Here is a 140711-nt window from a genome sequence, read left to right as displayed (position 1 = left end):
GAGTTGTGCACAAAAGTAAGGTTTAACGAGAAGTAAATGCTGGAAGTGCTGGAATGAATAGATACTTAGATGCCACCTAACTTGTAACACATAATTAGGGCATACGAACTATCTATCCTATTCCTTAGCGCATCTAGCGTCAACTTTTCGAAAAACCCAAAAATTTTGTAGTTAAGCACTCAAGTAATCACCCCCAGTGCAATTAGCTCTGATACCAGCTGTCACAGAACAGTCCAAATAATACCGATCAAGTGCACTAATTAACCATTTAACTTAATCCTCCGCTAGTGCACTTCACCAGTACACTCAGACTGCCTGCTTTAACCAGGATCGATTGCACAGGAACTCTCGCCAAAAGACGAGCACAGGTGATTACAAGCGACAAAAGTTTTCAAACTTAACTTACAACCAGAGTTAAACAAAAGTCTCCAAATTAATTTACAAGATTTTTAGACAAACAGAGCAACCGATACAAAATAATCTAGCTTAAACGTAAACCCTAAATTTAGCAGGGGTAAAAGTGACATTTCACATGCACATGTATTTTTCTTCTGAAGATCTTGATTTTAGAAACCTAACAAAATTTGGTTTGCCATTTTAGGATTTTCCTGCGTTTTTCTAGCAATTAACAAAGTTGCAGCCGAAATTAACAAAAGAAAAAAAACATCACCCTAAAGCTCCTGACCCCCGGGGCCCACTTGACAGGGACAGAGAGAGGGGGGCGGCTCCCCTGCTCTGCCCCGGCTGCTCACGGCAGCGCGCCCGCGCGAGCATGGCGGCCACAGGCCGGCCGGCCGGCGGGGCAGCGGGATGGCAGCGGCGGGCGCGTGCTCAGGGGCCCTAGCACCCGCGGCTCGTGCAGGAGCGGCACGGGCGGAGCTAGGCGGCGGCGGCGGTAGTTCGGCGGCAGCCCGCGGCGGCACGCGGCGGCGGCGCCGTTCCGGCGACGGGGACACAGGGCGCCCGCGGGGCAGGGCGGCGCGTCGTTCAGGGAGGTCCGACGGCCTTGGGGTGCACGGCAATGGCTAGCAGGCACGCGCAGGGGTGGCGCGCGGCGTGCGCCGGCGGCGCAGCAGGCCATCCGCGGCGGCGCAGCGGCGCTCCGGCTCCGGCGGTGCGGGATTCAAGCGGGGATAGGGTTGGGAAGGAAGAGGGGCGCGCGGAGAAGCTCACCGGCGACTCGATTGGAGCAGAGGGAGGCCGGGGAGGGGAGCTCGACGGCGAGGCAGAGCTTCGGCGCGGAGCAGCAATGGCGATTGGTGACACAGGGGCCGATTCGGCTCAGGGTTGGTGCGAACGGGTTCGGGGAGGGACGAAGGAGCTTCGGGGCGAGGTCGCGCGGCTTGGGGTGCGGGGAATCGAAGGACAGCGGCGAGAGGTGGCCGGAATCGGCACCGGCGCGGCGAGCGGCGTGCAGCTAGGGTTGCTCGGTGCCCTGCTCGCTCGAAGAAGAAGGGGGCGGAACGAAATGGATAGGACTCAGGATAAGAACGCATCCATGCGGAAGCCGAGGATCACCGACGTCCGACGCGTGGCGACGCAAACGTCGATGGGGAGTCCCAGTTGACCGAGATTGAGTGACTTTTAGCCGACTTTGACCATCCAAAACTCGAAATTTGATATAAGAACTTGAAATTTGGCCAAAATAAAAGTTGTAGAGGACGAGAAAATCTACAACTTTGCTTTTGGGCGAAAGTTGAAATGAAGCTCGGATCAGAGACAAAAACGCGATCGAACACTGCTAAACCGATGTTTATCGCGCAAACTCGATTAACGCTAACGATGAGCTTAAGTCCATAATTAGCGGTTTAAGCACATGATTAGCATCGCAATTAACACTGGGGCGTTACAACGCCACACCCTCCGTCATCTCCACATCGTCTACACGAACCATGGAGACGAGGAAGAGATGAACTGCGACCAAACCCTCCCCTTACCTGGCGCGCCAGATGTCGTGGTGCTGCAAACCACAGCTGGGTGGCGGAAGGCACCCGCCTAAGCCCAGAGGGTGTGTACTCCGGGGTTAGCTAGTCCTAGTTCGATCTCGCTCAAGAACATGATGAACACAGCGGGATTAGAGTGGTTCGGGCCGCCGGAGCGTAATACCCTACGTCCACTGTGTGTTGTATTGCCTTGCCACGAGAGAGTCCGCGAGAGCTTGTGTGTTGTGTTGTGGAGGGCTTGTTGTGTACAGTGAGCGTCTCCCTTTTATATCTCAAGGGGACGCATACATGGCTGTTGGGACCCCGACAGATGGGCCCAACGATATAGTACAAGATAACGTACTGTTCATAATTATGGCGTCGCAGGCGAAGGAGACCTCTCTCCTGGATTCCATTGTCTACTCCTGGAGTTCCCCGTTCAGCGTGTCCAGGCGTTGTCTTGTCGGAACGGCGCCAGGCATAGCTAGCGGCGTTGCCTGCCACGTAGCTGATCAGGCCGCGTAGCTTGCAGCGTAGGCGGCATGATGGAAAAGTGCCGTGCCGTCGTATCCAATTAATGCGGTAGACGGGCTCCGCGCGGGTGCGGCACAGGCGGCTGCACTGTGTACCTTGGTAATACGCGATGCACAGTGAGGCCTGACAAAGGCTGTCCCGTGTGCCGCGGCGACAGAGCACGCCTCAACCATCCGCATTAAATGCGGTGGGTGGGCAAGTCTTCCAGCGGAAGACTCGCGCACGAGTCCGCGTCCGTGCCTCCGGGACACATGGCGGCTCCGGACCCCCACGCTGTAAGGGAGGTCCGAATGGACGCAGGAGGTCCCGGACCCCTATGGAGGGTCCGAGGCTTCGGCTGTCAGCTCGGAGCTTTCCTTCCTTGGCGGGGAACGGGTCCGGGGCCATTGGCCTGGTGAGAAAAGAGCCTGACCCGTGGGGCCTGACTACTCCGTCCTTTGTGCGCAGTTACGGATAACTACGCGGGTCCTGCCTTGCCGCAGTAAGAGTGGGTGTCCCTGTTACAGGGTACCAACAGGTTTAATGGATTGGATTTTGATATGAATTGTGTTTGGGTGGATTCAAATGGGTTGTATTAACTAATGGGTGGGGTGAAGTAGGTTCTATGTAAATATGAATTGGAGTGGTTTGGGGTGGACTGAAATAGATTCTTTATACAAAACAATATGATTATATATAAATGTCGGTCCGTAAGAGCCGTACCTTAAAAATAAAACCTCACGTTCACATTATAAAATTTTATCAAAATTGACTGAAATTTGTTGGAGATGGCTCAGTATGATTAGAAGCTACTTTGTGCAAAGCAGTGTGGCTAGAATTACACGTGGGTCCCACGTCAAGCCGGACCCTAGAAATAAAATATTGTGTTCACACTATAAGATTTTATCAAAATTGACTGAAATTTATTGGAGATAACTCAGTATGATTAGGAGCAACTCTATGCAAAGCAGCATGACTAGAATTACACGTGGGTCCCGCATCAAGAGCCGGACCATAGAAATAAAACATCGCGTTCACACTATAAAATTTTATCAAAATTGACTGAAATTTATTGGAGATGACTCAGTATGACTAGGAGCTACTCTGTGCAAAGCAGCGTGACTAGAATTACACGTGGATCCCACGTCAAGAACCGGACACTAGAAATAAAACCTCATGTTCACACTATAAAATTTTATCAAAATTGACTAAAATTTATTGGAGATGACTCGGTATAACTAGTAGTTACTCTGTACAAAACGGTGTTGCAAAATCTACACTATAATTTTTTTTGGAGAAACGGGTTCTTATTGGGTTGTAACCATAGTTTGGCTAATAGTTTATTACATCATGAGTTGAAATGTTTGGGTTGGATTGGTTTGTGGTGGTGGTGGTGGTTTGAAGTGGTGTTGGTAATATTAGTTTCCCTATTGAGAATGGATTGGTGTGGATATAGTTTGATTTTGAGCCCATTTGCAGGGCTAGGTGCAACCCATGCACTATACTATGGCATACTCATGCTCCCCATTCAAAAATAATCATGAAAACGAGGTGACCGTTCAGATATTAGCAAAACATATGTATAGTTTCTGATAACCTTTTTATGAATTCCTTTGTACTATTAGAGACTGAAGTAGGGAAGATGTCGGGAATGAAAGTAGTTTACTGGTGAAAAGAAAAGGTGCAAGTGTTATCATGTATTTTTGAAGCGAATAATGCACACAAATATCTATATTAATTATGTTCCTCCCACAGTTTTTAATGTTTAATTGTTTGACGTACGTGATAACACAACCTCTGCGTTAACTCGATGTCTAATTCTACCTTCGTCCTTGTCACCTTATGTGGTTTGAACTTAGAGTTAGAGTAGACTTCCTGTAGAATTGTATACTAGTTATCTGACAGAAGAACGAACCCCCTCGAGCAAATGAGAAATAGTTTCTCAAAAAAAAAGAAAAAGGAAATATGACCTCATGCTACGCCTAAAAGAATGATCGCTCAATAGACAAAAGTCAATCGCAAGATACAGTCTAAGTTGCAACCGGTTTCTGTCCAATTGCAACTGATTCGCGTCCATTTGCAATCGGGCCATTCTGAGCTGCAAATGGTTCGTGTGCGTCTAGTTCCAACCATGTCGGTTTGAGTTGCAATCAGTTCCGTCCAGTTGCAATTGATCTATTCTCGTAGTTGCAGTGGATGTAGTCTCTCGGTTACAACTGCAGGGTTGGTTGCATTTCGTAGAGAGACACTTGTATGCTGTTTAGGGTTTAGGGTTATGACGAAATGCCTCCTCACTATCCAATCAAAAACCGGACTTCCAAGATCCATCTCGGCCCTTCCGCTTTGATCTAGTTGTAGTTTGTATTGTACTAAATTGAACACATATCAAAGAAAGGCGATCAATCAATAAGTAGTTGCCCTTACTCCTACTACTTTATCTCCTGTCGTAAGAAAGCGCTCTTAGTTCAGTTCGGTAGAACGTGGGTCTCCAAAACATCTTTTGAGTATAGTAGGAGTAGATTTGATTGAATCAAAATCTGTGAACCTTAAGTCTCTTCTATAGGTTGGAAGGCGGATCATTTCCAAGAGGTTGCTAGTTGACCCCGATCGATCTCAGTTTTACGTATCTTTCTGGAGTCGGGGTGAACTCGTTCACCTTACGTCTTTGGTGGAATGGAATCCCCAACAAAGTGGGATATTCTTTGGAAGAAAGCCTGTATTGTTTGACAAGATCTTTAGGTCGGTCTCAACACGTTGGCATCCGGAGCATCGGAAGCGAATCGAAGTAATCTGGTTGGGATTTCACACTACGGCTTGGAGTTGGGTTGGGGTTGCTCGAGTCAGCAGAGGTACATGGATGCTTTGCGCTTTCATTGGGCAGCAGCTTATGGTCCTCATCCAGGCCATCCCAAGAACTACATCATATGTTCCCAAATCTATCACCCTCAGGAGTTTGGGGCATGCATATCCTTTTTTATGTGTTTGTTATCTCGCTGCGCCCCTTTTCGATGATAAGATCATTTTTTATCTGACTTGGTTGAGTAATGCATGAGATCAACCTGCGGCCTTGTGAAAGCACCTACTAAAGGGGATAGAAAGATCTTGGGCACAAATACTCCACTTTTCACGAAAGACATACAAGAGATTCACCAATGATTGGTTGGACTAAATACTTCATTTGTTCTTTAGGGCTTAAATGAATAGCCATCGCTGTTAAGAACAACCGATGCCTTATGTGTATTGGATCCGCTCTTCTGTTAGCATGAACACAGGAATGAAACCAATTCACTTGAGTGAGACAGAGAGTGGAATTTCGTGTGTAGGGGTGAAATCCGTAGATCTATGAAGGAACGCCAAAAGCAGACAGGACGGATACTTTTGAAAAGAGAAGTTGTGCTAATTGTAATCCTAACAGATCAAAGCAGCAGTCACAAAAAGCCTTTGCTGATTCTTTCTATGCGTATTTCGCTTCTACGATTCCAAATCGATAAAGGCCGTAACTAAGTGACTTCCCTATAAAGGCTCACATTCTACTATTGCATCAGAGGGGCCCTGGCGCCCATTCCTAACCAGTTCAGAAAAGGTTCGCTCATGCTGGAGGTACTAACCACTTAGTGATCGGTCCGCTAGTTCACGCAAATCCGATCAAGCAATTCAACGCGGGTGTGAGTGAAGGAAGGATCCTAGCTTGTAGTTTCACGAGATTCTTGCATACTGAAAGAAGAAGGTTCCTTACTTTATCTCGCTGCTGGTACCATCATCTATCCATTCTTTTGATCTTTGGAATTCCTATTAGTTTCAGCTGCTCCCACGCACGCAGACCGGAAGATATCAGTTGTCCTGGACTAGACAAGTACGTAGAGATCTTCGTGGAACCGGGGATGAGAGTGGCATTCTGGAGGGATGATTGCTATTAAAAGGAATTCCTCCCAAAGGTCGGATACTTAAATCATCTATTTATAATGTGAGCGAGTGATGTGGGACAGCAGCAAACTTTCCATTTTTTGTATTTTTTTATTCCCACAACTTTCTAATTTTAGAATATGGTACCTTACATACATATATACATACATACATACATATATACATACATATATATATACATACATATATATATATATATGTATATATATATGTATATATATATGTATGTATGTATATATGTATGTATGTATGTATATATGTATGTATGTATATATATATGTATGTATGTATATATATATGTATGTATGTATATATAACTTCGACATATATATATATATATATATATATATGTAACTTCGACATATAACTCGTTAGTAATATTTTATTACAAATTATAATTAGCACAACTGTCCAGATATATATACAATTTATACGCCTAACTTATTCATACAACTTCTAAACAGCACTTGATTTATACATATAACTTCTTCCTCCTAACTTGTTACATAATAATTTTGCATAATTTTTATGATGAATATAAATTATATATATAGTTTTTGTTATAACTTGGATTAGAATTTTTTGAACAACTTATGTATATCGATTATGCACGTAAAGGATCCACATGAGTACAACTACTAAATGTTCCTATGCCAAAAGAAAAAACTAACTGAATGGAAAATGAAAAATGAAAAGAAAAGAAAAGAAAAAAAATCAAGTACGAACCTGTGCTGCAGTGGTGCGGCGGAGTGGGTGCGATGTGGGGCACATGGACCCGTCGTCCGTCGCTGGCTAGGATGGCTCAGGACGAGCGACCACGAAATTGGATTTGCGGTCACGGATATATTTAAGGGCAAATTCGATTTATGCCACCACAACTCCGTAAAATTGGGTTTCACGTTGAAAATCATGCCACTCAATAGCATAGATTTCAACATAAAATCAAAAATCGTGAAATGGCATGGATCCAACTGACCCTATATTTAAGGCGTCGCGCGCGCCCGGGAAGAAGCTTGGGGCAGGTCTCTTCCTCCCTGGCAGCTAGCTAGAGCGCCACCATGCAGCTCGCGGAGCTCTGCACCGACCCCGTCGTGCTCTCCTGCACCTTCCTCTGCCTCCTCCTCCACCTCGCGCTCCGCTCCTCCTCCGGCCGCGCCGGCGGCCGCCGCCTCCCGCCGGGGCCTCCTGGCCTCCCGATCCTCGGCGCGCTCCCGCTCGTCGGCCCGGCCCCGCACGCCGGGCTCGCCGCGCTGGCGCGCCGGTACGGCCCCATCATGTACCTGAAGATGGGCACGGCCGGCGTGGTGGTGGCGTCGTCCCCCGCCGCGGCGCGCACGTTCCTCAAGGCGCTGGACGCGCGGTACGCCAACCGCCCCGCCGTGGCGAGCGCCGCGGACATCACGTACGGGTGCCAGAACATGGTGTTCGCCAACTACGGGCCCCGGTGGAAGCTGATGCGGAAGCTGGCCAGCGTGCACCTGCTCGGGGCGCGCGCGCTCGCGGACTGGGCGGGGGTGCGCCGCGACGAGGCCGGGCACCTGCTGCGCGGGGTGGCGGAGGCGGCGGCCGCCGGGCGGCCCGTCGTCGTGCCGGAGGTGCTCGTGTGCGCGCTCGCCAACATCGTCGGGCAGATCACCGTCAGCAGGCGGGTGTTCGACGCGCAGGGGGACGAGTCCAACAGGTGAGGACTGAGGTCTGAGGACATGCAATGCAAGTCGATCGATCTCAAGGGCCATATTTTTCCCCCATTTCAAAGAAAATTCATGCATGAAAAGAATCTTTTCACCATCGAAAACATGTGTAAAATAAATGTCGTGTGCAGCTACAAGGATATGATCATGTCGCTGCTGACGGGCGCGGGCCTGTTCAACATCAGCGACTTCGTGCCGGCGCTGGCGCGGCTGGACCTGCAGGGGGTGCAGGCGAAGCTGCGGCGGATCCACCACCAGTTCGACGGCCTCATCACCAAGCTGCTAGCGGAGCACGCGGCGACGGCCGCCGACCGCGCGCGCCGGGGCCGCCAGGACTTCGTCGACAGGCTCCGCGCCAGCATGGACGCCGGCGCCGACGACGAGAGCGGCGAGACCATCACCGAGGTCAACATCAAGGGCCTCATCTTCGTAAGCTCCATCCCTACTCAATTCGCTCCATTGCTGCTTGCTTACCCAATCTCCATCGCTGCAATATCGATCATGAGAAACTGAATCTATGTTGAAAAGTGAATGGATCGGAGCACTAGCCACTAGCTGCTAGCCCCGTAAGCTCAGCCGATGTAGCCGTGTGTCATGTCGCGTTGGTGCGGGTGCAATTCGTGGGGCGGCTCTGAGTGAAGCGAGGTAGGTGGACAGGTGGTGGAGCTAATAACTACTAGTAGTGGATCAGAGTTGTTGGAAAGAGACGACCGAAAGAACGCTCGAGCCGTTTGGTTTCTGGTCTAACCGATGGTACGGTTTGGGGTCTTGCAATGGACAGTTTGATGATAGCTGATGATCCCTCAAAAAAAAAAAGGTTATAGCTGATGGCTTGTTCACTACTAGAATCCTCCGGTTTCCCTAGAACTTGAACAAAAAATTTGTCCAAACCTTAGAACAAAATGGTAGTACGCACACGTTGCTGGTTGTGCCTTGCTTTTATGCAAGGATACTTTACTGGTCCCAAAAAATAGGATTCGAGATGGAAAAATGGAGCAATTTTATTAAGAGTACTTTCTTTTCTCCCAAAGAGAACAACTTGAAGCAGGAAAACCGTACAAATTCAAAAGAATAGTTTTTTTTAAGAAAGTAAACAAAAACATGCACCTCTAAAATGCTTATCAAGTAGATCTTCGTAGGATTTTGGATTATTCCTATGGTGCGTTCCAAGATCATATATAAATTAGTAATAACTAAAAAGTGACAACCTCGTAATTCATTTGTAAATTGTAATGATAAGCGGAACAGTCTAAAATTAAATTCTATCGGCAAATAAAAAGAAAAGGATATCTTTATAACTAGGGAACAGATCATTTGGACTCAACTTCCTGTCCTGATCAAACCTCACGTGATTATGACATTTTAGCTCAATCTTCGCCAGTGACATACCACTCACCACTGTGTAGACATGTCTCGCATATATATGTAAAAAAATACGAGTGGATGATTGACGCTTTGACGAAAGCTGCAGATGTACCTATTTTACCAGAAAGCCAACGGCAGCCTTTTAAGCCTCTACTCCAACGAAAGGAGTAGAATGGTATGGGTAGTTATAACATGATGTAATCTGGATAATGCATGGTATGTGCCAATCCGTTTTAAAGCATGACCTGGTTGTGACTGCTGGTGAGGGTCGACCCGTACTGATGTTATTCAATGTGGCCTGCATTGTGACTGCTCAACAAGCAACCAAACCACTAGCGGCTGATAAGGTTGGGAAAACAGGCCAATCAACATAACATCATATTGACTTTTGCGCGACCTTGTGGGTCAGTTTGATTGGAGAGGTCCATTATTAACTCAAAATTTTAGGCTAGTCTCGATGGAAATGTTATAAGAGTGTTATCAATATTAAATGTTATGTTATATCAGCAAATTTACCGATATAGCAGAGTTATTTAAGAGTGGAGAAAAATTTCATAGGATGTGAGACGTCAATTACTACTGTGGGCGATGACACTTCCGGACTGGCCTTGTGACGACACCACCTGCCTCATCGTTATCTAGGATAATTACTGATGAATTACACGGTTACCTATCCAAACAAGGTCTCACGCACCCCTTCCAACGCCCTGCACTGTGATTGACAGTACCAAAATCGTTTTGTTCCCGGCCCGTAAACGAAAGATGCTGACAAAGGAACTGGTGGTAGATCTGTATCAATGAAGTTAACCTTTTTTTACACTGACAGTACCATTTTCCTTATTTTCAAAATAAAAAACAGTACCATTATTTTTCCTCCAAGGAGCCACAGTACTGCGCTTGACCGTAATAAAATATATTTATTCTCAAGTAATGGTGCCGTACCTCACATCCGCGCGCCGTTGTTCTCAAGCTCACGCTTGCATACCTTGCAATGTACTGCTGCTTTTTGTTGCTACTGAAAGGTGTAATAAAAGCATCAAACTCTCTTCAGGGCCCAACTTGAAAAGCAACTGATGACCAGCACATCTTGTAATAATTTGTAAACAATGAATCAATCTATGTACAGTACCCGGTTGGTGCAGCTAGCTTCTAGCATGCTCATCATCACCTCTTTCTTTTTTGTTGTTGTTCAACTTGCTTTTGCTCTGACAATATTATTTATATCATGGGGTCCAGAAACTGTTCATTCTGATGCTTGGAGCACGTACCAAACACGCGAAAACAACAATGCACCACTGATCTCAAGTAATAATAATATAATCTCACCAACTTATTAGAGACAGTGCACTAAACTGATAATTGAGATGAATGAACAACCAAATAGGACTCCAGAGGATAACATACGAGTAGCTGTTGAACAAGCAGACCATTTGACCAAGTTTGTTTATTAATGCCATACATGCGTTCGAGTGGCCATTTGATGAACCTTGTGGACCATCGTGTCTCCAATCTTAAATGATTTGTCTTCAATAATTCTGATGTGTTTAGGATTAAATGTCATGCCATATATTAGCATTAAATGACTTGCTTGTTGCTCAATTAATATTTCTCATTGGATGAATGGATGTGTCTGCACGCGATCGACGACGCAGGACATGTTCACGGCGGGCACGGACACGTCGTCGATCATCGTGGAGTGGGCGATGGCGGAGATGCTCAAGAACCCGTCGGTGATGGCGCGCGCGCAGGAGGAGCTGGACCGCGTGGTCGGGCGCGGCCGCCGGCTGGAGGAGTCGGACCTGCCGGCGCTCCCGTACCTGCAGGCCGTCTGCAAGGAGGCGATGCGGCTGCACCCGTCGACGCCGCTCAGCCTCCCGCACTTCTCCTTCGACGCCTGCGACGGCGTCGACGGCTACCGCGTCCCGGCCAACACCCGCCTGCTCATCAACATCTGGGCCATCGGCCGGGACCCGGCCGCGTGGGAGGCGCCGCTCGAGTTCCGCCCCGAGCGCTTCCTCCCCGGCGGCGCGGCGGAGAAGGTGGACCCGCTCGGGAACTACTTCGAGCTCATCCCCTTCGGCGCCGGCCGGCGGATCTGCGCCGGGAAGCTGGCCGGGATGGTGTTCGTGCAGTACTTCCTGGGCACGCTGCTGCACGCGTTCGAGTGGCGCCTGCCGGAGGGGGAGGAGAAGCTGGACATGGGCGAGACCTTCGGGCTCGCGCTGCCCAAGGCCGTGCCGCTCCGTGCCGTCGTCACGCCGCGCCTCGTGCCGGAAGCCTACGCCGCCTGAGCTAGCTGCTGCTGATTGTAAGCTGTGGACGACATGGTTGCGTGCATCAAGACATGATTTGAGGGAAACAGAAAAGAGATCTCGATCGCCTCTCCTCTTGGTACATACATGATCATGATCATTTAATATATTTGGTCTTACAGTGATCGAGCGAGCATCAAAGACAAACTTATTGAGTAACTACGTGATTTGGTCGTACATGATGAGCTAGTAGGGCACTCATTTTTCTTCGAAATCAGTCTCGCTCGCTCAACTAGAGCTAGAGGACATCATTCATGGGAGCTTGATGGGCTCAGCCTGCAACGCTTTCTTGACTAGCTCTGACTGTTCCTGCGCATGAACCGACGGGAAGCCAGTGGCTGCAGCAGCAGATGCCGCCCGGCCCACATACTTGATGTCCTCGAAGGAGCCCCGCCCAAGAGCCCTCGAACAAGTGCTCAAGCGAGGAGCGATGTAGCTGTATGCACCCCTGTTGATGGGCTCCTCTTGACACCACACAATCTCTGCATCTACACACGCATCAGAAAGACGACAATCTTGATCAAAACACTGTTACGGCGAATCAAGTCTGTGGCATGGATGCATACATAGATATATACTAACTATATTATTGAATTGAATGATGGATCAAACTAACAGTACTTGGATATCCACTGCTAGAAAATTCAACACTAGTACGGGGCGGGAACCCCGTGTTAGTACCGGTCTCCCGCCCGGTACCGGCGCGTCGGAGCATTTAGTACCGGTCGGAGCGACCGGTACTAAATAAAATATTTAGTACCGGTCGGTATTACCGACTGGTACTAAATTGCTCGTCGGTCGTCATGTGTAGCTTTTTCTTTCTTTTTCTTTTCTCAGTTTCTTTTCTTTTTTTTCCACACGGCACCGACCACCACTCCATTCACAATCATAAGAATCACAAAAAATTCACAATCACATGAACTACTTACAAATTTCTCATGAATTAGTTACGAATTTTACAAGAATACATGAACCATAATAAAAAAATTTACATGAAAAACAATCCCCGCACCCCCGCGCGCCGGCGGCCGCCTGGGAAAGCCCCCTCGCGCCACCCGCGCGCCGTCGGTAGCCGGCGGTGTCGAGCCCTTGCTGGCCGGCGGCCTCCGCGCCACCCGCGCGCCGTCGGTGGCCGGGGAAGGCCTCCGCGCCCCCCTGCGTCACGAGGAGGCCACGCCGGCGCGGAGGAGGCGGAAGAAGGAAGAGAGAGGAGGCCGGCCAGCGTCCCACGTGGGGCTTCCGTCTCCGCCGCGCGTCTCCACCGCCGCATCCTGGCCGCACGGGCCGCCGAGGCTTCTGCCTCCGCTGCCAGGCCATGCCCGTGCAGATCTCCACCGCCGTGGCTGAGCCCGCGAGCGTCTCGGCTAGGGCTGGAAAAATAGCTCGAGGCTCGCGAGCTGGCTCGAGCTCGCTTCGGCTCGGCTCGGCTTGGAGCGGCTCGCAAGCCTCCAACGAGCCGAGCCGAGCCTACTTCTCAGGCTCGTGAAAATGACGAGCCGAGCCGAGCCGGCTCGCTGTGGCTCGCGAGCCGGCTCGCGAGCTCAGTCCACTGAGGCTCATAATGGTTCATATGCTATTATGAAACACTCTAACCCTAATATGTGGTGTGACAATATCAATATTAATCTATATCTATGCTTAATATGATTATTGTTTATTGATTACTTTCATTTCAACACATGTATGCGCTTTATATATTTATATGCACTAGTCAATGTCTTATAATGTGTATACTAAATGCATAGAATATATTTTGTGCCAGGCTCGTGAGCTGACTCGAGCCGGCTCGCGAGCCGGCTTCGAGCCGAGCCGAGCCTCCTCAGCGAGCTCGCCAAACTACCGAGCCGAGCCAAGCTCGGCTCGCTCATGCACCAAGCCTCGCCGAGCCGAGCCGAGCCTGGCTCGGCTCGGCTCGTTTCCAGCCCTAGTCTCGGCCGGCCAGGGGTGCCGCGCGCCGAGGGCACCGCCCGACGGGCCGCCGGCGCCCGCTTGCTCGAGGGAGCCAGAGAGGAGAGAAGGGAGAAGGACTCGAGAGAGAAGAGAAGGGAGAAGATAAGGGGAAAAGGAGAAGGGGTGAAGAGATAAAGACCCGCTCGTCTGCGAGATTTTTTTGGCGTGGTCTATTAGTACCGGTTGGAGGCTCCGCCCGGTACTAATAGGATATTTTTTGTACCAGGTGAAGCCTCTGCCCGGTATTAAATGTTCTGGGTGTTATTTAGTACCAGTGGAGCAACCAGCCGGTAGTAAATGGTTACTTCGTGGCATCAGTGGTGTATTTTAGTGCTGGCTGGTGGGCACTGTAGCATAGGACCGGTACTAAAAGGCTCCAGAGACCACTGTAGCCTAGGCCCGGTACTAAATGGGACGTTAGTATCGGACCAAAGTGCGCCCGGTACTAACTGCCGCGGACGAATGAGTCGTTTTCTAGCAGTGATCGTTTGAGCTCTCTCTGGACAAGGTCGTATGGAATGGACAAAGCTGCTCGATTCTGCAAATTGCAACATCACTCCGCCCAGACTGTTTCCGACCCTCATCAAGTTGAAAGTACACCTGCAAGTACAGTCAGCAATTTGGTTGGTGTCGTGTGTATTGTTTGAACCTACGTCTTACTAATTAAATAATTGAAGGTTTCTTTTGAAACCTCCACGTAGAGCCACTTAGGATTCTAAGTTACGTAGAGCAACTTAGGATTCTAAGTTGACACCTTAAAAAATAAAAGAAATTATAGAAATTCTCTAAAAGTAAAACATCTATGTTTATAAGTAAATTGCCCACCCATACATATCATTACAGAAAAATTAGACTAACATTATCCTACCGATCGATCACATCCAGCATAACAAATCTCTATGGAAAATTAAGTCTACAATATCCAACCGGTCATATTTAACCTAAGTAATCTATCGCTGCTTCTTAATCTCTCTTCCTTATTTAAGTCAGAGAGAACTTCTATCCAAAGGATCAGTAGTTAATCCAACTAACAAACTAGATATTTGTCTGTCCATATACAAAGAGGTTGGTATCCGTCCAAAAAGATGATATGCTTTTGTACTAGTAGTTAATCCAACTAACAAACTAGATATCTGTTTGTCCATATACAAAGAGAGTTGGTATCCGTCCAAAAAGATCATATGCTTTTGTACTACTCCTGTCAACTAGAAAGCCACCATAACTCAAATAAACTATTTGTTGTTTTGGCTGCTACTTTCATCAATGGAAAGGTATGGGTAACTCGCGTATTGCCATTCTTGTTAAGCTATTGCAAAGTATCACGTTTGTATTCCTAGCAAAGGGGTTTTACATGATCTATATTTTATATCATAAGTTTGGTACAGGAAATAGCTCAATTTTGTAATTTTTCTGAATCTATCTAAAAAGATCGTTGTTCTTCCTAATGGTTGTAGTCTCATATTTATATTTACAGTAATTTTTGTATAGAAAAATAGCCGAATTAGATCCATCACCACTTTGCTGATGCAGTTGAATAAGTTGCAACAATGAGCAAAACCTTAAGTAAATTAGACCAGGAAAGGAACTGTGGAAAATCAAGGCAAGTGTAACAATATTATGGTATACGATATTGCTCGATAGTGATGAACAATGAAGTGTTGGTATGATCCTTATTGATCAGCAGGTATAATAGTTATTCACAATGATTGCATTTTTGGGACTATTTTTGGTTTACAAGTTATCAATAAGACATATATGGAAGGAAAAACCAAACCACTAATTTAGGAAGATAATGTGCATCATTGAAATGTCACACTAGCCGCACAAAAATATCGACCAAAAAATGACAAGATACTCAACTTCCTACCCACATCTATTTAAAAAAAGATCAAAGATATAGAAGACATTCCAAAGTTCAGCACAATTATACTTTCTGAAAGAATAAATGTGAACATGTACCTCTCAGGTAAAACATCACTGACTTTATAATTTTTATACTATGTAAGGAAAATGGCCCCATTAGGCCATTGTTTTGTGATTTTGGTGATTGAGTAACAACACAATCAATGGACTAATGAGTTTGTTAAGTGAACATTAATAGATCCCAGGGATGAAGTAAAAAGGCCAAGCAAGGCAAAACTCGAAGAAAGAACTCAAAGAAACATTGAATTGGACGAGTTCTGCAGAAGACAGTAGCACCGGATGAACCGGTGAGGCAGCACCGGTCTAACCGGCAGGCCTCAGATGCACCGGTGCCCTAGCACCGGAGCAATTTGCAGAGCTAGTGCCAACAAGTCATGTGGCACCGGATGCACCGGTGATACCAAGTTGAAGCACCGGTGCAAGCACCATGCTACGTACCAGAGAGGATGTCAAGCAGCCGAGAAGAAGTTTCTTCAGCACCGGTTACACCGGTGGTCACCGGAGCAAGGCACCGGTGCAATGCCGCGACAGTTGCAAGGGAGAGAAGCTCCATCGGATGAACCGGTGACAGGCACCAGTCTAACCGGTGATAGCCACGTCAGCTGTCAGAAGGCCAACGGATAGTGAAGAGCTGTGAGTGACCGGATACACCAGTGCCCTACCACCGGTCTTGGAGGCCTATATATATGCAATCCCCCGGGCATTTCAAGGTTGCTGGAGTTGCTACAAGCCTCAAACACACCCAAGAACATCTCCAAGCCATCCAAGTGCTTATTGATCATATCTTTAGTCCTTAGCACACACAAGAGAGTGTTAGTGCTAGGTTAGCTCTTTAGTGAGTGAACAAGCAAGGCTTTGTGCCTTTGTGTTGTGGTTCTTTGTTGAACCAAAAGAAGATTTCAGTGCGCCGGCCCCTTGGAGCATTGGTGGCTCGCCGGCACGTCATCGACCCTCCGACTTGGTGTGGAGCGGCGACGGCAACCTTGTGCGGAGGACGTGGAGACCCCCATCCTTTGTGGAGAAGCTCTTTAGTGGAAATCGGGATCAAGGTGACCGTGGTTGAGTCCGCAGAAGAGACTTGATTACCGAGAAGCAATACTCTTAGTGAGTGCTTCAACAACGTGGATGTAGGTGTGCCTTTGTGGCTAACCGAATCACGGGATAAACACCCGCGTCAAGAGTTTGCTTCCTCCTATCCCGCTCTTTAAGCTTCCGCATTTAATACTAGCAATTCTTGTATGCCTTTACTTTCATAGAGTAGTATCTTGATAGGAAAGACTATAGATTGCTAAACTTTTTTGGGATAGGGGTTTCACACTAAAATAACCTTAGTTGCACATATAGATAGCTTGTTTAGTTTAATATTGTGCAATTTAGTTGAAGCCATAGGTCTAGTTTTTAAGTTGTCTAATTCACCCCCTCCCCCTCTTAGGCTAGAGCACCCGATCCGGTCTTTCATACTATTTGTCTCATTCAATGGCCATGTAACAATAATTCATATTTATAGTCTGAGATATTTGAAAGAAAAGCAAATTTAATCATTTTCTATCAAAGTTTGTGCTACAATCTTCAAAATGTATTGATCTCACTCCCCAGAATAAAATGGTCATTAATATAATATGTACTATTAAAGTGTTATAAATCTATATTGCAGATTGTGTGATACTTCTTTTGATGCTATAAATGTAAGGAAATTGACACATACAACAATTTGATCTGTTGTTCACCGTGATTATAATGTTGATGTTACGAATGCTAGCCCATGCAGGAGCACAGGTTGATGGACTAGTATAACTGACTTGGTTGGGCTAAGCTTTACATTATAGTCAACAGGCCTACTTACTTGTCCACTGCATAATATGAAACGGTTGATACCCTTGTCGACTTGTTTGTGATGATACGGTATCAGCCGCTTGAAACGGGTTCCTTGCTCATCATCAAGTTCCGGATGGTCTTGAATTTCATCAAACTCAGAAATACTGGACCTAAAATCCTTGTGGCGAAGCAGGTTCTTAGGAGCCATTACGATCAGTGGCTTTCGGAACTCCATATGTATCTGCGTTCTCCCCCAATACTGGGTGTCAATAGAAAGACTGATACATGCTCTCTATATATGCTGTCATCATGAAGGCAAAAGGGGGGAAAATAGCAAGGTGTATAAACAGACCTGACGACGCAGTGCATGGAAATAATTTGCAGGAGTCGTCGAATTCACAACCTGCCAATTGCACTCCTGAATCTGCTTGCAGAGTGTTGGACTGTTGGTTCCATCTCAGGTATGACAAAAGGGTTGTCATCACTCATCTGCACAGCAAGTTGACAGTCTGAAACTCTGAAGCGACAATATATGTCTTGTTATAAAATTTCAAGAACAGAATGTGTGAAATAAAAGCACCAGAAATATATAACGACCATTAGACTTTTTTTTTGCTGTGTTAGCCTGTTACACTACTAGTTACTTACCTGAAGGAAGCGCTCCAAATAGGCACTGGAGTGCTCAGGGCCGAGGCCATCATAACCATGAGGCAGTAGAAGAACCAGGCCAGATTGGCGCAGCCATTTTGCCTCCGCGCAGCTCAGAAACTGATCGATCATCACTTGCGCAAGATTGGCGAAGTCGCCGAATTGTGCTTCCCAGAGGACAAGTGAGTTGGGGTTCTCCATGGAGTAACCCATTTCAGATCCGAGAGCAGCATATTCTGAAAGTGAGCTGGAAACATATATACTAAACACCGTTAGATATAGAACAATATTTAGTACGTATGTACACTATCTCTGAATTATATTGTGACACTAAATGGGTGATAGATGATACAGTCATACAGCAACATACATGATGTTTTGAGGCTAATTACCTGTTCAAGTAGAAAGTTAACTAACCATGCAGGAAGTTATTAACCTATTAATTAATTACTTGTTGCAGACAGTAAACTGCTCCAGATTCTGATCCGGCACGACATGGTGGAGCGGGCAGTAGGACTTGCCACGGGTTTCCTGGTCATGGACAAGAGCGTGCCGGTGACAGAACGTTGCCCGCTGCACATCCTGCCCGCTCAGCCGGACATGGTAGCCTTCCCGTAGGAGCGTTGCGAAGGCGAGGGCTTCCGCGAAACCCCAGTCGATTCCTTCCCCTCCCTCCGCCGTCGCCGCCCGCCGCCGCTGCTCGAACATCTCCTTCACTGCTCCGTGGGGCTTGAGGCTCTCCGGCAGTGTGGTGATCGCCCGCCCAACGCGTCTCAGCCAGGGTTTTGAATTTCGTTTGTCAAAAAAATTCGGACATGGCCAAAATCACCGAATTTCACGAAATTTCGGCCGAAATTCATTTTAAGACTATTTTTTAAAAATACTTTTAAATATATTTAAATTATTATTTCCGGAATTTTCAAATTTTGGAGGGGGGCGAAACCAGCGAATTTCGCGAAATTTCGCCGAAATTTTGAACACTGGTCTCGGTACATCCGGCTTAACCCTGCAGGAAATCATCAAAATTTTCAGCACCTCAAATTTTTAAGTGATCAAATTTTGATAGATTATACTCCATCCGTTTTAAATTATTAGTCGTTTTGATTTTCCTAGATACATTAATTTTACCATGCACCAAGATATTATATATATCTATATGCATATAAAAATTATGTATCTAACAAAACCAAATAACTAATAATTTGAGACGAAGGGAGTACTGTCTACCCGGTATCCCGGACACGTGATACTTGGTCGGGTGACTTGATGCCGGCCCACTGAGCGGAGAGCCAGTAGTCCCTCTTGTTGGCCATCAGATGTTCATCTGATTTGCTCTTTGCAAGCTCTTCGTTCAAGATCCTGTCAACTTTCCCGTGGATCATCTGCACCTCTTCTCTGGTGACGTGGCCCGTTCCTAGCAGTTTCTTCTCGTAAATCTCTAATGAGCTGGGATGGTTCTTAATCACCTGCAGGAATAATATGAACCAGCAGGCATTATAAATTAAATTACTAGGATTAAGATCACGCATGGCATGGCAGGTACGGTACCTCGCACAGAACTGGCTGGGTGAAGGTAGGGTCGTCGAGTTCGTTGTGGCCACCTCCGCGGTAGCAGATGAGATCGACCACCACGTCGGAGTGGAACGCCTGGCGCCACTCAGCTGCGAGCTCGCAGACGCGGACGACCGCCTCCGGATCGTCGCCGTTCACATGGAACACCGGGGCGCCCAGGGCCTTGGCGACGTCCGTGCAGTACCGGGAAGACCGACCGGCGCTGGGCTCGGTCGTGTAGGCGATCTGGTTGTTGACGACGATGTGGACGGTCCCGCCAGCCGTGTAGTCGGGGAGGGCGCTCAGGTTGAGCGTCTCGTACACCACGCCCTGCCCGGAGAAGCCGCCGTCCCCGTGGACCACCACGGCCATGGTCCTCGTCCTGCCGACGTCGCCGGAGAAGAACTGCTTCGCGCGCGTCTTGCCTGCGACCACGGGCAAGACGGACTCCAGGTGTCTGGGGTTGGCGAGCACGGACAGGTGGAGGCTCCTGCCGCCTCGGGTCGGCCGGTCGCAGGAGGTGCCGGCCAGGACGTAGAACTCGCCGGTCCCAGCGTACATCTCCTCCTCACCTTCGACGGGCACGGGCATGAACCCGCCGGTCCTCAACTCCCTGAACACTTGAGACAGCGGCACGCCGGCGACGTTGACCATGAAGTTGAGCCTCCCCCGGTGCGCCACGCCGACGACGATGCTCTCGACGCCGAGGCTGGCGGCGCGGTTGAACATATCCTCCATGGCCGGGATGAGAGACTCCAAGCCCTCGAGGCCGTACCTCTTGGCTGTGGGGTACTCGGCGGTGGCGAAGCTCTCGAACCGCGTGGCCCACACGAGCTTCTCGAGAATGGCGAGGCGGCGGTCCCTGCCGTACGCCTCGCCGGGCTCGCCGGCCGCCTCGATCCTGTCCCTGAGCCAGCCACGCTTACCCCCGTCGTGGATGTGCATGTACTCGTAGCCGACGGAGCCGCAGTACGCGCGCTGGAGCTTGCCGAGCACGTCGCGGAGGGTGAGGACGGCGCGCGCGCGCTCCTCACCGGGCATCCTCCAGACGTCGCCGAGGAAGAACGCCCTGTCGAGGTCGGTCTCCGTGAAGCCGTACAGGCCGAGGTCGAGGCCCTCGGTGGCGGTGCCGCCGTCGAGGCCAAGCGGGTCGAGCTTGGCTGTCAGGTGGCCGTTGACCTGGTAGTCCCGGATGAGGAGGAGGAGCTGCAAGCTCCGCTGGATGGTACGGTCTCGCTGGAGAAGCAAGAAGCCCGCGCGGCCAGGCTGCGGAAGAAATTGTCCAATGCTTCGGAGAGGTGGGGCAGCGGGATGATGTCGTCGCGGCGCGCGGCTCCGGGCGCGCGGGAGCCCCGCGCCGCCGTGGACTGCGGCGCGCCGCCGGCGAGGGACCCCGTGCGACGCCTCACCTCACCAGCAACTGCATGGACGATCGAGGGCTCTCACATGCGAGAAGTAAAATCCACAGCAAAATTGAACGCAACGAAAAATTAGAGCATCTCCAAGAGTTTGCCAAAATTTGGTTGGCAAAACATGGAGTTTAGCAACTTGGCAAAAGATATGACAAATGAAAAAATAGTTCATCTCCAAGAGTTCCTCATATTTCACTTCCCAAATCACAAATTTGTAAACCTTGTAGTTTTTTTTTTGACGTGGCTGTTAACCTCCTCTCCTCTCACCGTCTTTTCCTCTCCTCCGTCTTCGTCCAGGAACACACAGACGTGCGTACCAACAAGGGCGAGCAACGATGGGGCAGCAAGAAGAATTAACGGCCATGCTGAAGGCGCCGCGCCAGCCGCCGTGGTCTTCTCGTGGGAGCCAGTCGCAGTCACCACCAAGCCGGCTGCCCGCGGAAGGCCGCGGGGACACCATCGTCATCATGCCGCTAGGTAGCCGGGCGAAGGAGGCAGCAGGGGCAACGCCGGCGGCGCGACGGCTCTAGGTGTCGCCGCCACCGGGGGAGGCCAATAAGAAGGGTCGATGCCGGCCGGGGGAGGCCAATAAGAAGGGTCGGAGCCGGTTCACGTGGGCATGCCTCGGCCTCTCCTGCAAGGGCTCCGCCGGCATCGTCGAGCAAGAGCATGGTCAAGGTGGCCAAACGGCCAGAGCTGGGTATGCCTGATCCACCGCAGAGAAGAATACCGTGAATCGCGGCGACGCCAGGACCGCGATGCCAAGCTGCTTGCGCGCGCGCATATATGCACGTCAGCGCGTGGGAGAGGCTCAATTTGCTAAGTTGCCAAAAATACCAAGTTAATTGCCAAATTGTTGGAGGCTGTTTTTTCTTCATTTGCCAAAAAAAGAAGTATGCTAAGTTGAGATATCAAACTCTTGGAGATGCTCTTACACTATTTACCGTATGTAATATCTCTGCATCGATCTGTATGTGTATGTCTTTTACAAGGGGAATGATCTCGTGGTGTTTACGATCCCTCGTCGAAACAGATGCAGCGATAGTGGATAAGAGGCTTTTGTTTTTTAACCTTGGTCCGGGACGTGCATCCGTGGATCATCGGGGTACGGCAGGGTGGTGGCGCGCGAGTCCCTAAGACACGGGGAATACATTGCAACACCCTCCTCGGAGACGAGTTGAGTTGGAGAAGAACAATAAGAATGGTGTGAGATTGTTGGAGCGAAGCCAAACGCCGCGGAGCAAGGAGCTACCGCACAGCTTTTTTTTTGAACCGGAAGCTACACACAGCTTAGTTAGCGAGCGTTGTTCTGCACCGTATACTAATCAAGGCCATTGTTTATTCAGAACCTTTCGAATTAAACCGATTTAAGTATGCTATAACCATCATTTGAATAGTTAATCCGGTCAACTCGCACTTAAAATTAAATGCTGTAATTCAACATTCTGTCAGGTACACGATTTAACCACTGATTTCACCGACCGAAACAAACATTGGAACTCTCACTCGAAGGTGAGCACAAATAGTACAAATATGTCAGAGTTCTTACAGTTACAATATAATACATAGTCTAGTAAATTTAGTTTTATAAACCAAGTTCGAATATATAAATAATTTGCAAATTCAACTAAAATTTAAATAAAAGTTGGCGTAAATAAAACCCTGCAACTACGATACATGAAGCGCGAGTGATGGATCGCACAAGCAGTCCACACATGTGCAACCTGAGATTCACCATCAACGACTAAGCATCGGGTTCAACGATTCCCCGACCTTTCGCATCAAGGCGGATGAACTCAACGCACCAATGATAGAAATCTACGTTATCGGGGCTTGGAATAATTCGAGAAACAAATCCTGAGCATCTAATACCCATCAAGACTTACCCGACTAGTGGTATATAGTTAACTGACTCCTAGGATGCAAGACTTTTGCATGGTGGATTTGTTTTGTCAAAAAGCTACTATCAGTGAAACCTTATTTTCAAGATTTTAGCACAAGTTGACATGAGATATACTAGTTTCTATATTTGCAACATAGTTGAAACATTAACAGTGGAAAAGAATTAATTAAATAACAACAATAGTGAACAACAACAATTTCACACCATTCATTTTTACTTCTTTTCTACTTTGTGACCCGGTGATCAAGGTTCTCTTATCCGAGAGCGGCGGTGAATTGATTCGATTAATCCTTGCAAGAAAAAACTAACCACACGACACATACAATCCCATCGAGTCACACATATCAACAGTTCCCATCAGCCACTACAGAATGATTAGTACTGTTCAAACTTGATCAGCAGGGCCACCTTGGAAGGATCTTGCTGATGCCTAAAGGGAGAGGGGGGGTAAATAGGCGAACCTGAAAAATTCTCCGCAAATATTAAATTCGTCGGAACTTCCGACCTAGTTTAGGAAGTTCCGATCGATCAGAACTTCCGACACCTGGTCGACTTCCGACATGACAAAGAACTCAAGCGAGATTCAAAATTTGTGTTGAAACTCCAAAACCTGTTTGAATCAGAAGTTCAGCCCTATGTCCTGGAGTAACATGCAGGAGGTCTCGCACAAGGAAACAACAAGAGAACGTAGATCGGGAAAAAACAAGTTCTAGGTCAACAAGAACTAAATAAGAACAAAGTGACACGAGATTTGTTCCCCAAGTTCACTTGCACTAAGGAAGCTACGTCTCCGTTAAGGAGCTCACAAAGAACAAGGTTGTCCACTAACCCTTTACCTCCCTCAATCGACCACTAAGGAGGATTGAGTCACTTACTATGAATGTCCACCAAGAATGGGTTAATACAAACTTCCTGAGGGAGCACATACATGAGGGGACGCTCCATGGGCGACACCTAACCGTCTAGAAGCAAGCTTCAAGAGTAACACGAATTGACCAAAAGGAGATGCTTCTAGTGCTCTTGAGATGAACTTGGCTGCCTTGTCACTTAGAGGGTCAAGTCTTACACCTCAATCTTGCTCTCTCCCAAGCCCTAGCTCAAACAACTCAAGGATTAGCCCTTGAAGGGAGTCCTAGCAACAAAAACAGATGCTGCAATAGACTATATTGTCACACATCAAAAGCATGGTCCTAGGGAAATCCTCTATTGCCACGATCAATGCTTGGCTGCTATAGGTGGACCCTCTATTGCCACGATAAACGTTTGATTGTTATAGTTGAAACCCTCTGTTGGCACAGTAAATGCTTGGTTCGTATAGGTGGAGCATGGTATTCCCACACTAAATATTTGGTTAGTATATAGTTGGACTCCCTATTGCCACGTTTACTATTTTGTTGGTATATATGTTGGAGATCCTATTGCCACGCATAATATTTTGTTGTTATAAGGTGTTTTGCCACATTGTTTTGGTTGTTGTTGTCCACGACAAATAATTATTGTGAAGTTGCATCAGATAATATTGTCATACCAATAATTTTTTTAGAACAAGAATATACGGTCAAAATAAAGTATGTAGACAGGTATGAAACCAAAATTTGCTCAATAAAACTGTCCAATATGAAACTAGGCTTAGATACACGCAGTACTCAAACTAGTAAAGGTTGGCTGCTTGATGCACTCTTTGCGCTCAAAGTCATCATTTGGCATTTCTTGTAAAGTCATCATTAAGCATTTCTTGTGTCATTGCACAACACAATTTAATTAAAATATCAATTGGATGGGACGTGATCGGTACGGCTTCAAGTTTGGCTTAAACACGTGGTGGGTACGGCTTGAAGTTTAGGTTGAGCACGTGGTTGTCCAACCAACGGGGAAGGTATCAATTCGATCGCTTTGCAAGCCGCAGTCGTCCTTGCACATGAAGCAGCGGAGCTGTGGAGGGGGGAGCCGGGAGCCTCGCCCACGCGTGCGAGGCGACAAGACGATCGCTGCCTGCGGCCGCGGAAAAAGAAGGACGGAACCAGCAGCTCTCGTGATGCAACAGGCAACAGGAGGAAACAAGATGGGCCAAATACTATTGTTTGGTGCCTCTTATTAGGTCTTTGAATATTTGGCCCATTAGCTCTCGTAATGAAAGGCAGCGACGGCGCAAGGAAGGCCGCGCGCGCGGCTCGCTCACCAGTCCAGGACCTAGGATCCAAAGACAGAGGATTGTTGGACCCAATGATAGGTGACGTACGGGAACGCGTGAAGGAAGAAGATAAGCCTGAAGGAGTGGAGGTGAGATCAGGGTTCACCAAACCGGGGAACCGGTCCGGTTTGACCGGTTACCGGTCCGGCCCGGTTTCGGTTTGGATCGGTACCAAACCGGTCCAAATTCAAATTTAAATTTAAAAAAATAAAAAAATCTTAAAAATACTTCAATGTGCGACGAATCTAATGATGTCAAATTTTCTTAAAAATTCGTTCATTTAGTATAGTTTGCGGGGATTTGAAGTTAAATAAAAAAAACGTGCATACAAAAGTATACAAATATAATGTAAAAGTAGTAAAAAAGGATTGGAGGGTTCATTTAGACTAAAACATATTATACAAACATTCATTTAGTATACTTTGCGGGCATTTGAATTTAAACCAAAAAGAAAAAAATTTGAATTTGGCCGGTTACGAATCAAACCGGCCGGTATACCGATCAAACCGACCGGTATACCGGTACGAACCGTTTGCACTGCAAAATTTGAATTCAAATTTGACTTCGACCGGTACCGACCGGTTTCCGGCCAAACCGGTCCGGTATACCGGTACCGGACCCGGCCGGTTTGGCCGGACCGTTCGGTAAGAGAAACCCTAGGTGAGATAAGGAGTCGATGGGAAAGGATAAGACCTGCTCACTTGGGAAGATAGAAGAGCTGTTGTTGGGCTTGGCTTGTAGGGAGTTCCTGGGTTGTGAGAACAAAGTGGCCTCGACTCCTCGAGAGATACATGCAGTATTTACTCCTCAAAAAAAAGATGCAGTATTTACTCCTCAAAAAAAGATGCAGTATTTATTATTACTTATTATATTTGTAAATAGAGTCACGATCGTTCCCAAACCAGCTGGAATTCTCGAACGAACGCCAACGATTATATCCTTCTCGTCTCAGATTTTTTAAAAATAATGTATCGCGTTTCTCGTTCCCGTTTCTCGATCCATTGTTTCGGACACTTGGCGCCGGCGCCGCCGGCCTGTCACATGCCCATCGGTCTCGGCACCGCCAGCCCCAGCCACACGCGCAGCTCGCTCGCACGCCGACGGCCACTCACTTAGCTCGGTCGCGGCACGTGTGACATTCCGAAAAATCTACTAAATTAAAACACGCGCTAAAAATAATTTTTCATCGTTGAGCCCAATTAACCCTAAACCCTAATCAGAGTTTTCCGCCGTCCCTTTCCTTGCCGCTCGGCTGCGTGTCGCCCACGCGCGACCGCCGACCGTGAATCCCGCCGGCGTGCGCTCGCTCTCTCTCCCTTTCTCCCTTTCTCTCTTTCTCTCTCTCCTTCTTTTTTTTCTTTCTCTTTTTCTTTTTCCATTTTCCTTCTTTTCTTTTCTCCTCCTCCCTTCCTTCCCTCTCTCCTCCCCCGTGCGCTGCAGGGCAGCCCGCCCACGCGCGCACCTGCCTCGGCGCCGCTCCTGGCCGTCTCCACGCGCGGCACGCGCGCGTCCGCTGCCCATGCGTGCCCCACGCTGCCGCGCCTCCCGCCGCTCGCCGCGCCACTCTGCCGCGCATCGCATGCTGCCAAGCCGCTCACCGCCACCCTCCCGTCCACGCACACGCGCACGCGCTCCACGCGGCCGTGCCGCTCGCCGCTGCCGGACTTGTCACGTCGCCTGGCCGTCTCGCCGCTCGCGCCGCCGTACGTGCACTGCTTGCGCACTGCGCCGCTGCCTCGTCGCTCGAGCCGCGCGGCGACAAGCCCAGCAGCAACAGGACCCCTCCTCCACGTGCACGCCAACGCCCTTGGTGCTCACGCCGCTCCGCAACCCCGGCAAGCACAGCAGTTGCCCCCACGCCATTAATGGCGCTCCGCCGAGCCCGCCGGCGTGCCACCGCCGCGTTCCTCCCCTCCACCGCCTTACTCGCCCTATAAAGGGACCCCCCGCGCCACAACCGCCTCCACCACAGCATGCTCCCTCCCCTAGCCCGTAGCACCGCCGCCACGTACTCTGCTGCCCGCCGCCGCCCGCTCCCGTGACCGAAGCGCCTCGCCTCCTCCCCACCCGGGCCAAGGGCCAAGGTAGGACTCCCTCCACTCCCTCAAGCTCGCCTGCCGCCGCTGGTTCCTTCTCCGCGCCCGCAACGCCGCCACTAGCCGCCGCCGCCCGCCGCCGTGGCGCCACCTCCACGGGCCGCCTCCGCCCAAATTAGGGGGGGTTCGATCTCCCGTGGGCCCCTCTCCCTTTTCACCCTGACCCCGGCCGCCTCCGTGCCTTGGGCCGCCGACGAGGGCGGCCGCCGGCGCCCAGTGCCTCCTCCCCTACTCTGTGTCGAGAGGAGGGAGATGAAGGGCTATTTTGCCTTTAAATCCTCTCCTTCCATTTTAATTAAGAACCCCCACCATTTATATTTTTTTTACAAAAGGGCCCTTGTCTACTTTTTTTATTCACAAATAAACCCTTCCACTATAAACTTAGTCTACAATATACCCCTACACTTTTCCAGAGTGGCCCGATGTTTGCTAAAATTCCAACCAAGTCCCTGTTATCTCAAAACTAATTATAAACAAGTCCCTGGACCCTTGTTTAGACACCACATTGACTTATCATTTAATGCGCCAAACAATCTCTGATCGACCTGAAACTTTACCGCGCCAATCTTAACATAGTTTTGACCATGCCATTAGGAAATCGCCCAAAAATATTACTCATATATCTATATTTTAATTGTTTCCGAATCGAGCTCAGCGATAAAACTTTCATTTCTTTTTCTTGATTGTGTGTTTGTTTGTATGCGTCGTAGATCACGGTGTGAACGAGGGAGAACCCGTCGATGAGAAGTACTCCGAGCAAGCAAACGAGGACCAGTTCCGCGACCCCGAACCCGAAGGATAGTACCTCGATCAGGACTTTCCGGAAGTCTTTGAAGACGGCAAGTTCAATCTCATCCTTTGATGCATGTTTTGTCCCAGTTTTATAAACACAACCCATTAGCCTGTTTTACAAAACTGCATATGTTTTGCCTGCTGAAAATATGATTGGATAGCCACCCCTTGATTTGTTATAATCATTCCTTGACCACCTAGATTAATATCTGAATGTGATGTGCTTGGACGTTAATCGCTGCTAGAACGCTTAGGACCTTAAACACGATAAACTTATTTTATAAAAAAAATGTGTGAGTGTGTGTGGGAATGGAAAATGTGAAATTTTCGAAAGATGAGTATAGACGGGATGGATGACACTTCTGTGTGATTTGCCAATTGGTGTGCTCTAACCTGTGTGGTTAAGCAAGGAAGGGAGATATCCATCTTGTCATAATTAAGGATCGAGTTGGTGTGTCGTCTCATCTAACTTTACTATCATGCAAACCACTCGACCGTTGAATGAGCAATGGCTTAGCATAAACCCCACTAGTTAGTCTGATAGTCATCAGGAGAGCTGAGAGCAACGGGTGACCAAGGAGAAGGGATATGCTCTGTGTGACTTATGCCCCGGTTATACCTCGGTGATAGGTCGATGACTCCTTGGTAGATCCCGTGGTGGCTAGTCAGGTCTAGCTAAGGTGGGTAATGACTTGGTTGGGATCTGCATCGACATTAAGGTGATCGTACTGTGGTACCCCGCTTGTGGGTAAAGTTGCACACCTCTGCAGAGTTAAGAATCTATTCGAATAGCCGTGCCCACGGTACTGGGCGAGTTATGGTGTGGTCACATGCACCTTTTACAGAGGAAAACCCAGACTTCATTCCCGAAGACGTCGAGTAGAGGTTCCGTCATGCACCCAACCTTGCATGTGGATAGGGTCACCCGCAGGAAGTTCCGTATGGCGCAAGACTCTGATGACCCCCTTTCCGTTAATATCGTTGTGTGGGTGTTAGTTGTTATCCTCGCGATAGTGGCGCTTCACTGCTCACTTCTGCGTAGAGTTGTATGGTGATGTGCCATCTGATATAATAAAAATGTTATTAACCTCCTCAAACTGATATTGTATCATTTTTAAATATTCTCTCGCGAGCACACTTCAATACGCGATCGGACGCTCACCACCACGGCCGGGGCGTCAGTTTTGGCGATGCGGGGTTGCATGGCGCCACCGGCCGCACCCGCGGCTCGCTCGCAGCAGGCCGCCGGTCTCAGCGCCGCCGCCCACTCGCGCGGCTCGCTCGCAGCAGGCCGCCGGTCTCACCGCCGCCGGCCACTCGCGCGGCTCCGGCACGTCGTTTGCATGCTGATAAGCAAACGTGAAATGGGTTTCCTCATGCGCGCCGCAGTCCATTGCAGTCCACGGTTCACTGATTTGATGATTTCTGAGTTTTTTTAGCCCACTAACATGTGGATATGGCAAACGAACTTCTATTTGTTGAACGAAGTTCAGGAGTAAAATAGTCTTTCCAGTAGCCACTTAACACCGTTTCTGCTTCAAATGGATGGTAGTGTCAATTTAGCTATAAAATTCAAACTAGTGTTAAATAGGAAACCTTTTTACTTTGAAAGACTAAGGAAGTAATTAGTAATTTTAGTATTATCAAATATAGAATTTTCTCCCTAATAAATAAGAAAAGGCAGACGGCCGAAACGGATAGCGCAGACGCTCGCTCTGCCGCTGCCGCTCGCTTTGCGTTCCCGACCAATTACAATTAATTATTGAGCTGGAATCGTCCAATCAGCCTCCTTGCTCGTGTATTTATTTGTTGCATACAAAGAAACATGCAAAGAAATCAATGGATATGAATGTAATGCATGGAATTTTTCTTTCTAGACCACTCTATATCCCAATAATAGAACTTTTGATCCACGATTTAGTCTACACTATAAAATTTAAAATACAGTATACACCATGAAATTAAAAATTATTATTAGTAAATTATTAATATACTACTAAGCTGTAAATTAGCAAGATAGAAAAATGGGCTCCTACTAAGCCTGTGCAGTCTCACGGGCCGCACGGCCATGAGCTCCTACCCAAAGGCCCACTACATATAAGGTCCTTTTTAGTTTCCAAATTTTTTCGAACAGTACCCATCACATCCAATCTTTGGACACATGCATGGAGCATTAAATGCACTTGAAAAAATAACTAATTACACAGTTTAGCTGGTTAGCACGAGGCGAATCTTTTAAGCCTAATTAATCCATGATTGGACATTAATTGGCAAATAACAACGAAAGTGCTATAGTACCAAAATCCAAAAAGTTTCACGCCTAAGTGTCTATAATAGCACAAATAAATAGTTGTGAAATAGAAACATATTCACCCTGTTCGGCAGGCTGGAGCTGGAGGCTGGAGCTGGAGTGATGTGAGAGAAAAATACTGTTACTTGGCTGGTGGCTGGAGGCTGGAGCTGGAATGATGTGAGAGAGAAATACTGTAGGGATTGGAGGCTGGAGACCAGCCGAACGCAGTGATTATGACAACGGTTTAACATTTTTCCTTGCAATAAATGCCTAGCAATTGCAACACCATTGAATACTATGACAGGCACAAAAAACTGTAGCAATATAATTATGTTATTGCATCCATTGATAATATTTGTTACAATAACCACTTATTGCAACACCACCAAATATTGTTGCAACCTAAAAGAATCGTGGCAATAGTTCCACGCAAAAGCAACCAAATCTAATATAGTTGCAATAGCACCAAATAATTGCAACTCCAAAGTGTGGTGGCATTACTCCCAACTAATTGCAACACAATCATAAAATGGTTGCGGTAGCATCTTCCTCTTGCAATGAAAGACACACATATTGCAACACGATTAATTCGTAGCAATATAGTCACATATTGCCACTATTTTAAAGAGAGGTTGCAATGCGACCTACCTATCGCATCCGAATTAGTGGTGTTGCAATGGTAGCTGGCATTAGGGATAAAACATTGTAGTGTACCTTTGATAGAACATTGGGAATGGTTTGCTTCCTAAACTACAATTCCCTGAGCAGCATTTATTTGCAAGGAATAGATGTCTTTCTGTGCAAAAGGCAATATCCATGTCCTATTTTTACATTATCTTCCACATTCCTCTCCCATATGTAGCTTTTAATCAGTATACATAATTTCTGAATCTGCTAGTTAGCTTGCCTGCATCTACTGAAAATGATGTTTGCACACATATTTGGGTCCCTGATTACTCATGTTAAGCTTACAAACATCTAAAAGGTCATATTGAAACTCCTCCAGTGTGGAAATATTGCTATCAGTTAAAGCATAAAATTTTCTTTTAGCTCTTGCTAAAGGACCGGCTCAGCATAAGGAATTTACTAAGAAGAAGAAACATGTTTCTTAAGGATTATAATTGTGCAGTTTCTAATGCAGGAGTGGAATAAACACTTGAGCACCTATTCCTGCACTGCAACTTTGCCTCTAATGTATTGTTGGGCTACACTGAACCTAAACAGTGAATTGAATTTGAATCCACTGCAAATTCTTGAGATCTTCATATCAGACCTACAAGTGCCTTTCTTCGTCGAAATTATCATATTGAAGTGCTGGAAGTTTGACCAAATTTATAAAAAAATAATATTTGAGATCTATTATGAAATATATTTTCAATAATTTACTTATTGATGTGTTAGATGTTAATATTTTTTCTATAACTTTATTCAAACGTAATCTACTTTGACTTAAGACAAATAAAATACCTTGCATTTCAGGCCGAAGGGAGTAGGAAATATCGCATAGTTAGGAGGGGCAAAAGAGCATTTTCAGCCTACCAAATTGTCTGGGTCAATCCACGGGTGAGCATATTCATGATTAGGAAGTGGTACCAGTTTGGCGGATTGGTATAGATTCGCAGTAGTACTCACCCAAGGTTATAGGAGGATACATGGATATAGGGGTGCAAATGAGTGATCTTTAGGTGCACCTCTAACTCTCTTTAATTCAAAATTTTGTACTAATTCTTTAAATTGATATCTCATTTTGAAAATCCATTAGTATAAAATTTTAAACTAAAGAGGGTTGGAGGGACACCTAAGGGTCACCAATTAATACCCCTACATGGATAGGTGAGTATGCTTTGAAGATTGAGTTCTTCGGATTGTATCAAATTTGTCCAACAATATAGATCTCAGTATAGAGTGAGGTTGCTGGCAACTAGGTTTTAGAAGCTTCTTCAGCCTTTTTGAACTAGCAGATTGGTATGAGTTACAAATAAAGTTGAGAGGGATTGCAGTGCAAAATAAAGTATTGCTGCACGCTTGTTGTAGATTAATTACTTCTGAGCATGTGGGGCAGGACATGTCAGAGTTTTCTGCTGAAATGAGACTGCCCAGACGTGGCGCAAGAAGAGTCGTGGAGTAGAAAACATAGGGCTCGTCAGGCTGCCCGCAGCGGGGCTCTGTATGCGGTACTCCACCACTGTGCAGTACCAATTTACAGAGAAATGAGCTGCAGCGGGGCGCGCTAAAGCACTCTGTGTCGTTGCGGGCGAGACTCCGCTCGCCAAATCCAGCGCAGGTAGCGCTCGTTCGCAACGCACCGACGTGGCGCGGGCCCCGGCACCTCGCGCCATTCCTTCCAACCACCCCAGCTGCTCCTCCACGGCGCCGTGCCCCTGGTCCCCGCCAGGGCCTTTCCTCGCGCGCGCCGCCGCAGCTCGAGGGCGCCGCCGCGGCCCGAGCTCAAGGCCCGCCCTGGCATCCGAGCTCGAGCAGGCCTGCCTTGCCGCGCGCGCAGCTGTCTCGCTCGGCCCGCCGGCCGCCACAGCTCATGCACGCCGCGGCCGTTCCGCCCGCCGTGGCCCCTCCACCGGCGGCGCCTGGATCTGGTCGCCAGAGTAGGAGGGGGAGGAGGAGCGCCGGCAATGGTCCCGCCTCACCGCGGCCGCTCGGCGAGGGAGGCCGGGCCGCTCGCCGGGGGTAGGGCCCTGCGCCTCTGCGGTGCTCGCGGCCACGGCCTCCGCCGCCGCCGCTGGGATCTGGGAGGAGGGGGAATGAGGAGGTCGGGGAGGAGTGGCCGAGAGGAGGTGCCGGCGTGAGCGGAGGGAGCCGGGGCGGCGGCCGCCGCGCGCACCCGCCCCTGCTCGCCAGCGGGCCGGAGCATGAGGCCGCCCCGCCGCCGTGCGCGCCCCGCCCCGACGCCGGGAGCCCGCCTCGACGCCGCAGCGCGCGCCCCGCCTCGACGCCGGGGGCCCGGCCGTGCGTGCTCCCCCACCGCCGGGGGCGGAGCTCGAGCAGGGGCCACCCCACCGTGGCCGTGGCCGAGCAGGGGCAAGGACGGGGGAGCCCGCCGTCGGGGCCCGGGCCCACGCTCCGCCGGGAGGCCCTCCGCCAAGAGCCGCGAGGCGAGGGGGTGATGCGGCGCTCGCCCATGGCCGCCACCGCGCTCGCCCATGGCCGGCCGCCAACCCTCGCCCATGGCCACCGCCGCTCGAGCAGGGGTCAGGGGACCCGCGCGCGGAGAGGGAGGAGGGAAGTGCGACCGGTGGGGAGGAAGGTGCGCCCGCTGCTGCCTCGCCGCGTTTCGGGGTCCGGCCGCCCTGCCATGGCTGCCGCTCCGCCCTGCTGCTCCCCCGCCGCGACGTGTCCGGGGAGCTCGAGGGCGGGCAGGGGCGAGCGGCCGTCCCACGGGCGCGCCGGGAAGGTGAGCTCCGCAGCCGCACCGGGATCCGCTCCGCCCGGAGTCGGCCCGCCGCCGCTCGAGCAGGGTCGGGGAGCGCCGCCACCATGGCCACGGGGGTAGGGGCGGAGCGCGGGCCCGCTCGGGCACCGGCCGCGCGGGCCTCGGCCTCCGCGCCCGGATCTCGTCGCCGCGTCGCGAGGCCTGCCGCCGGAGGAGGAGGTGGACAGCGGCGGAGGCCGGAGGAGGTGGCCGGTGGTGGTGGTCGGGGGAGGAGGTGCGCGGTGGCGGAGGGAGAGAGAGGGGCCGCGGTGGGAGAGAGAGAGTGGGGAGGGGGGTAAAAAAGGAAAAATAATTATGACACGTGGGCCCCACTCGTGGTAGTTGGTATAGAGTAGAAATTTAGAGAGTGAATGAATGCGGAGAAACTGAATATAGAGAGGATAATCTTAATGACCAGGCAGAAATATTCTTTTTAGAAAGTGAATTTAGAGAGTGACGAGAGCGGAGAGCCTCACACACCCAAGCTATTTGTCAAACTTTTCCACGTCTAACTAACAAACAAGGAGATAGGAAGCCGCGGCCGGGCGCCATGCGGTTTCGGAAATCCGCAGCGCCTGCGTGCGTCGTGGCGTCCAGGGCGTCGGTAGGAAGGAGACCTGGCCCCGCAAAACCAGAGGCGGCCGCGGGCGGCGCCGCGGACAGAGGCCGCCGTCCCGCCGCCGGCACGCTGGCAGTCTCTCAGCTCAGCAGCCGCTTCCGTTCTTCTCTTCCCCCCTTGCCCCCTCCTGCTTATCCTCCGTCGAATCGCCGCCGACACGCGGGGCCCCGCCGTAGCCCCCCCTGTCGCTGTTCTGCGGGCCCGGCCGTCCGCTCGCGCGCTTTAATAAGGAGGCAGCTGGGCGGACCCGGCGGCCGCGGCCGGCGCTAGCCAAAGCTCTTTTCTTTCTTCCGTGTCTGCTGCTTCCTCCCCCCACCCCGTCCGTCTCCGATTGCGAGAGCGAGTTGTTGCGGCGCACTGAACCCCTGCAGCCTGCAGCAGGAGGAGGAGGAGCTCCTTCGCCGCCCCGCTGGGCTTCCCTGTCCCGAGGTGAGTGGATGGCTGTTCGGTCCTGCTGCTCTCATGTGGGGAATTATTCAATTTCGCTTGGTAGAACGGGGAGAAATCCCAGTGTTATTATGTATGGGTTCTGAGGTCTAGTCATCGATGATGGTGGCGGCGGCTTGGGCTGGCACGCTGCTACAAACCTGCGCTGCTACAGACCTGCACTGCTACAGGTCTAAGAATCACGCGACGAGAACAGAAATTAGCTTGCGTTATTTCTCTGTGTTTCCATGCTTAGCTGTTCGGGCAATCGAACTCGCTGAGGGTGAGCTCCGGTTAAAGATAGAAAAAATGGGTGGCCACCCATTCAAGTCGTGGCTTTTATCATTATAAGTTTCAGACTCTGGGCGACGTCTGAGTCAGAGTCCCTTGCAGGATGGCTTTGCCGCTCCGTGGCGTCCTGCCCTCTCTTACGCGGATACTCCTAGTAGGTGGCGTATCCGTATCCGTATCCGTATCCCAAAGCAGTAATCAGCCCACCCAAATGCTGTTTTGGTAGTAAGAGATACAAAATGATGAACTTGCTGCAATAGAACTAGATGAGCAGCAACTGAAGAACCCCTTGTGGAATCAGTTGTGCTTTTAGAGAAGGCTAGTTATAGAGGTAATGTTATATGGACATGCAAGTATTGCACATATGAGTATAGGGGAAGTAAAATCTCACTTGCTGAATATCTATGTGATATTTATATATAATTATTAATTATCCTAGCCGTATCCCCGTATCATTGTTTTTTAGGAAAGTGCGTATCCGCGTATCCGATACGTATCGTATCCAATACCCGTACCAGTATCCTTGTAACATAGGTCCTGCCTATCACACAACTAACCAAATACCTGATTATATCTTTCTTTTTTTCTGTCACTTGTTGATATAAGCTGGTGGTTAGGACCACATTTGGCAACTTTCATCCGTCCCATAATTAAATTCCTTCTGGGCAACGGCATTGCTGAATGACATGTATTATTAGCTTGCTTAGCACAGCCCACATGTTGGATGTGTGAGTGTGAATGCATTCATGCTGTGCAGTTGCAGCAACTATCTGCAGTACGTACCTCAACAAACATGTTTTCCCCCTTCAGACTGCAGTACCTTGACATATATTAGCCGGGCTCTGTCCAGGTCGTCCGCCAGAGCCAGTTTTGCTGATCAACGTTGCATAACAGGATAGATGGGTTCCGAGGGGCCTTCTCCCGTCACCGTTCATGTGACCGGATTCAAGAGGTTCCATGGAGTTGCAGAAAACCCGACCGAGAAAATCGTGCGCAATCTCCGGTCCTTTGTGGAGAAGAGAGGGCTGCCCAAGGGACTTGTGCTTGGAAGCTGCACTGTCCTTGAGGCGGCCGGGCAGGGCGCACTAGGTCCACTGTATGAATTGTTGGAGTCAACTGTACAGGACCGGGAATATGGAACACTGAATCAAGAGCAAGTAATTCTGGTAAGACCTCACCTTCACCCGATCATATACCCGTATAGAAAGTTATGAAATAATCGAGCTAGTTTGGAGTAGCGATTTTATAAATTTCCTGTGATAAATTCCTAAGTTTGTAAATAAATAACTGCACTTTAGGGTGAAAACAGATTGTGAATTTGTGGTGGTGTGCGAAGTACAACACCCCGCCTAGCATCTTTCGTCATGAGCTGAACTTTTCAATTTGAAATCAATGTCATCTTTGAGTATTCTCCTGCAGTCAAAGTCGGAACTATATATATACCATCTTTCTCATGCTTTGAAAAATTGGCCATTTACATAGAAGTTGGTGTTGATTCTAATTTGGAAGAATATCATGGAACTTCTTTGTGATGATCAAACATTATGCTAATTTGGATTATGTGGTAGGCGCTTATGCTATTGTGTCCTTCAGTCTTGCTTTTGTATGGAACAGATGCCAGTGATTTTTCTAAATTCTCGTAGTAAAACCCACTTCACTTGCTCATATATAAGAACTATATTATTCACAGTTGGAGAATGATATAATATTGGTTGATTTAAATCTATACTAATGGAATCCTGGGTTTAAACATTCTTGCTCTGAATTAGAATTTATTAAGAAATAAGAATCATGGTTCAATACAATCATGTTTAAATAAAAGATATAATGCTGCAATATTTTCATATTGCTAAATATGTTTTCCTTTATTCATGAATGCGAATTGAACCAAATGATTTATGGTTATGGAACATTTTTCAGCTCCATTTTGGAGCCAACAGTGGTTCACTTAGGTTTGCTCTTGAGAATCAAGCTGTTAATGAAGCTACTTTCCGTTGCCCTGATGAGCTAGGATGGAAACCACAGGTTCCTATCCTTTTACCTTTGTTATTTTCATATACAAGCATATTCACTCGTTATTATCTTCGTGACTTCTTTACATTCAATCATTCATTTTCTTTTTACATTCCAGAGGGTTCCTATCATGTCATCTGATGGAAGCATCTTGCATGCAAGACAGGTATATTTTAACCGTTACTTTTTAAAATCAATATGGTATCTCTAGTAATCTCATTTGGAAAATTTGTGTTTTTGCATCATGTTGTTAACTTACCATCGTGCAAATCCTCTGTTTTTCTAAGTCTTCCGTCAGGCAATTACATCCTTTTTCATTTCTAAGTATTGATTTTCCTTTGTTAAACTTAGACCTATCACTTCAATCTTCAATGCACCACCCTCATGAATCACTAATTCACTATACAAGTTCCCACTAAGGAGGTTTTGCCAAGGAAAAATTCTGTGAACTATCTCAAACATTCTCCAGCTTTTACGTCAATGCTTATCTGCATCCTCTGTTCCCTGCTACCTGTTAGTTATCTTATCATGCGCATAAGCTGAACTACATTTTACTTTCGTGATCAAGCAGACTACACTGCCAGTGAAGGAAATAAGCAAATATCTCCAACAAATGGGATACGATGTGACACCTTCAGATGACGCTGGTCGATTTGTGTGCAACTATGTCTATTACCACTCTCTTAGGTTTGCAGAGAAACATGGCATCAGGTCACTCTTCGTTCATTTCCCCCTCTTCTCGGCAATTGATGAGGAAGTTCAGATGCAATTTGTTGCTTCCCTTCTTGAAGTCCTCGCTTCCTTAAAATCACAGTAATCTAATGGTATAGATCTGTCCACTTCCAATGGTGTATTGTTCCCAATTTACAAGTGGTGTGAATAAGAATGAGTAATCATTCATTGCATTATGTGTGCTCCAAAATGTGTATAAAAAACTATCTTAGAAAGCATGTCCATGTGGTCCTGATGTCCAAATATCCAAATGGATCATGTGTGCATGTTCTCAGAGCTAATGTTTCACTGCCTGATGCTATTCAGCACTTGTGTATTTCCTCATTATGAACAACATTTTTTTTTCTGACTAGGAGTCCTTTGTTTTGCGATCAGCTTAGGAGTGAGTTCCTTTGTTGATCTGTTCCTATCAGAAGCCATCAACGGATAACCATTTTATCAGCGAATAAAAGATTTTTTTTTAAAAAGTCATTGGTCTTTGAAGAAGAAAAAAGATCAATTTCAGGAAACCTTTAGCATGCTTAAATACAAGCAGCGTAACTCCTAAAAGTTCAACAATGTTTCAATCAAGGCGTTAGTGACAATCAAGTCTAATTATTGAAAGGATGCTATAGATACGGTTGTCTTGTCATTGCTATTTAGCCTGATCAACAAGATCATCTATCAACGTTCTGTGTGGAGCCCATGTGCATTATTTCTCACAATCTTTGCTCCGATTTCAGGTTCTGCTGTGCAGAATAAAGGGCAACCAAACCTAACAATATGAATCCCTAAATCACCCGATCGATAGCTTTATTACACCTACTCCATTGACATCAACAGATTACCACCATAAATTCTTGAGACTAATGGACAATAATATATTCAAGCCATACAAGAACAGCCAGATAACGAATTATGAAACCAAAACAATAATGCAAAGCTGAGGAAAATTTGAAGGATGTGGGCATGCAGTTGGAGATGTTTCCTCTCAATTTTATTTGTCTATGTTTGCTTTGGCACTGGCCATGCAGAATGTGTTCATCAAAAGCTGAGGGAACTAAATGTTCTAGAAATGGCCCAACTGCTTGCATGTTTTAATTGCATGGGTCACGCAAGTGCGGGTGCTAAACATGGAAAATGTAGTTGCAACGTTTGTCATCTATAATAAAAACACATCGTACTCTTCTTTTGTCATGGTTGTTTTGTCGTCGCAATTTTGCGTTTGTACAAGATCGTCATCTACGCTGTCTCCAGCACAGGCCTTGTGTAACTATTCGTCACACTGTTAGATATTCAGAGTCTAGGTGCTGGTGGGCAGGATAAAGAAAGCGTAGCATAAGCGAAGAACAAAATGAATCACTAGAACACCGGATTCGTTAACATTAACAATCGAGACAGAAGGACGACATTACATTATTCAAGCCATACAATGACATGACAATAACGCATAAATAAAGAAATTAAAACAATGGAAGCCAAATTAAGAAAACTCGAAGGACGTGGGCAGTTAATCATCATCAAGTAACCCCACGATATGGAAATCGCAAGAAGGAAGCCTGCTGATCGACAAAGGAACGAATGCAATGTGGACGCAGATGCAGCTTGGGTAGTCGATCATGTTTGTTTTAAAAACAACACAGTGCACGATCAAGATGGATCTCTTTCTCTTTTCTTTGTTCAAGCACAAGATGTTCCTAGATCTAGAACGTAAAGAACACAAAAGTACACTGAGAGGGAGGGAGACCTTCTGTACCGCCATTGGAGCTCGAGCCGGCGGCCATCTCGGGTTGTTGATGGAGATCCGCTCAAAGGCGGCGACGAGCAGTGCAGAGAGGTCGACGCCGGCCGACGGTGTCGAGGACGGTGGCAGCGACGGCGGGAGGGAGTCGGCTGAAGTACGGTGGCGGTTTTCCCACTGCTCCAGCGCCCCCTAGTAGATCGGCTTAGGGTTTCTGTGGGTGAGGGTGTAGGCGGCGCGGCGAACCTCGTACCGTGTGCCGCCGGCCCCTCACCCCTTTTATTTTGGCGCTGTGCAGCGGGGGCCCACCAACCATTAAGGGTTGGACGCCCCCGATCAGGGCGCGGTTTAAGGGCCTAATAGGCCGTTGGGCCTATTAGGAAGGAGATCAACCTAACATTCTCCCCCTTGATCTCACTTTGTACTTTAACCTTATACTTTAACCTGAAACTTTTCCTTTAGTTGTTCCATCACAGATTAATGAATAGAGCATGCCTTATCATCACAGTCCTAGACCGATAGACTCGACAGCTACCACACACATCACTGTTTTGAAACAAATTCTTTATCTTTTGGGCCCTTTTGTTTTTCCAGAAATCACAGGCTTTCCCTCAAACCCATGCCGGCTATGTGTTCCATGAACACATTAGGTGGTAAGCCTTTAGTTAGCGGATCCGCAAGCATTTTCTTTGTACTTATATGCTCGAGTGTAATAGAGTGATTCTGGATTTTCTCCTTCACAACATAAAACTTTATGTCAATGTGTTTGGCAGCACCACTTGACTTATTGTTGTGAGCATAAAACACTGCTGGTTCATTGTCGCAGTACATTCTGAGTGGTCTTTGAATGCTGTCTACCACTCTTAAACCGGGTATAAATTTCTTTAACCATTCAACCTGCCCCGAAGCCTCATAACATGCTACAAATTCAGCGTACATCGTCGATGATGCAGTGACGCTTTGTTTGGAGCTTTTCCACGATATAGCTCCCCCTGCGAGTGTGAACACATAACCGGATGTGGACTTTCGGTCATCGATGTCCCCCGCAAAATCCGCATCTGAGTACCCTTCCATCTCTAGGGAGTCGGATTTTCTGTATGTTAGCATGAGGCCTTTTGTGCCTTGCACATAACGTAATGCTTTCTTTACCATAATCCAGTGTGCCTGTCCTGGATTACTTTGATATCTGCCAAGTATCCCGGTAACAAAAGCTAAGTCAGGGCGTGTACAAACTTGAGCATACTGTAGGCTTCCGACAGCTGAAGCATATGGAACCGCTTTCATTTGATCGATCTCATACTGGTTCCTGGGACATTGAAATTTCCCAAATCTATCGCCCTTGACTATTGGAGCAGGTGAAGGCTTGCACATATGCATACTGTATTTCTTTAGAACTTTTTCTAAGTATGCTTTTTGTGACAATCCTAATACCCCCTTTGTTCTATCTCGGTGAATTTCAATTCCCAAAACAAATGAAGCTTCACCGAGATCTTTCATATCAAAGTTTGAGGACAAGAATTTCTTTGTCTCCAGTAGCAGACCAACATCACTACTAGCAAGTAGAATGTCATCCACATATAGGATCAGGAAAATAAATTTTCCACTTCTGAACTTTGCATAAATGCAATTGTCCTCCTCATTTTCTTTAAACCCAAATTTCCTTATGGTTTCATCAAACTTTAAATACCACTGCCTAGAGGCTTGCTTTAATCCATAAATGGATTTCTTTAAGCGACACCCCATATGTTCTTTTCCTTTCATGACAAAACCTTTTGGTTGTGCCATATAAACATTTTCATACAAATCCCCGTTAAGAAATGCCGTCTTTACATCCATCTGATGTAACTCTAAATCATAATGTGCCACCAATGCCATTATAATTCTGAAGGAATCTTTACACGAAACCGGAGAAAATGGTTTCGTTATAATCTATCCCTTCTCTTTGCGTGAAGCCTTTTGCCACGAGTCGTGCTTTGAACCTTTCTACATTCCCTTTGGAGTCATGTTTTATCTTGTAAACCCATTTACAGCCTACTGTTTTGGCTCCTTTAGGAATTTCCTCTAAGTCCCAAACACCATTGGAACTCATTGATTTCATCTCATCCTTCATAGCTTCCAGCCATTTAGATGAGTGAATACTTCTCATGGCTTCTTCATATGAAGTGGGATCACCCTCCATATGAACCTCTTCTGTATTATAAACTTCATAGTCGCTAGAAATAGCCGACCTTCTTTCTCTTTGTGACCTTCTAAGGGCCACTGCTTGTGGCACATTTTGTGCCTCAACTTCTGGCATATTTTCCATAGGGGGCTGTAGCACCTCCTCCTCATGTCCAACCACGGGTTCAGGCGGTTCCTGGATGACAGGTTCCAAACCTTCGCTCACTGTTGGTATGGGTGGAGTTGCGACAGGTGTTGACACCGTAATAACTGGAATAGTTGGCGCAGCAACAACCGAAGAAGGTACTGACGTTACTATTTCAGGAACTTTTGGTGCAGCATCAACAGGTAGTGAGAAAAATGGCTCTTGAATCATAGGAGTAGGCACATACACCCGCTTCTCCTCAAGATCAATTTCTCTAGGTACCATGCTCCCCCTGATCATTTCACTTTCTAGAAAGACAGCATGTCTCGTTTCTACAAACTTTGTATGTCTGTTTGGGCAGTAGAAACGAAAACCTTTCGACTTTTCAGGATAGCCTATAAAATGGCAGCTTACAGTTTTGGGATCCAGTTTTCCAATATTTGGATTAAACACTTTAGCCTCAGCTGGGCTCCCCCAGACCCGTAGGTGAGTCAGTGAGGGTTCTCTTCCTGTCCATAGCTCATACGGTGTTTTGGACACCGATTTGCTTGGCACTCTGTTGAGAATATGGATGGCGGTTTTTAACGCCTCCATCCACAGACTCAATGGCAATGTGGAATAACTCATCATACTGCGCACCATATCCATTAGTGTACGGTTGCGCCTTTCAGCTACTCCATTTTGCTGAGGCTCCCCCGGCGTAGAGTATTGGGCAACTATACCATTTTCCTGTAAAAACCTCGCAAAAGGTCCAGGAACTTGTCCATAAGGGGTATGTCGACCGTAGTACTCCCCTCCACGGTCTGATCTTACTATTTTAATTCTTTTGTCAAGCTGATTTTCAACCTCAGCTTTGAATATTTTAAATTTATCCAATGCTTCAGATCTTTCTTTGATTGGATAAATGTAGCCATAGCGGGAGTAATCGTCTGTGAATGTTATGAACGAATCATAGCCATCCACACTTTTCACAGGAAACGGTCCACATATATCAGTGTGAATTATTTCTAACGTTCCTGCACTTCGTTTGGCACCCTTTTTAATTTGCTTTATGAATTTTCCTTTAATGCATTCGACGCATTGATCAAAATCAGAGAACTCTAGCTGTGGAAGAATTTCATTTTTCACTAATCTTTCAATTCTCCCCCTCGAAATATGGCCTAAACGACAGTGCCATAATTTCGATGAAGTATCTTGAGTTCTCTTTCTTTTCTTTGTTTCTTTCTCTGACAAGGATTCATTCACATTCACATTACATACAGAATGCACTTTATCACGCATAGATAATAAATAAAGATCATTGTAAAGGATAGCATCACCAATACAATTATTATCAAACCATAGTTCACATTTGCCATTCGCAAAATGACAACCAAAACCATCTGTGTCTAAGCGTGATACACTGATCAAGTTTCTTTGAAGCGAAGAAACAAATAAAACATCTTTTAATACAAGCATGAAACCATTAACTAGCTCGATGGAGACATCGCCAACAGCTTCAACATCTGCTTGTACTCCGTTCGCGACTTTAATTTGTCTTTCGCTTCTTAGCGTAGTCCTTGTCGAACGGAATCCCTGTAAAGAATTTGCAACATGCACAGTTGCACCAGAATCAATCCACCAAGTAGATTTAGAAAACTTTAAATACAGGGATTCATTAACAAATGAAATTATATTCTCACCATTCTTTGCCATTATCATCTTTAAATAAGCGGGACAATCTGCTTTGCGATGCCCCTTGTCAAAACAGTGGAAGCACTCATCTGGAGCTGGAGTGCGCTGTTGCTGACGCTGTTGCTGATACTTCTGGAGCTGAAGCAGCTTGGAAAGGCCTTTTCTTGTTATTATGCACAAAATTGACAGACCCACCATTCTGTTTCTTGAGTCTATCTTCCTCTTGTGCACACATTGCAATTGCCTTTTCCATGTTCCACTTCTCTGGCTGTGAGTTATAGTTTACAACGAACGTTGCAAACTCTTTTGGCAGAGAGGCGAACACCAGGTGCACCATAAACTCTTCTTTGAGATCCAAGTCCATTGGTTTGAGCTTGGAGTTCAAAGCACACATCCCCATGATATGATCTCTTATCGTACCGGCATTGCCATAGTACCTTTTTGTGATCAACTGCTCTATGATCTGTGTAGCATAAGTCTTTGAAGAACCAGTAAACTGATTCTTTATCTTTGCAAGGTACTCAGCAGCTGAATCACATTCTCCAATTGAACCCAAAATGTTAGGATCAATTGTGTTCTTTATAACTGCCACACATTTCTTGTTGGCGTTATTCCACTTTGTCTTTTCGAGATCATAAGCCATCTTTAAGGGAGCATAGTCCCTTTGCTTTTTCTGCCACTCAGCATCAGTGTCAGATTCCCCTCTCACTGGAGCCGGTGGCTCAGTGGGCTTTGGAGTGGTGATGATCTCATCCACCTCTCCACAGACGAAAGCAAGATCAACCTTCTTGATCCATTCGCTATAGTTGTCTCCTTTTAAAGTCGGAATGTGACTGATGAATCCCATCAAGTTCATCCCCGCTGAAAATTTCAAAAAATAGTGAGAACATCATAACAATAATTGCATGTAAAATTCCAACGTTGGTCAAAATAGAACATACAACTATTTATGCAATTAAATCTATATCACCGTTGGGCAGAAATAGAAGTAAATGCACAAAAACTATGAAATTACAGTATTGTATTTAACAACGTTGGTCAGAAAAATAACAATACCATAATGCTCAAAAATAATCTTTTAACCATGCTCTTAAACTTTAATTGTCTCGTTGGTTCGAATTAAAGTAAAGAGCAACTGTAATGACTTTTGCAGCGGAAACAAGTAGAAAATTTCTATTTTCAGAAGCAATACTGTGAACTTTTAGCTCTAAACAATATACACGTTGGTGCAAAATTGAATAGAGATCAAACTATAATCAAAACCATTCAAGAAACTATTGAAATTGCTTCTGAAAAAATAGAAAAAAAAACAATAAAACGAGACACTGTTCATGCGGCCCAGAAGCAAAAAAAAAGCCCGCGGCCTGGTCGCAACCTTTTCTTGGGCCCGAGGCCCGACAGCCAACGGCCGGGCCGCCGAATCGGCCCGCCGCGGTGTCTCCTCCCCCCGCCCGCATGGGCCGGCTGCCGGCCCAGGAGGCGAGGCGCGATCTGGACCGTCGATCTTGATCGAACGGCCGTCCGCGCGTTTCGCCGGATCAAAACCGACGACGACTCCGCGGCGTCCGCAAACCCTAGGTCATTCGCCCCTCCCCTTTCTCTCTCCACGCGACGCAGCGGCGACCCGAGCGTCCATGGCGGCTGGGGAGAAGCGTGGCCGGCGCCGCCGTCGGCCCCCTCGCCGGCGCGCGTGCTCCGCCCGTGCGAGAGCGCGCCGCCGTCGAGCGGCCTGGCGGTGGTGCCCTAAGCCCTCGCGCGCGCGCGCTCGTGCCCCCGGCGTCCCGAACGGCGAGCGGCTGCTTGCTGTGGTGAGCCCGCTTGGCGAGGGCGGCGCTCATCCGTCCCGCACAAGTGCGGCCATGGGTGACGCATAGACCAAGTAAGTCCGGCGTCCCCTTTCCTCTAGGGTTAGGGTTAGGGTTAGGGTTTCAACTTTTCTTTTCTTTTTCGATTTGCATCGAATTGCTTTTTCTGTGTCTTGATTCTTTGATTCGTGACCGAATCTACACTTCCCATCTCGATCTACACTTAGTGTAGGCGTCTGATACCAATGTTTGTTTTAAAAACAACACAGTGCACGATCAAGATGGATCTCTTTCTCTTTTCTTTGTTCAAGCACAAGATGTTCCTAGATCTAGAACGTAAAGAACACAAAAGTACACTGAGAGGGAGGGAGACCTTCTGTACCGCCATTGGAGCTCGAGCCGGCGGCCATCTCGGGTTGTTGATGGAGATCCGCTCAAAGGCGGCGACGAGCAGTGCAGAGAGGTCGACGCCGGCCGACGGTGTCGAGGACGGTGGCAGCGACGGCGGGAGGGAGTCGGCTGAAGTACGGTGGCGGTTTTCCCACTGCTCCAGCGCCCCCTAGTAGATCGGCTTAGGGTTTCTGTGGGTGAGGGTGTAGGCGGCGCGGCGAACCTCGTACCGTGTGCCGCCGGCCCCTCACCCCTTTTATTTTGGCGCTGTGCAGCGGGGGCCCACCAACCATTAAGGGTTGGACGCCCCCGATCAGGGCGCGGTTTAAGGGCCTAATAGGCCGTTGGGCCTATTAGGAAGGAGATCAACCTAACAGATCAGTAGTGAGGATGACCATGGTTGACGACCCTGCAGTTCTTCCTGATCTCGCCCTGCCTGCCGGTCTTCACCTCCACCCGGGACATCTTGACGAAGGCGGCTTTGAACTTGTCCTCCCACCACCCGGGGATGTAGGCGTTGTCGCGCACCATCTTGGCCGTCTCCGGCGCGGTGAGCAGCGCGGCGTCGGACGTGAAGAGCACCTTGTGCGCCAGCACGTTCTTGTAGTACTGGTTGTCGAGCGCGTTGGGGGTGGCGAAGTCCTGGTTCACGGTGGGGTCGTTGCCCGGGGTCGGGTTCGCGGGGCACCGCCTCCTGAGCAAGTTGGCAAACGAGGCGTCGATGTCGGAGGGGGCTCCGGCGAGGCGGTCGGGGACGAAGGACGAGCAGTGGGCGCGGCCGACGGTGTGCGCGCCGGAGAGCGCGACCATGTCCTCGGCGTCGAGCCCCTTGGCGGCGAAGGTGTCCACGAGCTCGGTGACGTTGAAGAACGGAGGCGGCAGGTTGTCGAGGGCCTCCGAAGCGTTGGAGACGCGCCCGTCGAGGCGGCCGGCGGGCATGTCGATCTTCACGTAGAAGCGGCTGAGGAAGTAGGCGGCGTCGCGGGCGGCGAAGGCGACGATGTCCGCGCAGGAGACCGTGCCCGGGCAGGCATTCTCGACGGCGTCCTTGGCCGCGTCGATCGCCTCGAAGCCGCGCAGGCTGGGGAAGTTGGGCGGGCTCAGCTTCTCCGGCTGCGGGTTCGCCGGCGTCGGGTCCAGGAGCACGGAGCCGTCACATCCCTATAGAGATGTGTCATGAGTGCGCGCCTCGTGTCAGTGTCACATCTATCCATTGTTCGATCGAAGAAGCATTTCGATCGTGGTGCATTCATCGCCATGGTCGGCAGTCGTGCGTACGTTACCTGGACGAAGCAGTCGTGGAAGAGCAGGCGGATGAGGCCGGCGCCGATGCCGGCGTTCTTGTAGACGAACTTCCTCACCTCGGCCCTGACGATGCGCTCCACGCCGGGGCAGCTCTTCTTGTAGTAGCCCACCTCCAGGCCCTGGCCCTGGCACGCCGACGCCAGCACCAAGGCGCATGTCACCGCCACGGCGATCCTCAACGACGCAGCCATCGTCGTTCACCTCTGCTTTGCTCGCTCTTCGCACACTAGTAGCTTAGGGCGTGCGCTAGAGAGCTCAGCTCAGAGCAGATGGCAGAGGTGACGAAGTGCTGCTCGTGGAGGTGGCCTTTTTATAGCTGGCACTTGGGAGATAAGATAGCTAGGATAGCTGGACACAGAACACCATTCAAATGATTTTGGTTTGGCTGTTTGCTAGTTGTAGGTAACGCGTGGTGCAACTTGTCAGCAGTGCGACATGGCGTCCACGAACTGTTCGGTTGATTGGCTCTCGTCGCTGTTTGACCACTGGAATGTTGCTGATAATAAATCGATGTTGAGAAGTCGCAGCTAAATCTAAGTCTATAGGATCCATGTTCTATGCACCAATACTCGATGAACCAGAAATTTTAGTTGACCTGGCTTGGAACATTCCTCCACGGAAACAAAACAACATTCCAAATCGCCAGAAAAAAAAGATTATCAATCTGGACACACTCTGTGCTGTTGCCTCGTAATCAATCAACTTATAGAACACTTGTTCTCTTTGGATCAAAATAGTATTATACGTAGGGCGATTAAGAATGTATCATTTTTTTAACTCGGCCTCTAGAAAGTTTCTCCGTTGGCCATTGGCCTTATTGAGCTGCACATGCCTCACTCGTTCCACTTGCACGTGATTTATATTCCGTTTTGATCCAAGTGCTACTGGGTGAAAGCGCTAAATTTTAACACTAGTTCATCCAAACTGAAAAGCTTATATAGTGAATTAAAATTTTGCCAATACTTAAAAAATTTAGCATATTTATGAATGCTAATATAGGCTAAGTTATCCCTTGAAAAACAGAACGCCACCCTCGCCCTAGGAGAGAGCCGCCGCTCCTGCCCGCAGCCACCGTCGCACCTAGGGTCCCTCTCCTTCTTCAGTGTGTCTACCGGAGACGAGAAGGGGAGGGGACCCATTCATTTTTTTCCCCGCATTTTTCTATTGTCTTAGGGTTTGAGTCCAAATAATCTTCTGACAAAATCAAATGATTTCTGGTCGAATTTATGTGTTCTGCAATGACTTCAGTGATTGCCACGACAAGATCGTCGTTACAAGCATCGATTTCATTGGCAGGCGGCCAATTTGTGGCCTCTATCTGCAAGGGGAGGGGTCCTTCTAGGAGCCCCCTATGGAGACAGCGACTCCAACTCATCGATCTCATAGTCGGTGGTCATGGAGAGGAAATCAAGATTTGAAGGTGATAAATCTGCATCCTAGGCTATACCTGATGATGCAACCGCCGATATTCTTTCAGCGTTTTAGATGCATTTTGGACTGGTTCCAAAGCATTGGATCTTGCGGCATGTCCAATGTTTTTGGGGTTGGTCGTTGGATTCAGCATGAGAACTGCACTTTGATTTCGACATTCGAGGGAAGCCATTGGGAAATAAGACGATAGAGGAATCTGGATAGAGTTTTATGTATTTTTTATTTCAAATTTTTTCATGTATATTTTGGAGATGTACTTTGTCAAGATTTAATATAAATCCCCCTTCCCTTCGAATAAAAATAATATAGGCTAAGTTTAGAATTCAATTTTAACAAAAAAAAATCCCTTATATTGCGCGGAGTCGCAGCGTTGTGTTCAGCTGGGCTGGTGACTGTGGGCGCCGGCTCGGCCTGCCGTGTGCGTCACAGAATTAGAAGGAAACTAGCCCAGAAATTTGGGCCGTACCAGTAGAGAGAGTCTGTGAACACGGCTGCATCTCGGCCTGTTATGCATTGAAAGGCCGAACGACGCATCTATACCTTGTTGGACCATTAGAGGACCCTACTCTGACACAGCCACGCACGGTTAACAAATAATTGCTGGAGGCCCATTTGAAATTTCTTAGCATCATGTTCCACATTATGGTATAGCTCTAAACGTTTTCTATCACTATGCATTGTGGTAGCTAATATACTTATTTTTTAAAAAAAAATCAGGGGCCTGGCTTATATATATTCATATAAGAGGAGAGCAAGGTTTACATAATTACATTCACGCACCGAAAGCACATATCTATTACACGTCGCATACCAGAGCGCTCAATCCTTGTTCTTTTCTATTTGTGCAAAAGCGCCAACATACGATTGGGCTATAGGTGGGTGGGTACGGTGGAGACGCTCTTCTTTTGAAAATGTATTTTTATTGTAAACTGTATAGCTATTTTAACATTAGTGTCTGACATAATTAATACAACCGAATAAGATTTATGAACAATATCATTATACGTTTCTCAGAATATTTTTTAGTGAATTTGGAACAATTTTCTCTTGAACCTAGAACATTGCACCTCCAATAACAAAAATGTTACACCTTAATAAAAATATGTTCTTGAAGAAAATGTCATCAAAACCTACTATTTAAGTATGGTCTGATTACATAATTGTACAATTAGAAAATAATTGAAATGCCAATCTGTGAACTATATATATGCCTGCAAAAGAGGAAGAACTAAAATCTATCAATGAAGCTGGCATATATAACTTGTAGTTGTCGACCTTGGCAAAAGACGAAGAACTGCAAACTCTATCAATATTTTTCTCTAATAACAAGCAAGATTTAATCCTGGCGATCAAGCTGGATCAAAACTGTGCCTTATCCAATAAAAAACTGCATGAATGCATAGGGTTTTTGTGCCTGCTTCTTGTATTGAAAGAACTGCAAGTACGTGTTGCGAAAGGGCTTGCAACCTAGTGATTGCAGGAGCCTTAGTTGCACCTCAGTTCCTGAGTTCGACTCCTTGTAGGAGCGAATATTCTAGGATTTAGTAGCGTTGTGCTTTCAGTGGTAGGCGACGTTCCCATCGACAGCAAGGCACCTCTGGTGATTTCATCAATCTCGAATTTGTTGGCTTAGTTTTCGAAGATACTCACACGGTAGGATCTGCATACGTATGTTCGTAGGAGTGAGTGTGCGTGTATAGTGAGTGTCTGAGTTGTACCGTGTAATCTTAAAAAAAACTGCAGATACGTGTATAACAAAAAAAATGATATAATAATGCATCGTGCTGGCAAACAGTGAGGATTTATGCATCTGTCTTTTACTTGCATTTCAAGTCATTCGGACACTATATGTTTATTTGACTCTGTAGCGCATCTAGGCCGATAGATGCTAATGGTAAGTTTCGGTGATTTATGACAACCGTATGTGACTAACGTGTGTTTTAAAGGAAAGCTCAATAACTGGATTAGTCTCATATGAAATATGAAAGGAGACCCCTCAATTCAAAACAATCATGCGTACCAAGGACTCAATTTGAAAGATTAAGGACCTTTCTAGTCTCAAGTGTCACAAAGAGTTGAAGGACACTTGTTTTAGTTAGGTTTTATAGTTTCTAGTTCTTGATCGTACTATTAAGAGGGGTTCATGAGTTAGTAGCTTGATCAAACTTGAGTTGGCCTTAGAAATCTTGCACACTCACTCAAAAACAGCAAAAGATGGTCAATAGAAGTCAACACAACTCTTGGAAGAAGAAACAATCAAAGTCACATTCAAATCCAAGTCAAAACAGCTGAAAACAAAGAAAATCAGGAGCACCGGTTGAACCGGTGCCCTAGCATCGGAGCATCCGATGCATGGCGGAAGGACCGATGACCTGTCGGTCTATCTTCTCTGGATGAAGGCAGAAATCAAGTCTAGCACCGGTTGAACCGATGGTCAAAAAGATAAGCACCGGTGCAATGAAAGTCCTTTGTTCCAGAGAGCATGTTTTGGTGGACTTCAACCTCTCTTCAGCACCGGTTGAACCGACGCTCCGAAATCAAAGCACCGGTGCAATGAAAGTCTTTTGTTCCAGGGAGCATATTTTGGTGGACTCCAACTTCTCTTCAGCACCGGTTGAACCGACGCTTCAGAATCAAAGCACCGGTGCATTGGATGTACTTTGTTCCAGAACGCTTGTTTGAGTTGATCAGTGAACCTCTTCAGCACCGGTTGATCCGATGCCCCTACGGAGCATTCACCGGTGCAATGACGCAAGCGTGGATACTGTGTCAGAACTCCAACGGCTACTTCTTTGACACAGAGAGACCGGTTGAACCGATGCCCATATTTTCTATACCGTCGGTTCTTCCGGTGGTCACGGCTTTTCTGCAGAAAGCTTCCAACGGCTATGTGACCTCCTCCACTCTATATAAGGGTACCCCCTGGCTCATTTCAGCTGCCTTTTGACACCTGAAAACCTGAGGCCACCCTTGAGAAGAAGAGAAAGAGCTTTGAGCAAAAGAGAGAAGATCTAGTGCTTAGTTTGTGCTTCAACTTTGAAGAACTCATCCTTTGCAAGTGTAGCAAGTGTGCTTGAGCTAGGGCCAACTGAGTGTAGGTCAAGTGAAGGCTTAGGAGCTTGTTACTCTTGGTGTTTGGCAGCACCTAGACGATCTTGGTGATCGAAGTGTTTCTCGCGGAGCTTGCCAAGGATTGTGGGAGCCCGGAGAAGAAGATTGTACGTGGCTTGAGCTCCACCACGCCGGGATGGTGAACGGAGACTCTTAGTGAGTGTCACAACGTGGATTAGGGGTGTGTGCCAACACATCGACACCACGGGAAAAATCCGGTTGTCTCTTGCACTCTCTTTCATTTCAAGCACTTACTTTCATGCTTTCTTTCATGTGCTTGACCTTAGAGATCATAGCTTAGCTCTCCTTGCTTAGTTTCTTATTTTTGTTAGCTTGTGTAGTTAGCTTTGTTTAGCCGGTTGGTGAATTGAGCCTTACTAGCATTGCATAGGTTAAGGTTGTTTTATCTATCTTATAAATTTGAAAAAAGGCCCAATTCACCCCCCCTCTTGGTCCATCGATCCTTACAATTGGTATCAGAGCCTTGTTGCTCATTTGGATCTTTAGGCTTCACCGCCTAGAGCTATGGCCAAGATGGGAGGTTCGCCGTCTCACTTCGAGGGCATGAACTTTGCCTATTGGAAAGTTCGTATGGCCGCATACCTTGATGCGATTGCCCCCGAAGTGTGGATGGCAACTAAGACCGGATTCACCGGAACTCCCACCCCGGAGCAATTAAAATGGAACGCTAAGGCTAGAAATGCAATTTTCGAAGCCATTAGTGAGGAAGTCTTTGCTAGAGTAAATGGCATGGACTTAGCAAGTGAGATATGGAAAGAGCTAATTGAAATTCATGAAGGCTCCACAAAAGTCCATGAACAAAAATATCACTTATTTAGAGCAAAATATGATTCCTTTAAAATGCTTGCTCATGAAAATTGCAATGATATGTATTCTCGCTTGAATGTCATTGTCAAAGACATTAACGCTCTTGAAGTTTCTAAAATTGAAAGTGGCTCTATCAACCGCAAGATTCTCATGCTCCTTCCGAAGCCCAAGTACAACATTATCAATGCTATGCTTCAAAAAGAGAATCTTGATGCAATGGAAGTGGGAGAGCTTGTGGGCGAAATTCGCGCTCATGAAATGGGTATCCTTGGTATGTCTGAAGAGCCAACAATAAGCAAGTCAATTGCTCTCAAAACCAAGGCCAACAAATCCCGCAAGCTCAAGATGGTCAAGCAAGAATCTAGCTCAAGCAATGAAAAAGAAGATCATCATGAGAGCTCATCCGATAATGAAGAAGATGGGGAACTTGCTCTCATGATGAGAAAGTTCACACTCTTGAGCGATAAGATAAACAAGAAGGGTTACAACTTTGACCCCAAAAGAAGGATGTTCCGGTATAGGGAAGATGTCAAGTACAAAACATGCTATAATTGTGGGGAAAAAGGACACATCTCTCCCGATTGCCCCAAGCCGGACAAGAGAAAGAAGGACAACAAAGGCAAACATCGCCATGATTCAAGCGATGATGAAGAGGATGAGAAGAAAAACAAGAATAAGAAGCTTGGGAAGAAGAAGAGCCATGACAAAAAGACCAAGCTCTTCGCAAAGAAGAAAGGGCACACCAAGAGAAGCTTCTTGGTGGAAAAACAAGAGTGGGTGACCGATGTCTCATCAAGCGAAGATTCAAGTGATGAAGAAGACATAGTCACCATCGCCCTCACAAATGAAGAACCATCGCTACCTCCACCTCCAATGTGCCTCATGGCCACAGGTAACTCTAAGGTATGTGAGAGTGAAGATGATAGTGATGATGAGCTTGATCCTAATGAGTTTGCTAACCTCATTAATGAGTATACATCCGTTATCAAGAGGGAAAAAGGCAAAGTCAAGGTTCTTGAGAGCACTCATGCCAAGTTAGAGCTTGCCCACTCCGATTTGCTTGGCAAGTACGATGACTTGCTCAAAAAGCACAATGAGTCACTTGTACTTGCTAAGCAAGTTGAAGAGAGCCACAAAAAGCTTAAACAAGAGCATAGGGAGTTGGCTCACAAGTATCAAGAACTTGAATTTGCCTATGAAGCAATTGACCCAAGTCTTGAGAACTTTGCTCATAAAACTATTGAGAAGGTCAATGCTTCTACTTCATGTGATGACCTACTCATTAATGCAAATGCCACTAATGCTTTGCCCGAGTTTGCACCTTCTAGGGAAAAGGAATTGATAGATCAAGTGGCAAGCCTCAAGAGTAGTGTGGAGAAGCTCTCAAGAGGAGAATACATCCACAAAGAGATTCTCTTCAACAATGCCCGTGACTATGGCAAGAGAGGTCTTGGTTCATTTCCGGAGCCAAACATAGCTACTACTCCTTCTCCGGAGATAAAGATTAGCTTCATCAAGGAAGTTGGATTATATTGCCAACATTGCCAAGTCACCGGGCACCACACTAGGGAGTGCACTTTACCATCACGTCCTCTTCCTAAATTACCCAAGAATTACTCTTCAATGTTTCAAAATAACCATTTTCTCTTGAGTAAAGTGAAGGGCAAGGTGAAGGCCAAATTCATTGGCAAACTCACTAAGGAGTCAAAGAAGAAGCTCCCCAAGCAACTTTGGGTCCCAAAAGCTCTTGTCACACATGTGCAAGGCCCAAAGCTTGTTTGGGTTCCTAAAACTCAAAAGTGAATTCTCATGTGTGTAGGTGAACTACAAAGCCGGTGGAAAACATTGGGTACTTGATAGCGGTTGCTCTCAACACATGACCGGCAATGATAGCATGTTCATCTCTCTTGAAGACCCCGACGATCATGAACATGTCACCTATGGTGATAACTCAAGGGGGAAAGTCTTAGGTTTGGGTAGAATAGCAATCTCTAAAGATTTATCTATTTCTAATGTCTTGTTTGTAGAAGCACTTAGTTTTAATCTCATTTCTATTGCTCAATTGTGTGATCTTGGACTAACGTGTACCTTTGACAAGAATGGTGTTGTAGTAACTCTTGAAGAAGACAAGTCAATGGTATGCACGGGGTTTAGGCATGGCAACATCTATTTAGTGGACTTCTCTTCAAAGCAAACAAGCACCATGACATGCCTCTTCACCAAGTCTTCTCTTGGGTGGCTTTGGCATAGAAGAATTGCTCATATTGGCATGAGCAACCTCAAGAAAGCCCACAAGAGAGGGATGCTCACCGGCTTGAAGGATGTCACATTTGACAAGAACAAATTATGCAAAGCATGTCAACCCGGGAAGCAAGTAGCAACACATCATCCCATCAAGACCATGTTGTCTACCTCCAAGCCGCTCGAGCTTCTACACATGGATCTCTTTGGTCCAACTACATACAAAAGCTTTGGTGGTAACCTCTATTGCCTAGTAATTGTTGATGATTTTTTACGTTACACTTGGGTTATGTTTCTAGGCGATAAGGGTGAAACTCCAGAAATCTTCAAGACATTTGCAAGAAGAGCTCAAAGGGAGTACAACTCCCCAATTGTGAAGATCCGGAGTGACAACGGCACCGAGTTCAAGAACATGAAGATTAAAGAATGGTGCGATGAAGAGGGCATTAAGCATGAGTTTTCCGCCACCTACACGCCTCAACAAAATGGAGTGGTGGAAAGAAAGAACAAGACACTCATCACCCTAGCTAGAGCAATGTTGGATGATTATGGCACGTCCGAGAAGTTTTGGGCGGAAGCGATCAACACGGCGTGTCATGCATCCAACCGAGTGTATCCTCACCGACTCCTCAAGAAAACTCCATATGAGCTCATCACCGGGAAGAAACCAAATATATCCTACTTTCGAGTCTTTGGTTGCAAATGCTTCATCTATAAGAAGAAAAGGCTCGGTAAGTTTGAGAGTAGATATGATGAAGGTTTCTTTCTTGGTTATGCATCAAACTCCAAAGCATATAGAGTATTCAATCAAACCTCCGGGTTAGTTGAAGAAATATGTGATGTGGAGTTTGATGAATCTAATGGCTCCCAAGAGGAGGTTGTTGGCTATGAAAATGTAGGTGATGAGGAGATTGATGAAGTATTGAAGAAGATGTCCATTGGGGATATCAAGCCGGAAGAGGTGCATGAAGGCAATGATCAAGGGGGAGGACCTTCCTCATCTACACCAAGCACCTCCACGGCGCCCCAAGTGGATGAAGATCAAGAAAAAGATGATCCACTACCACAAGAAGATGTGCCAACACCAACACCCCAAGTCCGAGAACAAGAAGAGCAAAGTGTTCCACAACAAGCACAAGTCGCACAAGATCCACCCCAGCAAGCATCCATGCAAATACCGCTAGTGAAGCATGGTCGCATCTCCAAGGATCATCCAATTGGTCAAATCATTGGTAGTCCTTCAAAGGGAGTAAGAACTCGCTCTAAGCATGCTTCATTTTGTGAACATCACTCGTTTGTTTCTTTTATTGAACCCACTAGCATAGAGGAAGCGCTTGAGGACTCGGATTGGGTGATGGCCATGCAAGAAGAATTGAACAACTTCACCCGCAATGAAGTTTGGGTCCTCGAAGCTCCTCCAAAAGACAAGAACATCATCGGCACCAAGTGGGTCTTTCGAAACAAGCAAGATGAACATGGGGTGGTGATACGCAACAAAGCAAGACTTGTGGCAAAAGGGTTTTCTCAAGTCGAAGGTTTGGATTTTGGTGAAACCTTTGCTCCGGTCGCAAGACTTGATGCTATCCACATCCTTCTTGCTTACTCTTCACATCATAACATTAAGCTGTATCAAATGGATGTGAAAAGTGCATTCTTAAATGGCGTTATTAACGAACTTGTTTATGTTGAGCAACCTCCCGGGTTTGAAGATCCGAGGAATCCTAACCATGTTTATAGGTTGCACAAGGCACTCTATGGACTCAAACAAGCTCCAAGGGCTTGGTATGAGAGGCTTCGTGACTTCCTAATCATGCAAGGCTTCAAGATCGGGAGGGTGGACACCACGTTGTTCACAAAAGACGTCAACGGGGATCTTTTCATTTGTCAAATTTATGTTGACGATATTATCTTTGGCTCAACTAATGATTTACTAAGCCATGAGTTTGCTACCATGATGTCTAGGGAATTCGAGATGTCCATGATTGGCGAATTGACCTTCTTCCTTGGTTTTCAAGTCAAACAAATGAAGGAAGGGACATTCATCCATCAAGAAAAGTATACTAAAGATATCCTGAAGAAGTTCAAGATGGATGAGTGCAAGCCAATCAAGACTCCCATGGCAACCAATGGGCATCTCGACTTGGATGTGGACGGTAAATCGGTTGATCAATCCCTCTATCGTTCTATGATAGGGTCTGTGCTTTACCTTACCGCATCTAGGCCCGATATAATGTTTAGTGTGTGCTTGTGTGCCCGCTTTCAAGCTAACCCAAAGGAATCACACCTTTCGGCTGTGAATAGGATCCTTCGGTATCTCAAGCACACCCCTAGCATAGGCTTGTGGTACCCCAAAGGCGCTAGTTTAGATCTCTTGGGATACTCGGATTCGGATTTTGCCGGAAGTCGTGTGGATTGCAAGAGTACCTCCGGGGGTTGCCACTTGCTTGGGCGTTCTCTAGTTTCTTGGTCGAGTAAGAAGCAAAATTCTGTGGCTTTGTCCACCGCGGAAGCGGAATATATAGCGGCCGGTGCATGTTGTGCCCAAATCCTATATATGAAGCAAACCCTTTTGGACTTTGGTGTGAAACTAGATAGGATCCCGCTCCTTTGTGACAATGAAAGTGCCGTAAAAATTGCCAAAAATCCGGTTCAACACTCTCGCACAAAGCACATTGATATTCGCCACCACTTCTTGCGTGATCACGAAGCCAAAGGAGATATATCTCTTCAAGGTGTGAGATCCGAGGAGCAATTGGCGGATATTTTCACAAAACCTCTAGACGAGAGTACTTTTGTTAGGCTAAGGAGTGAGCTTAACGTTCTAGATGCTTCTAACGTCATATAATTGCCTTGTCATATAGATGCATTTCACATGTACATGTGCTAGGGGCTTGTCTAACCTTGTCAAGATAGTGATGAACATGGGTCTTGCATGAGCCAGTGGTCTTGGTTTCGCTCATGGCATGAAGAATGGTTCATCATGAAGAAGCTTGACGAGGGTTCAAACTTGACAAGATAGATTTAAATTTTGCAATGCATGTGCTTGTCATATAAAATGCATCCATGTTTAATTTCTCACTTTGCATTGGCATTGCATCTCGTTAGTAGCATCACAAGGGAGCAAATCACACTTCGAGAAAGATATTCATGCTAAATATGATATATCATCTCTACAAGGGTGATAAGATCAATGTTGTGCTTTTATGCCTATTGAGTCACGTACTATCGAACTTAAAGTTTCTATCTCTAAGTTCATAGGCAAAGTGGCTCATACATTTGGTTTTTGTGTTTAAACCTCGCTTGGCTCTCAATTTGTCTATGTTTATATAAAAGCTTGCGAGCACTTAGTTTGAGTGTTTGAGGGGTGAGGTTGTCTCTCGAAAATGGTCCAAATTGAGTGTTTATGGCTTTGGTTTTGGAAATTTGGATCAGAAGTAGAGTTAGTAGTTCAGCAGAAATTTTCCTTAACCACCGGTTAAACCGACGCCCTGTGTTTATCCATCATCGGTTCAACCGGTGCTTAAGTCTTCGTGGCACGGTTTCTGCATCGCCTCTGGAACAACCTCCGACCGTTACACCGGTGGTCACCAGTGCTTCCGATGATTGGCGGATGAACCGATGGTTAAGCATCGGTTCAACCGGTGCTACTGTGTGGAGTTTTGGCCCGTGCAGTGTCTCTGGACCTTACTCCTGCCGTTGCACCGACGCCCGTCAGATGTTCCGATGCCCCAGTAACGGTTCTTCCGGTGCCATTTTGACCACGGTTTTCTTCTCTTTTAGATCTGGTCAACATTACACCGGTGTTTACACCGACGCTAGTTTCTCAGCACCATCGGATCTTCCGGTGCTTAGGGTTGGCGGGCCCGTCCGGTTTGTTTTCACTTAACCCTTCCATGGGCCCACGCGTCAGTTTCACTGTGTCTCTTCCTCCTCGCGAAACCGTCGCCCCTTTAACCGCGCCCGTACGCCGCTCCGCCGCCGCCACTCCTGCGTCGCCCCTCTGCTGCCGCATGCGCGCCGCTCCTGCACCGCTTCGCCGCCGTGCCACAGACCACGCGCCCGCTCACCGCCTCTCGCGCGCGCCCGAGCCACGCTCGCGCCGCCCTGTTCCGCGCCTGCGCCGCCTGCAAGCCGCCGACCGCGCGCCGCCGTCATCCTCGTCCAGCGCCGCCTGCACTGCTGCTCCTCCTGCTCCACTCCTTCCCTTTGCACAAGCCTACAAGCCAAGTTTAAGTTCCCTCCTCTCTTAATCCGAGTGCACGCCAAGTGTTCGAGAAATTGCCACTTAGGCCGTTTTCGTCGTTTTCATCCCCGTTTTGCAAGGGTATGGCCTACACACTTTTGAGCATGGGATGTATCTTAGTTTTCTTATCCTTGACACACATGTTCACATATGACTCTTGCATAACACTCACACATCTTGGCCCTTGATTCGATGTGATCTCTACTAGTTTGTTCGTTTAAAGGTTATCCACTAGATCTCTTGTCATAAGCTCAAATCGAATCCATGTTTTGGCTCTATGTCAGATGGCTGGTGACAAGAAGGGCAAGAGCAAGATGGTTGTGCAAAAGAAGAAGAAGCGCACCCGTGAGGACCGCGAGCGAGAGCAGGCTGAGGCAGTGGCAGACGCAGCTGACAGGCAGGGCTCACTCAGGATCAGGGATCCTCAGGCTCAGGGGGAGCCACAACAGCAGTTACGTCGCTCAGGACGTACTCAGACAGTTCAGGCCACACCTGAGTCCCGCTCACGTCCACGGACTCGAGGTGGTGGCACTCAGAGGGGAGCAGGCCATGCACAGCAGCAGCAGCACACCGGCAGTGACACTCAGATAGGAGGTCAGGACAGTGGTGAGGAGCTGCCCGAGGTTGAGTTGTTTGATCTCAGGGGTACACCAGGACCTAGAGTCAAGAGACTGAGATATGTCACCCCAGAGCAGTGGTTTCCCGAGCAGAGAGACGTTGGAGTTGATCGTCGCTTTTACACTCTGCTCCAGGAGTCTTTTTACCACACCTACTGCCAGTTGGACATCAAGATTAGTGAGCACAAGATGCTTCACTGGGTAGCTATGCGTGTAGCAGCAGGTGGGACTCCAGTGCTTCCTCTCTTTGAGAGATATGTTGGATTGCCTGCTCTACTCAGTGAGAGGTCCAGGTACATTCGAGAGTGGGTTCGAGTCTTCTACGCCACTCTATTCATTGAGGAGGACCGGCAGTTTATTGACTTCATATTCCAGGAGAGGCACTATCGTTTGACCCGAGCACGACTGGCCACCTTTCTTGGAGTTCAGATTGCCGAGGAGCCACACTTCATACACTATCAGGCTTATGGCAGCACGGTACCTCCTCGACGTCCTCATGAGTCTCACGTCCCGTCTGACGAGGAGATCAGTATTCTCTTTCAGCAGCCATTTCTACCTGGCACACCGAGGACTCCGGACAGGCTGACTCCCATGGCACACTCTATCCATCTAGCTTTGAGGAAGAGCTTGTTGTTTCGGATTGGATACAATGAGGGGATCACAGCTCTGCAGCAGTGGCTTCTACTTTATATCATGACAGGTCGTGACTTTGACCTAGTCGACTTCTTTATCTGCGAGCTAGAGGATGTGATTTTGGATGGGATGACAGTTCACCGTCGCCATCCGTTTGCTCATTGGATCTGCTGGATTCTTGCTCAGCTCAGTCAGAATGAGCATATGGATGAGCTGGAGCACTCGAGGACACACTTCAGTTTTTACTCACCTGCTACTCCTCGAGACGGTCGTCGTGGCTCGAGAGGCCAGCGCCGAGCACAGCGGGTTCTGGATGAGCGTTTCTTGGCTGAGGGCAGAGTTGCAGATGATCCGACAGCAGCCGAGGACGCTTCACTAGCAGCAGCAGAGGCCCAGCTCCCACACTACCTGATCACAGACTCGGAGGACTCGGAGGATGACGAGGACTTCATTCCTACTGTTACCGTCCCTCGAGGAGCTCATGATGATGAGGCAGGATCTTCTGGTGCAGTACGAGCCCCCGCTCCTCCAGTCTCCACTGCTCAGGTCACTCAGCCCGATGCACTCGCTACCATTCTTACTCGGCTATCAGATCCGCAGGACAGATTTGCTGCAGCTCAGCTGAGCATGCAGGCCGAGCAGGCTCGTCAGCAGGAGGCCCAGACACTTGTACTAGAGGGCATTCGGCAGCAGCAGGAGGCCATGAGGCTACAGCTACAGCAGCAGTCCCAGATACAGCAGCAGATGTTCACATTCTTCTCGGGATGCTTCGGTCAGCTGTACCGACACACTGGACTGCTTGAGCCTCAGCTCCCTACACCCCAGCAGCTCCAGTTCGACCCCACTGCTCCCCCTCCACCTGTTGGCGGATTTGTGCAGACACCCTTATCATCTTTCCCGATGTCACCACTTCTTCAGACCGGGTTGTTTGCCAGTCCTGTTCCTACTGCTGCTCCGGCTCCTGCTCCACAGCCTAGTGTCTGGACAGCCGAGCAGCGTGCAGAGTTTCATAGACAGCAGCAGATCCTACACCAGCTCCAGCACCCCTCGGCTCAGTCACTCACGTTTGACTCTCCTTCTCAGCCTGAGGTGCTCCGTCCATCCGTCGTGCGCGTCACTCAGCCAGACCTGACTCCCATCACGTCTGCTCCTCCGACAGACTCCACGGTCGTCGCCGCGCCAGCTTCTACCGCTACACCAGCTACTTCTGCTGCTCCGACGACTCCGGTCGAGCAGAAGTCCTCTTCGGTCGACGACGACTGGACGGACGACGATGTCGACGTCTCCGCCGCTCAGTTCTCCACCGGACCCAGCCGGAAGACCCCGCCTTCTCCAGCTCAGGATTAGATCGCCTTCCTTTTTGGTGCTTTATTGCCAAAGGGGGAGATAGATAGGGGGAGTAGAGATAGGGGGAGCTTGGTGGCTTGTGGCGTGATTGGATCTTCATGGATTTTGTGTATGGACATGTTATTTGGTTTTTGTGTTTGCTCTGTGTTGACATGTCCCTACATGTGCTTTATTTCAAGTAATGCATGCTTGTTTATCGCTTTCATTTTCTTATAGTATGTATCTCTACTTTGTGTTGTCATCAATCACCAAAAAGGGGGAGATTGTAGCGCATCTAGGCCGATAGATGCTAATGGTAAGTTTCGGTGATTTATGACAACCGTATGTGACTAACGTGTGTTTTAAAGGAAAGCTCAGTAACTGGATTAGTCTCATATGAAATATGAAAGGAGACCCCTCAATTCAAAACAATCATGCGTACCAAGGACTCAATTTGAAAGATTAAGGACCTTTCTAGTCTCAAGTGTCACAAGGAGTTGAAGGACACTTGTTTTAGTTAGGTTTTATAGTTTCTAGTTCTTGATCGTACTATTAAGAGGGGTTCATGAGTTAGTAGCTTGATCAAACTTGAGTTGGCCTTAGAAATCTTGCACACTCACTCAAAAACAGCAAAAGATGGTCAATAGAAGTCAACACAACTCTTGGAAGAAGAAACAATCAAAGTCACATTCAAATCCAAGTCAAAACAGCTGAAAACAAAGAAAATCAGGAGCACCGGTTGAACCGGTGCCCTAGCATCGGAGCATCCGATGCATGGCGGAAGGACCGATGACCTGTCGGTCTATCTTCTCTGGATGAAGGCAGAAATCAAGTCTAGCACCGGTTGAACCGATGGTCAAAAAGATAAGCACCGGTGCAATGAAAGTCCTTTGTTCCAGAGAGCATGTTTTGGTGGACTTCAACCTCTCTTCAGCACCGGTTGAACCGACGCTCCGAAATCAAAGCACCGGTGCAATGAAAGTCTTTTGTTCCAGGGAGCATATTTTGGTGGACTCCAACTTCTCTTCAGCACCGGTTGAACCGACGCTTCAGAATCAAAGCACCGGTGCATTGGATGTACTTTGTTCCAGAACGCTTGTTTGAGTTGATCAGTGAACCTCTTCAGCACCGGTTGATCCGATGCCCCTACGGAGCATTCACCGGTGCAATGACGCAAGCGTGGATACTGTGTCAGAACTCCAACGGCTACTTCTTTGACACAGAGAGACCGGTTGAACCGATGCCCATATTTTCTATACCTGTCGGTTCTTCCGGTGGTCACGGCTTTTCTGCAGAAAGCTTCCAACGGCTATGTGACCTCCTCCACTCTATATAAGGGTACCCCCTGGCTCATTTCAGCTGCCTTTTGACACCTGAAAACCTGAGGCCACCCTTGAGAAGAAGAGAAAGAGCTTTGAGCAAAAGAGAGAAGATCTAGTGCTTAGTTTGTGCTTCAACTTTGAAGAACTCATCCTTTGCAAGTGTAGCAAGTGTGCTTGAGCTAGGGCCAACTGAGTGTAGGTCAAGTGAAGGCTTAGGAGCTTGTTACTCTTGGTGTTTGGCAGCACCTAGACGATCTTGGTGATCGAAGTGTTTCTCGCGGAGCTTGCCAAGGATTGTGGGAGCCCGGAGAAGAAGATTGTACGTGGCTTGAGCTCCACCACGCCGGGATGGTGAACGGAGACTCTTAGTGAGTGTCACAACGTGGATTAGGGGTGTGTGCCAACACATCGACACCACGGGAAAAATCCGGTTGTCTCTTGCACTCTCTTTCATTTCAAGCACTTATTTTCATGCTTTCTTTCATGTGCTTGACCTTAGAGATCATAGCTTAGCTCTCCTTGCTTAGTTTCTTATCTTTGTTAACTTGTGTAGTTAGCTTTGTTTAGCCGGTTGGTGAATTGAGTCTTACTAGCATTGCATAGGTTAAGGTTGTTTTATCTATCTTAGAAATTTGAAAAAGGCTCAATTCACCCCCCTCTTGGTCCATCGATCTTTACAGACTCACGTTCCATGCACCACTTTGGCTTTCTCTTCTGCACGTATAGCTGGGTAAGTAGAGGATATAGCCTTCAAGCCACCACTCATACACGTCATGTTAACTTTGCCAGCCAGACACCCATCATAAGAGACTACGGACAAGTGGAGGAGACACATTCCATTTGGTGATAGACGACGCCAAAGTGTAGAGTAGCTATTGGCTAGCTCAGCTGATCCATGACGTCCATGCTAAAATTATGTTTCACCGACAAAATGAAGGCTATCTCGTGGCACAAAAAAAAAGTAGAAAATTAAAGAGCCACTGGAAACATGTATGGTACGGTGGAAGCAGGTATTTTCCAGGTCAGAACGGATTTGGAGCATACTATATGTCTAGTTGTTAAGAGAGATTACCTTTTCGTTAAGCCGTGAGGAAGATACCAAACCATGTGATTCGCCTGACCCGGCTTGCTCGATCTGATCCTCGTCAATGGATCGGAAACGTTCCGAATGGTGATCGACCTCTCAACTAACAGCCCAGAAACATGCCTCCACATCTCGTCGGCAACTGGCGGATTGTTAAAGCAGAAAAATCAACTGAACACATGTGTGAGAGAGATCAAACAGAGCAAAACACTTTTCCCTAATTGGATATATAGAAGTCCTATTTGGTTTCTTCCCTAGAATGCTTAGAAGTCATTTTGACCGCTAATTAGGAGTATTAAATAAAGCCAGTTCATCAACCTAGTAAGAATAACAGTGATCCCATCATTTTTACTGAAAAAATCATTTGATATTTTAGTTCAGCAAGGTATATGTGAGAACTGGACAAACGTTACGAAAGTGGTGTAGTAATGGTTGATAAATAATTGGTGCTTCTGGTACCTATCTTGATTATGACCAAGGATCATGCACTGAACCATCCAAGTCAGCGGCGGCTCAAGCGCAAAAGCTAAATGTAGCAGTTGCTGCTTTAGGGGACCCAGAACATGAAGCAAAGAGAAAGACAAGATGGATAAGGATTGTATTTTTTTATTATTTCTCTATTTTTATTACTCATTTACGAATTTCAAAAATTATATACTAAGAGTGGAGTGGCATTGTATTTTGGGCAGTAGGAGGGTGCTAATTAACCTCCTGCTGGGAGAAGGGAAACAGGACCCGCAATGACAGTGAGATTGCTTCCGTTTCATCGATCATTACCAATCCAATGAATCCTGCTGATGTAGTTTGACTACATGCATTATGGATCAGTATTTTCTTTATGGGATATTGATTGAGGGTGGTAACATTTTTTGTTAGCTAGCTGTTTCAACAAAATTTTACTTAACTCGTACAAAAATGGGGATAGAAGATGTGCACCATACCACATTTCTGATGAACGTAATGTAAGAGATTACAATTGTGTATCTTGCAAAAAGAAAAATAAATGCAACGGCCTCAATTAATTAGGCCGGTCATATGATTGCAGATCTTGTTATTAAAGTTGATAATAAATCAAGAGTGAAGTGCGTCACCGGTCCCTAAACTTGTTCGACTGTGTCATCTCGGTCCATAAACTCGTAAATCGATCGTTTAGGTCCTCAAACTTATTTGGCTGTGTCATTCCGGTCCCTAAACTTATAAACCATATGTTTAGATACTCAAACTTGTCCAATCATGTCATTCCGGTCCCTAAATTTGATTTTGAGTCTCATCTAAGTCCAAACCGGACGATCTAAAATCTCTATATCAAAAAATAATTTATAACTTTTTCATATGAACTCGAATGTAGACAAACTTTATATCAAAATTGTATCTCTCGACGTGATCTACAATTTTACAGTTGAAAAGTTTTTGAATTAAAATTGTTTAGAGTCCCAAAATTTAATTTTAACTTTTAAATTTTAAAATCTATAAACTTACAACAATATTTTGAGACTCTAAACAGTTTTAATTCAAAAATATTTCAACTACAAACTTGTAGATTACGTCGAGGGCTACTATTTTGATATAAAGTTTATCTTCATTTAAGTTCATATGAAAAATTTATGAATTACTTTTTGATATATAGATTTTAGATTGCCTTGTTTTGACCTATATGAGACTCAAAATCAAATTTAGGGATCGGAATGACATGATTGAACAAATTTGAGGACATAAATATTTGATTTTCTAGTTTAGGGACCGGGATGACACAATGGAACAAATTTATGGACTAAGATGACGTAGATGGACAAGTTTGAGGACTTGAACGGTCGATTTGTGAGTTTAGGGACCGGGATGACACATCGACACAAGTTTAGGGACCGGTGATGGACTTTACTCATAAATCAATTATATCATGGGTGGAGCAGATCCAAAGTTATGCTTTGTACCGTATCTTGACTTAACACCAGGGCTCGTATTTTTCTTATATTTATTCTAGGAATTGACGGTTTTATTCCTTTAGCAGTGGGTAGACGGTTTTATTCCTTTAGCAGTGGGCGATGTACCCATTAATAGTAAGGCGCATGCAGTACCTTCATCAATCTTAAAATGTGCTGGACAATTTTTTAGAGATTCTTATATGGTAGGGTCTACGTGAGTGTATCTATAGCATAAGCGTGCCCAAACTAGGTGTACATCAGCGTCTATGTCGTATGTGATTGTTTCGCAAAAGAAGAGTGCAGGCGTATAGTCTCCATTCGTTGAGCAGCTTCTGTCAAGCATTATGGTTTAACTTGTAACTATTGCAAAACTATCCATAAAAATAAGAGTTAAGCATGATTATCATCTTGTGGATTGTTTCAAGGTGATTTCAAATAAGAGTTGAGCATGATTATCTTGTGGATTGTTTCAAGGTGATTTTCTCGATCCAAATCTGAGCGCAGGCCTTCCCATTCGTTGAGCAGCCTCTATCAGGGTTAGTGAACTGCTGTTGTCTAAAACAGTTAGGGATGTAAACAAATCGGATACGGACGGATATTACTAATATTGTATTTGTTTTCATATTTTTGTTCGAATACGGAGTCGAATACGGATAGTGCTAGTTTTTGCATGATAAGATTGCAATTGATGTCGACATCATAAAAATGTAACTTTTGAGTATTCGGATACGGATCGATTACGGATTGAATACTCGGAATCGGATACGGACGGATAAAAACCCTTCCAGATCGGATCGAATTCGAATACAGTCGGGAAATATCCATACCATTTACATCCCTAAAAACAGTGACTAAAGCAACCCCCCCCCCCTAGTTTTTTCCTTGCACCAATCTGAAAGGTAACTATTTACTAGTAAAAAAATAGTAGAGCAAATTGCTCACCAAACTCCTATTTAAATTTTAATCACATGCATGTTGTGCATGGTTTATGCACAGTGACACGGTCAATGTTTGCACCCCTTCCTGCAGGCTTCCATCTTACCATCTATAAATATCTTCACACTTGAGCATCGATCTATACTCCCCATCATCACTAGCTGGCTTCTTCCTCACATTCTGCGAGTCTCTTAAACCTTGAGCTCGAGATACCAAGGACATCTAGCAGCCATGGCCACTGCGGTCACTTCGACATTGAAGATGCCCGTTTTGGCCGCACTCACCTTGCTGCTCCTAGCCGTGGCGTGCCGGGCCAGCCCGTACTACCCTCTGGAGCTAGGGTACTACCGTTACAAGTGCCCCCAGGCCGAGGTCATCGTGAAGGCCGCCATGGAGAAGGCCATCTTCCAGAACCCCGGCAATGGCGCCGCCGTCATCCGGATGCTCTTCCACGACTGCTTCGTCGAGGTATTTTTTACATGTCCGAAAGTTAGTGCAAAGAGTGGATTTACTTTGCAACGTATATACTGTATATTCTGACAAGGTTAGCTAGGTAGCTAATAATAAACATGTTTTATTATATTGTTGACTAGGGCTGTGGTGCTTCCGTCCTTCTGGACCCGACACCGTTCAGCCCGACGCCGGAGAAGCTCAGCCCGCCCAACAACCCGAGCCTGCGCGGCTTCGAGCTGATCGACGCGATCAAGCACGCGCTCGAGGCTGCCTGCATGCCCCGGAGTGGTCTCCTGCGCCGACATCATCGCCTTCGCGGCCCGCGACGCGTCCTACTTCCTGAGCCACGGCAGGGTCTACTTCGACATGCCGGCGGGCCGCCTCGACGGCACCTTCTCCAACGCCTCCGAGCCGCTCAAGTTCCTGGTCCCGCCGTCGTCCAACCTCAGCGACCTCGTCTCCAGCTTCGCCGTCAAGGGGATGTCGGTGGAGGACCTGGTCGTCCTCTCCGGCGCGCACACCGTCGGGCGGTCCCACTGCTCGTCCTTCGTCCCCGACCGCCTCGCCGTCCCCTCCGACATCAACCCCGGCCTGCAGGCATGGTTCCTCAGGAGCCGCTGCCCGGCCAACACGACGATCAGCGGCGACCCGACGGTGATGCAGGACGTGGTGACGCCCAACGACATGGACAACCAGTACTACAAGAACGTGCTGTCGCACACCGTGCTCTTCACCTCCGACGCGGCGCTCCTGACGTCGCCGGAGACGGCCAAGCTGGTGGTGGACAACGCCAACATCCCCGGGTGGTGGGAGGACAGGTTCAAGAAGGCCATGGTCAAGATGGCCAGCATCCAAGTGAAGACCGGGTACCAGGGGCAGGTAAGGAAGAATTGCAGAGCGATCAACCACTACTAAGTTGATCACTTAAACGGTGCAACTGGAAGATCTATCTTGAGAAAAACCGCACGGTGATTGGTGAATGACCATCATCGGTTCAGTTGTTGTTTTTTTTTAATTTTTATCCATGAGTTTTAGCGTATTAATAGTTGACTTGTTGTAATGTCAAATGTTATTATCTTTGTGTATTCGTCATTTGCCCTCGTTTGATTTCTTCAAAGCCTAGAGAGGTTTGTGTATGTGATTCTTCGGTTTGTGTTTATGTATTCGGAAGATCTATGAAAAATAAAGTCGAACATATAAGTTCAGTTTGTATAACTGTCATGTGTACATTTCGTTCATGTTTTGTTGACTCTTTCATTAATTACATCTTATACGCCTAAAGTACACCACTCGTCGGCCTGAACTGGTTGTGCAAGTATAGCAACTAGCACACACCTTTTCTTTTTTTTTGCACATACCCATCGGCCTGAATCGGATGATTCACGGTAGAGACTAACAAGGCGATGTTAAATAAGGAACGAAACATATTATAGGTGTCAAATAGAGAACGAAAAATTTTGAGGGTCAAGGAAGGAATTGGCCATTTTCTAAGTGTCAAATAAGGTATTTTCTCTACCGTAAAAGGATGTTCATGTGGCAAATATTCCCTTTTATAATGTCAACTACTTGATGTCTTGTTGATGCATGTAACCCGTGATGCTGTAGAGTTTAGTGCCCATCTAACTTTTGTTATCAAACAATATGACGTTATTCATTTTGCTAAACTGTATGCATTAACTCTTTACTTAGTATTTTTTTGCAAAACATATATAAATCAAAATACTAATTTTTAAATTTAGAATTTGGTTATTTATTAATTTGTTTAGCATTAACTATTCATTCAGGTATTTTTCTTACCAATTTGTATGTAGAATAAAACTAGTAACTTTTCATAGCTTTTTATTTGAAATTGGCCTTTCATTTAGAAATTATGTTTTTCATGGACTCTAATTTAGATATTGTGCGCTCAAGCACATATGGAAAACAAAACATTATTTCAGTAATTATTTATTATGAATATTTTTTATTAATTGTATCAGGCATGGTTTTTTGTTTAATATAAACATAAATACAACGGTATGTGTATCATCTTTTTTATTAACCTTTTAGTTTCTAGCCCCTCACATAGATATGATAACTTTTTTAGTATTCTCTTATTAAGATAAATATAATAGAAGATTAGATGATATGACTGGATCGAAGGTGTTGTCGGCATGTTAACAAACCATGCACCATAAAAAATGAAACATAATAATGCATAGAAATAGTATAAGGCAAATTTAGCGTGACATATCAGCCCTTTCTACCATTTTCCTAAACCAGAAAGGTTTGACTGTGCATTGGTTTTGAGAAAAGTTGAGGGCTTTTTGTAAAATTAATTGAGAGAGGAGGCCGGAATGTTTGTTGATTTCGCGAAAGATAGAGGGTTTTTGCAAAATAACCGGGATTTTTATGATCCTGGCTGTCCACCTAGCCAATCCGACAACTAGGAATAGCCGATGATGTTGCCACGCTCACAGGCCATGGTTTGGTGCGGTGGCGAATCTAAGATTGGAAGCTAGGGTAGTCCAACAAGACAAATATCACAATCCTACAATATAACGTCCCTTAATCCTATTTCCTACCCATCTAGAAATAGATGCAAACAAAATTTTTAAGGATAAATAGATGCAAACAAAATTTGTAGTGAGGAATGTGCAACACTTCATCTTTGACCAAAAACTCTTTGGATTCACCCATGGTTTGATGCCCGATTAGTATTAAGAGATATATCATGGCCCCAACTAAAATTGGAAACACAAATTAGAGACGTCATAATGGACGCCTCCTTTTAAAATTTGGACCACCAACATATGTAAATACTCGATTTATTACACAGAAATAATATATTATATTTTTATGAAAAATTCGTCCAATTGTCACAATTTCTATACAACATACTTTTGGAACAAAATGATAATAACGACAATCGAACAGATGTATTATACTATTATTGGAGGATACGTGCAGTGGATATATTATAGATGACTAGGCAACAGCATATTTGTTAGAAAAGGGAAATAGTATGTAACTAAAACTTTTTTTTGTCGTATCACGGCATTTGTGCTGTCCAGCCGGGCGAGATATATATAGTATGGTGCTTGAGTGCATTATATATATATATATATATATATATATATATATATATATATATATATATATAGCGCTAAAATAGAGAGAGAGGTCAGCTTTGCGCGTTGCCGTATCTAGTCAGTTAATTAAAGTAGAACTTGGAATCGAGGAAGTAATAGGGAAGCTGCTGTGTTGACGGTGATTTCTTCACCATTTGGCGCTGCATGGGAACCTTGCCTAGCTAGTCTTGAAGTTATGGTTTTTCAAAAAAATAAGTCTTGAAGTTATGTAGAGAGGGAGCACGTGAATATTGGCATTTTGTCCACATGTGTCAACCGTAGGCTCCTCAATTTTGCATTGTTACCGATCAATATTCTGTGCTGATTGGCGTTCTTCACGCAATAGCTTTCAGTGTGTCTCATTTGCACAAAATTCTCAAATATATAGCCAATGCAAGGAATTTTATTTTGTCACGAGAGTTAGTACTAAGTGGCCAAAGATTTCGTTTTTGGAAAAAATATGATTAGGCATTTGATTTACCCTTCAAAAATTGTCCAAATCTTACTCCTTGAACCGACAGGTCAGCTTGGTGCTAACTGCTAAGCGTCGCTATTGTGGTATTTTGGCGTGTACCCCGTTTCAGACGTACGTGCGGCGTATTATTTATGGCATGCAATCCGGATGAGAAAAAGCAAGTCAACTACAGCTTTATTTTTTTTTCTGCTCTTTAATTTTTTTTTAAAAAAAAGATGGAGTGTTCAAGCATCCAACTGCACAGTTAGTTGATCACTGAAGCGTATGTCCACGTCCACGTCCTACCTAATGCCTTTCAAGTTTCATGAATCCAGCTGCAGCGAACTGAACCGATCGGTTCCCCTTGTTTTGACTTCAGTCCCCAAGCTGCTGCTCTCATGCACGCTCCATATGCATCATCCAGAGACGGCCTTTCAGGGTTTCAGCTCCAAACCCTCACTTTTAAATTAGTACCTGCCCGGTTTAACGAACTAGTGGCACTAAACAACATGGCTCATCACCACTCGTCAACGACAATCATCTCATCAGCCATTAGCTGTACTCAATCATCAGACACTTTCCCGGACATGCCGACCAGCTGCATGCCGAGCTATAAACAAACGTTCGGAAGCTGCCCGTCCAGAAGCCCTAGCGCGCTATAAGTAGCCGTGCGCAGGAACGCCACCTCACCCACTCTCATCAGCTTCCCACAATCTCACTTGAGTACAAGCGAGTTTGTGAGATTAGACGACGGCGATCGCCGGAGCAAGCACGATGGCGAGCAAGGTGGCCGCCGTGCTCTCGTGCGCGTTGCTGGTCGTGGCAGCGGCTGGCTACTACACTCCTCCCAGCCCTGCTGCCACTTGCGGGCTCAAGGTCGGGTACTACCACGACAGGTGCCCGGAAGCCGAGGCCATCGTCAAGCGCGCCGTCGGAGACGCCGTCCGCCAGAACCCCGGCGTCGGCGCCGGGCTCATCCGCATGCTCTTCCACGACTGCTTCGTCGAGGTACGTACTACGCCACTGTCGGTTACAGACCTGTTCATCCATGGCATGCACCTTGATGCATGGGACCGCTTGTTTGTGACCTGCGTACTGAGCGTGCTGACACCGTGGACGACGAACGCGCAGGGCTGCGACGCCTCCGTCCTGCTGGACCCGACGCCGGCCAACCCGCAGCCGGAGAAGCTCGGCCCGCCGAACAACCCCAGCCTCCGCGGCTTCGAGGTCATCGACGCCGCCAAGGCCGCGCTGGAGCGGGCCTGCCCGGGCGTCGTCTCCTGCGCGGACATCGTCGCCTTCGCCGCCCGCGACGCGTCCTCCTTCCTCCGCCGCGGGGTCGACTTCGACATGCCCGCCGGCCGCCTCGACGGGCGCGTCTCGATCGCCTCCCGCACGCTCGACTTCCTCCCGGCGCCGACCTTCAACCTCTCCTTGCTCGTGGGCAGCTTCGCCGCCAAGGGCCTCGGCGTCGAGGACATGGTCGTGCTCGCGGGCGCGCACACCGTGGGGCGCTCCCACTGCTCGTCCTTCGTCCCCGACCGCCTCGCCGCCCCCTCCGACATCAGCCCGTCCCTCGCCGCGTCCCTGAGGGGGCGGTGCCCGGCGAGCCCGAGCCCCAGCGACGACCCCACCGTGGTGCAGGACGCCGTGACGCCGGACACGCTGGACAACCAGTACTACAAGAACGTGCTGGCGCACCGGGTGCTCTTCACGTCCGACGCGGCGCTCCTCGCGTCGCCGGCGACGGCGAGGATGGTGGCGGACAACGCCAACATCCCCGGGTGGTGGGAGGACAGGTTCAAGAAGGCCATGGTGAGGATGGCCAGCGTCGAGGTGAAGACCGGTAACCAGGGCGAGGTCAGGAGGAACTGCCGGGCTGTCAACTATCGCTAGCACCTCTCTGAATCTGATCATCCACCCTTTCACGCATGTCATGTAATATGTTGTTATTTGCATCTATCGCCATTGTTTAGCTTCATTTGTTGCGATGAACTTTTAATCTGTAATTGTGTGTATCATGATTGGAGTTGACGATAATGTTAATAATAAAGTCGATCGGTGTTTACATCTCTGATCTGGGCAAACAAATTCAAACGTACTTGTATATATATATAGAGAGAGAGAGAGAGAGAGACCTTAATAACCTTATTATTATTATCAAACAGGGCTCCAAAACGGAGCAAACAATAACATGACAGAGGAACCCAAACAGTAACAGCCGATGGAACAACTAACAGTAGGGACACCAAACATTGAACAGGGAACACCTAGCACTTTGGCAACGACCCTGATACACAGATTAAGCGGACTAACACACGGGGACACATGCACAAACATGGGGTACTTACTACTTCTATACTTGGGTCCAAGAACCTTTTGGAGGAGGCGCTGCCATTCCTCCGATCCTAGTACCATGGAAGCAGCAGAGCCTTAAGCGTTGCTGCCGCCTCCGACTCCGTAAGATGGCTGCGAGGGGAATGAATGCCTCGGCAGATCACGATAGCCGGTGCCGGCGCTGAGACGGTGAGTGTCACCGCCGGCGAATCCGTAGCTGGAGCTGGAGAGGCCCGGGCCAAAGCCATGGGGGTGAACTGAAGGCGCGATCTTGGCCGCGTTGTGCCCCGAATGCGGCAGGAAGATCCGGGATGCTGTGGACAGCTCCTCAGGAGGCGGCGGAGGAGGCTCCGTTTGCAGATCCATCCACGTGATGCTTGGAGACATGATGCTGCAGCTGTTGCCTCCTCCTAGAGGTGCCAAGATGCACGGGAGAAATCCCTGGGCAAAGGGTGGCGCCTGGAACTGGAACTGCGACGAACTGCTCATGGTGGCAGCGAAGCTTGAATGAACACTGATATAGTTGTCGTTGTCTCCTCCTGCGGCGGCCGCCATTATCGTCTCCTGCGGCGGCGGCGGCGGCGGTGGCGGGGGCAGCGCAGCCGGTGACCGATCGACGGTGAAATCAGGCACCCTGGTGGACGCCTGCTCCTGCACCACTGCCTCTGTTTCCGTGGGAGTCCTCTGCGCATGATCCTCCTCCTGTGGCTCTGCTGCTGTGCGCTTCCTCTTCTTCCTGCCGCCGGCATCCTGACCTTTCCCTTTCGCCTTGCTATTGATCGCCCTCTTCTTTGTCTCGCCGACCTTGCAGGCCTCCTTGCTTTGCTGCTGCTGCTGCTCCTCCTCCTGCCTCTGCTTCTTCTTCTGGATCGTGCACAGCACAATAGGATTCATCTGCAAGAACAAAAGACCAAAGCCTATGTAAAGTTGTAAACACACAGACACAGGTGCACGTAAAGTAATTTGAACTGAAGATGAGCGAGTGAGACGGACCCTGGCGGTGCCGTCGGCCCAAGTTGCCACGGATTCCTCCTCCTCGGGCGTGAGGCTCTCGTACTCGTACATGGTCCACTCCGTTTTGGCTCCCTTGTTTGCTTTGCCCTCCTCTACCGGCGGCGGCGGCCCAGGCTCCTGGCGGTTCTTCTTCTTAGTGCGGGATGCTTCGTAGAACACCAGCGTCCTGACGCGTCCGATCAGCGCGCGGTGGCCATTGCCCAGCGTGGCCCGGTTCGGCCGGTTGCCGCTATCGTGCTTGCGCTCCCTCCTGACGAAGAAGAACCACCTGTCCTCGCCGTACTCCCTGTACTTCTCTGCATGCAGCTCCAAATAAATCATGTGTCAAATAGGTACTAGATGCCAAATAATCAAACCATGAGCAGGCTGGAATGATTGGCCATGCTGATGGAGAAACAAATTAAGATTAGAGAAATTAACTAACATTGCAGTGGGGATCGGAGCTCATTACCTACGAGTCTACTCGGATGGTAACATTACCTACGAGTCTACTCGGATGGTAACGGAGGATGTGCTCGTCGATAAAGATGGGCAGGGGCAGCGGCTGGTTGGCGAGCCTCGGGCGGAGATAGTGGAGGACGAGCTCGGCGTCGGTGGGGAGGAAGTGGTAGCCCGGAGGCAAGTTCAGCACGAACCTTCTCAAGTGGTAGCCATGCAGCAGTGGAAGCGGAAACGGCGGTAGCTGAGGCCGCCGCCGCCGGAGCTTCATCCATCGCCGCTAAGGGCATCGGAGACCCTAGCTAGCCAGGACTATTTATTTGGACACAGGGCGTGGATTGGCCCGAGCCCCTTGATGGCATAACTGAAAAGAGTCCCGTATGTACACGCGTGCAGGACGGGAATTTCTTGCAGCGTAAAAACGGAAAATACTCCTATCTTGATACCTGAAGCGGACCAGAAATATTTCAGCCAGAAGCGGAAAATGAGGTCGCCCAAAATGCAACAGAGTAGCAGAGTCCACCCCCAACCGCACGCTGGCTCGCTCACCCCGCGCGTCCCTCGCCACCTCCGCACCGCCGCCGCGCTCGCCGCCGCGGTCCAGGGCCTCATCGACGTCTCCCCGCCGCGGGCCGAGTCGCAGACCCTCCACGCGCAGCTGCTCGCGTCGGGCCTCGCCTGCACCGCGGACCTCTCCGTCAAGCTCCTCGTCCTGCACCTCCGATGCGGCTCCCTCCACAACGCCCGCGCCGTGTTCGACGGAATGCCGAGGCCGACCCACGCCGCGCACAACTACCTCGCCGCGGGTTACTTCCGGCGGGGGCTCCCCGGGGAGGCGCTCGCGATCGTGAGGCGGCTCGCGGCGTCCACGGGGCGGGTGGACGTGTTCGCGCTGTCCATGGCGCTGAAGCTGTCCGCCGCGCTGGCGCTGCCCGGCGTCGTCGCGAGGGAGGTCCACGCGCGCGCCGTGAGGTCCGTCGTCGCGCCCGATGAGATCCTCTCCGCGGCGCTGGTGGACGCCTACGTGAAGAGCGGGTTGCTGGGCTACGCGCGGCGGGCGCACGGCGTGATGCCCGTGCGGAGCGTCGTGTGCTCGACGGCGCTGCTCGTCGGGTGCATGAGCGAGGGCATGTACGGGGACGCGGAGGCGATATTTGAGGGCATGGAGGAGAAGGACGTCGTCGCGTACAACGCCATGGTCGAGGGGTACAGCAAGACGGAGGAGACGGCCGAGGGCTCCCTCGAGGTGTACAAGGCGATGCAGCGAGCGGGGTTCCGGCCAACCGTGTCGACGTTCGTGAGCGTGCTCGGCGCGTGCTCGCTCCTGTCGTCGCCGGAGCTCGGCGAGCAGGTGCACTGCCAGGCGATCAAGAGCAGCCTCTTCAGCGACATCAAGACGGGGAGCGCCCTGGTTGACATGTACGCCAAGTGCGGCCGGGTGGAGGACGCCCGGAGGATCTTCGACCACATGCCGGAGAGGAACGTCGTCACCTGGACTTCGATGATCGACGGGTATGGGAAGAACGGCCTCTCCCACGAGGCCCTCCAGGTGTTCGGCGAAATGCGGAGGCGAACGGACGTCCGGCCGAACCACGCCACCTTCCTGAGCGTCCTGTCGGCGTGCGCGCACGCCGGGCTGCTGGCTGAGGGCCAGGAGGTGTTCCAGAGCATGGAGAGCGAGTACTCGCTGCGGCCGCGGATGGAGCAATACGCGTGCGTGGTGGACCTGCTGGGCAGGTTCGGGAGCGTGCGCCAGGCCTACGACTTCGTCAGGTGGATACCGGCGAGGCCCAACTCCGACGTGTGGGCGGCGCTGCTCGGGGCGGCAACGCTGCACGACGACGTGGAAGTGGCCAACGTCGCGGCGAGGGAGGTCTTCCAGCTCAGCCGCACGGGGAGACCCGGCGCCTACATGGCGTTCTCCAACACGCTGGCGGCGGCCGGGAAGTGGGACGTCGTGCACGACGTTAGGGAGATGATGAGACGGCGAGGGGTGCCGAAAGACGCGGCCTGCAGCTGGGTCGGCTCTGACAACCCACCGCTCGTCGAGTGATGTAAATGATGATATGTTCAAACTAGAGTGTTCACCTTGCCTGTGGACAATGGCTTGTAAAATTTTTCCTGTAACAAATTTACCCCTCTATAGGAGAACACTTCATTTTTTGCAATTCAGGCAATAGAGAATATATAACAAGTGGCATGCTGCGTGCGACAGCAAGAAGTAAGGCCGTGTTTAGATCCAAAATTCAAATTTTTGTAAATCATCTGTTTGGCGTATTAAATATAGTTGAAAAATAAATCACATTACACAAATGAACTGCAAATCGCGAGACGAATCTAATGAGCCTAATTAAGGCATGATTAGATACTAAATTGCTACAGTAAATCAACCGTAAACATGTGCTAATAATGGATTAATTAGACTCATTAGATTCATCTAGTAGTTTACAGATGGAATCTATAATTAATTTTGTGATTAGTCTACATTTAATACTTTAAATGTTGAAAGATTCCGTTCCAAAATCCAAAATAAAATAAACACACCCTAAGTGCCATGGCGATAAGCTTTGTCCCTCTGCACACAAACTGACACAAGCATGACGAACTATTGAAGTTACCAGTATAGCTCTCTTTTAAGGCTTCGTGCTAATGACTTGTACAAGGTTTCATCTCTGTTGCATATACACGATCAAATGGCCAGCGGTGTACAAACACCAGAAGCATGAATACAGACCTATTGCTAGGAGTTAACACGACAAAATAAATACACAAGCACAAAGAAAAATAGTTACGACATATCCTACATCTTATGTGGGTAGCTGCATCGCAAGCGGTGCACCTGCATGAAACCTCCGTGCCCAATCATCACACACCTATGAAAGCCTCTGTCCACAACAATCTCCTGTTATTGATTTGATAATTTTGAGCTGGCGGAGCCAGTCCTGGAATGTCTCGAATGTTTTTGTTGTTTGGATGGACAATCTGGAAGAACAGAAGACAGTAGATGGCTCTGATTAGATTCTCTGCGTCTCATAATAGTATCAGGAGACAGCATGAGATCTTCTAGAAGCATATGATAATCATGCATCCGTACCTTGACAACAATGATAGCAATCACACCCAAAACGATAAGAAAGAGGAATGCCATGATACATTTGTCAGTCGCAACCTGCAAAATGTATGTGTTTTAGCTTTCAGTTGGTGTTTAACTGTTTACGCACCAGCTTAGCAAGTGTATGCCAGAGGGAGGGAGGGATCACCTGACGACCAATCTCTTTCACTAATTGGCTAGCTTTCTTCAGCGAAAAGTGAACAGAATCTAGCTCATTACCAATTCTCTTCATTTGCTCTGTCTGGAAACAAGATGAACTTGTGTTAGAAACTCCTAGTCATATTGGTCCTCTCATTTACAAGTCCCAAGAGGGAACGTCAATGATGACAATGGAATGGGACAATGATGATAGTATGTTCCAAGAAATCATCATGCTTAATAAGACCACATGTAAGCCAGCAAAAACATAATTAGAAGGGGAAAGTTTGTCAATCCAGTATAAGAAAAGCATACTTGCTGTGTTAATGTTGCAGCAGTTTGTGTTCCAGTCTCAACAGTTTGTGCTACAACCTACAAGAGAAAAGTCCTGTAAGACATGCCATGTAGGAGCACTGAAAGAAACTGGACAAGAGTATATAGTAAGGGAAGCAACCATTTTTGAACGTTCGATAGCTTGATCTGTTTGATCCATTTGATTCCTTCCCACATCAATGAGTTGTTGATTTGTCATGGCTGCAAGGTTAGCCAGATGATCCCATGAGAATAGATAAAATACCTTGATCGCGGATCAAGGGTTATGGACAAAAATAGAGGAAATAGTAGAGTCCTTATAGGAATTTTTTTCTATAAAAAAAGATAGTTCGTGCATTTTTTTACTTTCTTTCTTTAGCTGTCAATCAGGCATTTATAATGCATCCACAATTGGAACAAGCAACTGAAACATTTGATCCACTTTGTTGTTTCAACTTGTTGTGCCTCTTAACCAAGTAACATATGAAGTAATCAAAATCTTCATGCATTCAAACTTTCTTTACTTCGTTAACAGAAAATAGTATTTCTTATTACACAAACTTCTAAATTTCATAGCACTGTCTTTGTGGAAGTGTAATCTAGCTGTAGCATCTCTAGTGTCAAATTTGAAAAAGATAATTAGTTGAAATGTCCCAGATATTTCAGATTGCAGGCGGGGCGGGCTCTTAAACGAGCCTGCGTAGCCGCCCCGCAAAAAAACCTTTCGTGGCCAATGCAGCCCAGCTGCAAAACTCTGGTGGCCCAATACTTGTTACCCTACCTAAGCCCGCGGACAAAACGAGTAACCCTCAAGACCCGCAAACGAATCTCGTAGCCTCTCTGCTCTCCCGTATCTAGCGGCGGTGGCGGCCATCGCCACCACCATCGACGCCTCCGCTCCGCTCCGCTCCACAGCAACCGCTCCTACTCACTGAGTCACTGGCATCTACTCCTCGGAATCATCAGCTTCAGCTCCCTCGGGTGCAAAACGAAGCGGCAGCACAAGGGCGGCGCGGCAGTGTTGACGCGGCTGCGCGGCGGCAGCTGTTGCACATGAGCAGGTCACCTCCGCCCCCTGGTCGTCGCTCCCTCAGTGCAGGCCACACCGTGCAGGTTGTCTCCATACCTCCTCACCAGCACTCCGCCCCTCCTCACTGGAATATGAGGAATCTAGATCAGGCACGTACTCTTCTACCCCCAAGTTCAGGCACCGTCAGTGGTGATTGTTGAATCTTCTTTGATCTTTATCTTCTGAGCACTTGGTGTTTTGGGCGCATGTGCTCTTAGCATAGACCACCTGCCTGTGTGCAGAATGGATGGAACTGCATCAATAGCAGTTTTGAAATTTGGTATGTTGTTAATCCCATTCTGACAAAAACTTCTCTGTTTGAACATTTCAGATTTGATGAAGAAACAAGGTGTTCAGTGGGGAAGAATACTTCTATCAAGATTATCATAGTACTGTATTAGGTATTTTAGTTAGTATTCAGAAAATCTTATGAGATGTCGAGTTGAACTGCTGCATGAAGGAACCTGAGATCAGGTTACTGCCCTTATCCGGTTTTTGTTGTATCCGGAGCTATCTCTACGATTTTGACTGACTCACGTCTTCATGGGATCAAGCACTTGTAGCTGTTAGTTAGCTTTTCTGTTGCAGTGACATCTAAAAGTAAGTATATGAGATTGTATTAATACAACTTGCGTTGAGCAATTCTAATCTCCTTTGCTGCGGAGCATGTTGAGCGAATGTTTTTAGAAGCAGTAGGCAATATTTTTCCTAATGGGCATACCAGCGAGGCTTTGTATGGAACAAAAAAAAAACTAACTACGCTTTAGATTGCGGGTCAAGCGGGTTAAGTATATTTGCCACATTGTCCACCAGAGGCTAGCTACCGCAATAGCAGTGTTTGTGGACGGCCACCAACCAGCTTAATTTATTTGCGGCAAGCGTGGTGGCCTTGCGGCCGTCCGCAACCCGCCCCGCCTGCACTTTGACAGATATTGTATGCTCCATTAACCATTTGACATGCTTGAGGCTTTGGAAGGCAAACAGTGCAAGATTGAAAATTGTGAGTTTGTGACAAAATTAGCAACTAATTTCACCTGATGCCATTTGAATATTGTCCTCGGCAACAGGCTCGCTACTTGCAGCACCCATATCGAAGAGCTCAACCCTCTTATTGTTGTTACCAAGGCTACTTTGATATCTGCAAGAGCCCTTTTGAATTAGCCTTAAAAGTTAAAACTTAAAACAAGTATCAATTGACACAAGACTTTGCAGGAGGTATAACGGTTCAAAATAGAAGTTTCCAATTTTAGTATAATGCGTCTTTGGAATCGAGATCTAAAAAAAATAAAAAAGGAATGACTAAGAGACATGCACAACAGCAATTTTTTTTAAAGGACGGACTTCAACTTACGTTTTCCTCAAGGTGACATAGGAATTCAACTCTTTGATCTGTATAGTGCACAAGAAACATTACAAAAGTGTGCAAAGTGAAATATAAAGCGGCTACTGAAGTGAGTTACCAACCATGAACTGTTTTCTGTCGTTTAGCTGTTTGTGGATCTCAGGTGGATTATTCGACTCCTCATCTTTGAGAATGCGATCAAACTCTTTGATCAAGCTGCGGAAAAAAGGTGGAACTGAAATTATTAAACAAAAATAGTATTAAATCATCCAAAGGAAATTCCAATGACAAACAGAGATCAGATAATAGCATTCCTAATCCACCAGTTCACCCAAGTAAAGGATACTTAAATCAGAAAGAGTGTAAGCACAATGGACGACATGTGTATGTATACTTTAGTGCATGCATGGAAAAACAAATACATCAAATTTGCAATGAGAGATTCAAGACTAGTGTTCAGCTTGACGTACCGCTTGCATTCCTTCATTTTCCCTGTGAGATCTTCCAACTGTTTAGCTTGCCTATTTGAATCTTTAATCTTATCCATCTTTTGAAATCCATTTCTGCGCAAAAGCACATATCATGGAATAAAACTTCCTATCAGAACTCAGGAGTACTTAAATAGGAAAGCGGCTAAAAAGTCGAGCAGACCCTGAATAAGACCAAAAGAGAGTAAAACAATGAGTTTTAGAATCTACACAAACATTTATGTTCCTACATCACAACGTAAAAGGGATCCCTCATTGGCTCATTGGGTCACATAAAAAAGGTGAACACATTGGATCTCACAAAAGAACTGGATCTCGATACATATTTGTGGGATCAATATTAGCTCAGCGTAAGGATGCAGGCATCGACATCCTTGATATATGCCTAGAACTGCTTGCAATATTTAGCAATGAGTTAACAGAAGTGGTAGGGGGAAGGATAGATATTTTAATTTAATCAGATCAGTATCTATTCCCATTAAGGAGGCATGGATCAAAATGCATCCTGGCCCTTGAAATTTGCTACAAGAGCTTTAAAGTTTCACCAGCAATTAAGAGCAGCTCCAGCGCTGGTTTTTGGGTAGTGCTATGAGGAAAGAGAGAAACATTGTTTGCATGCTTCACGCTGAACTATAGGAAGCTCTAGAGCAACTCCTTAGCTCTGGTGCCCAACTTAGCTACCGTTGCTCTGATTAAAAAATTATTCTCTCGCACAATCTCCCAAGCAGCTGCAACAACATGCACCGGATGTCCACCTTTGCTAGTAAAAAGTTTGGTGGGGTAATGGAATGAAATGTTTTTTTTTACTTCTTCATGGGTCCCATCTTAGAAATATGCAAGAAGCTAAACATTGGACCAATCTGTGCTGTATTGCCAAGCGATGACATGGCTTGGTTTGCACCTTGCTAAAAAAATATACGCTGGAGCTGCTCTAATAGCATCAAACCATTCCATATCTCGGTATCCACAAAAGGTAGGAAACTATAGCTCCGATCTGAAATCATTCGATCAAATCATCTAAATGATATAAGCACGGATCAAACTGCAGCACCTAACATCATCCAAAGAATGAAGGATTGGCATTGAGACAAAATATTTCCAAAACCAAATATAGTAAGTAATTCACGCACACAACTATTTGTCATGTAAAACATGGCATGATAGCAAAAAAGTTGACAAGGAGAAATTAAGCTGTTCAAATCTACTCAAAGCATCAAGCTCAACAGTGTTCAAGGCTCCCCGTAGTCTAATCATACTATATATAGGCACACCATGAGCCAGTACTGCCATTGCAGAATTCTGTTTATCAGTTTCAACTTCCAAGGTGTGATTCAAGTACGAACAACAGAGGAAGCAAATTCAACTGGACTTGAACCTACTATCAGTAATTATGTGAGAATGCTTAGAAGTGGTTAAATTACGAAACAATGTAGCACTTGCATCATCTCGAAAGTAACACGGCAGCAGGAATTCTCTTAAAGACGAAAGTAAAAAAAAAAACATTTTGCAGTATCCTGACCGACGCCTGAGCAAATTACAGCACGCAAGGTTGGTCTAGTGTCCCTCGCGACTCTAAAGTCTAACCCCGACAGCGAAATTGCCACTTGTTTGGCTAAATTTTTCCCTCGAAAAGAAATGCGATTGCCTAAATTCTAGTTCTCAACCATCGGCGGTAACGCTGCTAGACAGCGCCGAGGTCAGAGCAGCTTCGCCCCCTCAAGGCAACTAGGCAAGTAGCGGCCGAGAGAAGCTGCAAAGGCGAGAGGAGGGGAGATCCAGGACTCACTGGAGCGCGCGGAAGATGTCGTGGATCTCGCCGTCGATCTGCTCGAGCTCCGGGCTCATGGGCAGGTCGGTCGCCATGGCGGGCGGCCCCTCCCGCTCGGCTCGCGGATCGAAGAACCCTAGCCCGCCGGCCTCCTCAGGCCGCCATTCCCCGCGGGGCCCGGGCGGAGGCGGAGGCTCGGAGCCCGCGGCAGCGGTGAGGGGGCGTCGGAGGCGGGGAATTGGGGAAGCGGGGAGCAGGAGGACAACGAGGGGGGGGGGGGGGAGGAGGAGGAAGAGGAGCGGCAGTTGGGGATCCCGGGCCAGAGCAGCACAGTACTGGGGTGGGGGTGGGGGGGGGGGTGGGTGGCGGGGGCCTAGGGCTTGGCTCCTGGCTGGCGTATTAGCTGGGGTTTAGAATAGAATAGAATCCGGCGAAACAGCGCGGCCGAAGAAAGCGATGATCGGGGGGGCAAGATAGGGTTGTGAACGTCGCGGTCCGAGCTAACTGCTGAAGCCCTGGCGAGGTGACATTCTCTCTTCTTTTGGATGCCACTATGTCAGAGTGGATCGATGGAGGATGGACAACTTGCAGCTAACCACATTTACAGGAAAAAAATGCCTGGTTGATTAGTTCAAAAAACAATATCTGATTGAGTGGTTGACGTGCGCGCGTTGCTAAGAGGACAATTCAGTCAGGGGTGTCCCCGCTGGAGTCAAAGAAGAACCTAGGTTAGAGTTTGAGGTTGCGAGCTTATGATAATCTCAGTGTACGGCTTTATGATATAGTTATCTAAATTGAGAACTAGGTCAGATAGGTTTCATGATGATAAAACACTCCTCATGTTCCATAAACTCGATCTTTCTTTTTTTTACTATATCAACAAAATTGATGATATTTAATATAATAAAATTTTTCATGAAATCCTCATTGAGACGGTCTTAGTCAGCCGCCGGAATGGAGAAGAGAGGGTGGAGTTGGAGTTTAGATTAGAAGGACCACTATAACGTGAATTATGTAGGTTAGAATGATAATCATCTGCGGACTGGTGGAGGTAGTGTGGGAATAGACATCATTTGGTAAGATGCATGGTGTTGGACAACCAAGAAATAGGATGATAGTTAATTAGAACGAGGTATTCAGGTGGTCAAGGGTGGACGGGATGAAATCGGCGGTGATAGTACAAGCTAAGGTTAGATCATCGTCTATGAATGAATGGGCAATATTGTTAGTGTTGATGAGCTGTGTCGGTTGCTAATGGTCACACACCTATGCTACTGAATGGGTCGAGGGGTATTCTAATCTTCGTTGAAGATGGTGGTGGAAAAACGAACGAGAAAATCTTAATTGTATGCTGTCAATGATTTTACAGGTTCCTGTTTCACGCTATAATCACCGTGTTCGGCTGGTGGGTAGGGCTCCAGCCCTACAGTAATTCCCTCTTACACCACTCTAGCTCCAGCCTCCAGCCACCAATCAGGTAACAGTATTTTTCTCTCTCACCACTCCAGCTCTAGCCTCTAGCTCCAATCTGCCGAACGCGGTGAATATGTGATGTAGCTTTTATATGGCTCTGACATTCATTTCCCGACTCCTCGGCCCTTGCGTCAGCGAAGCTGCACAGTGCGCAAACAACGTTGCCTCTTGGGCCCCGTAGCTATTTTGGGCCCCCAGTAGTTGGCCCGTATTATTCTGTGGGCCGAGTTACTAGCTCATACACTCTCTCTTCTAATTAATCTTCTAGCATTTGGTGAAAAATGCATCTCATGGCCTTCCTCTCCTATAGTATAGTAGTATATATAAATATATAATATAAAAAGAAGAAAAAGGAAAAGAATTCGGTGGCACTCCGTTTCCCGGTATTTTCACGGGACGTACACGGTACACACGCCCATTATTTTTGCGGCACATGGACAGCAGGACAGCTTTACTTAGTAGACTTGAGGTCATCGCTAGTCAAGAAAAACGCAGAACACGCTAATGCCTTGCAAGTCACGGTCCTTGTATACTGTCAAAGACAGCGGGAAGCCACAACATGGAACGGGGATATAATAATGATCCACGCTAATCTCTCAGATTCTCACTGATTGAATCCTGAAGCTAGCTAGCACACTTACCACATGTCGATTATATTCGCTTCGGCTCAAGGAGTAGAATAATATATACGATCTTAAAAAATACAATCTTTTTTAACTCTGCACAAGGTAGTAGCCAACGAAGAATGATCAGAACATTTCGTTGGCGTTGGACAACCACAGCAGCATTCTCTCTCCTTTGCCGCCACTTGGCTGGCATCGATCCAGGATTTTTCAGCTTGGCGACGATCGATCCAGGAACTTTCGCCAACCGAACGAACAGTATCAGAGAAAGAAGGTACCGGCAATGTGCTGGTATATATGCCTCGCCCCGGGAATAAAAATCTGCAGCTGTCGAGCCGCCGATGATCGAGCATCAGTTTATCGGGGTTAACAAATTCCAAGGATACTGAAAGGTTTCAAAATTCCGTGTAATAAGTGTACGTCGCCTAACCCACTCTTTTAGCCGAAGAGGACAGGTGAGAAAGAAAAAACAAAAAATAAATCCTTCTCTGCCAAGACTATAGATCGTCAAGCTTCTTGAGGCGCACTTTTAAAAAGATATTTCAGCTAACTAGCTAGCAGCGCTTAGCATCAGTTCAGGGGCGGAGACAGGGGGCGGGCAGGGGCCTGGCCCCCTAGTGATCCCGTAGCACTATTATAGCACCATTATTAAAAATGGAATTTATTCCAGCGGTAGCCTGCGGCAAGACTGTTGGCCCCCCAATCACTGTTTGGCCCCCCAATGATCAAATCCTGGCTCCGCCCCTGCATCAGTTCACCACACCCGAGCATGTTAGAGCGTATAGCACGAATGGGGACAAACAACGACTTGTGCTAGCTAGCTAGCTAGCTAGCTAGGTGCTGCCGTGCTGGAATGGAAGTCGCGTAAGCTCATCGGAAGACGCTCACGTGCTTCGGTTGGTTTTCTTCACATGCAAACAATAGCACCATATACTCTCGTAATACTAATCATTAAGGAAAGAAGTTGTCATTAATTTCACTTGCATGATTGGTGCGGACGTGACGAGCAGACAATTGGATCACTGCTAGAAAAATCAATATTAGCACCGGTCAGCAACCCCTCTTTAGTATCGTCAGTAACATCGGCCGGTACTAAACAGTTTTACAGCCAAAAAATAAAAAAAAATTAAACCCCCCGGAGGCCCGCACACGCGTAATGTAAACGAGGATTCAAACCCATGACCTCCGCCCTCACGTGTAGCTTCCTTACCATCCCACCTATGCACCACATGCGACTGGGTAGAAGATGCATTTCTTTTTAAAGTAACCCGTAGAGGATCATTTAGTACCGGCCCAAGATACCGGCCGGTACTAAATGTCGCCTTTCAATACCGGTCAGTGTTTTGGGCTGGTACTAAAATGACATGGTCATTTAGTACCGGCCCAAGACACTGACCGGTACTAAAAGACGACATTTAGTACCGTCCGGTGTCTTGAGCCGATACTAAAACGGCTCAGGAGATGTTCAAATTTGTACCTGGTATTAAAATGACCCCGGAGCAACTTTAGTACCAGACCAAAATATGTCCGGTACTAAAGACCACGAACGAATGAGTCGTTTTCTAGCAGTGGAGGTTGCGCTCGTAGCAAGTGTGGCTTTATTATTCAAAAAAAAAGTGTGGCTTTGCCTCGTGACGTGGCGCCGGCAAGTAGTGCCGTACCAAACCGAGTCGCCAATGCCCAGAACTGACTTGGGCTGGCGGCCACGTACCCGCCAAGCAAGCAGCAGTCAATCTAAAAAAAAGACAAGCAAGCAGTCAATCTCAAGCACAACCCCTCGCAAAGTTCTGTACTCCTACTACTCTACCTCTACGTGCGTCGTCGAGAGCCGTGACTCGGCGTCGTACACGGCGGCTCGCCACGTGCGTGCGTGCGGGCCCCTTCCTCACGTCCCGTCCCGCCCGTGCGATCTAATCAGCGGACGGCTACGATCGATCCAGCTGTGGCTGCAGTCCGGATAAATTTCTCTCGAGGACACAAGGAGTTTGGGCCGCAAGTTAAGTCTGTCTTTCCGCGTCACTATTTTCAGTTTATTTGCCGATCGACGGAGGGGCCAGCATCTAATAGGTAGGCCAGCTAGGTATAGCTGCAAATGGCTTAGATTAATAGGTTTACTGCTTAGTTTTTTCTTAAGAGCAGAGCCAATGGATACATCAAAAAAAACTCCACATCATCAGCAGTAGAAGCGGACCCTATTGATATTAAATGCTATGTTGTGATGTGGGCTTGTTGACGATTAAAATTGCCAGACCGGTCTGATCGGTGCACATAATCGGTCTGACCGGTCGAACCTATTTTAGTTTTTAGGTTCGGCAAAACGCCGACCGGTCTACCTGGAATCCGAGTACAACTAGGACTCTTTGTAGATTTAGATTTGTAATAGGATTCTTTGCGGGATAAGTCCACCCCACCCTATAAATATAAAGGGTCACGACCGATTGAGAGTATCCAATCGATTAATCAATATAGTTTTTATCTTTTTATTTTCTTTTGCCCTAACTTTTTCAATCTACTACTTATTGTTCCTCCTTCGTCTCTACATCGATTGAGGACGTTCTAGGTGGCCTGCCGACCCTAGAACAACCCTACGTGCGCTTGCCCCGACGGGTCTTCCCGGGCTAACGTTCGTAGGTTCGTCACCGTTCTCGCCGGAGGCAACCGGTCTGACCGGTCGCTATAACCGGTCTGACCGGTCTACGCAGAAGGCGTTGCAGCGAGCTCCTCCTCACGCCGCACGTTCGAGTGCGTTCGTGTGTTAATCCCGAAAGGCGTCAACATACTTTTTGGCGACTCCGCTGGGGATAGAATCAATCGGCTGCCATGGCCGGTAAAATTCCTAAACCTAGTGATGTTGATGCCGCCAACATTAGAAGGCTCTTGATGACATCCAAAAGAAGATCAGATAGGAGAAGGAAGGAGAAGGAGATCCAGAAGCTGGAGGAAGAAGTCATGAAGCAGTACATCTCGCACTTCTCCATCAACCGTCAAGGGAAGGTCACACCAGATGCCGCCTTCGATGCTTCGTAGTTTGAGGTACAATTCGATGAGAACGAACAGTCTGCTCTTACTTCAGAAATAGCTAATGCTATAGATGATGTTGTTCCTTCTCATGTTAATAATAAGTTAGAATTTATTGGTCAAAATATTCATAATATATTTGATGATCGCTTTAGCCGAATAAAATCACATCTTGGTATGAAGCCTATCGGTAGTGATAATAATGCATCTACATCTAATACCGATAAGACAATGAATGATTCGGCTAATTGCAAAACTCCAACTAATGCTTTAGTAATTAATTCGGCTAACCAGTGTAACCGAATTAATTATAATTCAGCACCTCATGTAAATGTACCACATGGGGCAGCAAATTCGTTGCAGCATTCTACGCCGCCGAACTTTGCTCAACATCATGGTATACCAAATCGGCCTATGGCCGATAATTTTGGATCTGGCAGCATTAAAGATGAAATAATTAAAATCTTTAGACAAACTTTTGGTATAGATCCAAAAGGGATATGCCGATCCTATAAAAGACCATACCCTGAAGAATATGAGCATGTTGCATATACACAGGGTTTTAAAATTACTGAATTTGTTAAATTCACTGGTGATGATAGTAGAACTATATTAGAGCATATCGGCCAATTTATTAAACAATGTGGTGAAGATAGCACTAGTGATATTTATAAATTGAGGTTATTTCCTTTATCTCTATCGGGTGCTGCATTTACTTGATTTATTTCATTGCCACCCAATTCAGTTCACACATGAGCCGATTTAGAGCAGAAATTCCATGATTATTTTTTTAATGGTGAACCTGAATTAAAATTGTCACATCTTACATCGGTTAAGCAAAAGATATATGAAGGTGTTGCTGAATATATTAGAAGATTTAGAGACATTAGAAACCGATACTATAGTTTGATATTTTCTGATAGAGACTTGGTTGATCTAGCTTTTGCTGGTTTACTTGATTTTCATAAAGAAAAACTAGATGGACAAGAATTTCTAGATGTTAGTCAAATTCTGCAAAAGGCTCTAGCTAATGAAAGCCGAGCTAAAGAAGCTTTGCAAAAATCCAATGGAAAGTCTAATCGTCCTGTTTATGTTCTTGGTTGTGAATCAAATTGTTCGGACGATGAAGACAATAATGTTTATGCTGCTGAATTTGCTTCGCCTTCTAATAATAAATCTTGCACTTGCGGTTCTCTCAAGCCGATTCAGAAAAATCGGCAAGATAATATTAAGTTTATTTTTGATGTATCCAAATGTGATCGCATATTTGATGAGTTAAATAAATTAGGACACATCAAATTGTCTCATATTATTCCACCACTTGAGGAATTAAAGCGACGTGCTTATTGCAAGTGGCACAATTTATTTTCTCATGCAACCAATGATTGCAATGTGTTTAGAAGGCAAATTCAATCGGCCGTTAATGAATGACGATTGATTGTTCCATAAATGCAAATTGATAACAATCCTTTCCCTATGCATACTGTTGACTTATATAATCTTAAAGTTCTAATTCGGCCAAATCAAGCCGAATCAACAAAGGGGAAGAATGTGGTCATTTGCGAACCAAAATCTGAACAGAAGAAGAAATCCCTCGAAGCTTCATAAAAAAGTTCAACACTCGGGGGGCAAGATCAGAAGAAGGGCGCCAGGTCTGTATAGACCGGTCTGACCCGTCTGGTGACCAGTCTGACCGGTCCCTCTGGAGGTTCAGCGCTCAGGGGCATGAGCAACAAAAAAGCGCTGAGTCTGCACATGCCGGTCTGACCGGTCATTTTGAGAGCTCTGGAAAAAATTCCGAAAATGCCAAAAAGAAAAGGCCGAGTTTCAAACAACTCTTGGCCAAGTATGAAGAGAAAGGAGCTACTCAGAAACAAAGAGAAGCGACCAGATCAAGATAAAGGTACAAATTCATCATCAGAGCATCGTGAGTAATCGGCTTCTCATGTGCAACAAAGGTAATAATACTTTTGCGCTATATTCATTTGGTGGGCCGGTTGCTCCATGGTTCTGGTCATATCTTTGCTATTACACACCTTTGGATTATAGTAGAATGTATATGCATCCATACTTTATTCAATATTCTTCTACATATCCAAATTACGGTGCCTCTCAAAGACCGATTGTTGCTAGCAATAATCTGGTCAAAAGCAAACCTGATTGCAGTAAGAAGGGTGAGAAGGACATGAAGAAAGACAACCGGTATTTATAGCCGAGGTGGTGTACCTCAGGCTTATCTCACACCCAAAAGAGGAGGCTGCAACGGATGCGCAAGAAGGAGTCTATGGAACAACAAGCGGAGGTTGTACCAGCAAGGTCGGCGACCATGAAGCAGGTATAGAGGCCTAAGCAAGTTGTTTCATCATCAGCTTGAAGAGGAAGCAAGATACGACCGATATAATTTATTGTCCTTAGAACAAAAAATGGCCGATGTGTGTTTATAATCGTCCTGAGACAATTTTGGTCTAGAAGCTTATTTTTTGGCATGCAAGCATTACTAAAAAATAGGAGGGGCATATGTTGACGACCAAAATTGGCAGACCGGTCTGACCGGTGCACATAAGCGGTCTGACCAGTCGAACCTATTTCAGGTCCGGCAAAACGCCGACTAGTCTGACCGGTCAGACCGGTCTACTAGAATCCGAGTACAACTAGGACTCTTTGTAGATTTAGATCTGTAATAGGATTCCTTGCGGGATAAGTCCACCCCACCCTATAAATATAAAGGGTCACGGTCGATTGAGGGTATCCAATCGATCAATCAATACATCTTTTATCTTTTTATTTTCTCTTGTCCTAACTTTTCCAATCTACTACTTGCTGTTTCTCCTTCGTCTCGACGTCGATTAAGGGCGTTCTAGGTGGCCTGCCGAACCTAGAACAACACTACGAGTCCCTGCCCCGACGGGTCTTCCCGGGCTAACATTCGTAGGTTCGCCACCGTTCTCGCTGGCGGCGACCGGTCTGACCGGTCCACGCAGGAGGCGCTGCAGCGAGCTCCTCCTCGTGCCGCATGTTCGAGTGCATTCGTGTGTTGATCCCGAAAGACGTCAACAGAGCTAACTGGATTGAGGGAGCAGTCCCCACAGTGCATTTCGCCCACCTTTTATCTTGCGAGTCTCTGGTTTCTTTCTCTCTTGCTTTTTCTTTTTCTTGCTGCCACATCAGATTATGTCTGTTCTTCACCGGTTACAATACTTGCTCTAAAAAGATTTAGAGTTTGTTTAAGCTGACCGATGACCACGCATCGCATCAAAGGGCAATGATGTGTGTACACATCGGATGGCACTCGTGTCGTGTGATCAGTCGCACGATAATCCCGCATCATACCTGGAACTAATATCCTGTCGCCATCAGACAGAACCCGGCATTAATTCTTGTTCTGGCTATGCTGCCAGTCAAGATGCAAACTGCGTGGGCGACTTGGCTAACCCGCTGGGTCGGGCAGCGCCGTGAACCCACATACTCCTGCATCCCAGCCCACTTCGGCAAACGGGTCATGTGCGGGTAACCCGCACAGCCCGTGTATCCCGCCTTACCTTCCCAGGTCTAGGGATGGCACCCGCGGGTGTGGGTGCGGGTTTGGCGAAAACCCGCCCGCAGGCAAACCCGCGGGATTGGAAAAAACCCGCCCGCGAGCAAACCCGCGGGTGCATTTTTGCACCCGCACCCGCACCCGCGGATTTCGGGCGGGTTTCGGGTGCCCGCGGGTCTAACAACAGATGTAATAAAAATGTACAAATTCATCAATTTAAACAGTCAAATAACACATTTCTATAAGTAATAAGAGCAAACTAGCATCAAATCCATTAGTTCAAAGTAATAAGGACAAACTAACAATAAATTCATAAGTTATGTGCTCATTTTGTAGTTAGGATAGTTGGGATTGACCTTATCTAAATAGGTTGGGTTGTGGTTTTTTTTCCGGACGGATGCGGGTCCACCCGCGGGTGGAATCTCAAATCCGCACCCGCACCCGCAATATGCGGGTGCGGGTGCGGGTCCACCCACGGGTGAAATATCAAACCCGCACCCGCATCCATCGGGTTTAAAATCCGCAGATACCCGCATCCGCGGGTGGAATTGCCATCCCTACCCAGGTCCCAGCTCCCGCCTACGTCAAAAAAAAAAAAACGGTCGCAGCCCTCGTTCGTCGTAGTCGTCGCGGACGGGAGGAGTAGGCGTAGCCAGCCCCATCGCCCGGGGGCGTGGATGGTGGCAGTGAGGAGTAGTAATAGTAGAACTGCTTCACTAAGGGTCCGTCGCCGTCTGCGGTGTGGCCAGTGACGGCGGGGCCTGGAGCGAGCAGGCCGTCGCGAGGTGGAGGGCGAGCGCGAGAGCATGCAGTGCGGGCGCCAGCGCCATGGGAGCGGGCGAGGGAGACTGGGAGAGCTGGTAGCTCGATGGGCTCGCCGGGGGTGGTGCTGGCACGTCGTCGTCTGACGCTATATACGTGGCGGGGTTTGCGCGAGGCCATGAGGCCAGCAACCAGCATGCTTAAGCTGTTAAGTGGATGCACTGTAACATGCATACAGCATGCATGCGGGCTGCCGCATGAACCCGCAGCAGCACGCGGTGTGTCGCGGGCAGCCGCATAAGCCCGCAGAAAGCTAGCGGCTTATGCGGACGGGTAGTGGGTACCCGTGCGCCGCCCCACTTGCATCCTGAGCTGCCAGTGCTCCTCGGATGTCGTTCAACTGGACGGATTGGCTGCTGACTCGGGACGCTAGGGCGGGGCCTCAACTAACCGTTTGGGAGTTGGGACAGCAACGAGATCGATCAGATACGCGCGAAGAAGATCATCATCGGGCGGATAGTTACAGGCTCGATCGCCAAAGTTGGAGCTCCTTTTTCCCTTTGATGTGACGTGCCGTCTTCGTTAGAGTTTAGAGCACCTGGTTTAACCCGGAAAAACAAGCAGCTGCATCCATCGGTTCCGTGTGAGTGGCCATTCTTCTTGAGCACTACCGTGCTCATCTAGCTAAAATCAATCATATAGATGCTCATACTTATTACTTTGCTGAACCAAATGTCTCCAAATATATTTATGAACGAATACGTAAGCTAGTAAAACATGTTACCAAGTTGTTATTGATGCTGACCGTTACCTGTCATTTTGTCAAATTCTGACGGAGTGACGGTTTACTCACACGAGACTCTTGTTCCGCGGAGCTGCCTCCTCCCTCCTCTTTTTTTTTTCAAAGAAGCACAAAATCACGGAGTACAACGACGGGGGGCAACGCGAGGATCGCTGCTTCGCTGGGACTGGGAGGTACGAGCGCCAGCGTCGCTCACCGGGTGCCTTCCGTACCCCATCGCCCGCGATTCGCTGGACCACTTCAAGGCCCACCTGTCATGGATTAAAGAGAGCTCGCGCTCGTCAAGCAAATGGTCCACCTTTTTTTTGTGACTAGCAAATGGTCCACCTCGTCACGGGCCCTCGCTCCAAGGGTAATCCGTGCCACGGGCCCAGCGATGCCAGCGTCCCCATTTGCCAGCGAGAGGTCCGTGCTCCCATGCAGGCATGCAGCTCCTCCCGCACCGGCCCGGCTCGGCCCCTCGGCGCGCCACGCCGAAGGCGAGTAGGCGACACTGACATGACTGGCCCACTGCCCGGGGCTCACACACACTGGGCGCCACCACCGCACCCTGCCCCCCCACCCCCCTCCCCCTGCCCCCTCCCCTTCTCCCTCTCACGCATCCCATCCCATTTCGGCCCTCCTCTTCCGTCACTCCTCCCTCCTCTCCTCCTCCTGCGCCCCCACTATTTATTCATCCCACCACGCCGATGCGCCGCCCCGGTGGTGCCGCCGTCGTGCCGCCGTAGACCGACCGCCACTCTTTTACACCCCGCCCCCAGTCGCAGGTGAGACGGAGGCGTGGCGCCGGCGATGGCGTCGGAGCCCGTGGCGCGCGCGGTGGCCGAGGAGGTGGCGCGGTGGGGCGCCATGCGCCAGACCGGGGTCAGCCTCCGCTACATGATGGAGTTCGGGGCGCGGCCCACGGAGCGGACCCTACTCCTCGCCGCGCAGTTCCTGCACAAGGAGCTCCCCATCCGCATCGCGCGCCGCGCGCTCGACCTCGAGTCGCTCCCCTTCGGCCTCTCCAACAAGCCCCCCATCCTCAAGGTTGATTTGTCGCCCGCATGCGTCTTCCTCGTTGCTAAATTCTCCCGTGGCGGCCGGCGCATCCTGATTTGGGCGGTTGCGCGTGCGGGTCGATTTGTTCATTACTTCATTTGTAAATTGTTGCGCTGGGTGGTTTCGTTCTTCGCGAGTGATCGATTTGCCTCTTGCTTATCTCCTAGGATGTTTACAATTTTATAATATTTCTTTTAGGATTCAGTGCTCTGTTCCTAGATATTCTATAATATAAATATATAATAATGTGCCTGTTTCCATGTTATGTTTGTCGCTGGTTCTTGCCTTCTTGGGAAGAAAAACAGGAAGGATGGCCGCTATTATTGCTGTGATGGTCCCGTTTCGCAGATGCCCCATTATTATTTATCCTATTCCTGAGTTACTATCTGCCTTTTGCTACTTTTTGAGCCTCATATATTGACGAATTTAAAATGATTGTATTAGTTCCAATTAACTAGTTAGGGGGAAGCGTCACCTCTAGCTAGTTGTTTGGATTCTACGGGTGTTCTTCAGTTGTATTTTAGGGCCGTATAGTCTTTTAAAGTTTCGGTTGAGGTGTGTGTGCCCCTTTTTGGCCCGCGTTGTAAACTTTGAACAATCTATTTCTTCTAAATGCAATGATACACATCTCTCCTGCGTATTCTCAAAAAAAGTCCCAATTAACTTAGTTGTTGTCATGTTATTTTCAGTCCCTCCGTTTCACTAAAGTACATCATCAAATCATTCTTTTCAATTCCAGCCAAGTAGCCAACTTTCTTTGAGAATTGCTTTCGGGTCTTGTAGATGCAGCATAGTTGTATCGTAGAATGATGAGGAAATTTGGAACATTGTTACCTGCCAGCTTGCTTAAATTAATTTGGATCTTTTAATTGGCTTCTTGAACTTATCGGTTCAAGAATCAGAAGAACCTGATCTCTCAAGTTGCAAATATTTCGAAAAAGGAACTCACATAGTCGAACCAGCTAGCAGATTCTTGCAGATATACATTTTCATGGCTAACTTTTTGTCTGTTTGCCTCTGTGAAGGTGAGAGATTGGTACGTGGACTCATTCCGTGACATCCGGTCCTTCCCGGAGGTGAGGAGCAAGGAAGATGAGCTCGCATTCACCCAGATGATCAAAATGATTAGGGTGCGGCACACCAATGTGGTCCCCACAATTGCATTGGGAGTGCAGCAGCTGAAGAAGGACTTGGGCGGTTCGAAGGCATTTCCCCCTGGAATCGATGAGATCCATCAATTCCTTGGCCGCTTCTACATGTCAAGGATTGGGATCCGGATGCTGATAGGTTAGTGAACTTAGCACTTGCACCTCTTTATGTCCAGTTGTCACTTGTCAGAAAGGTGTATTGGTCAGTCTTGGTAATTTGGCACTTTAGGTATCACTACACTGTTGATTGAAAAGCAGTCTGTCTACTCCCCAGTTTAGCCATCTGTTACGAAAATCCACTGTATTGCTACTGCTTTCTTTCTTACCCAAAGGGCACCTGAGCCTGTCATTCTGTCTGACAGCTGGCTAAAAGCTTTTTCAACATTCATTTATTTGGAAACTCTAATTAAGGTTCAAACATAAGCGTCATGATTTTCCACAGAATGTGGTGGTTAGTAGTTAATAAAACAGTATTCTTAGCTGGATATTGGAAGTAACTGTTGTAACGTTCTTCGGCATCTGGTGGTTAATAGTTATTCAATCATCCCTTTCCCTCATTTTAAAGACAACAGTTGCCTTTAAAGACAACTGTTGCCATGCAATTGACGTTAATGTCATTAAAAATAAAAAGGAAAAATGTATTTGTGCTTCTGCTTTTGTCCTGATACGGAGTAACCACGTGCTGATTTTCTTGATTCAGGGCAGCATGTTGCTTTGCACGATCCTGATCCAGAGCCTGGTGTGATAGGACTTATAAACACAAAAATGTCACCCATGACAGTAGCTCGAATTGCTAGTGAAGATGCACGTGCTATTTGCATGCGGGAGTATGGATCAGCTCCTGATGTCGACATATATGGAGATCCAGATTTTACGTTTCCGTAAGCTCGCATCATGAATGCTCATTACCTACCTTTGATTTAATTAAATGCCATCTTGCTTTAGTTCAAGATTCACATGTATCCCTTGTCAGTGACTTTTTTCTTTGTCACCAATTCAGTGGATTTCTTGCTTGACTTGTTTATATATGACCTTTCTTGCTATTCTCGTCTTATGACTTTGTGTTGGGAACTATTCTAGTTCTGCTTTAACCTCTGTCTGTAGTAACCTTTTGTGCAATCTAATTGTACTGCACAAATCATTTGGTTGACGAAAAAGTTATTGAACTGTAGAAAATGTCTGAATGACTTTCTGAGCTATTCTTAAAATTTTGGTTCCAGATATGTTACACCACATCTACATCTCATGATTTTCGAGTTGGTGAAGAACTCCCTTCGTGCCGTACAGGAACGGTACATGAACTCTGATAAGCACGCACCTCCAGTTCGAATCATAGTTGCAGATGGAGCAGAGGACGTAACTATTAAGGTGTGACTCTACCTCAGATTCCCTATTGCATTTTTTTGTTGGGAAGTTTATAGTGTCAAACATGGTTTAGAAGAGTTTGTTTGCAAATTCACAACCTTACAGTTTCCAGGAACTTTTAATGTATACATTAATTTTCCCTTTGTAGTACTTGTTGATTGTTGTACAGGCACACACTATAAAGGTAACTATAAAAAGCCAAACTCGTGGGCTGTTATTGAATAGGGTGATCCTGGCCTTTGTGAGTTTGATATGCGCCTGGAGGATAAATAGACACTGTAGTAGATGTAGTTTTGCAGCTGACCTTGACCTTGTCATTGACACTAGACTTTTCTTGTCTTGCTGTGGTTCCGCGGTGGTAATGCCACATCTCAGTCAAGGGAATAAAGGAGATTTGAGGATAATTGACTCCATTTGTTTCTTACTGGCCTAAGGATACGAGACCCAATATTAATAGCCACCAAGCCATGCCAGCTAGTTCTCTCTCTCTCTCTTTTTTTTTTCTGGTTCTAGCCAAATGCAACTTAGTTGTAAAATCAAGTGCCCTTGAGGAGTCAACAGAAGCCACATCAAACTAATTATAACCCAAAATCCTTTTGTCAGAATTTTTGCTCTCATAAATTCTATGAGATACCACCAACATACTCGTATTTTGTGCACCTGTATCAATAAACATTGTATCCTGTGCACCTGTATCAGTAAACTTAGTATCTTCTGGACCTATACCTCTAACTTCATATCTTCTGTGCCTATATCAGTAAATTTCATATCTCCTGCATCTGTGTCTGTAAACTTCAAGAGTTCCGGTTCTTCAAGATTTGGCATGAGCTGTTCAAGGAATAACCCTCTTTTGCAGATTAGTGATGAAGGTGGTGGAATACCAAGGAGTGGCCTCTCAAGAATTTTTACTTATCTATATAGTACAGCAGAAAACCCTCCTGATCTGGATGAACACAACGAAGGAGTAACTATGGCTGGATATGGTTATGGGATCCCTATTAGTCGTCTTTACGCTCGATATTTCGGTGGGGACTTGCAGATCATCTCTATGGAAGGATATGGTATGCCCATACTTTCACTTTTTATGTTTACTTACATATGGAACTATGCGGCCATATTCATCTTGCTCCTTGGTTCTCATAAAATCACTGTGTTAAATTTTGATTAGTTATTGCTGATGTCTCCTTCCATTTTTGTAAAGTGACACAGAAGGTTAAATTCTTAACAGTTATGACCTTGCTCAATCAGGATCACAGTATATCACTGCATCGATTTCCATCTTGAAATACAGCATCCATCTTGAAATACAGCGTAGCTACACTCTGGACATCCATCCAGCTGATTATAATTGCTTGCCCATTTTTTTTGTAGGAACTGATGCTTACCTCCACCTATCACGGCTGGGAGATTCGGAGGAACCATTGCCCTAATCAATTGGGAAGAAGCCATTGCTGTAATTAGGACTCTATTTGCTTTCGCGATTGCTGTGCTGGTATGCAAATATAGTTCCGAAGGCCAGCCAGCTTTATATAGTTCATCTGTACGTGTCATACTCTGGAAGCAACTTGCTTCTGATTTCTTCCACTATTACAATTGTTCAACCTCTAAAAGTAGTTTTCCCTCGAGCACCTGAGGCATTTAGTTTGAGTAATGGGTTTCACCATATGGCCATAAGTCCATGGCTCCAAACCTAGCATATTTTTTTGTTTCAGAAGTGTGAGTTAATCACCACCTTCTGCGACATAATATGAGGATTGATGAGTGGTCTTATTCCACTGAATTCTAAAGATGAATGCTGATGTTAAAATGAGCCTATTCTCTGTAGAAATGCCCTTTTCCCATAAGAACCAAACGCTCCAGTAAAAGATGTATTGGGTGGAGCACTCCATTCCACATAAAAACCGGCTCCTGCCGCGGCCTCCGGCTACAGGGCTACAGCCATCGCGAGCTTCGAGCTCTGTCGCTTACGGTCAGAAGCAACTGTGGGAACTCAAAAAAAAAAAATGTCTACAATGAATTATTTGAGAACATAATAATTGCCTGAATGTTAAATTGCGTAAGACAGATAGTGTTTTCGTTTCTACAAATTGTCAGCAATCTACAAAATTATTTCAACAAAACTTTTACTGAACATTAAAATGCATGCGCATTCAAAATAAGATTCCCAACTCATAAACCACGCATGCCCCGGATTGATCTGATCCATTCAATTTAACGAGTCGGTCTCTGATTTCTCTCCTTTCCTTGGCGGAGACGGCGCCGGTGTCAAACCAATAGGACTCCACCCGCCCGCCCCGACGGCTCCACAACCGTCCGGGCCGCCGCCGGCGAAACCCTAAGCCAGCCACCCGATCAACAGCTCATCGGACCGGCGTAGGCAATGGGAGAGTGCGCTCCTACGGCGGCGGCGCCGACGACCGCGAAGACGTCGGTGTGGTGGGACATCGACAAGTGCGCGGTGCCCCGCGGCCGCTGCGACCCGCACCGCATCGCCCACAACCTCATCGCCGCGCTCGCCGCCGCGGGGTACGCGGGCCCCGTCTCGATCGCCGCCTACGGCGACGCCGCCCGCGTCCCCCCGCCCGTCCTGGCAGCGCTTTCCGCCACCGGCATCTGCCTCAACCATGTCCCCACCGGTACAGACTCTCTCCCTTCCTGCTCACTCCATTGCCGCCTAATCAGAGCGCGTGGGTAATCGGATTCGCTGTGCTCATCATGTTCTTTTCCCGCACCGACGATTGCCAGGGAGCAAGGACACAAGTGAGAAGAGAATGCTTGTTGACATGTTGTTCTGGGCATTCGACAATCCTCCACCGGGAAATTACCTGCTTATCTCAGGCGATCAGGATCTCTCTGATCTCCTTCACAGGCTTAGGATGAAGCGTTATGATATACTGCTAGTACGACCTCCCAATGCATCATCTCAGGCGCTTGCGGCGGCAGCTAAGAAGATTTGGCTCTGGGAAAACCTTACAGCAGGAGAGCTGCTGCTACCAGAGCCGGCGCCTGCAAGAAGTGTGTTAGGCTGCAAGCTGAACGTGAATAGTTCGGATACATTGAAGTGCTCACAAAGTAAAGTTTGTTCTGAAGATGGTAAAGGTGATAGTAATGTAAAGGCAGGTAACCTAAATAGAGTGAAACCTCTGCTACCAGAGCCGGCGCCTGCAAGAAGTGTGTTAGGCTGCAAGCTGCACGTGAATAGTTCAGATACATTGAAGTGCTCACAAAGTAAAGTTTGTTCTGAAGATGGTAAAGGTGATAGTAATGTAAAGGCAGGTAACCAAAATAGAGTGAAACCTCTTCAAAAGTATGTAAAGAAGGCAAGTAATTCATCTACTCCTGCAATTACTCAAGATCGAGTAGCGCCAGCTGGTGGAGTTTCTGAAAGTTATATAAGAAGCGCATCGAGTGAGACAGACCATATTTCTGCTTCATCATTATCATCATCAAGATCTGACTCACCGGAATGTGCAAAGGTGGCTACCTCAGTTCCACTGGAAGTCCCTACTCTGTCCAAGTTGTCATCTCAGAAATCTGTGTTCTCTACTCATTCGCAACAAGTGGAACCAACACACAGATCCGTCCCTGGTGAGAAACCTAGCATATCGTCCGAGCGGGTGCCAAGAAGTGCAACTCTTGATCTTGGTGCTAGTAATGGTCATTATGATGGAACGTCTCAGCATTTAAGATATTCCGAAGCACAGAATAAGCTTCATTCTGAGTTTACAACAGATGGTAATAAGGGAAAGGCAGTCAATCGAGCTGGGGTGAAGCCATTTCAGAAGTATGTAAAGAAGACAAATTCCACATTTGTCTCTGCAAACAAGCAAGTTGGTTCAGTTGGAGTTCATGAACGTCCTATAGGAAATAGTACAATTGGGCTAGACCAAGCTTCTAATTCATCATTGTCAACTTCTACTCTGTCCCATTCATCAGCTCAAAAACCTGTAGCTTCTGCTCATTGGCATCAAGTGAAAGCACCACATAAGTCCATCCTTGGTAAGAAGCCTAGCACATCAGTTGAGCAAGTGAAAGCGCCACATGAGTACATCTTTGGTGAGCCTAGCACATCAGTTGAGCAAGCAAGAGTACCACATAAGTCCGTCCTTGCTAATAAGCCTATCACATCAGCTGAGGATGCGTCAAGAAATGGAGCTCAGGTTTTTGATGTTAGTACTGCCAATTATCATCCAGAACATCAGCAAACCCAATCTTCTGAAGCACAGAATAAGCTCCCCTCTCATTCCAATATCGGTGATAGTAGTGGAAAGTTAGAAAATGAACACAAGGTCGATAAAGATCAAGCCCATGTAAGTTGGATAAATGTTTCATCAGCTTTGGCAAGCAATGAAATAAATGCATCTAATGGACTTCTTGATAATTCTAAAGGGAGCTTTTTGAGCTATCCAAGTCAGTCTTTGTCAGCAATATCAAGCTCTAAGTCACTTGAGAGCGCAAAGGTGAATGACTCAAGTCCGCTGTTATTAGCTCATAAATCTTTAATGACTGATCATTTGGATCAAGATGGAGCAGCATCTGCTTTTCGTAACAACACTAGCACATCATTTCAGTGCACAGCCAAAAATGGAACTTTTGTTTTTGGTGTTAGTAGTGGCCACTACCATCCCACAAACCAGCAATCCCACTCTTCTGTACTACCGGAGCAACATAATTCAGGTACTCATCCTCATATATTGTCACGTAGAGGCAGCTCTGCGCCGGTATCAGTAGCACATAATGGAGTTTCTTCTGCAGAAATACAAACATGGTCCAGTGGCTCAACTTTTGATGGTTTGGATTATATTTGCAATGGTTTTAGTAGACTGAATATTTCTGAATGCCCTAGAGGAACTGCTGAGACCAGGGCACCTTTCCAATGTGCACCTACCAATGATGCTTCTATGGGAATGCCTGATATTTATGGACATCGTACTGGTTTTCACGAGAGCAGGTCATCTTTTCACTTTGGTTCTAACACCAGCAGCTATCTGAATCACTCTAGTTATCCTCAGAGTAGCCATCCTCCATGCAGCGATACTTGCGGAGGTGGTCACCAACTTAATCTATCCAGTGACATGCAAAGTTATGGACATTCTGGAGATAAGCCAGGATATCCGCCAAATTCCCCTAAGAACGAAGATACTACAGGAATAATATTACATGCTTTGGGCACACTGAAGACTGAAAAGATATTCCCAACAGAATCAAATATTGCAGACTGCATATGTTATGGAGAGATGAATTTAACAGGTTTTGATGTTAAAAAGGCTCTTGAACTGGCCATTCGACATGAAGCTGTTGTTATGAAGAAGTTACTACACGATATGCCACTATTTGTTGCAAAAGATGAGAACCTCTGGAAATGTGTGAATGTAACAAATAGCAAAGCAAAGAATCCCATAGAGGAGCTAGAGATGGTTCATAAGTACATATCAACCACTGTTGGCTATTCAGGAATAAAGAACTCTCAATCAAGGTGAGGCTTTGTAACTTCTGGTATGTAATCATTTTTTTCATTGCCGAATGCAGTTATATACCTGCGTCTCCTTTGCTGGTAGGTACCATGCTGCAATGATCTTGAAGAGATCATGCTTGCAGCACTGTGCCCTCGGCGATATTCTCCAGGTTCTCCATATCATAGTTGTTAGGAAGAAGTGGATTGTGCCCCATTCTTCAGGGTGGCAGCCACTGTCCATAAACACAACAGCAGATATGGCAAGTACTGATGCTACAGGAAAAGTTAAGTCTTGATTCGTTTCCTATGCTCATGTCGGATGGATATTTTGATGTGCTGGTGAGTGGCAGATAGAAAATGTCTTTGAGATCCACATTTATCTAGAGGTTTTTGGGATGTTACATTATGATCTTTGTTCTAGCCATCAGATCCCACCTGACCACCAGAGTGGTTTGGAGCTGGACCAAGCTTGTGTGCCAAGGAGAGCTGTGCATAGCCTGCTGGTTCTGCCCCCAAATAATACGGAGCAACCTCGGGTACCATGTTCTGTTTAGTTTTGACATTTTGTAATGGCAGATGAGCAAGATATAGGAATACAAAAGGGGACTTTTGGTGTGTGTCTTCAGTGGCACTGGCACAATTGTGCCTGAGGGTAAATTTTGAGCTTGAAAAGCTGTTCTGATAGTTCTTTCTCGCTGAAGTGACTGTTCTGAAGGCAAGGTAGCTTGCGCAGCCAGAGAAGCTGCTGCTACCTGTTGTCACATGAAGGTGCTGCTGACCTGCTTCAAGAAGTGTGGCTTCGTGGCCCCCTTCAGTCTTCAGGCAGTGTCATCTGAGTACTGTTACAACTGTTTGCAAAGTACAATACCTCAGCTCCACCTTTCTCAGAGTGATGCAAAATTCTCTGATGCACTCAACTTTCCTCGTGTATTCCTCGTATTCATAATGCATCTCGGAGCTGTTTGGTACCCTTGGCTACTGTCTTTCTTGTCGGGTTGCATCAGCAGCGATGGAAGATGTTCCCAGTGAAAAGACTGACAGGCAATTTACATTAGCAGCTCAGCTAATGTATACTTTTAAATACTAGGATAAGGCACGATAGGACAATCTTTATATAAGTTATATATAAATAAGAACGACGAAGCGGCTAGTCTGACAGACAGATAATCAGAATTAAGGAGCAAAACCCATCTGCTGCTGCTCAAGCCTAAGACAAATCTACCAGTAAAAATGATCATTTCTTATGGACGATGCTATCTGCAGGAAGGTGCAAGCTGAACAGAGGTGAGCGATCATGTGTTCATGCCGCCGCGCGCCGCTGGCGCGGACCTGAGCTCCTCCAGCGCCGCCCTCGCCTGGTCCTGCAGCAGGTCGATCCGCCGCAGGTAGACCTCCAGCTCCCGGATCCGCTGCTGCCGCCACTTCTCCCCTTCCATCGGCATGCCCGCGATGGCTGGCGGCGGTTCCAGCCCCAGCGGCGCCGCGGTGACGCCGCCGCCGATGCTCAGCATCGCGCGGACCATCTCCTTGAACAGCGCCGACAGGATGGGGTTTTCAGCGGTGCTGCCGCCGGTTACGGCCGCCGCGGCCGCTGACATCGCGGCTGGCAGCCCGGCTGAGGGGTCTATGCTGATGCTGCCCACGCCGACGCCGGCGTCCATGGCCGGCATCCCGGCCGCGGGGAAGGACGGGAGCGCGTCCTCCGCCATGACGGGCATGGGCGGCGGCGGCGGCAGCGCGAGCGTCTCGGCGTCGGCGTCGGCGGGGAAGTCGCCCGTGCGGCGGCGGCGCCCGCCGCGGCGGGGCCTCGAGGTGGGGGACTTGGTGGACTCCCCGTTGGCGTCGAGGGCGAGGGGCCCGTCGTGGGCGTTGGCGGCGGCCTCGTCGTCGGAGTCGCGGCCGTGCTTGTCGGAGTCGGGGCGCCAGATGGTGCGCGCGATCTCGAAGATGGCCTGCTCGTGCGGGGAGCGGAAGGTGAAGGCGGCCCCGGCGACGCGGAGGCGCTCGACGCAGTTGCGGTACTTGCGCTTGAGGCGGCGGATCTTCTCGACGAGCTGGTTCTTGGTGAAGCCGGTGTGGAGGCGGCGGCGCATGTCCTCGTAGAAGGGGGTGGTGTCGTACTGGTGGGAGGCGAAGGAGGTGCCCCGCTGCGCGGTGAACTCGGCGAAGGCGCGCAGGATGACGATCTCGTCCTCGTCCGTCCACAGCCGCTGGAAGAGCGGGCGGCGCTCCCCGGCCCCGGCCCCGGGCGGCGGCGCGGCGGAGACGGAGGCCGGCGCGGCGGCGGGGGAGGAGAAGACGGGGGTGGGGTGGGGGTCGACGGGGAAGTCGAGGTCGTCGGAGTCGCCGTTGCCGTAGGCGTCGGCGTCCGGGAAGGAGGAGGAGACCATGGCGCCGGCGGCGGAGGGGTCGTCGACGGTGGGGAACATTAGATCGGATCGGATCGGATCGGGGTCGGAGGAGGAGGGTCAAGGGTGGGAGGGGGATCGACCGATCGGATCGGCTCGAGTCGGGAGGGTGGCTAGGGTTGTGGGGGTTTCCGGTGGACTGGGCTCGAGCTCGACCGCTGCTGGTTTGGGTTGGGTTGGCCAGCCTAGGCGGACTTGGACTGCGCGGTATGGTGCGGGCGGGCGGACCGGGGTTAGCTCGCCTCGCCCCGTCCCGGCGTCCCCTCGGCCTCCGCGTGATATGGTTGCGCCACGCCTGAAAGTGGGCCAGTTTTCCAGGAATGGAGGCGGAGATGGCGACGGGTTCAAACTCTTTTGCGGCTTTGCGCACATCTTTTCGTACTTTTTCCTCTACGCGTGAGCGTGACAGCCGCGTGCAGTGGCTTGGGTCCTTGTTTCTGTAACTTAGAGCATCTCCGGCATATATATTTTCTCTTTCGATCATTAATAAATATTCTTTATATTTTTGGAGCAAGTGTTGTATCATATTACTCAAAGGATAGGGTGGTGGAGGGAGGATCCCCTATATTTAAGCAAGAGAAGGTGTATTTTAGCCATCACCGAATTTTTTTCGATGTTGGCGATAAAATTGGTAGTTTGCTAAAGCACATCCTATTACCAAAATAACAAATTTTTTATATTAGAAAGCACGATGGATAATCTGCTGGAGATACTCTTAGAGGAGTGTTTGAATCTCAATAGCCCTGCACATCGGATATTTCAATGCCAATTAGGAAAACTAAACATGAGCTAATGATAAAATTAATTTCAAACTTTTCAAAATAAAACTAATTTCAGAAGCCTAGAGCTGAATCATAAGATAAATTTATTAAACCTAATTAATTAAAAAATAACACATATATTACTGTAGCATAACTTGCCTATTAATTAGATTTAACACATTCGTCTCTTGCAATTAATTTTTATAATTAGTCTATTTAATACTTGTAATTAGCCATTAAATATTCAATGTCATTGGACTAAAATTTTGCCCCGGCGGATCCAAACAAGGATTCTAGGCTGCGCAAGGAAGTGAGGACGTCAATACAAGGCAAACAGCCCACCAAGGGTGAGGTTGCAGTGGCAAGAGATCCTCTTTTGCAACTTGCAACTCCTATTGTTGTCAAGCACAAACAAGTGCTATACGCAAATTAAGTTGGTGTCTGTACCGAAAGTCAAACATTGAAGCCCCTTTTCAATAAAGAGTAGAGATGCGACAGAGAAGGAAAAGTTATAGTAGTAGACGCTTCTTTCCCTCGAGGTGGAGCTTTGTGGACCGAAAGCTAACGTAGATTAGCCAGACCTGCAAAATGGCCCATTCCTTAGCTCTCAAATTCGTGCCTAGGCCCAATTTCCCATCGACCCAGTAAACTGGGCCCAAGTGAGGCGGAGAGCTAGTTATTTTATTCGGAATTCAAGGTACAAAAGTGCTATTAGGCCTGCCCAATAATTTAGCGGGATTATAGTTTTCGGGCTGGGTTCAAGTTCAAGCCGGGCTGGGCCGGTTTGGCTAATGTCTGTAGTTTCGTGTGTAATCAGTTTTGTTTTTGGCCCTTCAATTTTACTTTATTTTATGTAGGTACCTAAATTTGAATAATACTTAGCTTAAAGAAACGGTGCCAAAAACAGTAGAGCAATAAAAGCTTTCTATAGAGATGTAGATAGATCGCAGCAGGGGTGGAGGCAGCCTATGAGCACCTCCAATGTTTTCCCTATATTGTACTGCAACCAGATTTTTCATGTAATAAATTGGCGAAAGTTCAGTACCCCGTAGCAACCGTTTGTACTGCGTAGTCAGCGTGTTGCTTGCTTCAGGAGTAAATCCTGAAAATTGCTCCTTACGGAGGAATGTTTTGATGCATGGTCTCCGGCGGAGAGTCTTTGCTTGGTTCCAAGTCTCTGATGGCATGACGAGTCGACAGGTACTTTCGCCATGAAGCTCCGGCCGGTATGTTTGCCAGTTTTCGCCGTGGAAGTTGGAACCTGCAGGTGTCTGTCCGGCGTAGCAGGTGCAACGCGCATCAGTACACCTTTGGAAAGTCAGGAAAAGGCACGAAACCATGTCGAAAAGAAAAGGAGTCGATCGGCACGGATTGTGGAAGCAATGGCAGAATCGTGCAAGGAGAATCAAAAACCTACTAGCACGCATGCATGCTCGAACGGAAATGTGTCGAAAGCGAGCGGTCTACGGAAAGGCAAAACGGAAAACACCGACCCACTACGATCGTATCGTACCCAATCATCTGACAAACTTGACATGCATACACGAAAACACTAGACAAATATTAATAGCACAAGTATTTGTAAACATGGTAATAATTAACAACCTCACAAGTCAACCACAACTCTCAATCCCACACATAAAGATAGAACATTGAACAAATTCACAGCCACGACACGACCACACTTCACACATAGTAGTGCAAAGGAGAGAATCTCATAGACAAATAGTTTAATTTGTTCCACATATAGAATAAAACAAAAGTCTCAAACAGGATGTGGGTTTGGGCTTAAAAAACGGGATATTTCGAATTTGTGAAAACGGGATATCCCGATCAAATATGGGAAATACGAAACGATCGGGATACAGGGCAAACCGTTTTCGACCCGTTTTCGAATTTGACATCCCCGTATTTCGTATTTATTCCGAATTTGTCTACCTTCCCCAATTAGTAGTGATCTTACCCCACAGCCAACACCTTACTTATCTTTAAAAGACCTAAATGGGGGGCGATTTCTGCCCCCACATTGCGCCACGTAGGCTGAAATATATCGGCCGTCGGATCGCGCATGAGTGGCTCGGATTGATCCAACATATGGGCCCCACCGTGGGCCTCGTAGGACCCAACAATGTGGGTCCCACAAGTGGGCCTCACTGTGGACCCACGTGACCCACAAGTGGGCCCCACTGTGGACTCATGGGACCCACAAGTGGGTTAAGGGCCCACGGCATATGGGCCCCACCGTGGGCCCCGTAGGACCCAACAATATGGGTCCCACAAGTGGGCCCCACTGTGGACTCATGGGACCCACAAGTGGGTTAAGGGCCCCACCGTGGGCCCTGTAGGACCCAACAATGTGGGTCCCACAAGTGGGCCCCACTGTGGATCCACGTGACCCACAAGTGGGCCCCACTGTGGACTCACGGGACCCACAAGTGGGTTATGGGCCCCACCGTGGTCCCCGTAGGACCCAACACTGTGGGTCCCACAAGTGGGCCCCATTGTGGACCCACAGGACCCACAAATGGGCCCACTGTGGACTCATGGGACCCACAAGTGGGTCCCACCGTATGTGGGGCCCACAGAACTAATTATATGTGGGGCCTACTACAGTTTTAAAAAAAACCTCTGAACTCTGATGAAATTAATTCGCACTCTATCTACGTCGCTCCACATAAAATCCTATGAGCTTTGGTGAAATCAATTTACCTCCACGAATAACAAATCTACAGAAAACACCCAAGACTTCTACAAAACCAACCCGCTTAATGTATATCGTTGACGGGTTAAATCGCCTCACACATTTACACACTGCATAATGGGCTATAACACTGCCCATAATAGAATATACTAAGGGGGTGGGGGATTTTTGCCCCCACATTGCGCCACATAAGCTGAAATATCTCGGCTGTCGGATCGCGCGTGAATGGCTCGGATTGATCCAACATATGGGTCCCACATATGGGCCCCACCGTGGGCCCCGTAGGACCCTAGTGGGCCCCACTGTGGACTCACGGGACCCACAAGTGGGCCCCACCGTATGTGTGGCCCACAGAACCAATTATATATGGGGCCTACTACGGTTTAAAAAAAATCCTCTGGAATCTAATAAAATCAATTCGCACTCTATCTTCGTCGCCCCACATAAAACCCTATGAGCTTTGGTGAAATCAATTTGCACTCCACGAACAACAAATCCACAGAAAACACACCAAGACTTCTACAGAACCAACCCGCTTAATTTATATCGTTGACGGGTTAAATCGCCTCACACATTTACACACTGCATAATGGGCTATAACACTGCCTATAATAGAATATACCAGATAATCCCTACCTTTGGAAAAAAAACATAGTAACTTTATTGTCAATTATACTCAACTCATTTATATAGTCCAGCCCACACTCAGTTAATTTCAGCCTACACTTCATTTTATAAAAAACTCCTTGAACTTTATCAAAATTAATATATAGTCCAGTCCACACTCAGTTAATTCATAAATACCATTTATTCAAGCCACCTCTTCAGCAATTTTACGAGAACTCTCTCGATCCAACTACCTCTCAGGTAAGTTTATGACAACCAACCCACGATCCATGCATTTTTTACAAATCCAAGCTCTACAGCAATTAACCCATGCTCCATAGACTTTTAAAAAAAACCCTAAACTTCCTAAAAATGTACTCACACCCAAAACTTTGCAAAAAAGGCTCCCAAAATCATGACGATCAACCCGCGGCCCCTACATTCTAACTAAGTAATAATACACTTAAGTTTCTATAAATTAATCCATAGCCTAAAATTTCGTGAAAAACATTTCCAGCCTTCGTACCAATCACTGGGCTACAGGTTATGGCGCGGCGTTGCCGCACCAGTCTTTCTAGTTATTACCTTATCAAGTCATCATCATTCATCAGTCAGGCACACTGCACACCCAGCCGACCAAACCAGTTTTGCTAGCTCGCACCATGATCATGATGTCCCCAGTCCATTAGTCCAACCCGTGTTGTCACGCATGATATGTATCTTGGAAGCAGAGCAAGCAAGCAAAATCCGGCCGGTCCCTTCGCCGTCAGGCATGCCAAGCGCACAGAAAAGAAACCGGACAGAGAGAGACCCATCCGGTGCTCGCAAGCAGCTGCGAAGCATGCATGCATCTCCTATGACCCTGGCTCCCTGCTTAACGCGTGCAAAAAAGGCTATCTCATTCTCGGTGGGTCGATCCATGTCGTCGAGGAGTGCAAGCAAACCAACAGCGCCGACCGGGAAACGGATGCACGGCACCATCCTTTCAAGCAACCGTTTCCAGCTCTGCTCCCCCGTCTCGGCTCGTACACAAGATCATGTCATGTCACGCGCTGCCAGTGCCAGCATCGATCCGATGATACCAAGCAAAGCAGCCCTGCTGGCCTATAAATCACCGGCGCCATTCGACCCGGTCGCCACGGAACACCGATCGCCGGAAGCTAACAAATCGGCACAGACTAGCAGCAACTGCATGCTACGCAGCCAGCAGCAGCTACTAGCTAGCAGCAGCACCGGCACCGAGGAGGACGGACCGAGACCGACGATGGCGTCGCCGCCGGCGCGGGGCGTGAGCGTGAGCGTGGCGGACCGCGCGCTGCGCGGCGTGGCGGACCTGATCAAGCTGCTCCCGAGCGGCACGGTGTTCCTGTTCCAGTTCCTGACCCCGCTGGTCACCAACAACGGGCACTGCGCGGCGGCCAACAAGGCGCTGAGCGGGCTCCTCGTGGCGCTCTGCGGCGGGTTCTGCGCCTTCTCCTCCTTCACCGACAGCTACGTGGGCGCGGACGGGCGCGTGTACTACGGCGTGGTGACCCGGCGCGGCCTGCGCACCTTCTCCCCGGACCCGGACGCGGCCGCCCGGGACCTGTCGGCGTACCGGCTCCGCGCGGGGGACTTCGTCCACGCCGCGCTGTCGCTGCTGGTGTTCGCCACCATCGCGCTGCTGGACGCCGACACCGTGGCGTGCCTGTACCCGGCGCTCGAGGCCAACGAGCGCACCATGATGGCCGTGCTCCCGCCCGTCGTCGGCGCCGCCGCCGGGTACGTGTTCATGGTGTTCCCGAACAACCGCCACGGCATCGGCTACCAGCCCACGCGCGCCACCGAGGACTTCGAGCGCAAGTACTAGGCTACTAGCCCCAGCCGAGCCGACTAACTATTGGTTGCTTCGATCGCTGCGTGCGATGTTGTGTATACTTGTGGGCATGCTTCGTGTGTCATGTGTGCTGTGTCAGCGTGTGATCGACTGTCTGGGGTCTAAAAGTCGGGACTCGAGGAGTCCGGGTGCTGTGTCGTCTCCCTGATCTTTGATTTTTTTTATCAGGTTTGTTTGTATACTGGTTGACTGGTTTTCGCGGCAAGCTCCTCGTGTCAGTACAGTCACTGCATTATTCTTATCCAGATATTCGAAGACTGCTGCTTCCCTCGCCAACTCCCTGCTGACTATTGCTTGCTTACGACTGACCCGTTCCGTCAGGTCTTGCTTTTACTTGCTTCCACTCAACGCCTCGCTTCCGCTTCTGGACTACTCGAGCGACCCGCGGCGCACAGTGTTTATGCAATGGCAGATGTTGCGGGGTGGGTGACGCACGCCACCTACATTTTTTTCTCTAAATGATGAAATAGGCTGGAGGGCTGCTGATTATATTAAAAAATAAATAAATTGAAAATAGACGTAGCAACCAACAATAATATCGGATGACGTTGTTAAATTCAACTCATCTTGACATCCCGTAAGATTAGAACGGCCGTGTTTGGTTCCAGTAAGATTATATTAAAAAACAAATAAATTGAAATTACAAAACAACAACAATAATATTGGATGATTTTGTTAAATTCGACTAATCTTGACATCCCGTCGGATTAGAACGTATTCCCGCCGCACAATATATACCGCTCAATTTGACATCAATTGGATTGGAACGTCAATACATGACTCACGACATCTTCATTCCACCGCAGCTCAAATCCACCGCAAAGGGTCTCTTCAACATGCAAGGCTACCGTTTCCACTGGAACACTACCATCGGCCATCGCGGCACGCGACCTATATCTGCACCTGTAGCAGGTGCGGAGCCAGACCTTAAAAGCACCAGGGGGCATATTAGTAAGGACCCAACTAATACGGATGGCTGTGTTTTAACCTCTCCTTACAACACATCCAAATTTAGAAAGTGTTGTCGCTACAAACTTACCTCCTTACAAACAAATTATTAGAACCAATCCACCACTTCTCTCGAACTTTCTAGGCTCTACAGTTCAAACAGGCAACTCGAGAGGCGATTTCGTCTCCTCCGCCGATTCATCGATCTCCTCGCCTCTGCCGCCCTTGCTGGCAACAAAGGAGCAGAGGAATCGACTGAATCAACAGCGGGTCTATCTTTCCCCCTTTGTATATTAGCAATATAGTAGGGTAGGTTGTCCCGGTGTAAGGTAGATAGCTGCAGGTGCTTTTGGTACTTTGAAAAACGTTGGAGGGTGGAGCGACATTGGATCTGGCGTCGGCATTGGTGAATCCGAAGCTCCCTCCTCCGGTGGTGGTGCAAGGAGAATAAAGTCCCTCTTCACTGGAAATTGCAAGGACGACGCCTCTGTCGACCTTTTCTATCTTCCAGCCTTGACGTTTGCATCCCACCCTCATCTCTGCTGCCAGCGTCTCCGTCGGGCTTGAGAGGTTTGTCTACCAACTTGTGAAATTGGGTTGGTTTTAGCTCCTACCTCTTCTAGTGGTTTACTTCCCCTTTTGGATGCCCTGTTATTTGGCGGGGCGAGGTGGTTCCTAGTTGAAGCGTCAGACCCCTCGATCTCCAGCGAGGAGATGGCTACTACTACTAGCCAGCATGCTAGCCCTGGGTGTCCAGCTACTACAACACACATCGGTGCTTCCGATGTGCGACTCTTCATGCCACTCAAAAACTTTAAAATTCCTGCATCGGGTAGGTGGCCGGCTTCATTGTGGTCTGCTCCAATCGCGATGAGGAAGACCGAGGAGTTTCTTGCAAGGATTTGGATGTAATTTTGTTTCTCTCAGGGATGTCTTTGTAATTTTTGGGATGTAAACCATCTGAAATATAGACCCGGTTTCAAAAAAAAAACCTATCTCCTTACGATGAATCCTAACTAGAAAATTAAGCTTTGATTGGGCCACGTCATCCGAAATTTCTCGGCTGTCCGTTCCCATGCTAACGATCAGATTCAGCCCCTGCCTCGCATCCACCGTTCAGCTGCAGCTTCCTCGTGCTATTCTAGAGCCATCACAATCTCCCCCGAATCCGGCGAGGAGACGTCACTAGCGGCGTAACATCGATAAGCCGAGCTCCCCCGCTGCAGCCTTGCACTCGAACCTGCCGCCCTTGCCTGCACAATCTACGCTGAAGCCAGTGCCGCGGTCGTCGTCATGTGCGGTAATCTCCGGCGCGTCACGGCTGCCCCCGACACCACGCCCGAGCACCCACTGCTTGCTCTGCTCTGCTCATCTCGACACCTCCGATACTGCGCCTGAGCACCCGCTGCTTGCTCTGCTCTGCTCGCTCCACCGCCACCCTCTTCCCCACGACATCGGCCTCCTGCTCCACCACGCTCCCCGCCGCGGCACCTGGCACGCAAGACGGTCGTTGACAGGGGCGGAGCCAGGAATTTGTTTTTCTCATTATTAGAGGAGGCCAACCATACTAAATTATATAAAAATTTAATCAAAATTCAAATATTCCATATAAATTTGGGGACCATGGGGCAGGCCCCTGCCCGCCCCCCCTGTCTACGCCCCTGGTCGCCGACGCGCCTAGCAGGGCCTCAAGCACATACAACCATGCACCCAGATGACCAGCGCATCTGTTGCCCACCCGAGCAGAGCCTCCCCATGACCGTGACGACTCCGACGAGCTATGGCGGCGGCCAGCCCGTGGCGAGCTGCTACGCCGCCATGACCGCTCCCTGCCCGTGCCTGCTGCCACTTTTTCCGCAAGTGCCGCTGACGACAAGACGGCAACAGGGTGCAGGTCAGAGGTGGCTGCCCATGAGATAAACTCTTTCATGCTGATCATCATTTCGTTACTTGTTTCCTCATTCATACGACCATGTTGATCAATGGTGTGGAAGCCAAGAAATTGAGTGTAAGACCTTGATAAATTTGTACAAGTAGCGGTTGCCTCAAGCACTGAAAGCTGATGCCAATTTGAAGAAGACTGTACTGTGCATGACATCTCAATTCAAGAGCAATACAGAACCGTTTCATCAGTACTATAAAGAAACTAGTAAAAGATGGCCGCTGGCCGGAAACCAGAAAAGGATAAAGGTATTACTAAATTTGCGGGTAATCTTGAAGCCACGATGTGATGACAACTCATAAGATTGGGGCCCTAGAGATGTGGAAGCAAAGGAAGTCTCAGGTAGAGCAAAATATTAGGATTTGTTTGGCAGAGCTCCGGCTCCTCTAGTGGAGCGGCTTCTCTAGTGGAGCTGGAGCCATTTTACAAAATGTTTGGCAAAACAACTGCTCCAAATTATTGAAAATACATAGAAAAGATAGAATGTCCATTATACCTTTCCTTCTCCATTTTCTTTTTTCTTTTTCTTTTTTCCCTTCCTTCTCTTTCCTCCTTATCCCTTCCCCTCCCGTCACTTCTCTTTCCTCCTGCTCCCCAACGCCACCGGCCGTCCTAGCCCCATCCTCTCCACACCGTCGGCCGCCTCGGGCCGGTGCTCCAGCGCCGCCCGCCTCGGGCCCGTGCTCCCGCACCGCCTCGAGCCCGCTCCCCCATGGGCGCAGCTGCAGCCTGAAGGCCACGCCAACACCGGCCAGGAGCTGAGCTCGCCGATGGAGCCGGAGACTGAGTGCCTCCATGCCGGGCCACCACCTCCCGCCGGCCCCTACTCGCGGCCGCTGCAGGCCACCTCCTCCCATGGCTGCCATCGGGCACCTCCTCCCCATGGACCGCGCGCCCCTATGATTGTCGTCGGCCAGCCACCTCCTCCCTATGGACCGTGCCCCGGCGAGCCCCACCTAGGGGCAGGGCTGGCAAAGGGCATGGAGGAGCCATGGGAGCCTGACGGAGCCACGATTACCTGACTCCGCCTTGCCCTATCCGCTCCAGTGAGCACGATTCCAGGGGCTCCAAGGTGCTCCAAGGTTGGAGCCCTCGCTGAAAATAGCATTTGGGAGGGCTCCAGCAGAAGCCGGTTTTGGAGCCGGAGCTGAAGCCCTCCCAAATAGACCCTTATTATCTCTGTTGGCCTATAGAAAATGGTTGTCAGAGCTTCCACGTAGCTATCAATGTAAGTGAACCGTAATGGAGGTAGATATACGCACCAAAGAGATGGAAATATTATTAGATTTGCTGTTGGTGAAGACACATGTCACTCTCTACAAAGATGGTCTTACTGATCCTGGAGGATGGAGAGGTAAAAGTCTTGTCCCTTCTATTCTAATAATATGCGCTTTGGAAGCTTCTGACAGCAATATGAGCTTTTCCTCTAAGAAGGGCACTAGAAAACTATAGAGTCAATTCCCTCTAGCCATTGAAAAATGCAGCCCATCCTTTATATGCTATTGGAAATTACCATATTCCTTATATGCCATCGTTTACATTTTTTCAACCCCCACATACCATTGCCGTCAAAATGTACTGACAGATCTATTAAAAGGTATGGTGACAAGACACCAGGTTTTTCCCGCTAACACTATTAGCGTGGCCTGTCAGCGCCTAGCGCCCATGCTGCTTGCTCCCGCCACCCAGTATCCGCGCATCTGGTTTAGGAGAACGGCTAAGATCTACTCTGCACGTTGAGTAAACCACACCTACTAATTAATTCTCTTGCGCTTTCATCCTCGCTTCGCGCAAAAAAATTGATCCGGAATTAACAGTTTCCTACAGCCAGCTATTTAAGTTGGCTCACCCACGGATCGGAAAGCAAGGTGGTGCTAAACCAGCAGCTCCCGACGTGCTACAGGTTTTTTGCGTGAACAGTGCCCGAGCTACAGTACCGCGAACTCGGCAACAATGCGGCCCAGCCCGTTTGGCGCTACAGTACTATGGTGCTACAGTACCAGTCTACAGCCCACGCGAAAGTGGCTTGCAGCCCACTTAGCTCGTTGGGCCGATTTCTTTGGGCTGTTACATACACCCACCCTAAAGGATTCGACGTCCTCGTCGAACAGCGGAGCCAACTTACCCCGTATGGGACAAAGGAGCAGAATCTCCTCTCTTGGCCACGTTCCATACGTCTAGTGCTAATGGTCCCATGTGCCACGTCCGTGCGTCCAAAGGAGCAGGATCTCCTCTCTTGGCCACGTTCCATACGTCTAGTGCTAATGGTCCCATGTGCCACGTCCGTGCGTCCAGTGCCAACGGTCCCTGTGCGACGTCTGTGCCTCGCACACGCCCATCAACATGCCGGTGGCATCTGCGCCCCCATGCGCCCGTGCTCATGCCCGCGCACTTCTGCCCGTATGTGGCGTGAAACCGCGAGAGTCGGCTCTGATACCACTGTAACGACCTGGCTTAGGAGAACGGCTAAGATCTACTCTGCACGTTGAGTAAACTACACCTACTAATTAATTCTCTTACGCTTTCGTCCTCGCTTCGCGCAAAAAGATCGATCCGGAATTAACAGTTTCCTACAGCCAGCTATTTAAGTTGGCTCACCCACCGATCGGAAAGCAAGGTGGTGCTAAACCAGCTGCTCCCGATGTGCTACAGTGTTTTTCTTGTGAACAGTACCCCGCAAACTCAGCCAACAACGCGGCCCAACCCGTTTGTCGCTACAGTACTACGGTGCTACAGTACCGGTCTACAGCCCACGCGAAAGTGGCTTGCAGCCCACTTAGCTCGTTGGGCCGATTTCTTTGGGCTGTTACACCAGCTCCGCCCAGTAGTCGCGCGGTGGCGGATCTAGAATAATTCTTAGGAGGGGCTATCTTCTACCTCTAAACAGCTTTAGCCTCTCCTCGCATTGTACTCATTGCAAAAAATTATAGGGGAGGCTTAGGAGGGGCTCCATGGATCCAGAGGCAGTAGGAGGGGCTGGAGCCCCTCTAGACCCACCGCTGGATCCGCCCCTGGTTGCGCCCAGCGCCCAACGTCCAGCGAGATCTAGGGTTCGGCGGTTGGTGGGATCCTTCGCGAGATTGGCATTGGGATGGGAGGGTGGAAGAGCGCTCAAGAAAAAACTAGTGGAGGAGGGGTATTCTTGTCTTCTCACCGTACCTTTTAACAAGTCTGTTAGTGCATTTTGACGGCAATAACATGTAGTGCATGCGAAAATATAAACAATGACATAGAAGTGATATGGATGGTCTGTATTTGATGAGGACATCGCCACGCTGGACATGCACGAACCGGCCTCATCTCTAAGTTACAAGTCGACTCCAACTCGGTTTTCACGTTCATCTCGGATTCAGCCAACACCTCTGCATGGTTTCTTGATCTCCTCCACTGTGTCGATTAGTTTTTTGGAATCGAGTTCTCGAACCCCTCTTTGATTCGCTTCATTCATATTTGCAATATCAGATTGCGTGTTTACATCTTCTTGTTTGTGTTCTTCGATTCGCTTGCAGGAAAAGCCTTCTCGGCGAGATCAATCAAGTTGTGCTTGGTTGATAACCAACGGAGCAGTGGTGTAATGGTTGCTTGACTTTGAATCGTGCTGATTAGAAGCCGGATCGCCAACGTCACACACTCCACCAATCGAATTTACCTCTACCTCTCGGAAGATCGGGCCTAGTCCTCATCAAGTGGTATCAGATTTCAGGTTTCCCGTGAGGTATTACCCTTCGTTTTTCCCTTTAGATTCATTTCGTGTCACTGTCCTAGAGTCCACAAAAACCCTACAAAAATATCACTATCCTAGATCCGTTTTAGCCTTTGTAATTTCGTTTCAGATTCGCTTTGTTGAGTTTGTGTCCGTGGTCGAGTCTTGTTGCTGGTTTAGTGTGTTCGTAGTCGTAGTTCAATCGCCCGTTGCAGTTTGTTTGTTTCCGCTGCTATCCCATCCACTTTTACCCAAACAACAAGTCGATTCACCCCATTACTCGACTTTCCCTCGCTAGCCGCCTTGCGTGAACTCTCGCCGCGCCAGCCCTAGATAGGTTGCAAACCGCCTTGTTTTTTTCGCCTTGCATCACAGCCTTTCTTGATTTCATCTGGCGATACCTATTGCTGCATATACTAGGGATACTTTGCCCTAGCTGAGACGCTTTGCTCAGTCGCTTTGTGTGCCCGGGATAGGGAAGCTTTGCCTTAACCGCCGCCAGCCAATCTGCCGAGTTGTGCCATTGGAAACGCGTAACTTGAGTTACCTTCGGTAAAACAGGTATAACTTTTCGCTCGGTGCTCTGTTTTTGCTCAATTTTTTATAGCAGAGAGAAGACGAAATTCTGTACATACAATAAAACTGCAACACCATTTGGAGCCGATCTCAAAAAATTCAAAAAAATTCGGGAAGAAAGAGTTTTGAGGCTTCCAAGTGATTTTCCAGTTTTTCAGAAACGCTCCTGATTTTCTGTAGGCCACATCCCACCTCTGTTTAAGATGCAAATTTTTGTGGTTGGAGCTTGTGTTACATCTGTTTGGAGAAAAATAAAAAAAATAGTTGAAAAATAAGAAATCTTGATTCCTACTAGTCGCGGAGGTTTTTCGGGGAAAAGATTAAAAACAAGTGCATAGAGTGATGTTTTGCTTGTTCTTTGAGCTTTATCCACAGTTTTTTGTTCCAACTTGTTGTGCTACGCCTAGGACACATCTTAGCCAGCAATTGTAACTTGTACTTTGGATACTTATTGAACTTTGGTAATCTGCATTTGTTATTTGCTACTCCTTGCTACATATTGTGCCTGTCCTCACAGCTCCACATATACTTCGATCAGTACAGGTTCATCTTGCAATTATTACACCCAGCTCAACAACAGATTGTACCATCCTATTTGGCTTTGGTAAGAACACTTGCAAGACGGTAGTAAGCCACTTGAGATTTTGCTCTCCACTTTCACCATCACCCAGTACTTGTTAGTTGATAGGGATAATACCTTGGTATTGTCTTTTGCTGTCTTCTAACCATGATAGGGTCAGGTAAAGGAGGGGAGTCCCCTACAGACTTCAATGAATGCGTCTCCAAGAATGAACTTAAGAAACTTGTTGATGACCAGCGCACCTACATCGACGAGAAGTTCAATGAGATGATGTGCAGTATCAATGGAGTTGTCACACGCCTTGAGCATATTGAACAATATCCCCCTCGACAGCGACACCGATGCCACCCTCCTGATGGTGATGAGGACGAGGATGAGGATGCCGTCCTTGATGATGATGAGGATCGTGATGCGTACCGTCTTCGGCGCAATCGTCAAGGTATGGGAGGTAATCATAATCGTGGTAACAATGATTCTTTTGCTAAAACTAAATTTACCATGATTCCTTTTGCTGGTACTGCTGATCTTGAGGCTTATTTAGATTGGGAACTCACTGTTGAACAAAAGTTTAATTCTCATTTGGTTCCTGCTGAGCATAGAGTTAGACTTGCTACTAGTGAATTTACTAGTTTTGTCTTGTTTTGGTGGAATGATCTTTGCAATGCTGGTAATGCTGCTGATGTGCCTCAAACTTGGCCAATGCTGGTAATGCTGCTGATGTGCCTCAAACTTGAAACAACGCATGAAGTATCGCTTTGTTCCTCCTTATTACTAGCGCGATCTATGTTTAAAATTGCAAAATTTAAAACAAGGTGATAAAGGAGTAGAGGAATATTATCAGGAATTGCTTATTGGTCTAGCACGTTGTGGTATTCGTGAGGATGATGATGATACTGTTGGTGGAGAGTGTCTCCGGAACGGACGAACACAACAACAGTAATGGACAACGCGGAAATCTAGTATTAAGGTGCTCTTTTTTCGATTTCCCCCAATCCCCTCAACGAACATTACACAGGGTATTTATAGGCGGCATTACACATTCAATGTACAATTACTCTATTGCACCCCTACAATGGTAATATTCTCGGAATATTCCAGATGCGAGCGTAATTTGCCCGTCACAATTTGAGTGCGCCACAGCTCAGCAGCGGGACCCACGCCGACCCCGGCATCTTCGCCGTTCCCGACGAAGCTCCTGGACCCGCTGCTAAGTACTCTGCGAGACTCGTGTCACCAAGTCTTCGCTCCTCTCCGTCTTTTTGCTCGTGGAACAGCGAAGACGGAACACCTCCGCGATAGCTCCTGGCGTCAGCTTCAGTGTTCCGGGTGCCGCGTCTTCGCTTCCTGACCCGAAGACGCGCGAAGATGGGTCACCTTATGCTGGCTGTCGGCTTCGGCTCGCCCTTGACTCCTTGTCTTCGTGTTTCTCCGGCGATCTGACCGAAGGTGGTGACCCCAACAGTAGCCCCTCGGAGCCTCGTCCCGATCTCCGTTAGGGGCGCGGCTTCGACCCTGTGGACGCCGTCGACGTCCCGAAGCGCCACCCTTCGGGCTGGGCGCCGCGCTGGTTGTCGTCGAAGCGCAGTCCGTGTTCACCTGTAAAGAAGTTGTGCCCCCGTCGAAGAAGCCAAATTTTTCGCTTTCGTAACCGTTAGTTCGCGCGCAGGATGGTGGATTAGAAATTTGGCGGGAGAAATTGCGTTGGCGCGAAGACATGAAAAGACCGTAAAGCCCTCGAAGCCTCGTAATCCTAAACGCGCCGCGCGGGGCATTGGCGTCTTTTCATCTCGCACGCGGTGAATTTTCGCGCTTGCCGTTTTGCCTATAAATAGTGGCCCTGTTACTCTTCATTTTACTTTTCACCGCCCCTGCTTCCCTGCCTCTTCGCTTCTCGATTCACGAAGGCCCTCTCAGAGCTCGAGAGTGGAGTTCTCAGAACACTCGGAAACTTCAGAAATGGCGCCGAAGAGGAATCAACCGGGAGATCCGACAACCACAGTCCTCGGTTTGTCCAAGATGACTTCCTCCCTCCTCGATGACCTGGCACGTCGGGGCTTCGTCTCTGCTGACGATGTCCGTGCTCCACCGACGGGCGAGATTTCTGCACATCCCCGCGCCGATGAGGTGGTGGTCTTCCGTGATTTGTTTACCGCTGGCCTTCAGATGCCCTTGGACCCTGTGGTAGTGGATATTTTTCATTTGTTCAGAGTGTACTTGCATCATATGACACCTACTTCGGTGGTTCGGTTAATTCTGTATATGTGGCAGGCGAAGACCTGTCGCCTAACTCCGAGCGCTGAAGGCTTCGCTCGTGCCTTCCGAGTGCATTACCAGCCGAAGAAAATTTCAGTGGAATCGACCGGAGGTGCGGAGATATCAGCTGTTCCTCAGTACGGGTGTTATACCTTCGCATTTCACAAAAATCTTCCCAGCCCGGTCACGGCGAGCAAGAACAAATGGGCAAACGACTGGTCCTCGTACTGGTTCTACCATAAGGTTACTTTGGACTCCGTCACGAGGACCCATCCTCTCGTCGTCGACCATATCTCTGATCTTGGCGACGTTCCGAAGGCCTCCTCCAATGTCCGCACCGAAGATGAAGCTCTTCTCGCCCTTCTTCGAAAACTGTCGAAGACCTTTAGCACCCGCGACCTCGTCGAAGAATTCGTCGCATGTGGCTATTTTCCAGTCAAGGCCGGCTGGAGCGTCTCCTCCTGGTTAGCCGAAGACCGCTGGATCGAGGGTATTCCGGTACCTGACTTCGCGACCGTTTTCAACCTTCAGAGCGACCGTGAGTTTTCGAACCTGATCTCATTAAGGAGGTGCAATGCTTCGTGTTTTTGCTTACAGCTGTTGCTACCTCGACGATGCAGGGGTGGACCCTGCTGTCATCGAGTCCCGGGCCGATGAGTTGATCGGGTCGGTGTCGAAGGACGAGTACAAAGCCCTCGCCGGCCATCTTGGTGGGGCCCGACGGAACCGGGTGTTCCACGCGCTGGGCCTCTCGGCTGCTCCTCGATCGGCAGAGTTGAAGCTTGCCGAAGGTCATGGCGGCCCGGAGAAGGCAAAGGCTCTTGAGAAAGCAAAGCGGAAAAAATCTTCTTCGTCCGCGGAGCCAAAAAAAGAGAAGCCGGCTGCTCGATACCATTCTGCAGCAATCTCCTCTGTGGAACAAGGGGGAACCGAAGATGGCGGAAGTGCGGACAGCAATCGTCCTCCTCCGGAGGCGACACCTCTTGACATCCCTCAGGTGGCGGTGCCCCTGAAGGCGGTCCGTCCCGCCCTGGATCTCGAGTTCAGCACTGCCCAGGAGAGCGAAGACGAGGGGCACGTCGAGGAGGTCAACATTGTGGCTGACTCCCCCCGCCGCTTATCCCCTCTCGCGCAGCCCCTACCACCGGCGATGGGGCCGAAGTGTCTTCTAGAAGAAGGGGGGAAACTGCATCCTCGTCCCGGAATACTGCATCCCCCTCCGAGGCGAAGCAAAACGGCAGCGAAGCTTCATCGAGCTCGTCGGACGGCAGTAGTTTCTTTGTCCGTGATGCTGATCCCGAAGCTACTGCTGTGGAACTTGGTGTGAAGCACACCGCTGTGCTTCTTGGCGGGAAGATTGTGAAATCTCTTTGTTTTGAGAGCCGGGACCGCGAACGTGAGCTTCTGGCCGCGGCAGGCGACTCCTTCTGCTTTCCCCTCATGGAAAAGGACTTGATGGGGAGCGGGGTAAACAACATCTTGGAGAGTGCCCAAGATTTATCGCTGAAGGCCTTCGTGGCTGCGCGGTGTGCTGCTCGGCAACTGGCAGCCGAAAACAGTTCAAAAACTGATGTCGCCGACCTGGAGGCGAAGGTGGCGTCTCTGGAGAAAGAGAAAGCAGAGCTGGAGACGCGCCTCGCCAGATCTGCCGAGGAGAAAACAACCCTCACCACGGAGCTCCTCGCGTCCGCTGAACGAGCGGTGAGAGCCGAGGACGCCGCCAAGGCTGCGAAGTTGCTTGCGGAAGATGCCGCGAAGCGCCGAGATACAATGCAACAGCGGCTTTGCACCTTCAAGGTGGCAATAAAGACTGGGTCGGAAAAGCTGCAGGAAGAACTGCCTGACCTCCTCGCCCGCTATGGGCTTGTGGCTCCGGATATGTTCCCGGAGGGCGCCGACTCCATTGGCCTGGGCTCCTTCTTCCAGTGGCTTCGAGCATGCGTCGCCATGCTGGATTGTGGGGCTCACTTTCACGAAGACATCAGCGCCATGGTCGCCGTCCGTACGCTCAGCGCCGCCGTGTACAGCCTCTTCCCCTCTGAAGCTGGTCAGGCTAGCGTTGTGACGAAGGCTCAACTTCGTTCCCTTCGCGACCCCTCCTTCCGCTGGCCAGGCAAGGATACTGTCAACCCGGACGCGCTCCCTGCTTTGGTGAAGAACATTGCTGTCAGCTTCATGGAGCGGTTTTTCAAAGGTGAAGGTCGTGCCCTTGTTCAGCGCAAAGTCGAGCGGATGAAGAACCAGGTGACTTTCGTTTATCTATTACTATGTTGATTCCTTGACGGAGAACTTGCTGACTTCTGAACTCCAATCTTTCAGCTACAGTCTAAAGCTGACGCTATTGCGGAGCCCATTCTCCAAGAGGCTGTGCCCGCAGAAGAGAGACCTGGCGGCGAGGATACGACCGGCGACAACGGGCGCAGCGGTGCTGATGCAGCCCTAGGGCTTCAAGACCAGACGAGGGCGTCCTCTTCCCGTCCTCCGGTTGGCGAGGTGCGAGGGTCGCAGTAGGCTGTTGTATAGGGTGTCAGTTGTAATACTTATTTTTGTACTCTAACACCTTCGGTGCCTGCGCAGGACCCTGCGTTGGCCCCTGCGCAAGCGGCCGAAGACGTTGCTCCTCACCGGCTGAATTGGGGGAACTTTTATGTTGCTGGTGCGTCTTGGACGAAGTTCCATATTTGTTATCCTACGGTTTCATTTGAAGCATTTTGGGCGAATAGGGCGTGTGTGTATGATCGCCGGAACAAACAAGCGAAGCGTTTTTTTGCCGATTTTCAGCGTGATCTGGCGAAACACGCGAGGATCCTTGCTAACCGCAGGCTTCGTCATGAAATAAGACAGATTCTTGACACCGATAGGCCGTATAGTTCTCCGGCTGGTCTGCGCGAGCCGAAGCCGGAGCCAGTGGACGAAGAGCCCCTGGCACCTCACGAATTTATGTATCGATGCAAAGGCATCTTCGCCAAGAGCTCTAGTTGATGTGCGTTGCCCTCGGTTTCAGGGGGCGACTTTGAAAAGTTTCTTCGGCGGACGGCCGAAGAGATAATAGATGTGGCGGTTCGAGACGTGATATCCGAGGTGGACCGCCTGGTCTTCGAAGAAGAGGCCTCAGATGTGAACATGTGATTTGTTTCTTCGTGCTTTCACACGAAGTGTAATTTCGCTTTGTACCAATATGTACTTTGTAACTTACTTCGTCTCTTCGGGCGACGTGTATCTTCGCGGTGTAACAAACATGTAATTTGTAGTTTATTTCATGTCCTCGGGCGAAGTGTATCTTCGTGGTGTAACAACATGTAATTTGTAATTTATTATATTGTCAGGCGTTTCAACCTTCGATTGTGCACACGTGTGTTTTGCGAAGCGCCACCCCCCCTTTTGCACGGGAGAGGTTACTCGTTTTTTTTGGCTGTTTATCTTCACTGGCGTCGTGCGTCTTGTTTGCGAAGCGCCACCCCCCCTTCGCTCGACTGGCGGGGATGATGAACTCCGGCTTCTTATTGATTGCTGCATGCCTGCGGGGACTAGTTCCGTCGCTTCGGCGACAGGGCTTTCCACCCGTCGCTCTGGCGGCGGGATTTTTGTTAGGGGACCTTCGGCTCTTTAGCCGTAGAGGTTCGCGCCTAGCCTTCGGCTTTCGCGCGACAGGACTTTCCACCCGTCGCTCCGGCGACGGGATTTTTGTTAGGGGACTTTCAGCTCTTTAGCCGGAGAGGTTCGCGCCTAGCCTTCAGCTTTCGCGCGACAGGACTTTCCACCCGTCGCTCCAGCGACGGGATTTTTGTTTTCTGGGAAGTGGAGCTAAGGGGAGCGAATACCTCAATTGGGTTTGCTCCTCATGCTCACTTCTTTCAAGCGTTAACGGCTTGTTTTCCGCGCCAATGACTCCCCTCTTCGCGTTGATGAAGAGGGATAGATGCTTTGGCGCCTTTGTAACGCGCTCGTTTGTTGGGGGCCTTGTTTATATTTCACAAGGGGTTACATAGGGTTCCGCCTCGTTAAAAACCTCACACCTCCGGCGCCCGAGTGGACACTCGAAAGCTTCCCCCGTGAGGAAAAGAGTACGGGCCCTTTGGTACATTGTGCTAATTTACAGGAGAAAAGGAGAAAATTTATTCTACGAGCCCCTTCGGTTATTTCCCTCAGGTGGCTTTTACACACTTCCCTACACGACTTCCCTACACGTAGTATCTCTGTAGCATGTCCTTGTTCCATGAATATGGGTCTTCGGTGCCTTCTAGCGTGCGGAGTCTGCAAGCCTCTAGTCTTGCCATCGATGCGACGATAAACAGGCCTTCCCACTTGCTGTACATCTTCCCTTTCTGCTTGGCCTTCGGTATTCTTCGAAGCACCAAGTCACCCTCTCTGATATTCCTGGGCTTCACCTTCTTATTCCTCCACCTTCGCGTTTCGTCTTGGTATTTACCCAAGTTGATTGCTGCTTGTATCTTAACAGCTTCGATTGTGTCAATTGAGGGCTTGATGTCTTCTTCGATGTTTTCTGCTCCTTCGGCTGTTCTCCAGGATTTGAGCTTTATTTCCTCAGGTGTTACGGCTTCTTCGCCGTATAGGAGCTTGAACGGTGTGAACTTTGTGGTCCTAGACTCTATCGTGTTATGAGACCACATGACCCTCGGCAGTTCGTCCACCCATTTTCCCTTCGGCAGCTCAGTGATGTTTTTCTTGATGCCTGCAAAGATGATGCCGTTGGCCCTTTCCACCGCGCCGTTGGACTGCGGGTGGTAAACCGATGCGAAACATAAGTTTGTGCCAAGTTGTGTGGTGAATTGTCTGAAAGTTGCGCAATCGAACTGTTTGCCATTGTCCACTGTGACCTCCTTCGGAACGCCGAAGCGACAGACGATGTTCTGCTAGAAAAATTTTTGCAGGGCTCCTGCTGTGATGTCCCTGAGTGCTTTGGCTTCGACCCATTTGGAGAAGTATTCCACCGCTACAGCGGCGTACTTGTAGTTTCCTGGAGCCGTGGGCAATGGTCCGACTATGTCAATTCCCCATCGCGCGATGGGCCACACCGGGGGTAGTATCTGCACCTCGTCGGGTGGGAATTTGCTGTAGGGGGCATGCTTTTGACAATTTGGGCACGTGCGAACCACCTCGTGAGCATCTGCCACGGCCGATGGCCAATAGAAACCTTCACGGAAAGCTTTGCCGACCAGGGCCCTCGTCGCGATGTGCGAGGAACACATCCCTACATGTATCTCTTCAAGCAGCTGTTTTCCCTCTTCGCGTGAGATGCACCTTAAGAGTGGTGCGCAGACTCCCCCTCAATATAACTCTTCACCTATGATTCTGTAGTTTCTCGCTCGAAGTGCCATTCTTTTTTCTTCCTTCTCATCCTCCGGGACAAAGTGTCCGCGAAGATAGGCCATTATGGCGGCCCTCCAGTCTTCGCTGGTTATGGCATTGATGAATTTAGCTTGTTCTTCGGCACAATTTACGGAGGCCTGCTTTAATGTTTCGAAGAAAACCTCTGGCGGTAATGGATCAAACTGTTCTGCTGCCTTCGCCAGTTGATCAGCTTGCTTATTTTTTGTTCTGGAGAAACTACGGATGCTGAATCCGAGGAAGTGTTTCTCCATGCTTCGCACCGCTGCCAAGTATTTTGCCAGCTCTGGCTTGAGAGTCCTGTTGGATTTGTTTATTTGACCTGTGATCAACTCTGAATCGGATATGATAGTCAGTCTTTGTGCGCCCAGTGCCCTTGCTTTGCGAAGACCTGGGAGAAGGCCTTCGTATTCTGCTACATTATTTGTGCACCCGGTGAAGTCAAGCCTGACTGCGTACTTCAGCTGTGTACCCGAAGGTGCTGTAAGAACTGCCGAGGCCCCTGCTCCGTCTCTCTGGTAAGCCCCATCACACTCAAGTTGCCATATTGCTTCTATTTTCGGCTGCTCTTGCGAAGGTGCGACTGGTGTCCAGTCTGCGATGAAATCTGCCAAGACCTGTGACTTGATTGCTGATCTGGAGACGAAGTCAATGGTGTGCTCGGCTAGTTGCGTAGCCCATTTGCCTATCCTGCCGGAGGATTCTCTGTTCTCAAACATATCCCGAAGTGGGAAAGATGTTGGAACCTTGATTTTGTGGCTCTGGAAGTAGTAACGCAGCTTGCGTGATGCCATGACCACCGCATATGCCATCTTCTCCATTTTTGAGTATAGCAACTTTGACCCGTTTAGGGCTTCAGAGACGAAGTATATGGGCAACTGGGTTAATGCCCCTTCGACCATATGCTCTTCGACAAGGGCGGCACTGACGGCTGCGCCTGATGTGGAGATGTATAACAACAACTCCGCCTTCTCGGAAGGGCTGGACATGACAGCCAACTTCTCGATATACTGTTTGAGGTCTTCGAAGGCCTTCGCCTGTTCTTCGCCCCATTCGAAGTTGCCTGATCCTTTCAGCGCCTTGAAAAATGGTAGGCACTTCTCAGCTGATTTTGATATGAATCGATTAAGCGAAGCCAACCTGCCCGTCAACTTCTGTATCCCCTTTCTGGTGGTCAGTGGCTTCATCCGCCTGATTGCTTCTATCTTCTCCAGATTTGCCTCTATTCCCCTTTCTGTTATCATGCATCCCAATAATTTTCCTCGTCGGACTCCGAAGACGCACTTCTCCAGGTTTAGCTTCAAGCCATGGCGGCGAAGGTTCGCGAATGTTTCGCAAAGATCTTGGATATGGTCCTCCCTCCTCTTGCTTCGAACAACGACATCATCGACATACGCGGAGATATTCCTTCCCAGTTGATCTCCCAGTACCTTCTTGATCATTCTATTGAAAGTGCATCCTGCGTTGCGGAGGCCCTCCGGCATTCTCACGTAGCAATATGTCCCGAAGGGGGTAGTGAAGCTGGTCTTCTCTTCGTCCGCCTTGTTCATGAATATCTGGTGATAACCTGAGAAACAGTCCAACATACTGAGCATCTCCGAACAAACTGCTGCATCGACCAAGGTGTCAATTCGCGGCAGTGGGTATTCGTCCTTCGGGCACGCCTTGTTCAGGATTGTGAAGTCAATGCACATTCGCCACTTCCCGTTCTTCTTTGGTACCATTACAACGTTTGCTAGCCATTCTGGGTACTGGACTTCGCGAATGACGCCCGCGTCCAGCAACTTTTGTACCTCGGCTTGAGCCGCTTTCTGCCTTTCTTCGGACATTGATCTTTGGCCCTGCTTTACGGGTTTCACCTTCGGACTCACCCTGAGCTCATGCTCGATGACTTCTCGACTGACCCCTCGCAGATCCAAAGAGGACCAAGCAAACACATCTTGATTGTTGCGGAGAAATTGTATAAGCCTGGCCTCTTCAAGCCCTTTTCCGATGATCACCATTTGATCAGGCACATCTTCGCACAAGGGCACCTTCTTCGTATGTTCCGCTGGGGATACACCCCCTAGCTTCTCAGGCTCTTCGCAATTTTCACCATTATTGACCTCTTTTAGTGCTTCAATGACATGGACGTTCTTGTCTGAGGTTGATGCGTTGTCCTCGCACATTCTTGCTTCTTCTTGGTTTCCGAAGACTGTGATAATTGCTCCGGCCATGGGTAGCTTCATGCATAGGTACGACTGATGAATTACTGCTGCGAATTTGACCAAGGTGTTGCGACCGAAGATGGCGTTGTAGGGATAGTTGATGTCGACCACGTCGAAGGTGATTGCTTCAGTTCTCTGTCCTGCACCTTCACCAAACGTTACGTTGAGCTCTATCTTTCCAAGAGCTTCGATTCTCTTGCCTCCGAACCCAATGAGTGGATACTGTGACTTCTTCAGCGCTACTTCGGTGAACCCCATTTTGACGAAACACTGCCAGATGAGGATATCTGCCGAACTCCCGTTGTCCACCAAGATTCTCCCTACATCATTCCCCGCGAAGTGCACTGAATTCTTGCCAATGTTCGCCCTTATGACGAGGGGGTCATTATGTGGGTAGTGCTGCAGCCGAAGGTCTGCCTGCGTGAAAGTTATTGGGACATGCGACCAAGTTGTCCGGAAGCATCTGCCCTCGCTGACGTGGGAGACTGTTCTGAAATATTCTTTCCGCTGCTTCTTTGTCTCATGGACTGGTTCGTTGGATCCTCCGGAGATGGCATTGATGATGTTGACCCTGCTGCCCGAAGGTGTGTCGATTGCTCGCTCGGGGATCTGCCCCGGCTCTAGTTTTGGCGGTGGAGGTAAATTTGTTGTGTCGCAAGAGAGCGGTGTTGTGCTTCTGGACCATGACTGATTGTACTGTGGTGGTGGTAGCATTGGAAATGATTGTTGCGGAGGTGGTGCATATGGCAGTGGGTTATAATTGAAGACCGGGTACGACACCGGCCAATTCGGTGTAGGAGCCCAAGTATTTGCCATTGTCGAAGATTGAGGCGGTATATGCGAGGTATGATTGACTGGTTTTGCTGGCTGGGAATTCTGCCGGTCAAACTCCTCTTTCCTTTCAATTGCGAAGGGGCACTCATTTGTCCAGTGGCCTTTGTCCTTGCCGTGGAAGAAACAGAACGGAATTTTCTCCCTTCGACCACCGCTGTCCCTTCGGCCTTTGTTTTGTCGGTCTTCGCGATGGTGACGATCATCGAGGTTGGATCTTTCTTCGTGTCGGTCCCTTTCGCCATTGCCCTTGTGACGGTGTCTGTCCTCTCGGGGTCCCTCTTCAGATACGTTGTTCACTGTTCTTTTCTGCCTCGGCTCATCGGCGTGCCATGGTTTCGAATGGGACCTCTCGCTGCTTCGCGATTTCTTCTGCTCGTTCTTTTCCTCGAGCCTTCTCCTCTTCGCCCGATCGGATATGCAATATTCTTGCATTATCTCGAACAGTTTCGTGACTGTCTTTGGCTTACGCCGGGATATGTATTCCCCGCATGGTCCCAGGTTGATCCCCTTCACCACCGAATCGATGATGCTCTGGTTGGCAACATTGGGTGCTCTTGCGCGAAGCTTCATGACACTCCGGAGATATTCTTGCAAGGTCATGCTTCCTTTGCTTAGATCGTGGAAGTCGCAAGATGTGACTTCGTCGGGCCTTACGGCGCGGAAGCTTGAACATAACTCAATGCGAAGCTGCTTCCAAGACAGAATGGTTCCCGGGGGGATGTTTGCATACCAGCGCTGCGCCAAGCCCTTCAATGCGAGGACGAGCGCCTTCGCCTTACATGCGGTGCCTCCTCCTGATGCTTCGATGGTGGCTTCGTACTTGAGGAGGAACTATTCGGGGTCTGACTCCCCATCGAACTGAGGCAATATTACTGGGTTAAGACGGTGAGGCCACTGTACCTCCTCCAGCTCTTCGGACAATGGTGATATCCTGTGATGGCTTCTTCGGAAACACTCTTCACCGTCTGACTCAGAATGATCAGAGATCTCTTCGATCGGCATGAACTTCTGGCGGGACCTCGGTGGTTCTTGCTGTCGCGGGTTGGCCATGACTGCCTCCCTCTGGGGTGGTCTTGGTGGAGCCTGCAATTGCTCCAGCTACAGCCTCTGGGCACGGAGCTTCTCCTGCATCGCCTTGCAGCGAAGCTCCTCCTCCCTCAACTTGTTGTACTGCTCTTGACGCTCTGCTTTGGTGAGCATGGTCTACTTCCCCTTCGCCCTTGTCATCACTTGTGGCTCCGACGGTCCTGACTCCAATGCCTGCTGCAGAACCCTTCGTGCCTCTTCGATGCGAGCGTCGATACGACGCATCGCAGCGATGTCTTCGGCTGTGACGCCGATGTCCAGAAGGTTGACTTCAAGCTGGCCATCTGCGAGGGCCTTGACGGAGACGCCGTCGCTGCTAGCCCCGTTCGCCTGTGTTGCTGCCGCTTCGCCCTGCGTGGGCGCCAAACTGTTGGTGGAGAGTGTCTCCGGAACGGACGAACACAACAACAGTAATGGACAACGTGGAAATCTAGTATTAAGGTGCTCTTTTTTCGATTTCCCCCAATCCCCTCAACGAACATTACACAGGGTATTTATAGGCGGCGTTACACATTCAATGTACAATTACTCTATTGCACCCCTACAACGGTAATATTCTCGGAATATTCCAGATGCGAGCGTAATTTGCCCGTCACAATTTGAGTGCGCCACAGCTCAGCAGCGGGACCCACGCCGACCCCGGCATCTTCGCCGTTCCCGACGAAGCTCCTGGACCCGCTGCTAAGTACTCTGCGAGACTCGTGTCACCAAGTCTTCGCTCCTCTCCGTCTTCTTGCTCGTGGAACAGCGAAGACGGAACACCTCCACGATAGCTCCTGGCGTCAGCTTCAGTGTTTCGGGTGCCGCGTCTTCGCTTCCTGACCCGAAGATGCGCGAAGATGGGTCACCTTATGCTGGCTGTCGGCTTCGGCTCGCCCTTGACTCCTTGTCTTCGCATACCTCCGGCGATCTGACCGAAGGTGGTGACCCCAACAGATACTAGTGCTAGGTTCTTTAGTGGTTTAAATCGTGATATACAGGATATTCTTGATTACAAAGATTGGACTCGTTTTTCCCATAGTACCATCTTGCTCTTAAGGCAGAATGGGAAGTACAAGGACGCCGCATTGTCCAACATTCTTTCAGGTCCAACACTGGGATATCGTTTTAGCAGCATTCCGACGTTGAGAAGCCCAAGGCGCCTGTTGCTAAGCCACCAGCAACACCACCAGCTCCTGCGCCGGCTTCTGAGGTAAGCAATGTGTTTACTGTGCAGGCCCAACAACACAAGAAGCATGCTACGCTTGAAAGGGGGTCTTCGAGTAGATCATCTACAAACATCGTGTGCCACCGCTGCAAGGGAATGGGACATGTCATGAAGGATTGTCCAAGTACTCGAGCTTTCATCGCCGCACCTGATGGTAATGGATATGTAAGTGCTAGCGACGTTGAGGATGAATTGGTTCTTGTAGCTAACTTTGTTGCAGATTCGGAGGACGAGGGTGAGGCAATTGATTCTGCGGCAGCGACAAAGGACCTTCCTAGTCTTCTTGTGCAATGTGTGCTGACTTCTAAAGCGGAACATGAGGATGAGGAGAAAATCCAACGCAAGAATTTGTTCCACATGTTTCTCCAAGTTAAGGATTGCCGTGTTCTCACCATAATCGATAGCGGAAGTTGCAGCAACTTGGTGAGTTCAGATTTGATCAAGAGGTTTGGTTTTCCCAGTCGTTCTATTCCTCAGCTTTACTACCTTGAATGGTTCAACACTAGTGGTAAGACTAAGGTAACTAAATCAGCACGCATACACTTTTCGGTTGGTTTTTATCATGACTATGCTGATTTTGATGTTGTACCTATGCAATCATCTTCATTATTGTTAGGACGACCATGTGAATTTGATAATGATGTTGCACACCATGGTAGAACTAATACATACACTTTCATGCATAAGAACAAAAAGATTACTTTGCTTCCTTTATCCCCAGCTGATATTAGGAAACATTTTAATGAGTTTGCTGCAAATGATAAGAAAACACCTCCTAGTAATGACTCTTGTGATGCTCAAACTAATGGAATTAAATTGAAGGATGGTGTTTATATTGCTACTACATCTACTGCTGCTGCGTTATATGATAACTCTGATGCACCTTGTTATACAATGCTTTGTCGGGATATGTGTGCAGCAGCACCGTCCAAATTAAACCGGCTTAAATGCACTAACCATCATTTTAATACTTAATCAAGTTACTGTGCACTTAAAACGGTGTAACCTGACAGGCTGTCGGGTAAAATCCCGATTAAACTACTGTACTCCAGGATCACAATTGCACTTAGACCCGTACGAAGACGAGCACAGGTGTTACCAGCATACAGAAATCTTCAAATTAATTTACAACACAGGTTTTACATAAAAGGTTTAAATACAAACAACAGAGTTCAAACACACACAGCGGAAGTTTAAAACTGAGTTCGAAATACAATACGATAGCTACGACGACGATAAAAGGTGAGCTCCACATCCTGCCCACCGATGTGACGCCAACCTGCCCAATCTTCACGGGGAAGACGGGGCCCACTCGACGGTCCAACCTGGAGGGAGTGGCTGTCCAATCCAGGACGCACAGACCTCCTCGAAGTCCGCCGGGACACAACCTGCTCAGAGGGGTTACAACAACAACCCTGAGTATACTAATACTCAGCAAGGCTTACCCGTCTCTGGGTATACTTAGCCCATTACCTAGACATGCAAGGCTTTTTGGTTCTGGAGTTCTTTTGCTGAAAAGCCGCTAGAAGTGAATCCTTATTTTCAATATTTTAGCTCCATTTAGTATACCAAGTATTACTAAGTTCGCCTATTCATCTAAAACACACATGGTAGATTATTTAATCTTCAGAACAAACAGGTAAGGCATTCCATCGCTACCTTTCAATACTTATTCCACTTCTTACTACGATGTGACGCAGTGACCAAGGTTCTCTTAACCGAGAGAGACGGCGAATCGATCCGATTTAACCTTGCAAGGTGGACCTAACTCACACGACACATGTGAGCCCCGCCGGGCCATGCGCGTCAACTGTTTCCACATTACCACGGCATCTGAACTACGCCTGCTAAAACCCAGGTGATGGGCCCCTCGCGGTGAACTCCCGGAGAACCCGGAGGCGGCATCCTATCCAACACCCGCCAACTCCCACGCCCAGCGTAGCATGGCGGAATTCAAATCACCGCTGTAATGTGGTACACAGCTTACCGGTTTCGACTACCTCCTACTTCCGGTATGTGGTTAGTACTGTTCAAACTCGGTCATCAGGGCCAACAACGGTACGGTCCTCAATCGACACAGGCGGGAGTTCATTTTCTCACCTAAACCAACTCATTCCCGCCCGGTCTCCAATTCTTTTACTCATCAACGCATTTTCAAGCCAAAGGTAAGGGATCAAGATCCTAAACTCGCGAGTGACAGCAATCACTCGACTTCTACCGAAATCCTATTTAGCAAAGCATTTCTATCGACACCTGCATACTAGTATAGGCCCACGGTACCTAGGGAAAACATGCATACTATGGTTCCATTCAACTCCTAGAACATAAATGCACACTACTTAAATAAACATTGAATAATTTTAAATTAGGGTTATGCTCCGGGGCTTGCCTTGCAGGTCAGCGGGGTTAACAAAGTCTGCTGGAGCGTGCTCAACGACGACCTCCTGCTGCTCTCCTGCTCGTGGCTCCTGGACCGGCTCAGCAACTAGCTCGTGGACAGCATCGGTCGTGGCGTCTACACGAATAAAATATGTCATGCAACAGATAGGACACAGAGCAACGCATAAGAGCTTACGATGAAAAAACAAGGTTTAAACATTTAGCCTGAAGTGTTTCCTTCGAAACAACTACTAAAACGACTTAGGTTAGCATGGATTAACAGGAATTTGCTTTGCATGCACGAGACAATTAACCAGATCAACGTGAAAGCAGTAGGCATGCCTCACAAAATTTTCCAACATAAGCTACTGCTATCAAAGCAATTAACTAACCCTAGCCAGGAAAAAGAACATAAATAGATCTACCCAAAAGTGTACACCACTAGCACCTGAAATTTTTACAGTGGATTACACATACCAAGAGTGAGCCACTGCAAATTTTTCATAATTTTTAGAGCTATAGAATAAGTGGTACAAAATAAACTAGGTTAAACACAAGTTGAATTTTCATCAGAGAAAAAGTGATAAAATGCATGATTAGGTATTTTTCCTCTGAAGAACATGATTTTAGAAACCTAACAAAATTTGTTTGGCATTTTTCTCATTTTTCTGTGAATTTATATGCAATTAGGAACTTTCAGCCGAAAATAGAATAGAAATGAAAAATATAAAAGGTAAACAGGGGGGGCGCTGACAGCCGGGCCCCACATGGCAGTGGGCGCCGGCCCAGCTGCCTTCCCCCTCCCCTGCTTCGCCCGTGCCGCTCTGGGCCGGCTCGGCGGCCAACGGGGCGGCGGCGGCGGCGGTCTAAGCCGCCAGCGGCTCGCCGGCGGCGCGGTATTGCCCGCCCACGGCCAGAGCAGGGCAGTGGGGCAGGCGTGCGGCTTAGGGCGGCGCAGGGCGGGGCGCGGCGGCCTGCGGCGGCGCCGGGGCAGGGCGCGCGGCGGCGGCCGCGTTCCGGCCTGGACCGGGGCGGCCGGCGGTGGGGGCGGGCGGCTCGAGCTCCGGGGAGCCCGGGCGGCTCTAGGGCGCGCGGAGGCGGCGCACGGGGAGGCACAGGGGCGGCTGGCGGCGCGTGCGGGCGGCGGGCGGCGCGTTCCGCGGCGGCGCGGCGGCGAATCGACGGCGGCGGCGCCGATTCGGGTGGGGAATAAGTCGGGGAGTAGGAGGAGGCCGCGATTGAGCTCACCGTGGGCTCGATTTAGGCGGAGAAGAGCCGGAAGAGGGTCGTCGATGGAGAGGGGCGGAGCTCAGCGAAGAACGTCAATGGCGGCCGTGGTCTGCGGGCTTTATTCGGCTCGGGATGGGGTCGACCGAGGTCGGGAAAGGGTGGAGTGATTTCGGGGTGAGGTCGTGCGGCTCTGGGTGCGCGGAATCGAAGCGGAGTGGCGAGGGTTGGCCGGCGGGACGGACGGCGGCGAGCTCGAGCTCGTGTCTGCGCGACGCGAACGCGAGGAAGGAGAAGGGCGAAGCGAAACCGGAGACGGCACCGCGGCCGGATAAGGACGCGAAGCGCGGCGGGCGAGGATCGTCGACGGCCGACGCGTGGAGGAGCGCCGACGAGCACAGTTGCCGGTATGGCCGGCGAGCTGCACAATGAAGACACTGTTTCTTCGTTTAAATGATTTTTGCCCGAGTTTGACCAGTTAAAACTCAAATTTTCATATAGAAACTTGAAATTTGGCCAAAATAAAAGTTGTAGAGAAAAAGAAGATCTACAACTTTCGTTTTGGGCGAAAGTTGATTTGGAGCTCAGATCAAGGACAAAAACGAGATCGAACACGGCTAATTAGATGTTTACTACGCGAACGCGATTAGCGTTAACGACGAATTTGAGCCCACGATTAGCGAGTTAACTCGTGATTAGCGAGACGATTAACACAGGGGTGTTACAATGTGTTTTATTAACAATGATCATATGCCACATATTTTGCATCCTGTTGTCACTAACCTTTTGCAGGAATTTGATGCTGGATGGAGTCGAGGACGACTCCAATTCAAGAAGGGGAGGATGATGAGGACATCTCCACGCTGGACATGCACGAACCGGCCTCATCTCCAAGTTACAAGTCGACTCCAACTCGGTTTTCACGTTCATCTCGGATTCAGCCAACACCCCTGCACGGTTTCGGCGATATCTCCCTCATACGGAGTCGGAATGAGGTGATCTTGGATGCGTTGGAATCGTGACGACGAGACGCTTCTTTTGGTTCTGGTCCCAGATCCAGAAGCCTCGTGGATCAATCTGTGTGACCACGGGAATGTGCTGCAACACCTATTTTGGGCCTTTTTCAGGCTTTGTGTTGTGTCAGGCCTTAAGCCCAAGTTGTGGGTGCCCCCCCTGGTCGCCCCCAACCCTAGGACGCCCCCTTCTCCTTTAAACTCAGTAGCCGCCGCTGTTTAGACTTGGGTTTTGTTTAGTTCTTGTGTTTTCCTTCGAGAAACAGAGATTGATTCGTTGTAACTGTGGCGACAAGTCCTTTTACAGTGATCTAGGGCCCCCGTTCTTGATCTCCTCCACTGTGTTGATTAGTCCTTTGGAATCGAGTTCTTTAACCCCTCTTTGATTCGCTTCATTCATATTTGCAATATTAGATTGTGTGTTTACATCTTCTTGCTTGTGTTCTTCGATTCGCTTGCAGGAAAAGCCTTCTCGGCGAGGTCAATCAAGTTGTGCTTGGTTGATAACCAACAGAGCAGTGGTGTAACGGTTGCTTGACTTCGAATCGTGCTGATTAGAAGCCGGATCGCCAACATCACACACTCCACCAATCGAATTTACCTCTACCTCTCGGAAGATCGGGCCTAGTCCTCATCAGTATTTTCTAATGGTAGAGAGGGAATGTACTCATAACTATACCCTACGCTGATGTCGTATTATTTTAGCATTGCTTACGGTCAGCAGTCCTTTATGTTGTCCAGGCTAAAAGACTTAAGGCTATTATGTTGGCTGCAGAGCTAGCAGCTCTGAGCCTTCGGCCGACCTACCTGATCTACCATATAGCGATCGGGCAGTTGGCAACTGCATGCAAGAACCCGGCTTTCTTTCAACTTGACAAAAATGGAGAATCAGCATCGAGGAGCTTACTCAGGTTATGGTGCCAGGGGGTGAAGACAACGGGAGCTCATGCATCATCTTGATGCTAACAGAGTAACAGTGATGGCTCCTTGAACTCCGATCAATATGAATCATTCTAGAAAGGCAACTTTAAATTATATGTGGCATTGATCATTTCAGTACATAATTGTGAAAATGGCCATCAGGGAGAAATCAAATTTTTTTTATGTCCTTTATACACCTTTCCCTATCAGATTGAACTGATAGGAAACTTCGAGGACAAGGATGATTACTACATGAAGAAATTGAAGAAGAAACTGCACTCGATAGCGTGAGTCTCTCTCATCCATGTCTACTGCCAACAGCTGGTTGACAAGTTGCTTGTGAGCTGATCTACACACTCTACATGAAGAATTTTTTTTCCTCGAATACGCAGGAGAGCTGCATATCTTTGTATTAATAGAGAGAATAAAACGGCCCCTTACAAGCAGCACATCTCACTCCGGGGCTAGCTGTGAGAGGCTGAGAAACAGAATTATAAGTTTTCTTAAAAACAAAAGAATACTTGACCACAAGACCCTACTCAGAACAAGAATAAGAGACTTATCCTAGTCCAATGGCTTGAGCAGCACTCAAGGAGTTAAGACTCCGAGCGCCTGCAAGACACCACAAATGGTATTCGTCCTTGAAAGCCTGAAACAAGTTGTCCAAGCTTGGTCTAGCACCCTCAAAGACACATGCATTTCAGTGTTTCCAAATGATCCAAGCACCCAATATGACCAATGTATTGAAACCTTTTCGTTTATCTTTCTGGATCTTTTTGGCACTCCTCCTCCACCACTCTGAAAAAGAGGATTCATGTCTTGAGGGGACACAAAGCTGCAAACCAAAGCTTGATAGGATGCGAAACCAGAAATCTCTAGTGAAAACGCAAGTGGTGAGGATATGCTGGATGTCTTCGGTTTCCTGATCACAAAGTAGACAGCGTTCAGGATGAGGAAGATTTCTCCTAGCCAAACGGTCTGCTGTCCAACATCTATTTCTTACAGCTAACCACAAGAAAAATTTGCACTTTGCAGGCGCCCATGTTTTCCAGATTCTGCGCCAAGGTTCAAATGTAATTGCTCCATTGAAAAAGGCTAAGTATGCCGACTTAGCTGTATACTGTCCTGAGACATCCAATCTCCAAATGTGACTATCATCTTCTTGAGTAAGCACGAAATCAGATAGGGTATCAGCCAGCCGGAACAATTCATAAAGCCCTATTAAAGATAATCCTCCTTGTATGTCATGCACCCATTTGTGATCAACCAAAGCATCTGCTACTAGGCGTATGTTGCGAGCACGAGTCGGGACCGCCGTGACCACCGTTGGTGCAAGATCATTGATCGAGTTACCATGAATCCATCTATCTGTCCAAAATTTAGTAGTAGATCCGCTACCGATTGTTGTTTGTAAAGCAATCTGAAACAAAGCAGCCACATTGGCGTGTATAGGAATATCCAGGGACAACCATGGTTTGCTTGCATCAGTTTTTGAAGCCAAAGCCACCTCACTTGTAAAGCCCAACCCATGATCTCCAGGTTCGGAATCCCAAGCCACCCAATTCAAGTGGTCTTTGCACCTTTTCCCAAGTAACCAAACAACAGCCACCTTGTACTTCTCGCCTTCCCTTCCAAAGAAAAGCTCTCCGAATCTTGTTAATTGCTTTGATGAACCATTTAGGGACATTTAGTGCAATCAGAACATGTATTGGCAGAGCAGAGAGCACAAACCGCACCCAATTTGCTCGACCCGCCATGTTCATCATATTAGCCTTCCAGCTAGGCAACTTGTCACCGATCCTTTCCACCCAAGGCAAAAGGTCCGTTTTCCTTAGTTTCTTGTCGGATATTGGTAGACCCGAGTAGGTTCATGGGAATTCAGCAACTGAGCAGGCCAATGTTGAAGATATATCTGTGATTTCAGTTTCTTCACATCACATCTAATGGGAATGACGTAGCTCTTCTGAAAATTGGTACGGAGTCCTAAGCTTCTCCAAACACTTCTAAAATTTGCATGGTCAGAATCATCTCATCTTCCACCGGCCGAATGAATAATGCAACATCATCCGCGTACAGAGAAATCCGATGTCCATTGTTTCCTCTTGTAAATGGCTGTAATAAACCCAGCTCCTCTGCCTTGGTGAATAGGCTGTTTAAAACGTCCATGACCAAAATAAAAAGCATAGGCGATAAGGGATCGCCTTGCCGGAGTCCACGCTGATGTCTGATGACTTCCCCAGGTTCTCCATTAACCAATATTCTTGTGGATGCTGTTGTGAGCAAACGAGAGACCAAATTGCACCAAGTTGTACCAAAACCCAAATGTTGCAAAATTTCGAACAGAAATGACCAAGAAACGAATCAAAGGCTTTTGAAATATCAAGTTTTAAAAAAAATGCTTGGCACCTTTTTTTTTGTGCAGCAGCTTAATGGTTTGTTGTACCAGCATATAGTTATCGTGGATGCATCTTCCTTGCACAAAAGCACTTTGATTGGTAGCCACTAGTTCCTTGTGCATCGGCGCCAAACGATTAGCAAATATCTTAGTAACCAATTTTGCAAAACTGTGCACTAGACTAATAGGTCTGTAATCTGTGGGCAAAAGAGCTTCCTCCTTCTTTGGTATTAATGTGAGATAAGCCGAGTTATGGAGCCACAGTTTCCGCGCGTCACCCTGCTGTAAGGTGAGTATTGCCGCCATTAAATCGGACTTGATTATCTGCCAACAGGACTTATAGAAACATCCAGTATACCCATCTGGCCTAGGAGCTCTATCTGCCGGAAGATTCTTGATGGTTTGCCAAACTTCCTCTTCAGTAATAGGAGCCTCTAAAGCTGAAAGATCATTGCCCTCCCGATGGAAAAAAACAAGATCCAAAGTGGAGGCCCTCACAAGTGGAGTACCAATTAAGCCATCAAAATAATCAAAGAAGGCAGCCTGCTTATCATCTTGACAAGTGACCACCTCTCCATTGTGTGTGAATTTAGGGATGAAGTTTTTCCTCTTTCGAAATCTGGCCTGACTATGGAATAAGGCTGTGTTTACGTCCCCATCTTTTAAGAACCTAATCCGTGATCGCAGAAGGGCCACAGTTCTTTCCAGGGAAGATAGGGCCAAACAATATCTCTTGGCCTCGCATCTCAACCAATCCTCTTCCTGAGTCAATGCACGGTTGTCTTGTGCAATCTCCAGTCGATGAAAAATCTCCCGAGATAACCCCAGCTGTGTTTTAACATGTCCCACTTGTTTTTGACTCCAAGTTTGTAGAGCCTTAGTGAGCCTTTTCAACTTCATGACAATCTGCTCCATGGGACAAGACGCCGAGACTGGCTGTTCCCAGGACTGTGCAACTATTTCATGAAAATCAGGGAACTTAGTCCAAAAACTCTCAAAGTGAAATCTCCGCTTACCATGATTCCCTTCTCTGAGGCCAAGAAGCAAGGGGCAGTGATCTGAAATTTGGGATGCCTGACTCTGAAGAATACAATCCGGGAAAGTGTCCTCCCAATCTGAAGTGCAAAGGACTCGATCAAGTTTAACCAGAGTCGGCGCCTCTCTTTCATTCGACCACGTATATCTCCTACCGATCAATGGTACCTCCTTCAAATCAACGTCATTCACAAACCTCCGAAAATGCCCCATCATAGCACGGTTTAAGTTATCATTATTCTTGTCCTCGGCTGAGTACATCATGTTAAAGTCACCCCCAAGAACCCACGGACCTGTGCAATTGCTTCTGACCTCCCGGAGTTCATTAAGAAAGCTAACCTTCTCTGCATCTTGGTGTGGCCCATAGACCCCTGTAAACCACCAATCCGGCTCATCATCAATTCTGAATCTAATAGAAATAGAATGACGATGCACCCTATGTTGATCTGAGGTGAGAATCCCCTGCCTCCAAGCAACTAAAATTCCACCTCGAGTGCCTTGAGCCGCTAGATAAACAAAATCTTGAAATTCTCGACCAAACATAGAGATAACATCTCTCTCAGTGTCAACCGCCAATTTAGTTTCTTGAATATAGACCAAAGCCGGCTTACTAGAATCTACAACTTTTCTAACTGAGTCTCAACGTGCATGATCATTTAGACCCCGTGCATTCCAAATGAGAAAATTTATGCTATCAATTGGAAACCCAAAAATTTATGCGACCCAAAAAATACTAGGGGTTAGG

At 48.1% G+C, this 140711-nt stretch overlaps 11 protein-coding genes and 2 pseudogenes across 18 annotated transcripts; 8 read left to right on the top strand and 5 right to left on the bottom strand.

Annotated features, from left to right (window-relative positions):
* Positions 1 to 7374: 7374 nt before the first annotated feature.
* Positions 7375 to 11904, top strand: LOC120688288 (flavonoid 3',5'-hydroxylase 1-like). Its single transcript, XM_039970543.1, has 3 exons — positions 7375 to 8040; positions 8182 to 8479; positions 11068 to 11904. Exons 1-3 carry the CDS (start codon positions 7418 to 7420, stop codon positions 11704 to 11706), a joined length of 1560 nt encoding a protein of 519 aa, XP_039826477.1. The 5' UTR covers positions 7375 to 7417; the 3' UTR covers positions 11707 to 11904.
* Positions 11905 to 11946: 42 nt separating this feature from the next.
* Positions 11947 to 20838, bottom strand: LOC120688287 (annotated as a pseudogene).
* A 13468-nt stretch (positions 20839 to 34306) lies between these two features.
* On the top strand, positions 34307 to 38145 carry LOC120690706 (pyrrolidone-carboxylate peptidase-like). Of its 4 annotated transcripts, none has more exons than XM_039973472.1 (5): positions 34307 to 34776; positions 35959 to 36230; positions 36985 to 37089; positions 37196 to 37243; positions 37649 to 38145. In XM_039973472.1, the coding sequence occupies exons 2-5, from the start codon at positions 35964 to 35966 to the stop codon at positions 37892 to 37894; spliced, it is 666 nt and encodes a 221-aa protein (XP_039829406.1). In that variant the 5' UTR covers positions 34307 to 34776; positions 35959 to 35963; the 3' UTR covers positions 37895 to 38145. The 4 variants fall into 4 exon arrangements, with proteins under 4 accessions (XP_039829406.1, XP_039829403.1, XP_039829404.1 ...); XM_039973469.1 differs by having other exon boundaries at positions 34312 to 34776; positions 35915 to 36230; XM_039973470.1 differs by lacking the exon at positions 34307 to 34776 and adding an exon at positions 34783 to 35188 and having other exon boundaries at positions 35599 to 36230.
* Positions 38146 to 46081: 7936 nt separating this feature from the next.
* On the bottom strand, positions 46082 to 47254 carry LOC120689232 (peroxidase 2-like). Its single transcript, XM_039971546.1, has 2 exons — positions 46987 to 47254; positions 46082 to 46864 (listed from the first exon to the last, which is right to left on the bottom strand). The coding sequence occupies exons 1-2, from the start codon at positions 47197 to 47199 to the stop codon at positions 46082 to 46084; spliced, it is 996 nt and encodes a 331-aa protein (XP_039827480.1). The 5' UTR covers positions 47200 to 47254.
* A 19607-nt stretch (positions 47255 to 66861) lies between these two features.
* Positions 66862 to 68352, top strand: LOC120691274 (annotated as a pseudogene).
* A 3019-nt stretch (positions 68353 to 71371) lies between these two features.
* LOC120691127 (peroxidase 2-like) lies at positions 71372 to 72793 on the top strand. Its single transcript, XM_039974105.1, has 2 exons — positions 71372 to 71727; positions 71851 to 72793. The coding sequence occupies exons 1-2, from the start codon at positions 71494 to 71496 to the stop codon at positions 72613 to 72615; spliced, it is 999 nt and encodes a 332-aa protein (XP_039830039.1). The 5' UTR covers positions 71372 to 71493; the 3' UTR covers positions 72616 to 72793.
* Positions 72794 to 74872: 2079 nt separating this feature from the next.
* LOC120687221 (pentatricopeptide repeat-containing protein At1g28690, mitochondrial-like) lies at positions 74873 to 76702 on the top strand. The gene has a single exon (XM_039969213.1). It carries the CDS (start codon positions 74993 to 74995, stop codon positions 76559 to 76561), a length of 1569 nt encoding a protein of 522 aa, XP_039825147.1. The 5' UTR covers positions 74873 to 74992; the 3' UTR covers positions 76562 to 76702.
* A 408-nt stretch (positions 76703 to 77110) lies between these two features.
* On the bottom strand, positions 77111 to 83085 carry LOC120691271 (novel plant SNARE 13-like). The gene is made up of 10 exons (XM_039974312.1): positions 82756 to 83085; positions 80952 to 81044; positions 80604 to 80697; positions 80491 to 80528; positions 80174 to 80277; positions 78213 to 78292; positions 78074 to 78130; positions 77769 to 77861; positions 77603 to 77677; positions 77111 to 77490 (listed from the first exon to the last, which is right to left on the bottom strand). The coding sequence occupies exons 1-10, from the start codon at positions 82830 to 82832 to the stop codon at positions 77374 to 77376; spliced, it is 828 nt and encodes a 275-aa protein (XP_039830246.1). The 5' UTR covers positions 82833 to 83085; the 3' UTR covers positions 77111 to 77373.
* Positions 83086 to 93524: 10439 nt separating this feature from the next.
* Positions 93525 to 98284, top strand: LOC120691591 (pyruvate dehydrogenase (acetyl-transferring) kinase, mitochondrial-like). The gene is made up of 6 exons (XM_039974692.1): positions 93525 to 93979; positions 95017 to 95278; positions 95840 to 96020; positions 96360 to 96507; positions 97361 to 97565; positions 97876 to 98284. The coding sequence occupies exons 1-6, from the start codon at positions 93743 to 93745 to the stop codon at positions 97932 to 97934; spliced, it is 1092 nt and encodes a 363-aa protein (XP_039830626.1). The 5' UTR covers positions 93525 to 93742; the 3' UTR covers positions 97935 to 98284.
* Positions 98285 to 98423: 139 nt separating this feature from the next.
* Positions 98424 to 102876, top strand: LOC120691588. 5 transcript variants are annotated; one of them, XM_039974690.1, is made up of 4 exons: positions 98424 to 99140; positions 99250 to 99624; positions 99781 to 101980; positions 102063 to 102876. In XM_039974690.1, exons 1-4 carry the CDS (start codon positions 98885 to 98887, stop codon positions 102253 to 102255), a joined length of 3024 nt encoding a protein of 1007 aa, XP_039830624.1. In that variant the 5' UTR covers positions 98424 to 98884; the 3' UTR covers positions 102256 to 102876. The 5 variants fall into 5 exon arrangements, with proteins under 5 accessions (XP_039830624.1, XP_039830623.1, XP_039830622.1 ...); XM_039974689.1 differs by having other exon boundaries at positions 99250 to 101181; positions 101260 to 101980; XM_039974688.1 differs by having other exon boundaries at positions 99250 to 101980; positions 102063 to 102298; positions 102388 to 102876.
* A 172-nt stretch (positions 102877 to 103048) lies between these two features.
* Positions 103049 to 104614, bottom strand: LOC120691589 (probable transcription factor At3g04930). Its single transcript, XM_039974691.1, has one exon. The coding sequence runs from the start codon at positions 104386 to 104388 to the stop codon at positions 103252 to 103254; it is 1137 nt and encodes a 378-aa protein (XP_039830625.1). The 5' UTR covers positions 104389 to 104614; the 3' UTR covers positions 103049 to 103251.
* Positions 104615 to 109515: 4901 nt separating this feature from the next.
* Positions 109516 to 110552, top strand: LOC120687182 (protein DMP2-like). The gene has a single exon (XM_039969170.1). It carries the CDS (start codon positions 109628 to 109630, stop codon positions 110282 to 110284), a length of 657 nt encoding a protein of 218 aa, XP_039825104.1. The 5' UTR covers positions 109516 to 109627; the 3' UTR covers positions 110285 to 110552.
* Positions 110553 to 125601: 15049 nt separating this feature from the next.
* Positions 125602 to 128685, bottom strand: LOC120689231. Its single transcript, XM_039971545.1, has one exon. It carries the CDS (start codon positions 128683 to 128685, stop codon positions 125602 to 125604), a length of 3084 nt encoding a protein of 1027 aa, XP_039827479.1.
* Positions 128686 to 140711: the final 12026 nt, after the last annotated feature.

The sequence above is a fragment of the Panicum virgatum genome, chromosome 9N, assembly GCF_016808335.1.
Source record: "Panicum virgatum strain AP13 chromosome 9N, P.virgatum_v5, whole genome shotgun sequence".
Classification (NCBI taxonomy): Eukaryota; Viridiplantae; Streptophyta; class Magnoliopsida; order Poales; family Poaceae; genus Panicum; species Panicum virgatum.
This window is presented reverse-complemented; position numbering and strand designations above follow the sequence as displayed.

What these genes read in the sequence shown, in the direction of transcription:
- LOC120688288 (XM_039970543.1), top strand. Translation starts at nt 7,418, where the DNA reads ATGCAGCTCGCGGAGCTCTGCACCGACCCCGTCGTGCTCTCCTGCACC. An exon ending in CAGGGGGACGAGTCCAACAG is followed by an intron (nt 8,041 to 8,181) that starts GTGAGGACTGAG and finishes TGTCGTGTGCAG; the next exon opens with CTACAAGGATATGATCATGT. An exon ending in ACATCAAGGGCCTCATCTTC is followed by an intron (nt 8,480 to 11,067) that starts GTAAGCTCCATC and finishes TCGACGACGCAG; the next exon opens with GACATGTTCACGGCGGGCAC.
- LOC120690706 (XM_039973472.1), top strand. Translation starts at nt 35,964, where the DNA reads ATGGGTTCCGAGGGGCCTTCTCCCGTCACCGTTCATGTGACCGGATTC. An exon ending in ATCAAGAGCAAGTAATTCTG is followed by an intron (nt 36,231 to 36,984) that starts GTAAGACCTCAC and finishes AACATTTTTCAG; the next exon opens with CTCCATTTTGGAGCCAACAG. An exon ending in GCATCTTGCATGCAAGACAG is followed by an intron (nt 37,244 to 37,648) that starts GTATATTTTAAC and finishes GTGATCAAGCAG; the next exon opens with ACTACACTGCCAGTGAAGGA.
- LOC120689232 (XM_039971546.1), bottom strand. Translation starts at nt 47,199, where the DNA reads ATGGCTGCGTCGTTGAGGATCGCCGTGGCGGTGACATGCGCCTTGGTG. An exon ending in TCCACGACTGCTTCGTCCAG is followed by an intron (nt 46,865 to 46,986) that starts GTAACGTACGCA and finishes ACATCTCTATAG; the next exon opens with GGATGTGACGGCTCCGTGCT.
- LOC120691127 (XM_039974105.1), top strand. Translation starts at nt 71,494, where the DNA reads ATGGCGAGCAAGGTGGCCGCCGTGCTCTCGTGCGCGTTGCTGGTCGTG. An exon ending in TCCACGACTGCTTCGTCGAG is followed by an intron (nt 71,728 to 71,850) that starts GTACGTACTACG and finishes ACGAACGCGCAG; the next exon opens with GGCTGCGACGCCTCCGTCCT.
- LOC120687221 (XM_039969213.1), top strand. Translation starts at nt 74,993, where the DNA reads ATGAGGTCGCCCAAAATGCAACAGAGTAGCAGAGTCCACCCCCAACCG.
- LOC120691271 (XM_039974312.1), bottom strand. Translation starts at nt 82,832, where the DNA reads ATGGCGACCGACCTGCCCATGAGCCCGGAGCTCGAGCAGATCGACGGC. An exon ending in AAAATGAAGGAATGCAAGCG is followed by an intron (nt 80,698 to 80,951) that starts GTACGTCAAGCT and finishes TTTTTTCCGCAG; the next exon opens with CTTGATCAAAGAGTTTGATC. An exon ending in TATGTCACCTTGAGGAAAAC is followed by an intron (nt 80,278 to 80,490) that starts GTAAGTTGAAGT and finishes GGGCTCTTGCAG; the next exon opens with ATATCAAAGTAGCCTTGGTA.
- LOC120691591 (XM_039974692.1), top strand. Translation starts at nt 93,743, where the DNA reads ATGGCGTCGGAGCCCGTGGCGCGCGCGGTGGCCGAGGAGGTGGCGCGG. An exon ending in TGGGATCCGGATGCTGATAG is followed by an intron (nt 95,279 to 95,839) that starts GTTAGTGAACTT and finishes TTCTTGATTCAG; the next exon opens with GGCAGCATGTTGCTTTGCAC. An exon ending in CAGAGGACGTAACTATTAAG is followed by an intron (nt 96,508 to 97,360) that starts GTGTGACTCTAC and finishes CCTCTTTTGCAG; the next exon opens with ATTAGTGATGAAGGTGGTGG.
- LOC120691588 (XM_039974688.1), top strand. Translation starts at nt 98,885, where the DNA reads ATGGGAGAGTGCGCTCCTACGGCGGCGGCGCCGACGACCGCGAAGACG. An exon ending in CCTCAACCATGTCCCCACCG is followed by an intron (nt 99,141 to 99,249) that starts GTACAGACTCTC and finishes GACGATTGCCAG; the next exon opens with GGAGCAAGGACACAAGTGAG. An exon ending in ATAAAGAACTCTCAATCAAG is followed by an intron (nt 101,981 to 102,062) that starts GTGAGGCTTTGT and finishes CTTTGCTGGTAG; the next exon opens with GTACCATGCTGCAATGATCT.
- LOC120691589 (XM_039974691.1), bottom strand. Translation starts at nt 104,388, where the DNA reads ATGTTCCCCACCGTCGACGACCCCTCCGCCGCCGGCGCCATGGTCTCC.
- LOC120687182 (XM_039969170.1), top strand. Translation starts at nt 109,628, where the DNA reads ATGCTACGCAGCCAGCAGCAGCTACTAGCTAGCAGCAGCACCGGCACC.
- LOC120689231 (XM_039971545.1), bottom strand. Translation starts at nt 128,685, where the DNA reads ATGGCAAATACTTGGGCTCCTACACCGAATTGGCCGGTGTCGTACCCG.